Here is a 144,179-nt window from a genome sequence, read left to right as displayed (position 1 = left end):
CTTTGCATGTGTATTCCATGTTCCCAATGCTGAATTTCCGTATAATTGGAGCTTGCGTTCGTGTACGGTGCACACTCCAAATTCGACAATGGTACAACGTCATCTGACTATCAAAGATCGAGGAAGGGCTATTTCTTGGCTTCAGGATGGCAATACGCAAAGAAATGTTGCTCTGAGACTTGGTGTCAGTCAGAGTGTCGTTGGCCGACTGTGGCAAAGGTACCAAGCAACGAATTCTGTTCGAAATCGTCCACGTTCGGGAAGACCCCGAAGCACTACAAATAGAGAGGACCGCTACATCACCAATATGGCTCTACGTCAACGCACAACCACTGCACACCGATTACGTGACAATCTGCGGAATGCGACTGGAACTCGAGTGTCTGATCAAACCATACGCAATCGTCTGAGAGCCAATAATCTACGCTGCCGTCGCCAGGCTGTTCGACCACCACTCCTACCACGTCACAGAACGGCCAGACGTCACTGGTGCACGCTTCATCTGCGGTGGCAACGTGTTCAGTGGGGTCGAGTGTTGTTCACTGATGAGTCCAGGTTTAGTCTCCAGTTCAACGACGGTTGGGTTCGTGTCTACAGACGTCCTGGGGAGCGCTTCGCTGACGTTAACATTAGACAACGTCACCGGTTCGGTGGTGGCAGCGTCATCTCTATCCACCACAGGACCCCCCTCTATGTGGTGGATGGCAATCTGAATGGAATCCGCTATCTGAATGAGATTATCCGGCCGTTGGTTCTCCCAGGCCTTCAGCAGATTGGCGGCGGGGCAGTTCTGCAGGATGACAATGCCAGACCCCACCGCGCCAGGGTGGTAACGGACTTTCTCAGACAACAAGGTATCGCCAGGATGGATTGGCCAGCATATTCGCCTGACTTGGCCCCAATAGAGCACGCCTGGGACGAATTAGGCAGGAGAGTTCGGGATAACCATGCCCCTCTGGCCAACCTTCATGATCTGGGTCAACTTCTTATGGCAGAGTGGCAGGCCATTCCCCAAGAGTTCTTCAGACGTCTGATCAACAGCATGAGGCAACGATGTGTCGAGTGTATTCGCGCCAGGGGTGGATTCACACACTATTAAACGAATGTTCTAATGTGTAAAATCCATGTTTGACAACCTTCAACTTTGACAGCATGTCATGTGACTTTCTTGTATACAGTGACGTTTATTTGTGTTTTTTTGTAAATATGGAACAATAAATTAAATTTTTGGTGTAGTTTACATCATCAATCTAATACACTCTGAAATTCTTTTGAGTAGTATATATAATACAGAATTAAGATTTTTCTAATTATCCCAAAGGACTTATTAAACTTGTAAAACTACTTCATATTGCTACTGATGAATTTAGTTATTTGTGCATTCAGTTTTAATACTTTATTATCAAATGATGGTTACAAAAATAAGCATGAAAAAGAATTTTTAAACCTTGTATAATTTGCTAAATATTTATGCATTGTGATGAACATCCCTAGGTGCAACTATAAACCAAGTTTCAATGACCTAAGACTTATAGTTTGTGAGAAACTGATGTAAAAAAAAAAAAACTAATGTTAAACTTTAATGCAAAAGTTAATGTTTCCACCACCGTCACTTAATAGCTGTATCTCACCTTTTCAATTCATAAAGATACAAAAACTGAATTAGAGCTACATGTAGGTCAACAACATTATACGTGCATGCCACTGAAGACAAGTCAGCGAACCATAACATAAGCATCTAAATGAAAACAGCTATTTTATTATGTGACAGAGAAGTTTCAAATTTCTGACGACGACACATTTCCTTCACTTCTTATTCAGGAGTACCTGAATAGCATATATACTTAATAGTGTAATCCAACCCAGGAGCAGGTGCGGGGAGGTGGAATATCACAAAATTTTCTCTTTTTTCCCCACAGACAGGCAAGCACATACCACGGCCTTTGTCCAGTTGTGGTGCACTGGTTGAACGAGAGAAAAAAAACAATCAGCTGAATGGATCCACTGAGGTCGTTTTATCCTACAACACAAACATCTCACGCGAGCACTCAACCAACTGAGCTAAATCCTGCCCAAATAATACATGTAATGCTGTATTTCCAGACACATGTGCCGGGGGAGGGCTGCTCAAGTACATCGTCTTTTATTCACAATACATCTTCACTGGTAGCATGACTAATCCCCCCCCCCCCCTCCCCCATAAGCTTTAGCAGTTAGTCTAGACATCCATCCCTGCTAAATAAAATTTCTGTGCACGCACCTGATTAGACTAGTACACATTTTATGCACATATGAAGCAGTTTGCAAACTGTTAGGTCAAAATGAATGATCTGTAGACTATTGATCCAGGTTTTCCATTATGGAGAGTTGTAAGTTTGCAATGATTTTACACCGATGTCAGTGATGAACATACAAAAACCATACACACGTATATACCATGTGTGTACAACATGACTGTTCAAAGGGCTCTGATTAATATATCTATATGTATGGCTATCATCACGGAGGAAAGAGGAAATTTTTTATTTAACAATGCACTCAACACATTTTTAATTAGATACCTTACATGAACATATGTGGTTAAGGATCACACAGATCATGAGAGAAAACCTGCTGCCACCACAACAAAGGCTATTCTTTTCTCTTTTTTTGGCAGCACAGATCTTAAATTATATATGACCATCCCATAGACAGGATATTACACACCACAACTTTTGTTACACAAGTCATAATGGATGATTTATTACACAGTGTACAGTCCAACAACCCATGTCTGACGGTTACTCAAGGTCACTAGTATACATACATGTACAATCTGTTAATCCAAAGCTACCAGTATGGGGGATGATTGTTCAAGGTCACTAACATTAGTAGTTTGTTGATCATTAATCCAAGATCATCACCAAAGAAGATGAATATTCAAGGTCACATTGTAGAAACACCATTAATTATTAAATATAATTGCATAAATTGAATTCCATTAATTAATTTATGCATCACTGGCAATTAATAAAGATCATAGTTTTTTAGAATGGTTGTGTTGTAATTAATCCATTAACTAGTCACCATCTCCTATAGAGGATTATTCAAGGTCACTATCATTTTGAATAGTCAAAGCATAGTCTGGACATTAATTCAAGGTCAACATCATAGAAGATTAATCCAGATCACTATTTTGTAGATTGTTTAAAACTGCAATGTTACCACCATGCATGTTGATTATCCACTGGTACACTGAACATAGCTGATCAATTCAGTGTTGACTGCCATCATGGAGAAGGAGTTTCAAGGTCACCAACTTTCATCAATGGTGGCATTTCAGTACAGTAGCCCAAGGTCAGCGGCATAATCCATTAATCCAAGGTGAAACAATCCAGATGTTGATTTTTGTATACAAATACATACAAACAAATAAAGAATATTCTGTGGTGCAGTTGGTTCAAATCCCATCAATAGATACTTTGTGTTTTTGTTTTATCTGTTTTTAAAGGATACTGTTCCCCCCCCCCCCCCCCCCCCCCCCCCCCCCCCGTCTTTCATTTTAAATTTATTATCAAGCTTATAATAGTTATATCCACTAAAGAATCAAGCATGGACTAATGTTTATAAGTGGGAACGACATTAGTGTAGTGGCCTTAAAATCTGTCCACCAGTTTTAAGGCCGAAAACTTGAACCACTAAATCACCAGTTTTTCTAACCACAGGTAAGGTAGGAAGGTACATGCGCCTCAATCTAATTAAAATTAGCTCCACTATTACATGTGGATCTAAAGACAGCCAGTTGGAGCTCATGTCCACCAATCAAAACCTTACTTGCAGAATCCTGCCAGTGATTTAAAAATAATTTGAAAACATTCCGAATTATCCTGAGGGTATACGACATGTTTTGTGTGAATTACGAATGCCTTAAAACATGTTTTATTTTATAAAATAAATAATTTGTAATGTAAAACTGAAGACTGATAACCCACCCCGTACGTATTGATATGGTTCGCTGTACTGCGGCCACTAAAATAGACTCGCCCGATATTTTTAGAATTTGTATGCTCCCAAATAACGTTATAAAAGGCGAAGTGTGATTGGTCAATATTTAAATTATTATTTACAGACGAAATATTACCTGGACATTGGGGACTACGCAGTGTTGTTAGTTTTAAATCACTGGCAGGATTCTGCAAGTAAGGTTTTGATTGGTGGACATGAGCTCCAACTGGCTGTCTTTAGATCCACATGTAATAGGGGAGCTAATTTTAATTAGATTGCATGCGCCTGTACATTATTTACATGTATACCTACATACACATCCACTTAAGGTGCCAAGACCTAGACATATAAGGGGAGCCATCACTCACACTCCCCTGAGACTAGTTCAAGGAAAGTAATGTTTTTAGTTCCCTTAGTATGTTACTTAAGGTATCAACATAGTGTTATCTTAAATGGCTCCCCATAATCTAAGTTAGGGGATTAATTAATCACATCCCTCTGTTTTTTTAAGGTGAGGTCAGGTTACCTATTTGTCCATCCCAGGCATAGTTTCTGTCTTTGCCAGTGACTAAGTCCGGACCAGAAATAACCAAATCAATCTCATCCATACAACCGACGCTGCACATAATATATAACTGGTCCAAAATCTGATGACTTGTAGTACCTTCTACATAGGTCTGTCATCGCAAACATTCCTTAAAAAGTTAACTACTTAATAATCACTGAAGCATAACATGCCCTTGTCTACACATATCAGATGTTTTTATAGGCGAGAGGTTTACTCAAATTACTCCCACCTTCAAACCTCTAGTTAAACTGTCAACTGAGGTCAATGACAGGATATTCTTGCACCATTATTTTGGCTTCAAATAGCCGATGATTAATTAATCCAGTGGTGTCATTAAACAAAATAAACTTCCCCACTGACAGGACAGTATTAACAAGTCTTTGATATACCAGTCGTGGTGCACTGGTTGGGACAGGAAAAACAATCAGAAAATGGGTCTACTGAGGGGGTTCAATCCTACAATGCAAGGACTGTAGGCAAGCCCTCTACCAACTGGATCTAAAATAAAATTATGGTCAGATATAATGTTACTTCTTGTTCAGTTAGCTATATTTCGATAATTATTATGTATATCTCACATGCTAATATGAGAACTGAAACACCATCACAACCTACCTTACTCCCCCCCCCCCCCAGCCCCACCCCGCCACACCTTCCGACATTTAATTATATTTTCGCACCTGCCTTGGAAATGATAAAATATTATTACAATTTTAAAAGTACATAACAACAATAATACCAGTCACGAGTCATTAACCATCACTGCTTCAGTCTTGTATATTACCTTGATTGCAACATAACGAACAGAAAGTAACTCCGTTGAAACATGACGCCTCGATTGTTTACGGTAAAAGTGACACGGAAACCCGTTTGGCTTACCCAAACATGGGCACCGGCTGTCGAATAACCGAAAGTAAGTGTTTATACACCGGTATTGTTTTAAATACTGATGCGGACATCTCGTGTGCTGTGCTCTAACATGATTATGCAAAATAGAACTTAAAATGGCACTTACCTGAACAAGTAAGTGAGTAAAATTAAAAGGATCGGGTCAGGTTAACTCTCTAAGCGACGCCGGGTTTTTGCTGGGAATGGTCCACATGCGCGGAGTGGGATGCGCACAACACAGAGCTGGATCCTAAATTCACAGCGTTCCAGTAGAATGACAAAATATTGCTTACCAAAGGGAGATAAACTTTACTCAAAACATTAGTACCGCAAACAAATATAAACCAAGTTTACTAGCTGTTTGTTTGTATTTTCAGTCAGAGCCATGGGCATTCCAAGCATACTTTTACTTTGACCAGGGCTAGAAATGGGGCGGAGGAAGAGGAGGGCGGTTAGTTAGTATTGGGGAATCGCGTGAATTGAACATATTTTTTTGTTACCCGGCGCCCCACCCCCGTACCCGCAATGAACAGGCCCGTAAGAACGATATTAAATTAGGATGAAGAGTACAACTGGCTCTAGTGGGGGAGGTGGTACTCTACTGGGGGCACAAGGCACTTTCCGATGGCAAAAAAAAACCTTCAGAGTTTTGTGCTAAAGTATGTGTGCCACTGTGTGTGTGTGTGTGTGTGTGGGGGGGGGGTTACAGACCCTTCCCCCCCCGTTTCCTACGGGCATGATAAAAGTAAAGTTTGTTTTATTTAACGACGCCGCTAGAGCACATTGATTTTTTATCTTATCATCGGCTATTGGACGTCAAACATATGGTCATTCTGACACTGTTTTTAGAGGAAACCCGCTGTCGCCACATAGGCTACTCTTTTTACGACAGGCAGCAAGGGATCTTTTATTTGCGCTTCCCACAGGCAGGATAGCACAAACCATGGCCTTTGTTGAACCAGTTATGGATCACTGGTCGGTGCAAGTGGTTTACACCTACCCATTGAGCCTTGCGGAGCACTCACTCAGGGTTTGGAGTCGGTATCTCGATTAAAAATCCCATGCCTCGACTGGGATCCGAACCCAGTACCTACCAGCCTGTAAACCGATGGCCTACGGGCATGATAAATGAAATCCGTAAATTATTTTGAAACTGAATCACTCTGACGTAGGCATTGGGGGCGGGACGTAGCCCAGTCGACAAGCGCACGCCTGCGCCTGGTGCGCGGTCGGTCAAGGATCGATCTCCGTCAGTGGGTCCATTGGGCCATTTTTCGTTCCAGCCCGTACATCACGACTGGTATATCAAAGGCCGTGGTATGTTCTGTTTGTGGGATAGTGCATATAAAAGATCCCTTAGTACTAATGCAAACAATGTAGCGGGTTTCCTCTCTAAAACTATAGGCCCATGTCTGAATTTCCAAATGTTTGATATCCAATAGTCGATAATTAATAAATCTCTTTAGTGGTGCCATTAAACAAAACAAACTTTAACTTTATATCTACTTGCGTAAATTTAAGACACGATACTAAGTCCTTTGTGATAAGACCTTTAAAGGGACACACCCTAGTTACGTTTATTTGTTAACCATTACGGCGTTGTTTTTCGCTATTAAACCCCATTTTTCACAAATAAAATTGCACTTTACTTACATTTTATTATTTAGAATACACATTTCCATTCACCTGAAGTGCTTTTTGGTAAAACCACGAGATGCATTTTTTGCATTTTTTCACAAGACGTGTTGTCGAGAAAAAACCGTTAAGCAAGCGAGGTCCAATCTATTTTTAGATGGGATATTTCTATTTCAATGTCACAGACGTTGGTATATCACGTGACCGTTATCATTTTGGTTCGGTTTGTTTTCTCGTGCACGGTTCGCACAATCAACATCCGATTTGTTGTTGTTCATTTGTGAGATGTTTCTTCACAGTTTGTGAACATTTTCAGTAACAATAAAGTTCAGACAAGTAAGTGTCTCAATACAAAATGTTACAAACCCTTAAAACCAATAATTTTGCTAAGTCTTACGATATCTGGAGAGGGGGTACAACCAGGACAGAACAGTTGGAACATGTCCAGGAGAGGTGAAACGAACGCACCCCAAGTGTGAAATTTGTCGTGACGTAGGCATTGTTGTGCTTCGAGCGACATCTACCGGTGACATCAGAATACTAACTTTCAAAATTATTTCAAGCAATTGGGACATGGGGATTCCCATGGTATTTATCGATATAAAACCTGCTTTTTCACTCCATTTGATAAAAACGTGATCTAAGTGTGTTACAGGTTTGTAGATTAATCAAATTATAATTTATTTTCGCTGGATGGAACTAGGGTGTGCGGCTTTAAAAGCCCATAAAAGTTTACTGAGAGAGCCCTTTTATCTCTTTGCTCACCCCACCCACTCGGAAATTAGAATTAATGGTTCGGCGACACTTATTGGAGTGCCTCGTGGTCATATCTTGTCCAAAACAAGTACAGCACAGTAAAAAATATTTGGCAACCGGGACGGAGGGGGGGGGGGGGGGGGGGGGGGGGGGGGGCGTGTATTTGCCCCCATTCGAGGAAGAAAATGTATGTGTTTTGACATTCTCTATATAAATAAGGTTGAAAATCTGGCTTGTGCCACCCACTGAAGGTTGTGCCCCCACTCCCTCACTAGATATTGTGCCCCTCGCCCCACTTTAGATATCGTTCCTACGGGCCTGATTTTATATGGTTTGCTATAAGCCTACATGTATGGAAACCCATAATGACTAAGCCACAAGAGTCAATACAAACAGTACATGCAGGATGTATCATTATAAAGCAATTTGAATTACACATGTATTTCCATTTCATTTGTAGGTCTAGGTCTAGATGTCTACATGCATTTTATTAAAACAAAATATTCTTGTCTCCGTCGTTTTTCTTTGTTTAGTGTGTTGTTGCTCTCTCTCTCTCTCTCTCTCTCTCTCTCTCTCTCTCTCTCTCTCTCTCTCTCTCTCTCTCTCTCTCTCTCTCTCTCTCTCTCTCTCTCTCTCTCTCTCTCTCTCTCTCTCTCTCTCTCTCTCTCTCTCTCTCTCTCTCTCTTCTATCTGTATAATATGTAGGTCTGTATTAACCTATGTTTTAAGCATGCTTTTTTGACACAGTCCAGTTGTTTCGACTGCCACCAAAGGATAGAGAGTATAGGCCTAATGCTTTATGTACTGAACGAGTGGCAGAGGACCAGCAAATATAATAGTAATGTACTGAAGGAGTAGGACGTAGCGGTCGGTCTAGGATCAATCCCCGTCGGTGGGCCCACTGGGCTATTTCTTGTTCCAGCCAGTGCACCGTGACTGGTATATCAAATGCCGTGGTATGTGTCATGCTGCCTGTGGGATGGTACATATAAAAGGTTCCTTGCTGCTAATGACGACAAAATTACCAAATGTTTGACATCCAATAGCCGATTATTAATAAATCAATGGTGTCATTAAGCAAAACAAACTTTAAATTTTAGTATGTATCAAAAAACACGATTAATGGACTATTGGAAGATGTTGAAACACAGTTATGTGATAAAGAGGCGGATGCAGGATATTTTTTTAGGGAGTGGGTGCAAAAAATAAAGTATCTACAATATTTTAAAGTATACTAACATGCACTATGTATAACTGTTCTGGGATATGTGATTTCATATTTTCTTACATAAAAAAAAATATATTTTGTGCCCTTGATCTGTTTTTGCAACTTTGGTCTCGGAAAGAAATAATATAGAGAAGCAATATTCGGCATTTAACCTCCCGCTTGCGGTAACATGAAAAGTCAAAACATATATATCGACCTCCACCTTTACAGCGTGCAATTTATGGGCAAAATGATTACTCTGTCTTTTTCTGATCAAGTGATGGAAGAATGCAATCTCGTGTTATTGATATTCTGTAAAACTGCGTTCACGAAAGACACAAAACGAAAATGAAATGTCGAGGCTAACTAGATTCACGTGTTTAGTGGGTCTCTTTTTAAAGACACTCTTTCGCCTTTCTAGAATTTAATATCTTTGATTAGTGTAAAACGCAGATTTACTCAATTCGTGTGTTCAACAGAGCCCGTCTCAAGTGCTCTAACTCAATAAATCGTTTGTATCATAGATTAGTGGGTCGTCATAAAGTCCCAAAGTTTATTTGTATACGTTCTATATTTAATTAAGAATGAAATTATTAATTACATGCAACGAAGCATAACTGTTGGCATAGGCAGGATTTTAAATTGGTGGCCAAGGAACGTGTGCAGAAAATTGTGCAGTGGGTGTAGATTGTGGCAAGGACGAAGTAGGTGCGCTAATTGGAGTGACGCACCTACTACTCATGGTCCCCCGGAAATACATTGAAAAATGAAAATTCGCTTGGGGCGAGGAAGGGGGTCTACCTCCACCACCACCCCTGCACTTACGCCTAGGGCCACCAACATTCTATGACGGACAGATATAAAAGGTGGTCGGGAAAAAAAAGAGGTGAGACTGGAGGCTATGTGTATGCACACACCCTATGAAACAAGAAAAACAATACGACAACAAAACACTAAAAATATATATATATTTTTTTTTTTTAAACAAACAAAAAACGTGTTACGGACGATCTAGTATATCCTTCTATACTTAAATATTGATGTATATCCGATATGGTGCCTTTAAAAAAAATGTTTCAATATTTGACAAAATTGAATTATTCGGAGATACGTACACATATAGCTCACGATTATTTTCCATCAATACAACATAATTCTATGTGGGCCTATAATCTGATTGTCTGGGTCGGTTATGATCACGAACTGCATGCTCTATCAAACGCCGCCTTACTAATGAGATTAAACTGTACAGCTGCTCACACAAAAAAAAAGTTATTCCATATAAAAATAGCGAATAATCCAGTTATTTTAATCGGAGGGGACTATATAGGTTTTATCTCCGCCCTTCTGTCTGGCCGACCGTTTGTATGTCGGTCTGTCTGTATGTCTGTCTATCTGTATGTCTGCCTGTCTGTCTCTTTGTTTGCCTGTCCGTCCGTCAGTCCCACATATAGTTTTCCGGATGGGTTTTTTCAAAAGGCCTTAAGATATTGAATTGAAATTTTGTGTATAGTTTTATGATGTACTGTTACAGATAAAGTTCAACTTTTATGATGATGTACCAATTTGTTTGGGGAGGGACGTAGCCCAGTGGTAAAGCGTTCGCTTGATGCGCGGTCGGTCTAGGATCGATCCCCGTCGGTGGACCCATTGGGCTATATCGTTCCAGCGAGTGCTCCACAACTGGTGTAACAGAGACCGTGGTATGTACTATCCTGTCTGTGGGATGGTGCATATAAAAGATCCCTTGCTGCTAATCGAAAAGAGTAGCCCACGAAGTGGCGACAGCGGGTTTCCGACCTCAATATCTGTGTGGTCCTTAACCATATGTCTGACGCCATATAACTGTAAATAAAATGTGTTGAGTGTGTCGTTAAATAAAACATTTCCTTCCTTCTTCCAATTTGTTTTTAAAGAGTTATGGCCCTTGAATTTAGGAGATAACTCAAAATACTTGTTTATTTGGTTGGGTTTTGTTGGGGTTTTTTTTTAAAAACCATGGGCTGATGTATCAAAGGCTGAGGATGTTCATACCTTGTCTGTTGGATGGTGCATATATAGAGAATATTTCATAGGTTTTTGGGGGGTTTTTTTTGGTCAAATATGGTTTATATCTCATGCCAGCAGCAAAATAGTTCCGGCTTTCTTACAGCGAAGATAACACTTTCTACAGTGACAGTAACACATTTTAGAGTGAAATTTTTACTCTAAAATGTATTATCGCCACTGAGTGACTGATAACACTTTTATTTCACTGATATTTTAAGATATTTCACTAAATGTTATATAATAAAAAAGATTCCTTGCTACCAAAGGAAGAATGTAGCGGGTTTCCTCTCTAAGACTATATGTCAAAATTAACAAATGTTTGACACGAATTAGCCGATCATTAATAAATCAATGTGCTTTAGTGGTGTCATTAAATAAAACAAACTTTAACTGTTCCTCTCTTGGTTTCAATGTTCTGCATTGCACAGTGGGCTGTTGTGTATTAATCACCCAATGAAACCGTTCATAATACAGTGTGAGATCTAGTTAAACAAACTTCTCTTTTTTTTCTATCTCTTTTTCTCTTTTTTGTTTGTTTGTACATCTAAACTAATTAAATTAATTTGTTACAATTCAAGAGTCTTCCAGTTTTAAACTTTATATTTTGAAAAAGAGTACATTTTAAAAATAAAAACGGTCTTCGCCATTGCTGCATGCCTTGTGATATGTCAACCGCAAAGAAGGTCACAGTCAAACATATTTGAAGAAAACAGACTTCATATTAAGCATGGTAATGTGTATTAAATGTTATTCTCAACAAGATGTCGCAATTGCCATATGTTAGACACCTAATACAGCCGCTGATTAAACATTGCGCTTGGGTGTTGTTGCACAAACATCCCTTTTCTTTCCACATTAATTCACAATAATAAACACGTTTTAGGGCCGTAGCTAGTGGGGGGTGAAAGGGGGCAGTCCGCCCCAGAAAAGATCCGGAAAAAAATTATAGAAACTTAAAGAAAATTATCTTGTTAACCGTTTAAGGAGTTTTAGACTATTAACTACCCAGTTGCCCCCCCCCCCAACCCCCCCCCCAAAAAAAAAAACAACAACCCAAAAACCCAAAGAACAACAACAACAAAAAACAACAACAAAAACAAAACAAAAAAACAAATCCTATCTACGGCCCTGTGTTTGTTCGAAATGAGTTAATAAGTTCATATATGCAGTGTTCAAATATCTAAAATATGCAAAGTGTAATGTGTTTTTTTTACGTTTGCACTGTAATTTATTTGTTTTCCTTTATACATGATAAAACTACATATACTATATCATCTCAATACCTTCAGGCATTGCCAAAAACAAAAACGTCCGAAAGACAAATTTTGATATCTCCTAAGGTCAAGGGCTATAATTCTGTAAAATAAATTGCATGGTAACTAGCCATGAAAGTCAAACGTGATCTGTAACAGTGCATGCTAAAGCTATACACAAACCTTCAGCTCAATATCTCAAGGTATTATCAAAACAAAAACATCCGGAAAACTATATGTGTGACAGATGGACGGAACAGGCAGACATATATGACGGATATAGGTCGGATATGAACATTATAGTCCACCACCCCCCGGATGGACCGGTAGGTGACTAATAATAATTTGCAGACAAGAAATCATATCGCCGAAAAATGTTCCATCCTAACGTTCAACTTCGTAATAATGGGCGTATCATGGGGTGGCTGTTTTTCTAAACAGTGCTATTAACGAACATTTTAATTTCACATGAAATAACGAAAGTAATGAAAGAGTCGCAGTTATCGTTTGCAAGGTATTGATTGCCGTTGGTACGGATTTCGCAATCTGTTTTCCAGCCATATGCAGATGTAGGGCAATATGTCTGTGTGTCTGCTATCCTACGGAATCAATGAATACGGACAAGTTCATTAAAGAAACCTTGTCCTAAAAAAATATTTTGTTATACGTTTGGTCGAAACTTATATAGTGTCTTGCTAAAAGCAACGCCACACTATACGAGTGCCTTGTACAAGAATTGCCGACTATTACGAGACAAAGATTATGATGTCATCAGTTGCTATGCAATCGGCTATTCTCGTACGAGGCACTCGTGTCGCCTTAAATGGACTTTCTTACATACGCGTTGGTGAGAAGATCATTCGTTATTTTTGATAACACATACCTGTTTACACATGCACGTGTGTTAACAATTTCAAGACATGCGACTGGCTGCTCCTAGGTGGTGATCAGGTCACCAATATCATACATCCAATGAAAAAAACAACACGGTCGAAATCGATTACACTATGACGTATAGTTAATCTGGCAATCATTTGTCTGTGACGCGTAAGTGCAAGGACTGTAAATAACTTTTAGTAGAAAAAGATGCTAAAATGTGCTTAAAAGCTGGGTTTGTTTTAGGATATGTAAGAAATAGAATAATACATTCGTGACCGTTAGATACCTTTTATTTTACAACTTGTTGTTTAAAAATGATCAGTCGCTTTCGCTCGTTAGATTTTAAAATAACTCGTTGTAAGACAAATGATATCTAACGGCCACTCATGTATTATTCTCTATATCTAGAATTTGCTGCAAATGTTAAGATTTTGCCAACTAACTGACTTTTTAACCCCTGTAAGTATATATTATACTTTTTTTGTTGCATAAACTATTAGTGGTTGTATATTAAAATTAATATGGTTCTGATCGTTCTCATGCAGAAATTTACTCATATAAGTATATTTGCGTATGGATTATAAATAGACCCGTGAGCAAAAGTATATTTACTTTGCGTTCACATGTGGCAAATGTAGCAGGTGCAATTTGATATAAGCATAGCTCAGTTTTGTTCAAAACATCAGTTGGTTAATAGGATCCGACATGAACAGTTTACTGCTTGCAAAGAAAAAGAGAGATGTTCAGTATTTTTTAAGTACAAGTCTTCTTTTGGGGTTAACTCAGGAAAAGATAATTTGGATGAGAGAGCGATCTCGTAACTGGTGGCAATACATTGTTAAGGAAACATTTGATAATGATCAGTGGATTGAAAACTTTCGTATGACAAAAGAAACATTCTATTTTCTATGTGAGGAGCTTCGTCCACATTTGTCAAAACTGGTTACAGCAGTGCGAGAACCACTCTGCCTGGACCATAGGGTTGCCATTGCTGTCTATTGGTTGGCCTCTTCTGCGGAATATCGAACTGTGGCAAATCTCTTTGGCGTTGGTAAAACAAGTGTTTGGAAGTGTATTCATGATATCTGCACTGCTCTATCTGATTCTCTGTTATCGAAATATATCGTATTTCCAACCGATACAGCTCTGAAAACCGTTATCGATGGATACGATGAGATTTGGGGTTTTCCGAACTGTGGAGGTGCCATCGATGGTACCCACATTCCAATCATCTGTCCTACCTCGGCACATGGAGATTACCTAAACAGAAAAGGTTGGTATTCAATAATCCTACAGGCAGTTTGTGATCATAGATACATTATAACAGACATAAATGTTGGTTGGCCAGGAAGAGTACATGATGCCAGGGTGTTTGGAAATTCAGAAATATTTTACAGAGGCGAGGTGAATGATTTGTTTCCATAGTGGCTTAGGAAATTTAATTGTGGGGATAAAGAAATCACAATGACTGTTGTCCTTCTAGGTGATGCTGCCTATCCAATGAAGAATTGGTTACTGAAGCCTTATACCAACCAAATGAATCTAACAGTATCACAGAATGTGTTCAATTACAAGCTGAGTAGAGCTAGGATGACAATTGAAAATACGTTCGGGCGTTTAAAAGGTAGATGGAGATGTCTGCAGAAGAGACTGGATGTTGGTGTTGAATTTGCCAGTACCGTAGTCACAGCATGCGCCATTCTTCACAACCTCTGTGAACTACGGAACGGACCGTGCGACTTTGTACAGAGGAGAATGGTGATGAAATGGATGGAATGGATACTGGGGAAGAAGCTCAAGTGAATGCCACAATTCTGAGAAATGATCTAGCAGCATATTTCGTGAATGGCTGAAAATGTACTTTGTATGATGTGATGAGGATGCTATCGGGATGACTGATTTTCTGAGTAGGATTCATTTGTGTTTTAAATAATATACTATATATAAATAACAGACAAAATCAGTTTCTGTGTTATATTTTTATTTTGAAAAACAATTCGCCAAAAAATTCACAACGTTATGGAATTGCAATGGAAATAATGTCATTTACTATAATAATTAAACGGTTCGCTTCTTGTCCAAAGTAACAATAAAATCATGTGTACTCAATGTGGTATTTAAAACATCAGTTTCAATTAAAACACAAATAAAGGAAAATACCACAAAACAATATGCCGACATCTGCGTTTTTTTAAAGGAAGAAAGAAAATGTACTTGTAGCTCTCATTTAAAGTCATGTTTTACTACATTTGATGCAATGATTTACATATTATAATATGATTCTCCTGTATCATCGTAAGAAATATTACACTGCCTACTAGCTGTCATATTATGCGGCGTACTGTAATGTTGAGGCATAGGGACTGGGTTGTGGGTATCATATGAAGTGGACGGGATGTTCTGTTGAAGTACATGTTGCGCATTCATTCTTCCAATTATCATTTTCATCATTCGGTACTGGTGCTCTCGCTCTTCACGTTTCTGTCCCTCTTCCGATTAAAGTCTCTGCTTCTCAATTTCTATTCTCTTCAGTTCGGCAGTTTTCTTGTTCTCTAATGCTAAAAGTGTGGTTTCAAATTTACTGTTGCTGTCTGCAAATGCTGTCATAACAGTTGACAAAGCAATTTCTAAACGTGTTTTCTTAGGCTTTATCTTTGATGATTTGTTTTCTTTCACATGCTGTTTACTCTTTGTTTTACCACTTTCCTTTATTTCTTCGTCCCCTTTCTTCTCTTTTTCGCCATCTGTACTTTCTTCATTTGGTCTGTCATTTATATTACCGTTGACATTATCATTAGCTGTAGAAGCAATGGGTTCTTCGTTATCAGTTTTGCTGTCATCAAGTAGTTCTGTATTGTCTATATTTTTGTCTTCTGTATCATCTAATGTGTCACTTTCTGAATCATCTATGCACGATATTGTTCTCTTTCTGTTCATGCTCTCTATTAATTTCACTGGCAACGATGCAGGACGGTGACCTAAAATGTCATTCAGTTTTGTATAAAACTTACAGAAATTTCTTCCGTTACCACTAATTTTCAGATTTTTCTTGCATTCCCTGAATGACCTTTTCAATGTGTGCATTTTAATTTTGCACTGTAAATTAGATTTATTATATCCAAATTTGTTCATCTCACTAGATAGCATTTGATAAATTGAGACATTGGTTTTTTTTTGATCATCTAATTGGTTTTCTACATCATTTTCCTGCCACAGGTTGAGTAAACATTCAGTTTCCTCGTCTGTCCACGATGAACCGCGTGTACCCTTTGCCTTCTTAGCCATTATCAATAAAGAAATTATGCAGTTTTAAAAATCAATGCCGACTTAACTACTAGACAGTACTGGTCACGTGATGTCTGGCTGCTAGTGTCAGAAATGTCAAGATATGAGTCTGGTGAAATGGATTGAAATTGTCACGCCGGACGGGTGTGAAATCTGCATTTACTTTTTAACTCATATCAGCAAATAACAAATCTGTTCTCATGGCAAGATTTGCGTATCTAGTAAATTTAGTTATACGCAAATATACTTTTGCATGACCTCTGCTGGTCGTGCAAATAAAATACATGAGTAAATATAAACCCGTAAGCAAATGCGTTCTCATGACAGGTATACTCACCGTAAGTATATTTACTTACGGGTTTATATATACTCACGTAAGTAAACGACGGCATGAGAACAGGGCTTTAGTGTTTGTAATAGTTAAACTTCATTGTATTTCCTATTATTTGTTCGTACGTATGCAAACTAATTTGGAGACCAAATCTAATTTGGGCTACTCACAATATCAAATAAACAAACTAATATTCTAATGAATAAAATATATTTAAAATTTAATTTTAGACATTACATTATTTTTTTATTAGTCGCAAACATCTTACAATGCAGCAAACACAGGGTAGTCCCTTTAATGGTGTTGATTTATTTACGTCAAGTTGGATCGTATTTGTCCTGATGTATACAGACGCTGAAGACAAGGTGAATTTTTCTTTCTTTCTTCCTTTCTTTTTCAAACTTCGACTTCGATCCAAGGCACAACATATTCTCTCCCCACCCCTAACCACCCCCCCCCCCCCGCCAAAAAAAAAAAAAAAAAAAAAAGAAGAAGAAAAAAAGTTCATCGTTTGAAACAGGAGAGGAGAGGGCGAAAACACGTCAGCTCACGCCTGGCAGGAACCAATTCTTCAGCCAAAGATTTACACGTGTAAGCAATTTCGTCTGAAGTTCAGCGCGTACAGCTCTCCAAAAGCTACCTGTAGACTAGCGAGTCTTTACCATTTCAGAGGTTAAAACGGGAAACCAGTAATCCGACACTCAGTTGTGTTAACATACCTACCTACCTGTGTTTTCAAGGCTATGCAATCTGTCAGTATCAACATTCAGTTTCCCCGTGAAATACACGGAGTTGGAGTAAGAACTGTAGTAAGATAATCATTCTTTTGATGTCTCCCTGTATAACATGGAGCCGTCAAATCAGGGTTGGGGATCAGAGGGGTGGGGGGAGGGGGCGGGCGGGTTGGAGATCGGAAGGGGTGGGGGTGGGCGGAGGAGTAATGAGTGACAGTCTAAACTACTTTCACTATACTGCGGTTTTAAGAGGGTTATTTAAATGCGCCATCTATATGATTTGAAACATTTTAAGAGACCCAACCATAATATCTATATTATCTTAGCCCGAGTACTCTGACTGTAAGAGAGCTAGACGGCAATTTGGACATAAATACGCTGTAATGAGAGCGTATTTATGTCCAAATGTCCGTCTAGCTCTCTTACAGTCAGAGTACTGAGCACTCGGGCTACATTTATCTGTCCACATATCTGTCTGTCTGTCTATTTACTTATCTACACTACACTATCCAGACTTGGTTTGTAATTTTCATCGATAGATGTAGATAGATGTATAACAACGTTTATCTTTTAAACAACTATTTCTCTTTTGTAAGTACTTTTGTTATTTCATCAAATATTTGATCAACAGCAATATGAAAATGCAACAGTTAAATTAAAACACAGTGTAAAGAACTGCACAGAACGACCACCTGTCAAATCATAATGGCCACATGTTGGGCCTACATGGGATTTCAGATCAAATGGGTGAATAGAGACTAGGGAATTAAGAAGGTTGGAGCGACCTTCAGTGTAAATTAGTCATTAGTCTTTCAGTCTCTGACTTCTATTACTATTGCTTTAGAGTTGGTCTATTAGTGTTGGTCTACGTGCTAATAATAATAACAGAATAGAATATAATTTTTTTAACGTCACCCCAGCACGATACATAGTCTATTTGGGTGTCAAACTACGGTAAATGCACAAAAGAAGTGATGATCAACAGCAATATGAAAATGCAACAGTTAAATTAAAACACAGTGTAAAGAACTGCACAGAATGACCACCTGTCAAATCATAATGGCCACAATAAACCCCTCCCAATGCATCTCTTTATTAGACCAACTAAAATGACTGGTTGAAAGATTCATAATTAACAATATATATTGTTTCATGTCCTCCTAAACATAGTGTTGAATAGTTAGCTGCTGCGGCTATTCCATTGTGTAACATTTAAGAAAGGTTCCATTAAGTAACATTAAAATTTGACCGTTTTGTATCATAAAATTTTTAGACAAATTTTGGCAATCAGAAATTCTGAGGAATTAAATTTTTAATCTACCATAAACGGGTATAATGTGAATAAAATTAAATCTCAATTGCTTTATGAAATTAATGTTTAATCCAGTTTTTAACAAAAAAAAATACAAAAAATTATTTGTTAAAAAGATTTATTTTTATTTATTATTATTATTATTATTTTTAAATGGAGTTACCAAAAACACTTTAGATTAAACACCACCATTAATTACTCCATGAAGTTCAATATAATTTTGGTTGGAATATATTCTGTAAAAAATACAACACTATCAAGTGTCGTGTGACTACTAATTTTAGGGAGTGCTCAACTGGCAAGTATCATGTAAAAGATCAACATAGGTCAACTACGAAATTTGCAAGTTAAAAGCCCTCATACCTAAGCACCACCTGCTTTTGTTATACAAGTGGCACTATACCACTTGCACAGTTGTTATCAGTTAGTACTACATATACATGTAACAAGTAACTTCAAACCCATGGGTTTATTTAAATACAAGACAGGTCAACCTATGTGTAATCATCAAAGAAAGATTTCAAAAAGCATATCAGAATTTTGTAGTATTTGTTATTTGAATATCCTTTAATGTGTATTAATGTGTGAAAAGTAGGTCATGGTGACCTAGTTATGGTACACGACACACCGCCATCCAAGGTTTGATAACCCTATATGAATTGATAAGAAAGATATGCTCCAGAAACAAAACCATTTATGGACGGATGTACAAACAGAACAACAACACCATATCATAATATATTCCGTCAAAGTGGGGTGTATGAGAAAACCCCCCAACAAAAAAACCCTGAAATAACAAAAACAAACAGAACAAAACAAAAACAATAAAATAAATCGCACACCTTTCTAAAAACAAACCTCCACAGTACTTTTAGGATCCATATATAACAAAGCAACAATTTCCTGTTTATAATATTGTTTTATTACCCACATATTCTTATTTTTCTTGTTCTTTTTTTTTTTTTTTTTTCAAATATAATGTACATTGTTTGTACAATAAATAAACACAGACTATTTATTGCTGGAAAATAAAATCCAACAAAAACAAAAGAGACCAACAATTTCTGATGAGCCAACAAAATATTTTTATCCATAGGATTACTAATATTTAATTACCAATAAATATCTCACTGATATTCACACCATTATATTATATACAGGTACCTTGATGATAAAAAAATTAAGTTTCACTAAGATATACATTACAGCAACCATTTTGTAAACACTAATACTAAAAACACTAGTGTTCTTTAATACACATCACAAGTTCTGAACAACAGTGGATCCATGATCACGGTTGTGCTCATATTACATAATGCATCAATAAGATAATCTCTTTTTTAACACTGCAATGTTAAAGGCTATTATATGACATGAGGGTAATGAGCGAGTTACCAGTTATCAAATTTATGTCCCTCATGAAATAATTTTCACTTGTCACGAGCTAAACCTGAAAATTATTTCACGAAGGACATAAATTTGATAATAACTGGTACCAAGTTTGTTATTCTATTTATTACCCCAGCTTTGTTTTCCTAAAAGCCTTTATGCATACACGTATATGTATATATAGAGACGATGCAAACCACTTTACACACTGTTCTGAGTATTGCTATAAATTTGTATTTTAATCATGTTCACAGATAATTTTAAAAAACCAAAATTCTATACCCTGGTTTAAAAAAAAAAAAATCTGTAATGAATTGCCTTAAACTAACATTTTATTACAAGTTTAACACTGAAAACAGAAAGCCTTAAACTCAAACTCTTTAATGTATGTGAAGTTATTTTGTGTGTTTGCCAAATGATGATGATGTCATATTTAGTACCGAAAAAGTCATTGGTTTGTAAGCATCAATTTGTCCAATAGTAGTGTATATTACACCAATGCAGAATATTTCTCACGTAGAAAATATCAAAAATATTTTCCAAGTTATGAGTAACCACTGGGGTAATAAATAAGAATATACAGTACTCCAGGAGACCAAACCTGGAACAAATTGGTAACAAAGTGAAATTTTCAGGAAAGTTGCCCTAGGGTGTGATAAAACACATATGAAAAGTCCCTGCAAATCCACAAAGAGATGACTTGGGAATTCAACATGGCCAGGATTATTAACTTTATCATATCTTTGCAACCAGACATAGTAGAAGTGCAAATGAAGTGGAATAATAATAATAATAATAATAATAATAATAATAATGTAATGGATGTTTTAAAACACTGGTCACTCTAAAATGTCAATCAGTAGGTGGCATTTATAGCCATAATAGTGTTAATACAATAAAAATTCTACTGTTTGATGGGATATGTAGGGTTAATACAATATATTAATTAATAAGGTACATTTTACAACACAAGTCACCATGAACCATCCATTATTTGTTTGCATATATAGGGTTAATGGATTAGGGGCCTAATTCACAAAGGTCTCTTAGGCTCCTCTTTGTCAGTCTTTTAGCATTACTCTGCGAGATCGCACAGTTGCCCAGAGTTTAGTGAATTAGGCCCCAGATCCATTTCACTGGGAATGTTTGTTTTTTTCACACCTGTCATCGGCAGGCTGCTAGAATCTGACAATCCTGACCAATAACACAGACATTAATTTAAAGGAGTATGTATGATATACAGCAGTGTGTTTGTGGTCCCCAGAAATGTTTTATTTATACCGTTATAGTACACTTCAACTGGACCTTCTTGTTTTAAAGTCTAATCTGAAAAACAATGATTTTGTTTCTTTATTTTCAACATACATAAGAATAGTTTTACGTGTATTAAGAAGACATAAAATATTTAATGCATAGGACTATGTTAGTATCCAAGACACTGTAAAATTTAAATGTATTAAAAATTACATAATAATATAGGTATACAAATGAAAAGACATGTATTCACAACAAACACTCCTATTAAAAGAAGAAAACAAAACAAGCATCAACTAAAAAACCCATCATAGATAAAAAACCAAAAACCCAGCCCTGCACTCATGAATCGAATTCTAACAAATGTCATCATTCACTTAATTTGTTTAAATTATTTCTAAAGGTTAACGACTAGTTTATTGAATGTTAATCAATGTATACAATCATCTTTTGAAGGTGAATCATTTAATTTATGTAACAGTTCTCTTTAAATCACAATGTTTTATTTAGTTTGTAGAACAAAAACTGAATTATTCAATTTTAAAACAATTACCACTTCAAGCGAACCCAAATCTGATATCATGCTAAGCTGCTGGAGCCTATTTCACTAAGCATCGTACGTTTATGACTGCAACTAGCAGTTATACCGGACATTTATTTACATGTGTTTGGCATCTATTTCACACTTGAAATTACATCATTATGGAAAATGGAGCATTTTAAGGACAAAGGAACATAATATATGTGTACTTCAAATTATATTTCTTGTACTATAATAGTAATAAGAATTGTGATTTAGTCGTAGATTTACGTTTACATGCAAAACTAAGCTTACGATATTTTGTGAAATTGGGCCCAGGTTTTTACATGTGATGACTCATTCAGAGTTGAAATGTGTTGATTTCTGTACACAGAAAGAACATACGTTGCATTCATAGGCAGTGTTTTGTTATATATACATGTTAAAAATGCCTGTTTAAGCATTCAGGAAGTTTACTCAAGTACCGTTAATTATACCACTTTATTATTTCATTTAAACAATGGATATAATACTGTTAGTACCCACACATTAATATTTACACATACCAGTACATATCAAATGTGATCATTTGTACACATGCATATTCCATATATATACATATATATTATATAAATAATGATACAAATGTTCAAGAATGTGACGTCACTGCAATCAACTTGTGACAGCGAAAGACACGGTAACCACATGACAAATACTAGTATGCTCCTCAACAATATGAAAATAAAGACAGTTGCATATTTCAGTGTTCGGGGATATTCTAAAAATTACCACATGCGGATGAAGGATGGGGGTTGGGAAGCATTAAAATAACAAAGAAATTTTAGTTTTTTTAAATCTTAAAAAAATAAAAAATAACAATACAGTGAAACCCCTCAAAACAGGATATTTTTCATGGACCCTTTTTAAATATCTGAAGAGAAGGGAACCTCTTAAACTGGATACCTATTAAAACCAGACTTTTTACTTGGTCCTGAGGGTGTCCGATTTAGGGGAGTTTCTCTGTAACAAAGATACAAGGGTGATGTTACGAAATGGACCAACCCCAGCCATGTGTTAATTTTCAGAGAAAACCTTTTATCACAGCAGTCTTGCTTAATAAAAAACACTCAATTTTATGCATAACACCAAATATAATACACAGGCATTCATGGAGGTTGAGCCAGTGCACCATGACTGGTATATGAAAGGCCGTGGTATGTGCTATCCTGTCTATGGGACGGTGCATATAAAAGATCCCTTGCTGCTAATAGAAAAGAGTAACCCATGAAGTGGTGACAGCAGGTTTCCTCCCTCAATATCTGTGTGGTCCTTAACCATATGTCCGACGCCATATAACAGTAAATAAAATGTGTTGAGTGCGTCATTAAATAAAATATTTCCTTTCCTTTCATGGAGGTTGAGAAGGGCCCAGGATACTCCAGCTTACTCCTAGCTTTTGAAGTCCTACGGGCATCGATAATGCTTATACCTTATTTGTGTGGTAAGATACTAATGTGCTTATGGTTCAAACTTCAAAGCCATGTACATAACAATTGTTCGTCATTTTTTTATGAATTTATCAATGAATAACGGTCACAAATTGTATAATCACAGTGTAGTAAAGTGATTTTATACTAAATCTGTGACTGTTGTACATCAATAAAAATAAAAAAAAAAAAAAAAAAAAAAAGGAAAAAAAGGCAAACAATTCTTCTAATTACAAACAACACAACTTATTTAGTTAAAAATACACATAAATCAGTTTCTAACGTCCTTTTCGTGAACTGTTTGAAGTAATGCTGTCATTTTCTGAGGTATATTGAATGATAACATTCAGTTTTTTAGTAACATCGTCCAGAGTAAATTGTGTAAAAGTGGTATGTTTGTAATTTTATTAATATATGTAACATTCATGATAATAAATGAGACCCAGTGTTTGGGACAATCTCAGTGAATGTAAATAACTTCACACACTACAATAATAATGCTTATTAAAGTATGAAGAAAACTTTTATCATTTTCTTTTTTTTCATGAATACATAGCCTGACCTCAAACCTATGGTACTTCCGTCCCCCCCCCCCCCCCCCCCCCCCCAATGTCCCATGCTTGGACTGGTCTGAACATCCCACAGCGAAGGAGAAAGAAGGAAGAAGATACCACGTGACTGGTAAAAGATGCCCATGGTTAATTAGAAGATGTTTTTAATCATCTGGGGGTAAATTCAGCCAGCCGTTTGTCATTAATGCCTGCTGGACTGGTTTTTATGCTTAAACATTAATCTGAATAAAACACTACGAGAACCAGACAAAAGAGTTTGGAAATGCTTTGTAAAAAATGGCCGACTGAATTAGGGCTGATTAGCTGTTTGTTATATTCGGTCCAATCCATGGGACTATAGGGGGAAAGTAGCGTAGGTCAGAGGTCAGGATATGTATGAAAGGAAATTATAAATATAATTTATCGTTGAGATTCCATCTAAGACATCTCGGTACAACAGAAGGTGGGTATTTTTAAGGTTCATTCTCTACAAAGTGACATATCCACAATGGGAGGTGGGTTGGTTGGGGTGGGGGGAGGTAGGGGGTGTATACGGGTGCAATACCTGCTACCTTCAATGATTTCCTTAGCTATAACCCTTCAAGCACGGACAAATGCCTTCTTGCTTAGTTTGCTACCACATGTACAAGGTGGATATGAATCTTAACTTAGCTTGCTCTAATAGTTATACTAATAGACTCCATCATATGAGATAGAAAAAATACACCTGTTCTGGTAAAAATGAAGTTTACTCCAAGTACCATTAATTAAACTACTTTAATATTCCATTTAAACAATGAATATAATACTATCAGTACCCACACATTACTATTTACACATACCGCTATATATTAAATGTGATCATTTGTACACATGGGACAGAAAAACCCCAATCAGATAATGGGCTATCATACCGCTACATATCAAATGTGATCATTTGTACACATGGGACAGAAAAACCCCAATCAGATAATGGGCTATCATACCGCTACATATCAAACATGATCATTTGTACACATGGGACAGAAAACCCCCAATCAGATAACGGGTTCGATCCTGTGACCATAACACCTCAAGGGAGCGCTCTACCGACTGAGCTAGATCCCAATATATTAATGTGCAACAATACCACACAGGACAGCACATACCAAAGACTGATCGTCATGAAACATTGGTTAACACATATAACAGGGCGGTTAATGGATAACAATGATTACACACACATTTAAGTGTATATAAATAAAAAGAAAACCCTCCAAAACATGTCAATAATATAAATAAAAACGCGATCTATTTTACAAAGCGGATTTCTATCAAACATTAACAGTGATAAGCCAACTTTCAAAACATGACCACAAATACATGTAACTCAATATGAGCACTTCAGAACAACGTTTGATCAAACAGTGTTTGCTGAAACCCAGACTAACCTATAAAAATTAAATTTAAAAAAAAATCCTAACAGTATCTGTATATTCAATGTGTTTCTGGATTTTGTCTTCAAATAATTTCATACGTACGAAAAAAACAACTTTTAGGAAATAAAATGAAATTTAACCCAGTACAAATATTAGAATGATCAGAAACACGTTTAATAAACAGCCATTAATATTTTATGTAATTAGCCACTAATATTTTATGTAATTACAATTGTTAAAAAGTCTCTGTTAGTCGATCACATCTTAAAAATTGCAGCAAGCTCAGGAATGTCCCTTTAAATGGCTTCTCATAATCTACGTTAGAAGAACAATTAATCACTCTCCTGAATTTTTATATATTCTATCATTAGTATAATTATAAGCAATAAAAATAAGCCTTCCCTTATAAAGCATACTTCATGTCGGAGCATGACCAAAATAAAAAATGGAATAAAAATTATACAAATGCCTACTGACCAAAATTACATAAAGCATATTGAGAAAAAAGTAAAAATAAAAATAATTTGAAAAAGATCTTAGTTTAAATTTTAGTTTAGAGTAACTGTACAGATCACTTTAATCAAATATGATCAGTAGTAGTCTTTTGAAACTGATAATGTTACGTGCATAATGAAGGTTAGCTATTAACAAAGGTGGTTTTGTTCAATATTCAGAGGAAGTGAAGTGGTTCTTGATTATTATAAACATTACATCCTATAAGAGATGGGGAAAAAACCCACAATGGAAAGATGCAAAAGAATTTCATCACATGCACCTGAAAATGTGCAGGGTTCATGTGAACACTGAAGAACAAGGACTGGAGCAGTTTTCAGGTAACAATTAAATCCAAAATGTTAAAAATCTGGAGAATTTTCATCTCTGCTAAAATAATCTACGTACAGATGGTGGCCATGTGATTACATTTAGATAAATCTGGTGGACATACAGGCCAGTAAGGTATAAAATAGAGAAAGCTAGCTTGGAAGTTATAACAGAGAATGGAACATGTTCCAATGAAATGAATTTTAACAAAATGTTACATTGGAGTATAGTATTAACAATAGTACAATATACATATGTATATATATATCTATATATCTATAGGATGGGTATATACATAGACATTACTACACAAGCTTGTGTGTCATACCGTACTGAGTTTATGAAATGAGTGTCAGAATTCTTGTACATTGTGTATTACACAAGCGAGAGCGAGGGTATTACATGCATCCTATAAAATCAGTATGATTCACACGCAAGTGTAGTGATTTCTTTATTATATTTGTTTTGATGAATAACAAGGACCATGTCAAAATGTTTCAAATTGTAATCAGATGGAGATGACGAAATGACATCATTTTGGTAAGCGATTACACAGAGCTAAGACTGGGGAAGCCACATTAAGTTATGACGTTGCTTCCCAAAATGATGTCATTCGGTGTGAATGTGAAATCATTATGACACATATCTTGTAGGACACATTAACAGGACATATATCTTGATGGACACATTAGCTATACATCAACAAGTGTAGGATACCATTAACATGACACATATCTTGAAGGATACATCAACATAATATAATACATAACAGATCATATATCACATAGGACATGTTAACCTTTGACATACAGATCAAAGACATACATTACCTATTTTACAAGGATAGACATTTAGCAAAAGGATGAACTCCCATTTAAAAATAAAAGCTAAAATAATATTTATAAAAAAACCTATACCATACCAGGGCTTCTAGAAATTTTTTTAAAATCCACTAGCCATGGCATCAGTAATTTAAAATATTTATTAGCCACGATTAAAATCCACTAGCCATGGCATCAGTAATATAAAATATTTATTAGCCACGATTAAAATTCATTTGCCCTACTTTACTTTAAAGTTAATACAATTTTACTAAACAATAGTAATAATCAGATATTTTACCTAAAGAGGGAGAAAGAGCTTAAAAACACTAACATTGGGGGTTAGGGTGGGATCAGGATATTCATATTTACAAAATAGACATAACTGCAACATTTCACAAATTGTTTTTCACTAGCCATCGGGCATGGCAATAGTAGTTATATACTTTGCCCAACATTGAATATCACTAGCCATGGGAGTGCAGCTACAATAATCTAGAAGCCCTGACCATACATAAATAAAGGTCATCGTCCACCCTTTTAGACAACTTTGTAAGACTATTTTAAGCATCAACAAAAAAAACAAAAAACAAAAAATGCTGAAACCAGTGTTATGTGAGCTAGCAACTGTATGTTTACCCGGCAATCTCCTGTTTATGCAAAATAAAACAGCTGAAATCAGATAAAATTCCGGAATTTTTCTTGAATTTGTTTAAATCACATCCTTATTAGCTCTTGAAAACTTGAAAGGACAGACATGGAATTTTACTAAATCCTATGAAATGCTGTGAAATTCTATAAAATCCTACAGACAAGCCAGCATCAAGTGAGACGACTGCCGTACATTTATCCTGCAATCTCCTGTTTATTCCGGATTTTTTTTTTTTTTTTTAAATCACATCCTTGTTAGCTCTCGAAATCTGTTAAGGAAAAACATGGAATCCTACGAAATCCTATAAAATGCTGTGAAATCCTATAAAATCCTACAGACAAGCCAGCATCAAGTGAGGCGGCCACTGTACGTGTAGCCTGTAGTCCGGATGCCTTGTTCCATCTGGTCCTCGTCTATCAACAGACAGGACATGGATGGAACGGTCGGCAGGTCCTGGCTGCGGGGACACAGGCGCAAGTGTCGGACGTAGAGCACGATGGCCGCTATGACAATGACAAAGCACACCAGAATGAGGTACTCGTTGAAGAACACGCTGAACCATGGATGAAGAGTGCCCTCGGTGTGAGTGACGGTGAGGTGTTTTTCAATATCCCTAGAACACAAAAAATAAAATAAAATAAATGAAGTATAAGTACTGTTTACAGCAAATCAAACATAAATTTCATATTTAATGAGCTTAATATTAAAGGTACTAACCCTTTTATTACACAGTTTGTTTTGTTTAACGATACCACTAGAGCACATTGATTCATTAATCATCAGCTACTGGATGTCAAACATATGGTCATTTTGAAACAGTCATAGAGAGTAAATCCGCTACATTTTTTCATTAGTAGCAAGAGATCTTTTATATGCACCATCCCACACACAGGATAGCACATACTATGGCCTTTGATATACCAGTCGTGTTGCACTGGCTGGAACGAGAAATAGACCAATGGGCCCACCGATGGGGATTGATCCTAGACTGACCGTGCATCAGATGTGAACTTTACCACTGGGCTACGTCCTGCCCCCAAAATAAAAGAGTGCAATCAAATACAACTTTCTTATTTAATGAGTTTAATATTAAAGGCACCAACCCATTTAGTACACACTTTGTTTTGTTTAACGATACCACTAGAGCACATTGACTTATTACACATCTGCTATTGGATGTCAAACATTTGGTAACTCTGACAAATAGTCTTAGAGAGGAAACTCGCTACATTTTTAATTAGTAGCATGGGATCTTTTATATGCACCATCCCATGGACAGGATAGTACATGTCACGTCCATTGATTTACCTGTTATGGTGCACTGGCTGGAATGAGGAATAGCCCAATGGGTCCACCAACGGGGATCACTCCTAGACCGACCATGCATCAACCGAACGTTTTACCACTGGGCTACGTCCCGCCCACAAATGCAAAAACAATTCTGGCCCGTACAAACTTTTTAACATTCAACTGCACATGTATTAACAAAAAATATCAATTTTGGAAAATCCAGCATCTTTCTGGTCATCCTGTTTTTGTGGTAGCCTTTAATGCATCGTTTGTGATTCAAAAGAGATCATTCTCTAAGTACAGGTCAGTGGGACAATTTAATCATTTATTCTGAAATATTTTACAAAAAATAGAAATTGTTTCTATTAAGTTTTTCGCCAATTAAAAAAAAATCCATTCTAAAAGCAGTGTTTGAAGTTAGTAGGGGCCTGGGGATATTTGGCCTCTTTTATGCCAGGTACCCCACTAAGGGGTTTAGTTAGCTCCAAACATTTGGCAGTATCTTGCAGTACTGGTACAAATAATGATATCTCACAGTACCAGAAGAGTTATCAGAGGTATTGGGTTACATTTTAAACCGTTCAACGTTAAACACAATCTCATTGGTCAGTAATGATATGTAAGGGACATAATTTATATCCTATGAATGCACTAGTAGTGTACTGTAATTAAAGTTTGTTTTGTTTAACGACACCACTAAAGCACATTGATTAATCAATCATCGGCTATTGGATGTCAAAGATTTGGTAACTCTGACTTTTAGTCATCAGAGGAAAGCCACTACATCTTTCCTTATGTACCATAATTATGCCAAGGTACGAAATGCAATATACCGTAAGGAATGGTACCTTGGCTTGCGAACACTGCAGAAGTTTGTTTTGTGTAACGACACCTAGAGCCCGGCTGGCTCTCACTCATTTGAAAGCCAAGCGGTGAACCCTGAAAGCTAACCTTAATGGTATATATTTGGTGCGGTATATGAGGGCACCGAGTGTCCACTGAATGTCTTTATTGTTAATCAGCTGAGCTGACTGCAGGTGTTGGTAGGATTCAGGGAAGTTAAATCCTTTGTGAAAAACCATCGTCATCCAGGCTGACTTGAAACACTGGTATCTGGAAATAAAACATTTAAAAACATTCATATGATGAAACAGCTGCATCTGCAACCATTTAGTTCAAGAGCTACAGGTTTAAAAAAATATTTAATCCAAAAAGTCTGAGGATATTTTTGAATACCCCGATATATACTCAATAAAATTAAATAAGGGCCAGGAGACATTTTGGTAATTCTTTGCTAATGCCATACAGTGGCGGATCCAGAAAATCCATTTGGGGGGGGGGGGGGGGGGGGACATGAGGCAGAATGCCAAGGGAACTTTGGGGTAGGTTTGGAGTGTGATCGTAACAAAAAATGAAAATTAATATATAATAAAATTATAACTGTTGCAAACATTTATGGGGGTGGGTAGGCCTCAGGGCCCCCCTGATCCGCCTCTGTCATATTATTTTAATACATTTTGTTCACAGATGACTTCTAGACATTGTTTCACAAACATATTATCCATGATAAAGGCAAAAATCTTGCACTCGGTGGTGTTTTCATGCATTTATGAAAACTACTGAAATGCGAAATCGGCCAGAATTGGTTACACATTGGTTTGTATTGATACTTGTCATTTTGTTAGCTCTAAAAACTAATTTAAATTGTTAATTAGGTTTAAGAACATGCCATAATGTCAACACATTACACTGGAAGAATCTGTAATTCTTTTTACCACATTTAAAAAAAAATGTGCAAAATATCTACTGGCTGTTAATTAATTTTGTTGAGTATATGTAGTTTGTGGAATGAGGTTTTTTAGTTGCCAAATCTATTCCAATTTAAAAGAAAAATTTGAAAATTATTCACTTTTGCATGCATTTCCATGCAATTTCTATATTACAATAAATTCTGTAGAAAATACTACAACTATGAAAGAACCACATGACTGCTGTGTTTACAAAGTACAGTCACTTAGAAACTACCATCCAAAATAGTCAACTGAAACTGACCACAAACATTTTTAGTTATCTAACCTTAAGCCAGATCACGTATGCGTAACTAGGGTAATCAAGGATGCTTTCTGTTACTTCTGTTACTAGGAGACTAACGCCCATTTATTTTTCTGATTTACTTTGAGGGGGAAGAGTGGTAGTATTATTTCCATGGTGTATATGTCGATTGAAATGCTGCTTGTAACAGTTTAGCCACATACAGGTATGTTCCTACTGTCGCCTTCAGGATTGATTTAGTGGTATACACCCCAAATGTGTTATCTTGATAATTATCATTTCCAAATGCACACTCACCAATATTAATCAGCTTACATCTTGTTGTTATTTTAGAGAAAATCACACGTGTGTTTCACAACAGTTATCCGTCTTGAGTGTGAACATTTTAATGACTGGATTTCTAAGTTTAACTCAAAACTGTTATTATATAGTAACATTGTACATTTGGTCTAAAAATAAGAAAGTGCTCACATAAATCTTGCTTCATCAGCTTTTGGGTAGAGTTTTTGTCCATACCACTTCTGTAGTGTGGACCAGTCAGTTTTACAAAATGTCTGAAACAAAAGGAAAACAAAAGTTTAACAACACACAGCATTGGCTGTTACTGTAGGTGTCAAACAAATACTACAGGTCACTAAGACACTTGGGTTTAGAGGAAGGAAAGAAATGTTTTATTTAACGACGCACTCAACACATTTTATTTACGGTTATATGGCGTCGGACATATGGTTAAGGACCACACAGATATTGAGAGAGGAAACCCACTGTCACCACTTCATGCGCTACTCTTTTCGATTAGCAGCAAGGGATCTTTTATATGCACCATCCCACAGACAGGATAACACATACCACGGCCTTTGATATACCAGTCGTGGTGCACTGGATGGAGTGAGAAATATCCCAATGGGCCCACCGACAGGGATCGATCCCAGACTGACCGTGCATCAAGCGAACGCTTTACCACTGGGCTACATCCCGCCCCTTTGGGTTCAGAGTGTTAAAAAACCGACTGCCACTCAGACCTCTCCTCCAGACCAGCACCAAGAAATCTTTTATACACATTTAGTGTTTTCCCTAGCTTGTTTCAGCAGAGATTAAACAAGCCTTTTTCAATAATTAATTCTAAAATTGCCTTTATTTAGAAACTTTGTTTCTAATTTTCATTATTATTCATACTTACTTAGTACTAGCACAACAACAATGCTATACAACCCGAGTCATCTCCTCCACTGCATCCGGCAAGGGAAGACAATTCTGCAGTGAAGGAGATGACTCAGGTTGTATAGCATTGTTGTTGTGCTAGTACAGTAAGTTGAATAAGACTATAAACACTAAAAACATGTATTGTGAATTAATAACATATACCTGTTATATATTTTGATATTCATTTATTAAAGCAAGCACATTAATTATATTTATTTTAACTTAATTATTAATTTCTTTTGTTTTTAATTTTTAAAAGTTGCCCTGAAAATGGTGAAAATGCCCCAAACGTGTTTAGTCTACCCCATTGGGCTATTTCTTGTTCCAGCCAGTGCACCATGACCGGTATATCAAAGAACATGGTTTGTGCTACCCTGTCTGTGGGATGGTGTGTAGAAAAGATTCCTGGCTACTAAAGGAAAAATGTAGCAGGTTCCTTTCTAAGACTAAATGCAAAAATTACTAAATGTTTGACATCCAACAGCCAATTAATAAATCAATGTGCTCTAGTGGTATAGTTAAACAAAATAAACTTTAACTTTAGTCTACCATGCCTTACCATTGACTCATGACAACAGTGTCCGACTGTTTGTAAAAGAGGAGTTTAATTTGTCACTATTACAAAAGTAAATAATCAACTAACAAAAGTGATACAGAAAATTGAAAGTTCCACGGTAAAATAAATTAATTCTTTAATATTTCAACTTGCTACTTGTAAAATCTAATCACAGAATTTCTGGTCAAATCAGTTAGCAACCATAAAATCGTAGTTCAGGTTATACCAGATTTAGATGTTTCGAACCCTGCATCACAATTATACCTGAGTACTCCATTCAAAGTTGTAAAATCTAAACATAAAATTACTGGTCAAATCAGTTAACAACCATAAAATCGTAGTTCAGGTTATACCAGATTTAGATGTTTCGAACTCTACATTACAATTATACTGACTTCAATACCCGAGTACTCTGTTCAAAGTTGTAAAATCTAAACATAAAATTACTGGTCAAATCAGTTAACAACCATAAAATCGTAGTTCAGGTTATACCAGATTTAGATGTTTCGAACCCTGCATCACAATTATACCTGAGTACTCCATTCAAAGTTGTAAAATCTAAACATAAAATTACTGGTCAAATCAGTTAACAACCATAAAATCGTAGTTCAGGTTATACCAGATTTAGATGTTTCGAACTCTACATTACAATTATACTGACTTCAATACCCGAGTACTCTGTTCAAAGTTGTAAAATCTAAACATAAAATTACTGGTTAAATCAGTTAACAACCATAAAATTGTAGTTCAGGTTCTACCAGATTTAGATGTTTTGAACCCTACATTACAATTACACTGACTTCAATACCTGAGCACTTCGTTCAAACTTGTCATGATCGTATCTTCCTCCCTGTCTAAATACGTCCTCCATGGAGTACCAGAATTCAGAGAAACCATAGAAGGACGACCGACTGAAGTCGATATCGGGCTGACTGACTCCATTCATCGAGCAGGGCATTCTCTGACACGGAACGGACAGGTTCAGTAACCCAGTCAGGGACTGTTTGCATGTGTTGAAATCTCCCGACCCAATGAAAAAGTGTGGCCTGTCTTGTTCATCTTTACTCTTCAGTGGCATGTTCAGAGGCAGACACGGATCGGTGATGGGTCTGGTGACATTATTGGATAAACTAAAACAATACAAAAACAACAGATTATTACATATTGCCTTTTAATGAACTTCATCTATAACTGAAAGGTAACATTTTAAATGACAATACAGTCTTTGCCTTTTGAAAAACAAAGGCGAGTGAAAAATCGCACACCTGAAAACGCTTAGGCGAGTGAAAAATCGCACTCGTCAAAATGCTAAGGCGAGAGAAAATCAAGCATTTATTAAATTAGTAATTGGTACATGTAAATGTAGAGACATATGTTGCAAAAATGAACCAATAAACAATAATGTTTTCTTCTAATTTTATGTTGTTTGGTTCATTACTGTAGTCTGACTTCTTTTCCCTTTCAGGAATGGAGTTATAGTTTATTAAAAAGTTTCAGGAGTAGTACTATAGAAATATAATTATGACATGTATACACTGATGCAGACCATTTGATTTTTTAATTACAATATGTACTATTCAGATAATTTGATGCACACAATTATATATATATATACCTTTTCAGTGTTAGATGGTTTGATGAACGTGCAGCTAAACATATATAGGAACCAACTTGTCTTGAATTTGATTATTGTATACAACAAACATGATTAGGATAGTTGGGATGGGGAAAAAACACTGGTTCCAAGGAGGTGGTTCATGAACTACGACCCAAGCATACCAGGTGTGCACTACTAACTCATATTATTAAAACATTTACATAATTTGTGAAATGTGGGCCTACAATTACTTCAATTGATAGTGTTAGTTGGGACATTGACATTCACGTGACATTTTTAATTCAACAATTACGCAACCAATCTCCCTCCCTCGACATTTTGTAACACGTCATTTAACCTACCACTACAAGTTACGAACATCCCTGACAGCGTTATGTCATTGATTTAGAATGGCCTCAATGTTGTTAATAACAAAATACACAAACTCTGAAAAAAAATCCAAGAGTAAAAATAATCTGACCCCGATAGCTCTGATTGGTCAATATGCCACAGACTACTGCGCATCAAATCATGTTCCAGTCACATGGTCTATGACTTTCTAACAAACCAAACAAAAATTAAATAGTTGGAAATGATCATCGATTACTGTTACTATAGTGTGTACATATATAAATAGCATATGCACATTCATTAACCTCTGGCTGAAATACAAATATTTAAATGAAGTTTTATTTGATTTTTTTTGAAAGATAAAAAAGAAAAATAATAGACATAAAAAAATACCTAGGCTTATTCCTACATACCTATTATTATTTCTTTTTCTTCTTTTTATTATTCCGTCTAATTTTTTTTTTTTTTAAAGAAAGTATAAAATTACAGGATTGCCATTTTCGGGACCTTACGTAAGCTTTGTTGGCTAACAGTTATGAACTAATCGAGACAATTTTACCGACTTCGCTGATTTCCGTAACGAGTTCATTTGTGTAGGCTACAGAAGCCACTATTTAATTCAATCCCATTTCTCTTTTTGTTATAACTATATGAACAGTATAAATGACTTATCCTTATCAGACGTTGTGATCTATTACTTTACAAAAGTACACTGTTTCTAATTAATAATAAATTAAATAGGCAAAGAATTTTGATCGGATTGGTACGTCTTCGAAGATGTCTATTAAACCTGTGTTTTCCGATTTGTATAGCAAAGATAAGTACCAGTCATATATTAAAATCTTGTATGGACGCTACCGTTCTCGTGACATTTTTTTCTGGTATTGTTAAACGGATCTTTCTATCAGCTACATAAGGTAAATAGTGGCAATTAATATACAAAATTATTTTACGTGCGCTGTTTGTTAAGTGTAACGTGCGTTATTTTTCACACTCGCCAGATTGAAATTATGTGCGCTGTACAAGCACAATCGCACCCGCGCACATTAAAAAACAAGGTCTGCAATACCAAAACCCACCCACCCCACCCAAATCTAACACACATTGGCTTTTATACACGTTGTCAAAAACTAAAAGGTAAAATTTTAATTGTGCCATGAACAAACTTTGTGAAAATAGATAGGGGCATTTCCAAAAAGGGAGATTATCAAAAATGTGAACATCATAAATTTTGTAATTCTAGGAATACAGTCTGATCATGCATACCAATTCAAAACTTACCTCAAAATATAATTTTTTTTTTAGTATTTATAAACATGACCTTTATTTTAATTTCAAAGAGAACAAAATGTTTTATTTTCTTCCTATAATCCATTTTGTATCGCAAAGTATTTCTATAGTCAATTATAATATAATCTCATGAAAAATAACTTTGCACAGTTTAAGCTTGAAAGAAATTATTATTTAGTGATTTTTCTGACAATTCAATCTACCATAGTCAAACCTTAATACGACAATTTAATTGCTTACAAAATATTTTGCCAAATTCAATTTCAATTCAGGTTTGGCAAAAAACAGAAAAGAGAAAGGACTAAACATCAAATATTTCCGACAATTTCGAGTATGAACTATGTAAATTGAACTCCATGGTGTAATCCAATCTGGAACAGTCCCTACTATTTTTACAAAGAAAAGAAGAGTTAAAGTTTGTTTTGTTTAACGACATCACTCGTGCACATTGGTTAATCAATCATCGGCTATTGGATGTCAAACATTTGGTAATTCTGACATGCTGTCATTAAAGGAAGTCCGCTACACTTTTCCATTAGTAGCAAGGGACCTTTTATATGCACCATCCCACAGACAGGATAGCACATACCATGGCCTGTGGTGCACTGGCTGGAATGAGAAAAACCATCAGATGAATGGATTGTCCCAGGTGATTCGATTCTATAAAAAAATGTTTTTAAAAATTTGCTTTGTTTAACGACACCACTAGAACACAATGATTTATTAATCATCGGCTATTGGACGTCAAACATATGGTCATTTTGACAGTCGTAGAGAGGAAACCAACTATATTTTTCTATTAGTAGCAAGGGATCTTTTATATGCACCATCCCACAGACAGGATAGCACATACCACAGCATTTGATATACCAGTCGTTGTGCACTGGCTGGAATGAGAAATAGCACCTCAAGTGATAACTCAACCAACTGAGCTAAATCCCATCCGCGAAAAGAAGACGGGACTATTAAAAACCTTGCAATGTCTTGTGTCTTGTACGCATTTTTCACCAGTAACTCCTCGTATCTCTCCCTGGCCGAGTTGGCCCCGTAACCGAGAAACGTGGTCACGTAGACAAGGTAGTTGTGTTTGAGATCAGAGTCCTCACAGCCCAGGTTAATCTCGGCCAGTAGGTGCTTCGATAGGTCGGGCTGCTGTAAATCAAACAAGAATTACACAGAATTAAATGTCTCGCTTACCATAAACCAGGGCTTCTAGAATTTTTATTTATTGATACCTCAGAACATTTTACACTACTGTAGTGTAAACTGATAAACATATTTGGTGGACATCACTAATAAGTTGTATCTGTAGATTAAATAATGTTCTTAAGTGTTAACCAGTGTTGAGAAACGGTTAGAATTTTCATCATCATTCATCAGTATTAATAATTTTGCACCAACTTTTGATTATACAGTCAATCAGAATTATACTATCATGAGAAGAATTTGAATTATGAGGACCATGGAAATTGGCAATTTTACCTTTAATATCTCTATAAATCCATTTCTTAATGTTCACATAAAAACAAGCACAAACTCAGGCATATTTATATAAGTTCCATCATTTAAACCGTAGGAACAGTTACAGCTAACATTTTCTGGGACAATTTTGATTACAGATTTTTATAATTGGTGGAGCCCAATCGATAAATTTTAATTGATTATAATTTGATCATTTCAACATGTCACTAGTGTTAACGAACTTGTGCGTTTCTTATTAACATATATATACTCTTCAAAAAAAGAAACGCAAAAGGGTACAAATGGGTTATAACTCCGATTTTATGTTTCCTACCGGTTCATGCTTTGTGAATATAAGGTCATTGCATGTCCCAAACACATTCCCACGGTTACATTCGATAAAACGCAGCTACTGTACAATAAAGTTCCAAAATGTGAATATTCGCAAAAACGCAGCCACGTGCAAACCATGTCACCACTGCACATGCGTTGTCTGCACGTGCAACATGAACACCGACAGTATAAAAGTGCAGGGTGTTCGCTTGCCTGGCCTCTGTATCTGGCCGACAGTTGACAATCCAGGACATGCCACGTCTCAGTGAACCGCAGAGAAACAATGCCATCGGCCGACTAGACGCAGGCGAATCCAGAACGGCCGTTGCCAGGGCATTCCATGTGTCCCCAAGCACCATCTCCAGACTGTGGGACCGTTACCAGCAACATGGATCAACACGTGACCTCCCTAGATCCGGTCGACCACGGGTCACTACCCCCGGGCAGGACCGCTACATCCGGGTACGCCACCTTCGGGAACGATTGACTACTGCCACCTCCACAGCCGCAGCAATACCAGGTTTGCGCAGGATATCCGACCAGACCGTACGGAACCGCCTACGTGAGGTAGGAATTCGTGCCAGACGTCCAGTTCGAGGTGTCATCTTAACACCACAACACCGTCGACTCCGACTGCAGTGGTGCCAGATTCATCGACAATGGCCTCAACTGCGATGGAGACAGGTGTGGTTCAGTGACGAGTCCCGATTTCTGCTCCGACGTCATGATGGAAGATGTCACGTGTATAGGCGTCGTGGTGAACGTTATACGGCAAACTGCGTGTAGGAAGTGGACAGATTCGGCGGTGGTAGTGTCATGGTGTGGGCAGCCATCTCACACACTGGCAGAACTGACCTGGTCCACGTGCAGGGCAACCTGAATGCACAGGGCTACATTGACCAGATCCTCCGGCCACACATCGTTCCAGTTATGGCCAACGCCAACGCACTGTTCCAACATGACAACGCCAGGCCTCACACAGCACGTCTCACAACGGCTTTCCTACAGAACAACAACATTAATGTCCTTCCTTGGCCATCGATATCACCGGATTTGAACCCAATTGAGCATCTATGGGACGAGTTGGACCGACGCCTCCGACAGCGACAACCACAGCCCCAGACCCTGACCGAGCTGGCAGCAGCCTTGCAGGCCGAGTGGGCCACCATCCCCCGGGACGTCATCCGTACTCTGGTTGCTTCAATGGGCAGGCGGTGCCAGGCAGTTGTCAACACACGCGGAGGCCACACCCGGTATTGACTCCAGATGACCTTGACCTTGGTGGTGTGTCCTATCACTTACTCACAATGGACTAGAGTGAATTGTGAACAATCCTGCAACATTTGGTAATTATCGGACTCACCATTCAATAATTAAATCAATTCTCCAAATGTTACGACAATGTGGTTTTGCGTTTCTTCTTTTGAAGAGTATATATAATCAACTGTCTAATGCAACATAACATTATCAATTCCTTCTATCACTATTCAGAAGCAAGACAAATCTGAGTGTTAGTATGGTGAACAGTGCATTTGTATCTGACAGTCTAAAGAGAGCAGTTAATGGAACTTGAGACCAGCCTCGGAGGTGTCGTGGTTATGCCATCGGACATAAGGCTGGCAGGTACAGGGTTCGCAGCCCGGTACCGGCTGCCAACCAGAGCGAGTTTTAACGACTCATTGGGTAGGTGTAAGAACACTACACCCTCTCTCTCACTAACCACCAACAACTAACCCACTGTCCTGGACAGACAGCCCAGATAGCCGAGGTGTGTGCCCAAGACAGCGTGCTTGAAACTTAATTGGATATAAGCAATAAAATAAGTTGAAATGAAATGAAATGAAAGAAACTTGAGGAATGGTATGTCACTGGAAGAACGATAAATGCTAAAAATAAAGGTAAAATATACTTAAGATGTGGGTTTGTGATACACCAATGCAACATTGAAAATGTCAGGGGCCGAATTTACGATCCCTATTTTTCTTAAACGCAGGTGCTTGTAGTTACACACATGAAAGACATAAACAGCCTTTGTACACTTGGTCCTAAATGTTTTAAGGATCTTCACAAGTCTTTTTTTTGGCAGAATAGAATAATAACAAAAATTAATACTAAAAACTAACATAATCAGGGAATGATTACCAATTAGTACTCAACATTACAGAATTGTGTAGCGATCTTTGAAACTTGAGTAGCAAATAGTGACACAAAACTGAACAAACGTTTCTCTGATAATTCAGTTGAAGTATTTGATATTTTATCCCATGTGTGCTCACACCTCGTTTAAGACTTCAAAGGCAATCTGGACGGATCCTCCTCCCATGTCAATCATTCCAACTGTCCGTCGACGGATGTGAGTTTTTCCATCAGTACCCGGCAGCTTCACGCTAACAAGAGAATGGTCTGAAAATACAGATATAAACAACTTAGTTACGAACTTACGAATGAATGAATGAATGAACAAAAAGAAGTTTGCTTTGTTTAACGACATCACTAGAGCACATTGATTTATTAATCATCGGCTATTGGATGTCAAATATCTGGTAATTTTGACATAGACATAGAGAGAAAACCCACTACATTTTTCCATTAGTAGCAAGGGATCTTTTATATGCACCATCCCACAGAATGAATGAACGAACGAACGGACGAACGAATGTATATCGAAACTGAAGGACAAAAAACACACACTGGCTATTAGGTGTCAAACATACACATACACTATATTAAATATGTACAGTTTGCCCTAGTGATTAAGTACTCACCTGTTTCCCATTCCAATACGTGCTTACCGACTGGTGTATCAAAGATCATGGAATGTGCTGTCCTGTCTACTTACAAATGTCAATACACAAATGTCAATTTGTTAAATGTCTACATTTAAAAAGTTGTTTTAAAAAATAATAAATAAGAAGAAAAGCTCAACCCATTTAACTGGTATCAGTAGTTATTATTAAAGTTTTAACTAAAAAAACAAAGCAACTACACCTTAAATTAAAGTGTTTTGATGTGAAGTAGCAAACATTTTTTCAATCAATCATGGATTGATTTGTGCATATTATTGATTATCTAATGTCCTAAACCATCATTAAACAACATTCCTTTGATGTGTCCAATTGTTTTACGAACGACAAAAAATGCACACTTGATATCTTAAGAAAAAAAAAGAAGCCAAACAGGCAATTGTACGTACCAGATGCTCCATGTGAAAACTTGTCCAGTACATAGTTGACTGCTATCCATGCATACACTCCTTCCAGCTTCCCACTGATCACTTCAAAATGATTGTCAACCACAGGGAAATCATAAAGCTTAGGAATATCTTTTAACAAGTCATCAAGTATGGCTTGTTGGGCACTGTGAAAATATAAAATTTACATAAATATTATTTAATTTTGGTGCAAATAAACAAAGAAATGTTCAAGCAAGTTGGTCTTGGCACACATGTCAGCTATCTGGCATGTCTATCCAGATCAGAAGTTAATGGTTTGGGGTCAATACAGACATTTAACCAGGCATTCTGTGACTCCGAATATAGGCACCTTAAAAAAAGAACATGGTACTGAAAACTCCCAATTTCTACGCTATAAATTCCCAATATACATATATATATTTAATTATGTTTGTTCTAATAAATTAATGTAACAGTGGTGTACTGCATCAAAATATAACCAGTACTGGGATCTGAACCCAGGACCAACCAGATTTTAACCCCAATTACATAACTACAATATGCCACGGTGGCTGGTCACACATGTCAGTTACAGACTTGACTAATCATCACTGATCTCATGGCAACCCTGATCTCATGATAATAAAAGTTGTTCTCACAATGATGATGAATGTATAAGATCTGTGTTTTTGTTAAGGCACCATACCACTTGTTGGAACAGGGGCGGGACATAGCTTAGTGGTAAAACCGTGCCTGATGTGTGGTCAGTTTGGGATCGGTCCCTGTCGGTGGGCCCATTGGTTTTTAATAGTTCTGTCTGCTTCTTTTCATGGGTAGGGTTTAGCTAAGTTGGTTGAGTTCTCGTCTGAAGTGCTATTTCTTGTTCCAGCCAGTGCACCATGACTGGTATATCAAAGGCTGTGGTATGTCCTATCCTATCTGTGGATGCATATAAAAGATCCCTTGCTACTAATGGAGGAATGTAGCGGGAATGTAAGACTATGTCAAAATTACCAAATGTTTGACATCCAATAACCAATGATTAATAAATCAATGTGCTCTAGTGATGTCATTAAACAAAACAAACTTCTTCTTTTCTGTAGTAACAGCTTAATGAAATAGTTCCTCATTAAAAAATACAAAATTCTGATATGACTTTTGAAATTTTTCTTTGATGAATGAATGAATGTTTAACGACACCCCAGCACACATCAGCTATTGAGTGTCAAACTATGGTAAATGCAAACAAATATTCTTTGACAGTGTTTCTGCCAGAAAGAAATTTTTGGGTATGGCGCTATAAAATTGAATGCAGCCACTGTTAACAGGGGGTAAGGGGGCCTCCCCAACAAAGAAAATGGGTTACATTTAGGGTTAGGGTTAAGAAAATCACACAATAATGATAAGAATCATTAATTTTGTCAAAATGTTAACTTAAAAAAATAATAATTTGGGTATGGCGCCATACCCGTTTTACCCTCTGGCAGAAACCCTGTTTGATGGTTACAAGTTTGACCTCTGCAGTACTTAAATAACCCATTGGTTAGAACATACCTGATACTAACTGTACAACAGTACAAGTGGTATCCTGCCACTTGTATAACAGCAACATCAGACGGTGCTCTGTCATGACTGGGCAGTGAATAAAAGTATTACTCATATTTTAATACATGTATATACAAAGTGACATACAGCAAAACTCTGCTATTATACCCACCACACTAAAACCGGTCTTACTAGCCAGGTGGTCTTAATACTGCTTTCTTTTCTCTTTCTAGGATCGTATATGTATACTTACTGTTTTGAAATCATTCTCATACCAGCTGTTGCCAAGATGTAGAGTGATGTTTCCTTGTGCTGATCTTTAGGAATGTATTGAGAAGCAAAATCCAACAGTGGTCGAATGTGTTCACTGGCATCATGAGGCCTTTCGTCAAGTTCTGAAATACCTGTTTTAAAATGCAGTACTTTTAAAGGAGGGGACAATTATAGCATTTGGCCTGGTATGCATATATTCATTGATATATAATGCACATTACTGCTTAATATCAACAAGTATAATCGTATAGTTAATTAATAAAACGGTTAAATGTGACGGCTATTATATATAACGGGCGCAGTCATTTTGTACCATCCCAGTGAATACGCCCTCTGGCGAGTTAGTGGTTACGTAATACCTAATGTGTCACGTCAGGAATTAGTCTTCGAACTGAATAAACAAAACATACCTGATTTTTGCGGATGCATCGCAATGTTCTGTAATAATAGCAATCCCAGTAAGCCAGCAACAATTATATATTATTTTTCAATACAAAATAAACCACCATAGTCAAAGTGTTGAAATAACTGTATTATGTTTTGTACATATATTAACCCATGTACTGAAATAATAATTGGATGTTTTCTTGGTTAATTGGGTCTTTTCTTTCCATGGCCTATACCTGTGGTTCCTGATTGACAGGTGTATATTTAGACGGTCCCCAGACACTGTGTCAAGACACACTAAAAAGATGTGCCTCTTTTATTAAGATCACTGGGTATTGTCTGATAACCATACGGATATCCCTCAAATCATAATGGACATTATCAGCCATCCTGCTTTATTACTGTAAGTAATTCTGTAAAACCCTTGATTATGTACATTCCCATCTAAAATCACAAAACTGACCAATTACGTCATCCCAAAGAAAAGAAAAGTATCACATGGGTATCGTGAGTGGTCTTTTTTGCTGGAACGTACCCTACCAATAGGCCTAATAATGTGTGTTTTTTATTTGGATTTTTTAAAAACAGAAAAATACTACAACTCCATTTCGTTCTACTGATGCAAACTTAAATATATTTAGTTAAATAGTTTATTATACTATCAAGTCATTTATGTTGTTTTACAAGTCAGGTTGATGAAAGTGAAGCGCCTTGTCGTAAATTAGATCGTTTGTTTACACTGTGCATAGAGGAAATGGAAGGAGCTGATGTCACTTCACTCCAAGCTATACCACTGGACGTCACAAAAATTAAACAAAATGGCTGTCCCCAGTTAGCAGGAATAATCTTTTTTTTTTTATTAACTCTAAAATTACGCATTTTTCATTTGTTAAAGTGTCAGTATGTGTTGGTGGTCCGGGTATGTATCTTTCCAACACATAACGCTCTTGTTAGAGTTGATCCTACCTTTAACCAGGGCTTCTAGACTATGGTAGCCCCACTCCCATGGCTAGTGATATTCAATGTTGGGCTACTAAATAACTACTATTGCAATTCCCGACAGCTAGTGAAAAAAAAGTTGTTAAATGCTGCATTTAAATCTATTTAATAAATATGAATATCCTGCCCCCACGCCCCCCACTTAGTGTTTTTAATATCTATCTCCATCTTTAGGTAACATACTATTAGTAAAATTGTATTAAGTAAAGTAGGGCTAGTGAATTTATAATCGTGGCTAGTAAATTTTCAAAATCACTGATCCTATGGCTTGTGGATTTTGTAAAAATTCTAGAAGCCCTGTTTTAACTTTTCATTCATTTTTGTTTTAACTGATATACTTTTAAAATATTATGTTGAAAATTAAATGATCTCCTCAATTAAGACAAAAAAAAAAACAAGAAGTGCAGTTGATTTCTATAAAAGTTTTTATATATATGTTTACACGTAAAAAAAAACCAGGGTTCAAAATAATCCCTTGCAAAAAGTAGTAACTTGTTTAGTCCTAGGAGTTGAAATAAAAATTCACTTGCAAACCACACTTCTTCTTCTAAACAAAATAAACTATTGCAGGCCATTTTTCAAGATCAGAATGATGTTTGTACATATATGTAAGATTATCTCATCTGTTTTTACATGTAGGTCAAATTAAATATTTAGTTTCAATAATATTAAATTTTAATTCTATAATGTTCTAAAATACCTCTCTGAGGTCCTAACTGTTTTCATACACTATCCCAAACCCTCTCCTCATCCCCACGTTGTCCTATTTCCAACAGGCCAGTCAGCCTCCTGCGTACACAAATGTTACAAATTAAACCCAGAATCCAGTCTTTTAACTACAGAATACAACTTCATATCAGGGCTTGAACTTAAGAATCATTCTCCAACGGCAATTTAAAAAAAAAAAAAAATTGGTTGAAACAGTCCACCGACGGCAATTTTGAGTCTGCCATTGGCCATTTTTTTTTAAAGTAACATTTGCAGCAAATAAACCTGATTGAAAGGCTATCTTGTTATATTATGTAGACATCTTTTAAATGTGCAAATGTTAAATATTGGCAGATAATGTACACCAGGTGTATACATTTCGCCATTGTTGAGGAGCTTTACCGGCAGCACAAAAGTGCCATCGGTGATTCTCTCTACCTACGGCAATTTATATCTCAACAACGGCTTTTTGCCGTTGGTGCCGCCGTTAAGTTCGAGCCCTGTATATACCTTGACAGTGACCGTTTTGATCAGTATTGTGTCGCTATTTGCTACGCAAGTTACAATAATCACTACACACTTTTAAAATATTAAAAAGTAGTTGCTAATCAATTTTCAGTTGATTAGAAATACCGCTTATCAAGATTTTGAAAACAAAATGTTCCCTGCATGAATGTTTCGTACATACCTGGAGTCACCTTCTTCATGACAAGATTATCATTTTTATCTTTTAGCTGTTGAATATTTAATAGTTCTCCGGGATTCCCCGAATGTGGTGGCCAGAAATAAACATAAACCCTGCTTCCACTGCTTCCACAGTCAATGACAATTCCGTAGTGAAGACGTCTTGCTGGGTTTGTGTATCTAGAATTGTCTTCGGTTCCGGAGCTTGACCACATTCTTGATACGCTAAAAGTTGTTGCCATAAGAAACATCATTAGGAGCCCGATGGTCATAAGAATGACCATCACACGCATCCTTATTGACAACAAAATCAGCTTGGAACAAGGCCAGATAAAATAGATCCTAAAATTAAAATTAAAATATGATACAATTTATACAGGTATGAAAAATGTTTAACATTGTGTAAAGTTATGTTAGTTTTTGGGTTCCTTTAGAAAATAATTTAATGAAAGATGCAAGAAGTCAAAGTACTACATTAACCTACATGTACATTCATGAAATAAACAATTTTAATGTGTTTTGGGTGGGGTTTTTTGGGTGTGTGTATACTGTTTTATTTATTAATTTTTAAATTACTTGTCTAATGCAATAGATACCAAAAATATATAAATACAATGAGACTTGTAACTAATCAAACCATAACTATTTAAGACATTTTTGTATTTAAGGGAAAATACAAAAAGTTAACTTCCTGCTATGACACTAACATGGCAAAATATTTAATACATATAGATAATGCAAAAAGGGTTTTATCACTTGTGTTGTCAGGCTTCGATATTTATAAATCATCATTCACCAAAAACTATAAAGTTTTTTTTTATTCCTAATTTTGAAGTCAAAATTGCTTGTCTGAACGCTAAAATGAACAACCTTTTATCTTTTATAACAAATTTAATTGAAAAAAATTCACTATAATTTGTTTGAAACTCAGATGTCGTCAGCTACATATTTTATCATAGCCTACAGTTCTTTAGTTTTTGAAGTTTGGTTGCAAACAACATTAAATATATTAGTTGGAGCCAAATATACATTTTGTGTATTAAGTCAAATTTCTGAAATAATACATCAGAATTTTTTTTTCTTCAAGATTTGTTCCCTGTGATCATAGAAAAGCATCAGAAAGTGTTTTTTCACAATGAGCAGTGAAGTTTCGATTGTGTGATTTATTTTTTTGTTTGGATTACTAGTATTAGGTTTAGGTTAGGCTTAGTGTTAGCTTTCATTCAAGAATATATGTACCAATTGTATAAATTTTGTAATCCAATATAATCATGCAAATGCATAATTTAAAAATTTAAAATAACTGGCTTGTGGTTGATGACAGACACTTGCCAAACCAATGTTTTGGCTTCCCACACAGTAAATACAGTCAAATCCACTTTACTGCATATTGGTGTATAGCATAACTTACATGTTGTTAACAAGAACCAACGCTATACGAAGAAACCCGACACCCCTATATGTCACCACAAAAAAGTACAGCACATGTTTGTTTTGCATAGAGGTGTTGGTTTCTTCGCGTAGCGTTGGTACTGGTTAAGTTTAATGTCATGAATGGACTCAAGAATAATCAAACTACTAGTAAGGCTCTGTGCAATCAGATTTAGAAAAAAAATTGTATTTTAGATACTGTAGCTTGCGACCATTTTGTTGTTGATGATTGCCAAAGCATTACATGAGTTTCCTCTAGCCTTCCCCTACATACCAATATCAATAAGGGGAGGCTGGAGGCGACTCGAGCTAATCAAAAAGTTATGACAAGATATTATATTGGCATAAGTTTGACATGTACCCCACCTTTCAATGGTTAGGGTTATTTTTAGGTTTACACAAAGCCAAAATTATGGTGTGGCAAGTGTATACAATAATAATAATAAAGTTTGGTTTTGTTTTTAAAAAAACCCTTAAAATATAGTCTTTTTTAGCTTCACAAAAAGATATAGTCCGAAGGGACGTAAAATGTGTGGATCGTAGTCATAACGGCCCCAGTACTAAACGGCCTTAACAATAATTGGTCAAAACGGGCCTAAAAAAGTCAAAACGGCCAAAGTGAAAAAGTCAAAACGGCCCTTAACAAAAGTCAAAACGGCCAAAGTGAAAAAGTCATAACGGCCCTTGAAAAAAGTCAAGACGGCCTTAATTATAATACTTTAAAAATGTATTTCATCTACACAAGTGTCAAGAAAGATAACTGTGCAAAGACAGTTTTTATAGTACGGTCTCACTACACGGATATTATCTGCGTCTTATTTATGTTTGAATAAACAAAGAGTTTAAAATCTACATATGTGGTTAGTGTACTAGTACATCTGTGTTAATATGTAGATTTTAAGTACAGGTAAGTTTTGGAGAAACATGAATAGTTATTATTATAACCATTCCAAACACATCTCCCGAGTCATTATACAAGAGATTGCACCAAGCAAACCCCAACCCTACCTCAAAGCCCATTGAGCTTATAATGAACTTATAATGAGCTGTTGTGTGTGTATATTATTTTCATTATTATTTAAGAACTGAATGTTATATTTCTGACGTTCATGCGATGATAAACACCAAAACAGTTTTACACACTGCCGTTCATACATAAATGTGTAGGCTAAAACCGTTTTGGTGTTTATTATCGCATGAACGTCAAAATATAACGTTCAATTGTTATAATTCTTTTTAAATACAAGGTCAATTGGTGGTGCCCGGGTGAGCAGCGCCACTAGGAACTCGTTTAGACGATACACACTCACCCAGAAAACCTAGATAGTCCACTAACCCTCCACCCCTTTCTGTGATTGAATTCAGTGTTGTTAAATAAAATGTTAATTGGTGGTCTTAATTACAATAGTATATTGCGTTGTGTAGGCTAATAAATTGTTACCAGTGATTCCGTTGTTTTGGTTGTTTTTATATATATATGTTTATATAGGCTATATTGATTACTAATTATTACTAATGGGAATTATGACTTTTTCTTTGGCCGTTTTGACCATTTTCTTTGGCCGTTTTGACTTTTTTCTTTGGCCGTTTTGACTTACATGTTCAGGGCCGTTTCATCATAGGGCGGTTTTGACTGCATACCAAATGTGTGGTGCCCCGTGCACTAAAAATATCAAATATTTTGTCACTTTTTTTTAATGATAATTATTTTCAATCTTTCAATTCTTTGGCTGTTTGGGGCACAGTTATTCCCAACAGAAACCCCTACTACTAATACTATAATTACTTTATATATCACATAAGTATATCACATTCGGCGTTACTGGTTGGGGGTACCCGTGGTTTGGGGTGGGCCCCGTGACGGGGGGGTGGGGTGGGGGGGGGGTGGGGAGGGAGTTACGTCCGTGTCTCGATTATTCGTTACCTTGCCATGTTTTGGAAATAGCCGAAACAGCTTCCATTTATTATTTTATCACGCATGAAATAAATGCAATTATATAACACATGTCATATTTAATAGAAAAAAATATTTAAAATATATAATAATTCCACAAAACCGGTATACGTCAAACTCAACGGAACCGGAAGCAACAATTCTAACAGAAACCGATGCAGCATATTGCTTACGACATTAATTAAAAATAATAAATGTTTGGTTTGAAATATTATATAATGCATATTTAATATAAATAATCAATATTGAAACCAATACCTACAATTAGTAATATAATCATTGTTTGTTATATTTCTAGGTATTTTTGTATTTTGCAACAATCATAACTCAAATCGTATTCAAAATGGCAGCCGAGGACGTCTACGTCCGACTCTGTTTACAAGAAATTGTTAAATTAGACCTAGAAGTGAAAGCTATTATACAGGTTTAGCCATATTTATCATCTATTCCATTTAATTAATATTTTGTAATAATACTGATACGGTAAAACCTAAAAGCCAGCTCAATTTTTATTAGAATAGCCCATATTTCTACATTAAAATTTAAATATTGTAATGTCACTAATGGCCAGTCAGACTCACAGTGTGTGGAATTGGTGACCGAATCTATCTACTTCCTGTATGCCGTTTGCATCATAATGTTCACATCATAACATTCACGATGTTCATCAAGATTAACTTTGTCTACATGTGCAAGCACTACCAAAGTTAATCCTGGGGATGAACAACGCCATTAGCAGAGATCCGAGCAGTTTTGCTTGGAACGGAATTCAATCCGAATTGCGGTCAAACTAAAAGAAAAACGACTGTCATCACGTTTTCCCACCCAAATCGTGTACTGTGATCTATTTCGAGCATATATATATGGACACTAAGAAATACTTACTTTGAAACGATCTTCACTTTGAATTAAAGAAAAAACGACAGACTGTATGACTTGTGTTTAAAACATGCGGTGCATTATGGGAGGAAAATGAAACTCGGAACAATCTTGTATATGAAAAAGTATCGGTGAAGTAATTTCTCGTTCCATAATGAATAAAACAAAGGAAATATTTCAGGATTTTACGTAAGTCAGACAGAAATGATTCCTCATTAAAAGGTTCGAGCTGCGCTGTCCTAACAGGATGGCAACATGTACATGCATGTGCAAACTCCACGAAAGTTGACGTATCTACCAGGCAATTAGTTGTTGAGGATTGCCTTGCAACTCTGTGCCAGTCACTGGAATCAGCATGTTATTAACAAATGTGTATACCATATTGAGTGCAGAACCAGAGTGAACTGTTACGTTTGATTACCTCGAAGTGGGCACCAAATCTCCAAACATGTGACCGATACTACACACGATTTTATTATGTGCACCAACAATAAGATGAAGGAATGTTACCATCCTGTTAGGACAGCGCAGCTCAAACCTTTTAATGAGGAATAATTTCTGTTTGACTTGTGTAAAATCCCGAACAAGGCACACATCAAATTTGGTATATCTTGTTCAACTCTCTGGCCTCCTCGTGGCGAGCAAGGGCCAACAGTAACGTTTTTACATACAGGCAAACAAGAGAGAAATATGTTTCATTGCCACCACCCTGCCCCCCAACGTTTTTAGAAGAAAACTCAGAAAAAAGACAGGTAAGTAACAGTTTAAAACTTAGTACTTATGTTTCAGTTATTTTTAGACAAATTAATGAACTTTTTTTTTCTTTAAAAAAAAAAAAATATATATATATATATATATATATATGTGTGTGTGTGTGTGTGTGTAAATCATAATTTTTATTTCATTTCTATTAATTAATGTTATTATTATTTTTTTATTAACTTAAATTTCATTTCTTTTATTTTGTTTTATTAACTTTAATTTATTTTTACTTTTAAGTTATTTTATTAACTTTAATTAATTTTTAGTTTTATGGTTTTTGTTTTATTCATTATGGAACGAGAAATGACTTCACTGATCCTTTTCCACATACAAGATTGTTCCGAGTTTCATTTTCCTCCCATAATGCACCGCACGTTTTAAACACAAGTCATACCGTCGGTCGTTTTTCCTTTAATTCAAAGTGAAGATCGTTTCAAAGTAAGTATTTCTTAGTGTCCATATGCTCGAAATAGATCACAGTACACGATTTGGGTGGAAAAACGTGATGACAGTCGTTTTTCTTTCAGTTTGACCGCAATTCGGATTGAATTCCGTTCCAAGCAAAACTGCTCGGAGCTCTGCTAATGGCGGTGTTCGTCCCCAGGATTAACTTTGGTAGTGCTTGCACTTGTAGACAAAGTTAATCTTGATGAACTATCATGATATCTGTACACTCGAAATCTAATTCAAATTCAATAAATGCGTTTTCTTTTAAACAATTATTTAAATAATAATGTTTCAGAATGAACACAGCGTTAACAAAAACCTGGTCACTACTATCATGTTTGAAGTTATCTGCCTTATAAAATAATTAGGCTATAGTGCAAACAGATTAAAGAATATGTTTATACATGTAATACAACTGCTACTCCTAATATCGTTTTTATGTTTTATTCTTTTATTAACAACTATACCAACCTTTATTATCAATTTCACTTATTCAATGTTGATATTTGAAAAGTAAGTAGACCCAACAGGTAACTAAAAAGAGTAAGAAAGTAAATGTTTTATTTAACAATGCACTGAACACATTTTATTTATGGTTATATGGCGTGAGACATATGGTTAAGGACCACACAGATATTGAGAGAGGAAACCTGCTGTCACCACTCCATGAGCTACTCTTTTCGATTAGCAGCAAGGGATCTTTTATATGCAACAGCCCACAGACAGGATAACACATACCACAGCCTTTGATATACCAGTCGTGGTGCACTGGCTGGAACGAGAAATCTCCCTATGGGCCCACCGACGGGGATCGACCCCAGACCCACCGTGCATCAAGTGAACCCTTTACCACTGGGCTACATCCCGCCACACTAAATAGAGAGAAGTACCATATAATGTGCAAATAGGCTCTTAGGGAATCTCCCAAATTTCTGACAGGTACATGCTCTTTATACTGCCGCAAATGGTTTTGATTAGCCATTCAAATTTAGCGTTATATGCAGAGAAAATTAGAATTATATTTACATGACTGGTTTACACAAATAATAATAACTGTATGACATTGACATTCCGAATGTATTTTAAACAAATTTCTCGTTCTAGCAAGTGCACCACGGCTGGTATATCAAAGGCTGTGGTATGTGCTATCCTGTTTGTGGGATGGTGCATATAAAAAATCACTTGCTACTAATGGAAAAATGTAGCAGGTTTCCTCTTTAAGACTACGGTATATGTCAAAAATTTCCAAATGTTGACATCCAATAGCTGGTGATTAATAAATCAATGTGCTCTAGTGGTGTCGTTAAACAAATACAAAAACAAACTTTAATCAAATTAGTTTTGTAAATGATATTATAGTGTTTTTCAAGTGTCCCGAATTTTTAAGTAGTTTGCAGCTGTTAATTTTAAAATGTAAGGGTACACCATGTAACTGGTGGTTCACATTATTTTTAATATTGGCTAACCAACGTGAACAAAATAACAGAAATTGGTGTAACGCATTTATGAATTATACAAAACAAACTCAGATGTCACATTTCATTTCTGCATAACCTGTTATGACTGTAAATTATGTGCTAAATGTAAGGCATGAACAAAATATGGATTACACTAAATCATACATGAGCGAGTGATGATTGTTATCATAATTTTTAGGTATATGAAATATTATATCCTGGACAATGTTTTAATTAAACACAGACAAATGGGCTCCCAAATTTGTAGGGGGGTCGGCAGACTGATTTTTGCCTCAATTAAACATTTAGTCATGTTTTCATTACTATATAGGGTTCCAAATGAATAACTACTAAAAAAATGTTACATCAATTATAATTAATATTGTGAGTAGAATTATGGAAATACATGGTCAAGTTATTTTGGGCCAGCTCATTTTGCCCGGATGTCACCATTGTTTTTGCTCAAATGCCCCTCTCCTGATGCTTTTGTTTTCAAACAAATGCATAAGTCAATTTGGTGAAAAAATGTAGCGGGTTTCCTCTCTAAGGCTATATATCAGAATAACCAAATATTTGACATCCAATAACTGATGATTAATAATCAATGTGCTCTACAGGGCTCAAGCTAGGTCGAAATTTTAGGGAGAAGTGACTTTTTCCTCCAGACCTTGAGAGGAAGAAGTTTTTAACCAGAGGGAGACTTGAATTTATTTCTATTTTTTACAGTAATAAACAACAAAAAAGCAATGTACCACGATAAACATTTATTTTTAAAATCGACATGATTATCATATGCATGTATACAAGTACATTTAGTATTATGACAATCTAATTAAAATTAGCTCCACTATTACATGTGGATCTAACACCAGCCAGTTGGAGCTCATGTCCACCAATCAAAACCTTACTTGCAGAATCCTGCCAGTGATTTAAAACTAACAACACTGCATAGTCCCCAATGTCCAGGTAACATTTCGTCTGTAAATAATATTTAAATATTGACCAATCACATTTCGCCTTTTATAACGTTATTTGGGAGCATACAAATTCTAAAAATATTGGGAGAGTCTATTTTAGTGGCCGCAGTACAGCGAACCATACCAATACGTACAGGGTGGGTTATCAGTCTTCAATTTTACATTAAAAATTATTTATTTATTTATAAAAAACCCAACTAAATCAGTCTTCAATTTTACATTACAAATCATTTATTTTATAAAATAAAACATGTTTTAAGACATTCGTAATTCACACGAAACATGTCGTATACCCTCAGGATAATTCGGAATGTTTTCAAATTATTTTTAAATCACTGGCATGATTCTGCAAGTAAGGTTTTGATTGGTGGACATGAGCTCCAACTGGCTGGTGTTAGATCCACATGTAATAGTGGAGCTAATTTTAATTAGATTGGTATTATGAAAACAACTTATATTTTAAAGTACAGTGCAATAGTACCACATTTCTAAACGTTGTCTTAATACATTAAATAATGCAAAAAAATACTTTTCCAAGTGAGTTATCTTCATAAATAATAACAACAATAATAAAAAAACAATGCAACACAAACATACAGGATAGTTATTTAGGTTCTACTGTCTTGCAAAGTACTATAGCTACATTGTTACAAACTATATACTTTAATGCCTAAACAATTTCCTTCAAAGTCTGGGATAATTAATCCTTAATTACGCATGTCGCCATCTCCAAATTCCTGGTCAGTCACCCATGAACGCTTGTTGCCAAGCATGTGGCCTCTGTTTTGACAAGGTGACTTTGATATCGCTCCAGACACACAGTCAGGGCGAAGTCGGCGAGATCAAGGCGAAGTTTGGGCTCACTTCGCCTGGTCGCGTGAGCCCTGGCTCTAGTGGTATCATTAAACAAAACAAAAAAAGTAAATTTGGTGTAGATGCACCAGTCTAGTTTTTCCTAACTTCAGCTTCAAGAAAAATTGTTTCATTGTGGCACTGATGACATATGATTAAAACAACTGACTCCGTCTCTGGTAATCTGATTTTGTAAACATGTGAACTTACTGGCCTGACAGAAAGAAAGAAAGAAATGTTTTATTTAATGATGCACTCAATACATTTTATTTACGGTTATATGGCGTTGGACATATGGTTAAGGACCACACAGGTATTGAGAGAGGAAAGCCGCTGTCGCCACGTCGTGGGCTACTCTTTTTCAATTAGCAGCAAGGCAGGGTTGAAAATTAGCAGTCGCCTGGTCGCCCATGGCGACCTTTATTGGCTAAGGGCGACTAAGAATTTTACAAAGGTAGTCCATTGGGCGACCATCGATTTTGGGGTCTGGCGAGTTTGGTACTAGTTAAAACAGAAACACGCTCGTCGCTGATACTGAATCGAATATGACAAAACACACTACAGATCTAGCAGCAGAAGACATAGAACATGGTCTATATTTTGACAGCACCAACATAATTAAAGGGACATTCCTGAGTTGCAATTTTTAAGATGTTATCGACTAACAGAGACTTTTTAACGACTGTAATTACATATCAAATATATTGTTCTGCATAAAATATTACTGGCTATATATTAAACATGTTTCTAATCGTTCTAATATTTATCCTAGGCTAAATTTCATTTTATTTCCTAAAATATTACTTTTTCATATATACGAAATTATTTGAAGACAAAATCCAGTTTGGGCTTCTTACAAATATTAAGACGACCAGAAACACAGTGAATATACAAACACTGATATTCTAAACAAGAAAATATATTTAATATGTAAGTTTAATCGTAGAAATATTTTATTAGTTGGAAACATCTTACTATGCAGCAAACTTGGGAATGTCCCTTTAATAAAGATAAAATTAATATAAAACATATTAATTTATTACGTTTAAAACCCATACCACCTCAAATAACATTTTATTGGGGGTAAAAGTGCAGAGTAAATTAAAACAAAAATTATTTACAAATTACCATCAAACTCTTTTTTTCTGATACATGTTTTACGGCCATTGATGGAATATCCACGGTAATCTGAAAGGCACAACTGTAATACATGATCAGGGCCGTATCTCTGCACAAAGCAGAGTCGAATGGGCATTTTGCAAAACAGTGTATGATTCCATGGATCTCTATCTAGTGCCTCGTTTATAGGACAGCCACGAGGAAATCATTTGCTGGGGATTTCACCCCTCTTGCATCGCCACAATGTTTATTCGATCCTTCTTGTATCGCCAGAAAGAGGACTACCACTCCCAGACTAGTTTACTAAACCACGCACAGTTCTACTCTAGTCTCTTTGTACTGCATGATATTTTACCCTGGATTACAAATGAGAGTTTATGTGAGTTGGTATGGCTTTAAAACTTAATTAGATGTTTTATATGAATTTTAACTTAATTTATTATGAAATTAAATGCCAATTCATTGGTTTTCTTTAACGCAAATGGACTATATATGGTGAGCACATTGTTATTAATCAAAAAAAATTTTTTTGGCTGTGCAGTTAAATTCCAGTGTGATAATCGGAGGGCTAGTTGAATTTGAGAAGGGCCAATAAGATTTTTCTTCTACTGGCCCTGCTGCCGACAATGGTTTTCATGTTAATTTTCAACCCTGGCAAGGGATCTTTTATATGCACCATTCCACAGACAGGGTAGTACATACCACGGCCTTTGATATACCAGTCGTGGTGCACTGGCTGGAACGAGAAATAGCCCAATGGGCTCACCGATGGGGATTTATCCCAAACCGACCGCGCATTGAGCAAGCGCTTTACCACTGGGCTACGTCCCGCCCCCTGGCCTGACAGTGTGAAAAGAGACATTCGACCATTGTTAATGTTGCCCATAGGATAAATTGTGCTACAGTTTGATGGTTTTGTACTATTATGATGTTTACTACAGTTCAGTTGTTTTGTACTACATGTATATGTATTGTGATGTTTATTGTTATACATCTTTCGCAGGATATCAGAGATTATGCTAAAACTTCAGATGTGTTGGATGATTTCAATATTCGAGCAAGAGAAAGGTTAAGTAAACTGAGGAAAAAAGTGGACGTAAGTAAATTCATATTAGGTATTCCCAAGAGTGGGTTTCATTTCCACTAGAACAGTCCTAGAACTGTTGTTTTAATATCCCTTTTATATAATAGTAAACATTTACTGTGGCCCCTTCATACAGGTATTTTAGCGATTTGGGATCCGATTTAGGTGGGAAAAGGCAGATAATTAGAACAGATGGTCACATGAGACAAGCACCTTTCATTGAATGGGACTCATTCACAATTGTTTATTCTGTGTTTTATTGATGGTTTTATATTTCTTGTAAATTGGTGATTGTCAGAAATACCTTTGTTACCCAATAGCCAATGGGTTTTTTTCTTTGTTTTGTTTGTTTGGGTTTTTGGATGTGGGGTCATAAACCCTTGAAGTGGGTGAAAGTTGGTGTTTGTGGCCTTTGAGCCTAGCGGGGCACTCACTCTGTGTTAGAGCTGGTACTGGCATGAAAAATCCTCCATTGCCTCAGGTGGGATACGAACCCAGTACCTACCAGCCTAAAAATGTTTTCATTTTATTTTTTATATACTAGTCGGTGTTTCAGTAAACATTAATTTTATTCTGGCATTGTATTGTTAAAGATTTGTATCATTTATTTAAGAATTGACTGTAATTATTTTTTGGTTCATGCATGTATGAACCGAAAAAACTATGTGTACATTGTATGATCCCGCGTAGAGGGTCATAAAAAAGTGTGCACATCGTTTTTCCGGTTCATACTTGCATGAACCAAAAAATAATTGCGGTCAAATCTTACAATTAAATTTATATGCATACTTTAACAATACATAACTGAATTTATTTTGTTTAGCTTTAAATACGCCTGTAGTATTGTTTGTGTAAACATCACTGATACTTATGTCACGTGAGAATGCGAACATTCATTCACTATTATTTGAATCAGGTGATTTTTTTAAATGATGTCATTTCCTCTAGCTGCTGTGCATTTTTACAGATCATTTAGTTATTTTGGAAGGAATTGTCGTATTCGTGTTTAGTTTATATTTTATGAAAGCGAATGAAGAGAACAGGTCTTAACATTTATGCTGTCGGTTTTCCACCGTTTAATTTTCGCCAACACCTGTTGAACATCGCTTACAAGTAAGTTACAGACGTGAAGTTTCCTACATGATTTCTTTGGCCAACGACCAAGTCTCATGTCATTAGTGAAGAGGTTTTTTGTTGTGTTTTTTTAAAAAATCAATGCGTATAGATCCATATGTCTACTCTGCTATAGCATTTTCCATTAATTTATCGTATATATTTTGTGTAGCTTTCACATGTATTTTCTTCAAAATATCTCAATATGATTGCCGGAATAATCCGGCTTGTTGCACAAAAGTAGTGCGAGTCAGTTGGGGGGGAGGGGGGGTTGTAGGCGTGGCTTAATTTTTTGGGGTTCATCGAGATATGAACGAAAAAAAGTAAGCACCTCTGGACCAATCAGATTGCCGTAAAGTGTATAGACACAAAGAAAATTTAATTATATCAGTTTGTTTTTAAATGTTTTGTTAGTGTGTTTTACAATTCTAACCAAAATAATCAATAGATATTCACAGTGAGGTTCCCCTCATATAGTCCATGCATAGGCATACGGGCTTCCATTTTTGTAGAGGGACAGGCTGGCTTTTGTCTGAATTAAACGAAAATGCCCGAATGTGGATAACAACATTTATTCATATTAGCATTACACCTTTTTACATGGATTACAACTTGGGTGAAATGATGGTAAAAAGGTCTCAGGTTAGCACATTTTCCCCAAATATCTGTATAATTTTTGCACGAATTTGAGGTTTTATTCTAGCACTAGGGAGGCAGCTTCGTGCCCTGTCTCGTATGCATATGAGTCCATGTGTCATGATTAAAATGTTGGACAACTTATACAATAGTTTAAAATGCCTGTGTCTTTCTTAGTCTAGACCTATATGTATGTACATGTCATATAATAGCGCCTTATTAATCAACATGCTGAGATACAGATAAATAATGTGTTCTTTTAATGTCATACCGGTATATAGAATTTAACTTCTTCTTTTTTAAAAATAGGAATTGGAGCAACTAGGACGGGAGCAGGATAAAGCTTCAGACAAAGATGCAATTTTAAAGAATGTGGAAAACCACCGGAAAAATGTATCCAGGTAACCATGGAAAATAAGTTTTTTTAACTGAGTCAAACTGTTACGCAATTTTTTTTTTTGGACAATAAACATTTAGACATATACCAATATATATATATCATATACCAATATATCTTGCATCCTTTTCAGAATATTATGGAACTCCCAATAACATTCAAATTCTGCTAATCAGTATAAATAATATTGTTAGCAACTGAATAATATGAACATTTTGTTTTTGCAGTACAATCACTAGTCTTCGTCAAGCCAACCTGTCAACACAGCTCCAGATAGAAAAATATTCCAAGGAGCAGCTTTTGTCGGGTGGTTCACAACTCAGAAACAGGTACTTGTACAAGTTGTCGAAATTAAACATGGAAAATGTACATGCTACGGGAAATGAAGAAAGGAAATGTTTCATTTAACGATGCACTCAACACATTTTATTTATGGTTATATGGCATCAGACATATGGTTAAGGACCACATAGATATAGAGAGGAAACCAACTGTCGCCACTTCATGGGCTAATCTTTTCGATTAGCAGCAAGGGATTTTTATATGCACCATCCCACAGACAGGATAGCACATACCACAGCCTTTGTTACACCAGTTGTGGAGCACTGGTTGGAACGAAAAATAGGGCCACCGATGGGGATCGATCCTAAACCGACCACGCATCAAGCGAGCACTTTACCACTGGGCTACATCCCGCTCCACTACGGGAAATGAATCTAAACTTTAACTGAAATTAGTAAAACAGTTACATGTTGTTCTTCTGTTTCCAACATGTTGCCCCAATAACAGGCCACTATTATTACTGGTACCTCAGAAAGCTATTATTTAATTTTTCAGATCTTTTACTGAATGTTGGTAATATATCGCTTTTAAACTTGATGTATATTTAAGGATAAAATATATTTTTTTACACACCAATTAGTGAGACTGTTGTGCATTTTTTTTTTTTATGGTATCACACGGCAATAACACACACATTATCAATTTAAAGACATAAAATTGGCTGTTCCTAGATGATAACCTGGTCGACACAGTCATTCCATCTTTTAAAATAAGCATGACCAAAATTGATTGCTGTGTGACATATATACGTTAAACTGAATTCTGATTGCTCTGTTAACTGCAAGCACAAATACCATAAATATCTTTTAGCTGGAAAAATTTATATTTATTTTCAACCTGTTCTCTTTTTTGTGTGGATAATATAGTATCTGAAAAATGGCCACTGATGTAGTGTTCTCTGTGAACATTATTATTTTTTGCAAGATTCATCTAAATTATTCAGTGTTTGATGATGCGAATTATGTAGTTAATTGTATATTATTTATTTATTATATACCTTCTAAACCAGCGAAACTTGTAAACACAAATGGCCTTCGATTAACATACTAAGGCATTGTTCAACAATTGCTTCCTTTACTCACAACCTGTGTCAAATATAACCGTTCCACTGCTTTGGATGCTGAAGTTATTTGTTTTGTTTTAGAGGACACGGCAACAAGGAATCTTTGGCTAAACAGGCTGGAGACATCAGTGAGTCACTGGTCAGTCTCAACAGAATGATGCAGGGACAGCTGGAACAGAGCCAACAAACAATAGGATTGCTAGGTAAGCTGATTTTCTCATTATTGTAATCACCCATTCATTTTTTCTGTAGGATCCTCCACCTCAATGTGAGCACCATAAGTGTATTCTGATTTTGTGCTGGGGATGTTCATTGCATATTTATTCATTCCTTACTGTAATCCTTTCTCTCCCCCCCCCCCCCCCCCCCCCCCCCCCCCCCCCTCCCAATTCAATGACAGTTTTGGATGGTGTGTAATTCAAAAGGGTTATACAATTTATTGTCCTTCAAGTTCTTGGGGTTTCTCCTATGAGGGATTCCCCATGATTGGTACATTAACTATTTATGATAACTGTTGCCCCATGATCTGTACATTATCAACTATGGTGTATATGGGAAAGTGCATTACCGACATTCAATCTCATATTACTGAAATACACTTCCACATTACATCTTTGTACTTCATTCAGACATTAGGACACTAATAGTGACTACGTTTGGTCTACAAAACCAAGTGTACGGTACCCTTATTTCTTTCTATTAGACCGGCCTCGGTGGCGTCGTGGCAGGCCATCGGTCTACAGGCTGGTAGGTACTGGGTTCGGATCCCAGTCGTCGAGGCATGGGATTTTTAATCCAGATACCGACTCCAAACCCTGAGTGAGTGCTCCTCAAGGCTCAATGGGTAGGTGTAAACCACTTGCACCGACCAGTGATCCATAACTGGTTCAACAAAGGCCATGGTTTGTGCTATCCTGCCTGTGGGAAGCACAAATAAAAGATCCCTTGCTGCCTATCGGAAGAGTAGCCCATGTAGTGGCGACAGCGGGTTTCCTCTCAAAACCTGTGTGGACCTAAACCATATGTCTGACGCCATATAACCGTAAATAAAATGTGTTGAGTGCATCATTAAATAAAACACTTCTTTCTTTCTATTAGTATATCCGACTCTATGTTTCATCTATTCTTACAGTATCATCCTCGAAGACGGTGTCGGAGACCCAGGACGAGTTTCGAAGCATGGGTGGACATATTAAGAACTCTCGCAGACTTTTGACAAAGTATGGTCGACGGGAACTCACCGACAGACTGTTGATATTCCTCGCTCTCGTCTTCTTCTTTTCATCGGTGTTGTACATCGTCAAGAAACGACTGTGGCCTTCCTAACAGTTCACATTATTAATATATGATCTAGTCTGTTTGTCTTTGTGTTATTTTAAAAACAATTTAAAATGTGACCATTAATAGGGTCAGAGCTTTGGATAGACAACAAATACCCTCAAAGACTGGGCATATAAAAATAACAAGGGTTAGTGTCTCGGGCCTATGACGTCATGAAATTTTAAAATTGTTTAGCCACATATTCAGGGATGACAATGACAATTGAGAAAACTGCTAAAAAAAAAAAAAAAAAATGTATGTGTTTATCTGCTGAGAATTGTCATCCCAATCAGATCATCCACCATTAAACAAATTTCATCCTTGCATATTAATTTTTCAAAACAAAAAACCCATATCAAAAAATACTATTTACCGTCATATATGGTCTTTTTCAATTCCCCACCTTATCTATCTATAATTTTTTGTTTATCATTCAGATTGTTTGAACATATTTTTAGAAACGAATGTGAACGAACAACCACTGCGACACAAGTACCGGTATGTGGAGATTTTATATAAAAAAAAGTGAAGACTGAAGCAAACTGTAATTAAACTATTGTTTTATTAGCTTTTGAACAGGTCCATAAAAGTACATGATCTACCTCTCAATGTGATATTTACAAAGAATTTACACAAAAAAAACAAAAAGTACTTGTGAAAATGTTTTTAACAAGCACTTGAAATTCATTGCTAAAATGGCATAAAAGTGTTAACAGTAAAACCAGCCACTAAATGCAAACACAATCGGAAGTAATTTGGTTTTGCATAAATTTTAAAATACTCTGTAAATTAAAGTTAACTTTTAACGAAAATGACATGCTTATGTGTAAAACTGAAAAATCTTAAACACTAGTTTGTAAGCCTCATCAACTGCATACGGCCCATGCTTGTAAAACAAATGTTCAAAACACACCAAAACTGAGTCTGTAAGTGGCGAGAATGGGACTAGTAAAAGAAAAAAACGCAATGAATCAAACGTGACAAAGTGCACTGCATCTGTGCTGGCACAGTGTTCAAACCTTACTTTTTCTTTTAATAAACAAAGGTATAGCAAGAGATCTTTTATATGAAGCATCCCAAACAGGATAGCACATACCATGACCTTTCATATACCAGTCCAGTGGGCCACCAACAGAACCAATCCTTGACTGACCAGGAATCGAGCGAAACTTAACTTTTTTTTTCTTTTTCTTTTTAATAACAGGAAAGGTATATATTAATCAATATGGAATTCTGATAATTGTTGTTTTCCCATTAGTAGCAATTTATATGTACCATCCCAGACAGGTTAGCACATACCATGACCGTTGATATACATGAACCTGTTGTGGAGCACTGGAACAAAAAATAGCCCAATGAGCCATCAATGGAATCATGCATCAATATGCAAATGGCATTACCACTAGGCTACATCCCACCCCCCAGTTTAAAGACAATATATCTAAAGATGGGAATGCCATTAAGTATTGATGAGATGCAAGTCACAGACCCAGCTGTCAAAATACATGTTATCTTTGCTACTAGCCATGTTAAGACATTGTTTTGAAGTGTTTTGGACTGATGTAAATTATTTTCTAGAAATAATTCATGGCAATCAACTTGTGAATGTCTTGCAATATTTTCACAATAATAATGCAAGCTTTAAAGCCTTTGGCTATTTTGGCTACTAATGGCAATGCATGAAAACCAGTGACAACTTGGAGCATTGATACTAGAATGAAGAATCGGTCCCAATAGCTTGTTATCAGTATTGAAAATTAACAGTTCGCATATTTTCACTGGTACATTTATAAACTATAATCGTACAATTTAAGGAGAATGGAAAGAGAAGAATTTGCCACCCTGGCAAGTATTAAATGTTCTTTAAAAATGTAGAGCTACAATCTTCCAATTTTGTCGACCAATTTCAATAAGATTCAGGATCTTAAGATGGTAAAAAATAAAGCCATCAAGTCTCTAAATACCAGTTTTTCCTCACCCAAAAGGCTTTCACTGAAAACAATTTTACTATTTTTCACAGATTACCCCCCCAAACAAAACCCACGAGTGGAACTCGAGGACTTTAAAAGGAATTTTCAAAGTATTTAAAAAATATTTTTCAAGATTTCTGCCACTGGGCAAAAGCACAATACAGAAGTTTTTTTTCTTCTTTTTTAAAAAATATGCAACACATTTTGGCCCCAACATTTTAGCCAAAATTATGGTATGATGTTAAGTAAAAACAAAATATACAAATCATTGTAGGCAACACACTCAATACTGTAGTATGGCAAAGAAGCAATGTGTTAAATGTTACATTCATCTGTATAAAGCAGATGAATTTCAATCACCAGTACTAAAAACACATTTGTTTTATCTGGCATAAACGTTCAAGCATGAAAAATAGATTAGTATCAAATGATTTCTACGATTCATTGTCTGAAGCATGCATAATCTGTACAAAACAAAATGTCTCTCTCCCCACCCCCACCAAATAAAAAAGAAGAAAGAAACAAAGAGAAAACCCAAAACAAATAAAATTCCTTTCTCAAATATGTTTGTATTAAAATATATATACATAAACAAGAATTGTTGTAGCTTTTGCAGCTAAATATTAATCAGATTTATCAGCAACCGACTTAATTTTATTCCACAGCAGTTAATATCATTTTTTTCCCCCAATATCATAAATGATAGCAATAAATGTTTTGTTTTATTAAATAGAACTATTTACTGTACTGCTGAATAATATGGAGTTTATTGAATTAAACGGTTTTCCCCAACAAAGAAAGCAGAACCAGGCATTCTCTATACTAGAGGATTCTATGGCAAAGACTCCTGGCTCCATTTTCATAAACATACTATTAGTATGTACATATGTATCATGTTGACTTAAGTACATTTATGAAGCTAAAAGGTTTTTTTTTTTTTAACAACACAACTAGAACACATCGATTTAGTAATCATCTGCTAATGGATGTCAAACATTTGTTAATTTTGACATATAGTCTTAGAGAGGTGATCCACTATATATTTTCATTAGTAGGCTCAATTGTATATTTTATATGCACCATCTGACAGACAGAAGCACATTAATTTACGAATATGTAGCCAGGTGACAATGACATCCAATAGATGATGTATTTTTCATACCGGGGAGGGGTTGTTAAACATTCATTCATTATAGGGTCAATGGAATGGGCAATTTAACGATCCGTTTGCCATGCTAGTTCAATATTAATAATGTGAAACCATTCAGTTCAGACTCCAATGCAAAACATTGAGATTTTTTTTCTTTTTCTGCAGTGACTTCCAATAAAGCTAATTTGAAAAGCAAGAGTTGAGGACTATGTCAGTTCAAGAACAGTATTTTATACTAGGGCCTGAGCCTTCCAAGAATATTTTAAGTTTGTTCAATTGAGATGTTTAATTGTCAGTCATATACATCTTTGGATATACAGGGGATAATTCTACTTGCAATCCAACTATCCATTTTAATTTTCTAACAAATGAAAACATGATTTATATTCAACAAAAAATTACTTTTGCATATTTACTGTGTCAGTCTCCAAACTATGAGGCTGATGTGCACCGACATTTTAACATACACATGTTTATACCACAGAAATAAGCAAAACTGTTAACATTTTACACACATGTATACCCTTTACATATTTATTTAAAACCCTGGTATTTGTCAACATTCATAACATGCTACATTAAAGAAAATAATATACACATATATACATGTACATACAAAACAAGAGGAAGTAGTGTTCTGAAAAATATACATGCAGCTATAGCCACACAAAGCACAAAAAGAAAAACATTTTTTGGGAACATATTACTGAAGGAACAATGACATGGTGATTGTTAAATTTAACAGCAAGCCCAATTACCTTCAAAGAAAAACATGCACGGATTTATTTATTTTTAATCCATAAAGTAATATTGATATTAAAATAATGCCTCATAATAATAGACCATCAGTTTTGAGGTACAAGTAAGGCAATTCCAAACCATGGGATGTTTTGTTCTGACATTTTGAGTTGAAATTGTCATATCTATACCTCACAATGGAGACATTTTTTTTTGCCCACTTAATTACAAAAGTAAAAGCAATGTTTCACTATGCTTACAAACTCATTTAACCATACTGTCCCCAATTGTACAAAGACAAATTAAAAATTAACTTCACCATAAAGTTAAAAATGTTCATTAACACTTTTTTTTTATATAAAAATAGAAATACATGAATCAGCAACTTTGTATATAAACTGAGTCCTCTCCAATGAAAAGTTGTCAAATAATGGCATATGTAGAAATTGTCAGATTTATCAAAGTTTCATTCAGTCCAGTGGGCAAGAAAAACTTCTGAAAGGATACATCCAGATTTGATCTCAAAAGCAGGGAGACATTTATTACTATTAGCCTAAGAATTCTAAAGGGACTGTCAACAGCATTCTTTATCTAGTAAAACAAAAAACTGAAAGCCAATTTACTATTTTTAAATTTTGCTCATAAAAGTAAATTGTCTTATCCATGATATCACATCACAAAGTTTCTATGAAATCTTTTAAACATATTTTGGACACCAACACAACATTCATGTAGTCAAAAATTGAAAAACAAAACAAACCCTGCCCCACTTAAATGACCGGAATTGATTCTAGAATTCTGTCATTTAGATACTTTTGTATTAAAAGGGCTTGTTAATCTATCACAAGATACCTAGGCCCTACACCATTATGAAATCTCACTTAAAGGATATAACAAAACAGAATATCCAATAATATATCATAACTTTTAACTTTCACACTAAGTATGGATATGTCACTTATCGCACTTTAAGTGACTATTACACCAGACTTTCTCAGTTTCCACTGAAACTGTATTCATACAAAACAAAAACTTAATAAAAATGACACATCGAACTATTGAATACAACTAATTTGCTATAAACAACGACAAGCTAAATCAGTCTACTAGTTTCTTTTTGTATAAAAGTATTTTCCAATTACTGTAAAAAAAAAAAAACCCAGAAGAGATATTATTCACAGGAGTAAATTTCTGTGATTTGTTAATTACAGCAAACTTGCCAATTATAATTTTTGCAGTCACCAAATTATTTTTATTACATGAATAAACCTATATTCTGATACATACTTTTAAATCCAGAAAAATACTCAATATTAAAGCAATCTTTTCAGGATGACTCAACTTCTAACTTAAAGAGGTGGTACAACCACGTTTTGTTCATGGGCAGTCACACAGCAGCAAGTGTGCAAAGAATGAATTTTTAACACCACCCCAACATGACAAGACTGCAATGAATGAATGTAATCATGTATATAGTTTAATCAGCTCTTCTACGTGTGAAATAAAGACCAACACTTGTACTAGTAATCTTGTTTTAATGTTTAAAATTCCAGTTATGTACATAAATTCTTAAAAGCCTTGAAAGTTTACAAGTAACATACAATTAGTGACCCTCATTTTCATTAAATCAGTTGAAAATGAGACAAAGTATTAACTTCTAAATGTGTGCCAAACTCGTTCTTCATTTACTCTGCCAACTGTTGATCGTGATGCTTACTCATGTTCTTCAAATTTGTGATATATGTATATTACATGTCTTGTGTTTGTTGTATTTTTTAAAAATGGATTTTGTTTAGTAATTATTCCCACTGTGTAATTTTTGCTATAGAATTACAATTATGAAAATTACACACATGCCAATAACACCTGTTTTACAGCAGTTGAAATTAACACAATTAAGAAATAAAATGGGACTCAATACATGTCAAGATGGGAAGGATTCTACATTACATTGATGAATCAGCAGCAATTGAGTACCAAAAATGTTAAATTTTGTTTAGAGAAGAAACCCACATCCACAATAAATTATTTCTTCCCATCAGCAGCATGGGGCACTCACGCTATTTTCCATTAGACAGGTCAATACACATCATAATCTTGGATATACCAAGTAGGGAGCTATAAGAAATTACTATGTTGCAGTCACTGCTGAAAAAGTAAAATTAAATTCAATACCTCCTGATTTTGTCACGACCAGACAGAAGAATGTCATGAAATTAAACATATTTGGTGTCCCTGATAGTTGCATCCATAGATGTTAATCTTAATGCACGTTTAAAAAAACAACAAAAAACCCGAACTGTAAATCAAGAAATGTAGAGAGCATAAAACTTAGTGAATTTAGCGAGGCTATACAATATTTCATGATGCACCAGACTATTCTGAAGAAAGAAAAACAAATTGTGATTAACTAAACCCACAATGGTTACATACTATGGATTAAACCCAAGGGAAAGCAAACAATATTTAGTTAGCATGCAGATTACTCCAATCTTCTAAATTTAAGTTGGCTGTTAGATGCAGTCAAAATTGGTCAAAAACATTATTTTAGCTGATCTTAACTGAGTTTATTATTTAATTAAACCTCACTAAAATTTTATGTTGCTAATATGTCACGTATTTGAATTCACTAAATTTTACAATTACTAATATTTTATGATTCATAGTAATAAATTTATTATCAATTTTAGTTTTAAACATGCACAGAAATGAAAATTCATAAATGTAGGTATAAACTAAGTTGCACTGATGTAGGACTTGGGTGGAGGAATATAGCTAAATAGCAAAACTTTAATGCCGAGTTAAACACAAAGTTAACTTTGTCCTTGGAAAAGTAATACCTATATCTTCATAATGGCGAGACAAATATAACAGACGAAGGTCTCACATTAACAGGGTGTTAGGCTTGTCAACCAAGAGAGGTGTTTATGAAAAAAAACCCTCTCAAAACATGATGCAAGTAATTTACAAGAAAGATCAAAATTGTATGATAAAATAGTTTATGCATCAGTTTCTGGCTCATTTTTTTTTTTTTTGATCTGTATTCTGACAATTCCATAAAGTTGAATTCAGTATGCCGTCATGCTCGGTGAAGTTTGAAGATGAACATATCTGTAATGATTCAGTATGCCGTCATGCTCGTTGAAGTTTGAAGATGAACATATCTGTAATGATTCAGTATGCCGTCATGCTCGGTGAAGTTTGAAGATGAACATATCTGTAATGATTCAGTATGCCGTCATGCTCGTTGAAGTTTGAAGATGAACATATCTGTAATGATTCAGTATGCCGTCATGCTCGGTGAAGTTTGAAGATGAACATATCTAATGATTCAGTATGCCGTCATGCTTGTTGAAGTTTGAAGATGAACATATTTGTAATGATTCAGTATGCCGTCATGCTGGGTGAAGTTTGCAGATCAACATATCTGTAATGATTCAGTATGTCGTCATGCTTGGTGAAGTTTGAAGATCAACATATCTGTAATGATCACTGAAGTTAGTTTCTATCGACTTGTCTCTCAATAATGCCAAGTTTCCATCTTTTCAGTGTGAAGATAACTCTGCCACCTTGCTTCCGTTCAACCCCCCCAACTGAGTTTTCGCCAGTGTCACTTAAAAATTATGTTACGATACACTATATATAAAGTCTTTCTATCACTTTAATGATATGGGACAGTTTCAAGCCAACCAACTGAATTTAATGTAATCTAGATTGTGGGTGTGTGTGATTAGAATAAAACCATACTGACAAGTAGAAATTAGCTGTAAAATAAATTGGTCATTATTTTAACCTGATCTATATATCAAAGAGGGGTTGATCACAAAAGCAAGTTCGACAGATATATAAATTTATTGGAATTAAATTTGGAAAATTTATAAAAAGAATTCACCGAAAAGCAAGTTGCACAATCACATCAGGTTTATTAAAACTTATTTGGTAAATAAACGTCTAAGTTGGCTAACCTCATTATTCAAAACTGGACAACACTAGCACAGTAAATAATAGGGGGAAAAAAAAGACAAAAAAAAAAAGACAAAAGGCTGTGATATGTGTTGTGATGTCTGTAGGAAAGTAAATGCAAAAACATCCTTGCTACTGGCAGAAAAAAGATGTATGGGTTTTTCTTTAAGACTATTATTGTTAGAATTACCAAATATTTAACATCCATTAGCCGATGAATTATAAATCTATATACTCAAGTGGTATTGTGAAACAAACCCAACTAATTTTTTTTTGCTTATTGCTTTATCCATTATTACTGTTGTATTTCTTTCGAACAGACTTTAATTGTGAAAACAAGCCTACATCAAATGATAATAGATATTGATATAATCAATTCAAAGTATTATAGCCTTTCCCGGTTTCTGATCTCTTAACCTTTGACCTTTTCATTTATTAGGAGACTAAATGAATAGCTCTAAACATTAAATGCTTTCTTTCAACAATTCTCTCTGGATTTAAATGAAATTTGATGGACGAACATTCAATCATCTATATGTGGTAAAAATACATGTTGTTACAGATGGTCCCAATATTACTGAACAAAAAGTCATTTGCACGCACTTCCTGAGAAATCCATACTGGGAGAACCAAAACTGGGGACATCCCACTTTTTATTATATACAATCCAATACAATGCTGACCAATCTGTATATATCTGGATGAAACTGATGTCTAAAGATATACCAGCGAGTTAATAGTTTATATACATTGTCAAACATGTTATTGATCAAATGATTTGTAAATATATGTAATCAAGTATGTACATTTGTTTAATATTCGGTTAAAAAGGGTTGATCTTGTAATTATTAACAAGTGTATGATATATGGAAAAAAACCCTCTTCATCAGATTAACATGTGAAGCTGCTTTTTTTCTTCACCTGACGAAAAATGATTAAGTCATTTTAACGCTGTAACTGTTCTTCATTGTTCGTTTCTATACGTAACTAAATTTTCATCCTCCACATAAGAATTTCCCCATTGTTTGTAAAACAACCAACCATTTCCCAATTTGTATTTAAAAGGGTAAAACACAAAAATCAGATCCGTGTTGGGAGCATTCAAAATGCTACCAAAACAAGAGAACAATACTAATTGTCTTAAAACAAATCCAGCAACCAATATCAAAATGTGGGAATGTCAATAACGAGGTCTTGAAATCCATCATCTTCGTCGCTGTCATCAAACAATGGCGCCACAACTGTGAGAGGATCGCCTCCCTTTGATCCCGAACGACCACTTCGGCCTCCAGACTTCTGAACTTTTCCCCTCGCTCCGGTTGTGGTCGTCGAATCCTTGGCATCGACACCTGCCGAACCGCTGGCTGGCTTGCCAAGTTCAGGTGGTGGTCGCGATTTAATGTTGGCTTTCCTCTCCGAATTAACCACAGTTCCTTTCTTTTTCTCTGGTTGGGTCTCCAGTCGTAATGCTGCGCTTGGAACAGGCCGTTTTTTCAAAGGACCAGGAATATTGGCAGTTTTAGAGTCTTCAGGTTTTTTGTCCGCGTCTAGAATTGATGGTTTTTTCTCTTGCTTTGGTATTACAGGTTTGTGATCAAACTCTGATTTGCTGTCGGGAAAGGTGTCACACGATTTTCCATCGTTTGTGTCAGTATTGCATTCACTGGCTCCATCCGAAGACACCTCCACGGGATCAAGTGTTTTTCCTTCGAGAAAACTGTCGTGGTCAGAACAGACGAGAATGCCATCCACATTGAATATGTTGTCCTTTATGTGCGCAGGACAGAATGAGTTCGGACACTGGGTGCACATCTTTTTACTCTGCTTGCCACACTCATCACAATGATGCCAGGGACATAGCCATTTTCCTATAAAAAAAAAAAAAAAAAAAAATGTTGCTAAATTCGTATTAATGATTTTACAAACTGAGGATTTTATACAGTGAAACCTCTCTAAGCAGAACACCCACCAGACCAAGTAAAATGTCTGGTTTATAGAGGTATCTGGCGATATTTAAAAAGGGACTATGGAACATTTTCGGTTTTCAGGAAATTCTGATTTACAGAGGGTCTGGTTTTGAGAGGTTTCACTGTATATTGAAATGTCAACTGCTCACATTTTCAATATTCACCTTTTTTACAAACATAATAGAAGTGTTGGGAATCCATTGAAATTTTATCATCAATTATAATCGGTTGCACCAATCAACTTTTGATTATACAACTGGTTAGAATTATGTAAACTTAAGGATGATTTGAATTACTAGGACCATGCCCCAAACTGTCATGGTCATAGGATTAGATCCTACACTTCGCCAATTTTATCTTTATGTACACATGAAAACAAATCCAAACCCCAGGACATTTACATGAATTTCCTAATTTAAACTGTAGGAATAATTACAGTTAACATTTTGGGCGACAATCGAATACGACCTTCTATAATTGATTATCACACTGGTAAAACTCAACCACCAATACCTGCAGTTGCCCTTGGCAATGCCGTGGTGTTTTAATTCTCCAAAACACTTTTTTGCCTTGGACTATATTCCGTTTTTTTTTTCAACGACATGTGTTTTTTGTTGTGGACATTTTCTTAATTGCAGGGTTGACCAACCATTTTTTAATTGTAGTTGATCATTAAAACATCACTATGAGGTTTTGTTGTTTTTAAAGTATAATAGTTACATACCGGGTGGTGGTTTAGTTAGTTTAAGACACTGTAGATGGTAGACTTTAGGACAGCTGTTGTGATCACACATGACCAGTTCTCCACCCTCCCCACACCGGAAACAATCATCCTCATGCTCTTTCTTCACTTCAATCTTCTTTTTCTTCTTCTTCTTTTTAGCTTCTTTGCTTTTCTTTTCCGTAGCTACAGCTGCAGCAGTCTGACAGAAATATAAAATAACACTTAATTTAATTAAACTTTCACAAATAGCATTTTTATGTTGTATTTTATAATTTTTCAGTGTTACATGTTAATCTGCATATTTACGGAAAAGAAAATGTTATTCCTGGTACAATACATTGCTATCTGAATTTGTTTTAGCAGAATGATGATTTTCAATGACATCTCATCAGAATGTTCAATTCTAATTAAATGTTCATTGTTGTTATCAGTTTAGTATTTGTTAAATCTGTTAAGCAGCCATCTAAGCAAGCATAAATTAAACTGACTTCTTAATATAGGAATATAGGAATAGAATTAAGAAGCTGTAAAATTAATGTGGTCTCTTTAAAGGCGGACTGCTTGAGCCAGATGCGGTTCAGGGGTATATGTAAAATTAAAATATGAAAGAAACTGGCCGCGTAATCTTACTTTAGGGCGAACACCAAGGAATCCACTGCAATTTTCGGCTCCACAGCAACAGGTCTTCTTTTCATTGCCCAGACAATCCAGATTATAGTTAAACGTCAACTCAGATCCTAAAATATACAATATATAGCTTAAAACTAATTGTATTGAGATTCGAAAAAAATGTATGTACATGAAACACAAGGGAGCAGGACGTAGCCCAGTGGTACAGCGTTCGCTCGATGCGAGGTCGGGGTGGGATCAATACCCGTCGGTGGGCCCATTGGGCTATTTCTCTTTTAAGCCAGTGCACCACGACTGGTATATCAAAGGCCGTGGTTTGTATATGTGTCAATATATGTGTGGTCCTTAACCATACGTCTGACACCATATAACCATAAATAAAATGTGTTGGGTGCGCCGTTAAATAAAACATTTCTTTCTTTCTTTTCTTTTATGAAACACAATTTACAAAAACAAAAGGAAAAATTCATATTCATTTTACTTAACAACATCTCTGCTCAGTTGTAAAACTACTATTTGGTGTCTAACATTTGGTTATTTTGACACTTGGGCTAAGAAAGAAAGGTTTAAAAACCTGTTGTTGCCACATAGGCTAGCTATTCCTAACAATAAAGCAGAGAAGGATCTCTTGTCTGCACTTTTCCACAGACAGGCCTTTTATCGTGGGGCACTAGTTGGGACTGAGAAATAAAAGGGTGATTGATCTTGACACATAGCATCTCAGGCGAGCCCTCTACCAATGAGGTACATCCTGTCACAGAATAATTAAAGGATAACGAAACGAAGTGATATGGGTAGGCATTGCTGGGTCTGTTGCTGAATCAAATAGTCCATGGATACAAAAAGGCGCCGACCTAAAATTTGATTCACCAGTTAATGTAGCAACATTGCTCACCAATTACACCATGGGCACCATGCAATCGGTATCATAAGTTGCAAAATCATTGAATGTAAGAATGTATACATGTACATGTTAAAAACTGTTCACGAGTCGTAACACTAAATAAAATTATAAATGTCAAACTCCAGACATCTCGAACATCACTGAAGATTGATTGTAAATATGTTGCTGTATCAAATATTCTACAGAAACAAAAAATGTAGATTGGTTTTGATTCATCAGTTTGTGTAGCAACATTGCTCACCAAGTACACCATGGACATCATGCAATCGGTATCATAAGTTGCAAAATCGTTGACTGCAAGAATGTATGTGCTGTTAACAACTGTTCACAAGGCGTACGACTACATAAAATTATAAACTCCAGTTTTTCCATAGATACAGCAACAGACCAATTCTTAAGAAAGACAACAAATGTTTACCTCAAATAAAGTTACAAATATTGTAAAATAATCAGTCTCAAAACATCACTGAAGATTGCATATAAATATGTTGTTGAATCAAATATTCTACAGAAGAAAAACAAAAGGTAGATTAATTTTGATTCATCAGTTAATGTAGCAACATTGCTCACCAATTACACCATGGACACCATGCAATCGGTATCATAAGTTGCAAAATCGTTGACTGCAAGAATGTACGTGCTGTTAACAACTGTTCACAAGGCATACGACTACATAAAATTATAAATGTCAAACTCCAGTTTTTCCATAGATACAGCAACAGACCAATTCTTAAGAAAGACAACAAATGTTTACCTCAAATAAAGTTACAAATATTGTAAAATTATCAGTCTCAAAACATCACTGAAGATTGTATGTAAATATGTTGTTGAATCAAATATTCTACAGAAGAAAAACAAAAGGTAGATTAATTTTGATTCATCAGTTAATGTAGCAACATTGCTCCCCAATTACACCATGGACACCATGCAATCGGTATCATAAGTTGCAAAATCTTTGGAAAAAGTTAAGTTTGTTTTGTTTAATGACACCACTAGAGCACATTGATTCATCATTGGCTATTGGATATCAAACATTGGGTAATTCTTGTACCTATATATTTTCCCAAGGGATCTTTTATATACACCATCCCAGACAGGATAGCACATACCATGGCCTTTGTCAAAAAGTATTACCATATAGGCATTTATCCGCATTTTTCTTAATGAAATAAGCTTGTAGAAAATTGCATGTCAGGACATCTACTTTTCTAAATTTTCTGGGGGATCATGCTCTCAACTCCTAGTATGATTGAAAACATGTTACGAAGTGAGTTAAACCAGTTCAATTAAAATGTTAAATACAAACAGGAAGTTCACTTCCTTTGAGTAAATAAACCACTAAATAAACCTTGAGACTACCGCTTAGCTTCGTGCAGGTAAAATGGAAGAAAAACTAACCAGGGCGGTTACTAGTAGCCCAAACCTTAGTTACCAATCTTGTGAAATCATCAGTCTCAAACATGACCGAAAATTGCATGTAAATATGTTGCTGAATCAAATATTCTACAGTAAACAAAAAAAGGTAGACTGGTTTTGATTCATCAGTTTGTGTAGCAACATTGCTCACCAATTACACCATGGACATCATGCAATCGGTATCATAAGTTGCATTTCAAAGCCTTCTGCAAACAACATCCGGAAAACATATGTTGGACAGACAGATGGATAGACAGACAGAGATGAAACCTATAGTCCTCTCCGGTTGGACTGGTAGAGGATTAATAATATTAGATGCATAAATTCAATGGATCGAAAAAATGTCGTGACTAGAATTGTACTCCTTTTCCCAATCGCATCAGCCATGGGACAATAGCAAAATATCCTGCACTGTTGTTGTTAGGGATGGGATAGTTCGGGGTTTTTTATTTTCGGTCCACGGTTTGATTTATTCGCAGTTTGATTTATTCACGATACGTTTTACTAGTACAAGTACGCCAATTATCATACATACATTTTCATATTTTAAGAACAAAGACATTTTATTTTTAATGGTCATTTGTAAAATAATTATAAATATAAAATTATATCTCGACTAGAAGGCACAAATTGCATTTTTACCATGCCCTAACAGGGTCTGGGATACTTGGGCAACATTTTCCCCAGGATTTGAGTTCAGAGAGTTGGCAAATTAACTTGGGGGCGAGAATGCTAGGGATAGTCTCTCAGGTATTTAAAAAAAAAAAAAAAAAAAAAAAAAAAAAAAAAAATCCAGTTGTCTTTAGATGCATTCTAAACCTTTGATGAGAAGTATATATATATATTTTTTTTTTTTTAAAGTATGGGTTATTTGATATAAGCACAAATACATAACATATAGGCCTACTACTGCACTCAACACAAGTTATATAAAAAGCTATCACTGATTAAAAAAAAAGAAGATGAGCACAAGTACATGCACATAATATATAATAGTGAATTGTTTAACCAGTTATTATTTTATTTTTTGCTTGCACTGAAAGTGAAAAATTAAATCTACAAAGATTAATTTAAAAAAAGAAAGAAAAAAGTGCAAAGTAGTTTGTGTACATTGTAGTTCAGGAACTGCGGACGATTTCACCCCGATAAAAACTTACAGAAATTAGCAATGTTGAATCGTTTTAAATTTGCGGGTTCTGTGCAGTATCCTATATCGCCAATGCAAACATGTCTGGTTTAAGGGAATCAAATGCTGTGATTGGCTGAAATACTTTACGGGTCATTGGGATTACCAGCAATGTGTATTCATGACAAGACATGGTACCAGTCTAAAATTGCTGTCAACTGATTACAAAGAATCCACCCATCGATCTATTTTCTCAATGTATTTACAAGATTCAAGGAAATTATTAATTTTAAATTAAAAGTAAGAATTCCGCTTAGTCGGAAGACTCTCCTGGCTGATGTTTTTAACACAAACAAAAATGTTAATAAAATATTCCCCATAAAATCGTATATATAAAAGTTTGTTGCTGAATCAAATATTCTACAGAAACAAAAAAGCAGATCTAAAATTTGATTCACCAGTTAATGTAGCAACATTGCTCACCAATTACACCATCGGTATCATGCAATCGGTATCATAAGTTGCAAACATCTAACCATACATTGTTATCTAGCACTCATTCATTACATGAGTGGAGTGTAAGCAACTTGATGAAACTAAAAAAATCTCTAACATTTAATTTGATCTATCTGAGAAATTTGTATTTTTGCACAGTTCTTTACACTGTTTTTATTTAACTGTTGAATTTTTAACTTTATGATGTTCATCACTTAAAGGCAAAACTTAAAGGGACATTCCTGAGTTTGCTGCATTGTAAGATATTTCAGACTAATAAAATATTTCTACGATTAAACTTACATATTAAATATATTTTCTTGTTTAGAATATCAGTCTCTGTATATTTAATGTTTTACTGGTCATCTCAATATTTGTAAGAAGCCCAAACTGGATTTGGTCTTCAAATAATTTCGTACGTACAAAATAATAATTTTTAGGAAATAAAATGAAATTTAACCTAGTACAAATATTAGAACGATCAGAAACATGTTTAATATACAGCCACTAATATTTGATGCAGAAAAATATATTTGATATGTAATTACAATTGTTAAAACATCTCTGTTAGTCCATAACATCTTAAAAATTGCAGCAAACTCAGGAATGTCCCTTTAAGTTTTGCCTTTACCATAGTTTGACACCCACTAGCCAATGTATTTTTCGTGCTGGGGTGTTGTTAAACATTCATTCATTCATTCATTCATTCATTCATTCATTCATTCACTCATTCATTCATTCATTCACTCATTACATGACATCAGTTGGAAAAAAAAATACCAGGGCTGTGCCCAAATAGCACTTCATATAAGCAGCTTTATCAGCAACAAATTGCAAAAACCCCCACCCCAAAACCCCCCATTAAAGACAATGAAAACAAGCATTCTACTAGACTCAGCCAATTGTCTCGTCTCCAAAAAAAAGTGTAAAAAATGGACCAATCCCCTGAAAGTGAAACTTGACCTGTAACTATATAGTAAAACAATACAAAATATTCGGCCTGTTATCAATCCTTTTCTTCCTATGTAAAAAGTTATGATTTCACATACATTGATTTTAATGTATCGTATATAACATATACAAGACATTTTCCTCTTGTCTGAAATGTAGCAGTCAACTAGCATTACATTTGTGTACCATACCATCTCCAAGACTGATATAGAAAGCAGATTATGTTGACAAACCAAACTTTCTGCAGAAGCATATCAGCAGACTGGAAGTCTGATTCATCAGTTGATGTAGCTACTGGTACACTAATTGCACGACAGACATCATGCAACAGGTGTCATGGAGTTGCACTGCTGTTGTTTAATGTATTTGTACATGTGTTTTTCCAGGATTTAGTTCAAGTGACCCGGTCCCGCAACCCCCATCCTAAACACTTTTGGAGTGGTCAATTGATCACCTTGCAATATTTCGTTTAATACATTATTTTAGAAAGTTCATGTAATTGCTCAGGAGTGGTCTTCAGCTTGCCTTGATTTTGCTCACGGCGAAGACTGCAAAATATCACAATTTTAACAGATGCAAAAGTTAGTAAATAAAAAAATAATGAAACCGATATTCACTTTTCTTTGTCATCTGGTATATATTAAAAATTTGCAAGCACACTCACCAGCAGGAATAAAGCGGGATGCAAACAATCCGACCCGAATATCACCATTAACCATCCACTTCTGTGTTTCACAGTTGGGTTGACAGCAGTGGTTCATGAAGCGAGACAAATTACCCTTTGGACCCGCATCAATAATCCTACAACAGCACAAGAAATGGACATGAAAAATATTTTTGATATTCTTTCTGTCTCCATGTCTGTCTGTTCATCTGCCTGTCTCTCTATCATGTCAAAAGAAAGAGAGAGGAAGACATTAGAGAGTGAGAGAGAAGAGAGAGAAGACTATATAGTGACAAATACAAAGTTTAACTTTAATTTCAGCTTTGAAAAAAAAAAAAAAAAAATCAAAAATAAATCAAATAATAACAAATAATGTGAAATAAGAGTAAATACTGAAACATGGACCCCAATCCTATAGGATTTAAACAAATTGTCTTGTTGAAACTGGAAAATGATTTGCTTACTAACCTGTTTTTGTCTAAGGTTAGCATGTAGAAGTTTGAAATGTTGTCAATGTGCGCCTTTTCTATTCGCCGATGACACTCATCTTCGTCAATGAGTTCCCCAACATACTCATTCACAAATTGACCCTGCATTAAAAAATTTAAAAAATCATAATTTTGTACTTTAATATCTCACATTTAGGTATCTTTCTACTGGCAAGACAATACTGATCTGATCTGTAAGACTCACAGCTCAGCACTGGTAAAAGGCAAATAATAAATAAAAAATAAAATTTGTAACAATTACAAAATTACACTAAATAGTATATTAAACAATATTTTATAATACAAGTAGTGGTCCTGACTAAAATAAGATTACAGCTTTTTGGGTCAGAACAACTTTTAAGTTAATAATGATCAGCAAAAGAATGCTGGCCTTTCACTCTACAACATAAATAAATGATGCAATTTTTATTTTTGAGTAGATATACTAGGCGGCAGGGCAATCAATACACATGGACTTAATACTCTATAAAACTGTGAAATGAAACATTTCATTTCATTTATTATTTTTATTATGTAGTGCTGAAAATAAACAAAATAATTGTTTACGGTCTTAAGATATCGGCTTTATCCCAGACAGTAACCAGTCAGTCTCTATTTAAGCACCTTCTTTATGTCCACCAAGGTCTTCAGTCCCCATCCAAGACCCGGCGATTTGTAAGAAACTGATTCGGGATACTGTCTCTTCTGAAATCTCTGGTTCTGGCACTTGTCTCCAGCAGGGCAGTTGCTGGGGTGACACTCATACATGAGCATGCGGTTCAGACAGTCCTCCTCACTGCTGCAAGGATTCTCCTGATCCGGACGGCACTCACACTTCGGTATCTGGGAGATGTCCGCTTTAAGTATCTGAACACTTCCAACTGGAATATTCGTCTGAAATAAAGACAGGTATTTAGTTACATGAGAGGAAGAAAATGGTCTTTGCAAAAACTTTTTCTAAAAGAAAATGACTGGACTGGACTGGACTGGACTGGACTGGACCCACCCACCCTCCCTCCCTCCCTCCCTCGCGCGCTCTCTCTCTCTCTCTCTCTCTCCACCAAGTCTAACAAATATGACTTATTAATGCTAAACTTTACCATTCATTATTACTGGCAGCACAACATTAAAATGCAACAGCATGTTTTGGCAATATATAGCACATTATTTAAATCGGTACTTGAATATTAATAAATAGTAAACAAGTGGTTCTATGTCTCTGACCACAATACCTTTATAAACTTGTATGGGGCTGGTTTTAAAGCAGATTTTTCTTCCTTTTGTTGTTCTTTTCTCTCTTTAGCAGCTTTCCATATCTTAAATGCTTGGGTGGCTTCATCCACTCCTAAAATTACAAATGAAATATTTGTTGTGCAATAAATGATTATATAATACATTTTTGTCACCATTATCACCAATTACAGAGCTTTTTTGAATAGCAAATACCATGGCCTTGGATATACCAGTCAGGGTGCACTGGCTGGAATGAGAAACAGCTCAATGGGCCGACCACGCATCAAGCGAGTGCTTTACCACTGGACTACGTCCTGTCCCTGTTTTCCATAGAATGAATGAAAGAATGAATGTTTAACGACACCCCAGCACGAAAAATACATCGGCTATTGGGTGTCAAACTATGGTAATGCAAACAAATAAAGTGATGATCAACATCAATATAAAAATTCAAGATTGAAACAAAAAACAGTGTAAAGAACCGTGCAAAAACACAAATATCACAGATAAATTTATTTGTGCTGTATTGGCCATTCTCAAAGAGAATGTTACACCCCTGCACCACCACGGTGAGGTTACAGTATGCGCAGGGGCTATTTTCCATAGAAGCCTAATACTTAAAAGTTCCACGTCTTGCAAATTCAGAAGCAAATTACCCAGAATGCATACCTCTTGAGAATATTTTTGCAAGTCCTTTTGCTGCAGAATCTTTACTTCCCTTGTCTCCATCTTGAAACAGGAAAACTCTGAAAATTAGAAAAATATTACAAAATAAAAAAGGGATTTTTTTTTTATTCAACACTAAAAATAATACGGTCAAAACAGAAATAACACCCTGATTGGGGAAATTGTATTAATAATTTTTTTAAAAAACAACGACACATCAAAATATGCAATTTTTCAATCATTTAATCCGTTTTTGCAACCTTATTATGAAAAAGAAACCATGACCAATTTCTTCATAGTTCTCTCAACAAAACTACCCTATTTCACTCATTACTTTTCAGAAAGGGCCAGATCATGGGATATATACAATTCCTTTCTCTAAATTATGAATTGTATTCAAAAACTTTAAAATACTATAGAAAATTGCACTTAATTATTATGGCCTTTAGATAAACCGGGATTCATATCACTTCAACAGACACAAGTCTTATATGTACTTACATGAAAACAACAGAGGATAAAAAAAATATGGAAAATTACATTTTATGGGTACATCTAAAATACGGCATTCCAAAATAATTCAATTTCTTTTCTGTAAACTTGGAAACAAGCGTATGAAAAATTAGTTAACTTTGATCCACCTATCACAAGACGACAGAAAATCTCACTAACTTACCTGCCCTGGTAAATCCAAAAAAAATCATGAGATCCGTAGAATCGAACTGGAAACTCCCCGACTTGGTGAGGTTTGTCCTGAATGTTTGTAGGAACATGTCTTGGGTGACAGATCTCTCCTGGCCACCACCTACAGACCAAACAATCATTATTGATATTATCATTCAACAAGAATGTTTAGAATGTCAAGCTTGGAAAGTTCAGCATCCTAAACCATTTCCAATACAGTATTAGGTGTCTAACACTTGCTCTGTATTCAACATTCTGTTTGGGAACAACCTAGAACTTGTTCTCGTTAGATTAAAAGAAGCTATCATTCTCGTTGCCCATCACTCTCCTGAGACTAGTTCAAGGAGTTATTTTTAACTCCCCTCAGCATGTGAATTTATATGAACCAATATGATATCTTAAATACCTCCCCATAATCATCCCCCTTAATGGCGAGGTTCGAGGTAATGTAGGATCTGAAAATGGAACACGTTCACAAACACATTCCCTGCGTCACATCACATGCTTGATATCGAGCATGAATACATTTCCTTCCACCAGAAAGGCTATTCCATCCAATCTGTTATATGAACTTCACCAATTACTTCAAATATTAATTCAAATTCTATTTAGGAAATATATATTTATCAACAAAAGAAACACTAAACAATACAAATACCCATAACTTTTCATATATCATACATGAATTAAAACAGAAATTAATTTCTTTCACATGAAGGTCTATTTCACATCACCACCTAAAACCTTTTTTTTTTTTTTTTGCATTTCTTTAATATCTTATCCTATGACCCAAGCATTTCAGCTGAGTGTACTATAAACCAAGCTAAATCCTGCACACAAAATTATAGTGCACTGAATACAAGACCATACTATGTTAGTCTTGAGCTAATAATGTATATAACTTCAAATGATTAAATATCAAATACATAACACACCTATAACTGCCTAGCTTGACCCAGATAATATCACCATAAAGAGGCTTCCGCCCTCGGCGACAATCATGGCAATAGAAACTCCCTTCTGGAAATTCTATCTTGAGACACTCAGCATGGAAGGCAGCAGGACAACTCTCACAACACAGCAAGGTACCTCCTGTAACACACAGTAATGTCCTTTAGTACCTCATATAGCATACACAATACATCCTTGAATAGTTCTACAACATACATTTAATATCTTGAATATGCTTACAAAATACTCATTATTTAATACGCCTCTTCATTACACAACAATGCTAGGTAAGCAAGCAGTTTCACACATCTAAAAAGTACACATCATAATAACAATAAAGTAATATTATGAAACACTCAACACTCCATCTTTGGCTTGTTGCGAGCCATTGCTTGCCTACATACACTATGTTATTTAGTACTGTCTATGAGGTACACAATGGATCCTTATCACTTGGACAAAATTATCAAAGGGTCTTGTGAGAGAGAGAGAAAAAGAAAGAAAGAGAGAGAGAGAGAGAGAGAGAGAGAGAGAGAGAGAGAGAGAGAGAGAGAGAGAGAGAGAGAGAGAGAGAGAGAGAGTGTTAAAGTTTGTTTTGTTTAATGACACCACTAGAGCATATTGATTAAGTAATCATCGGCTACTGGATGTCAAACATTTGGTTATTCTGACAGTCATCAGACAGGGAAGGAAATGTTTTATTTAACGATGCACTCAACACATTTTATTTACGGTTACTTCATGGGCTACTCTTTTTGATTAGCAGATAGGGATCTTTTATATGCACCATCCCACAGCCTTTGATATACCAGTCCTGGTGCACTGGCTGGAGCGAGAAAAACCCCCCAAAACAAATCAGTTGAATGGATCCTGCGATGCAAGCATCTCAAGCGAGCACTAAACCGACTGAGCTAAATCCTGTCCCAAAGAGAGAGAGAGAGAGACAAGAAAGAAATGTCTGATGGATAGACAGAGTTGTGATCAGTCTAGCCGACACAAATGGAAGCAATACATCAGATGACAGACTTACCCTTGCTGCACATGAAACACCAGCTGACATTGATGTGACTATGATGAGCTGTCGACCGATTGGGTTTGAAATGACTGCTGCACACTATGTGATAGCCAGGAAGGTTGATGCTGCCAGCAGCTAGGCAATATTCTCCAATGTGGTATGCCGTTGGACAGCGTACACAGCGTAGTAACCGACCTGTGTAATAAATATGTTATTTAAAACTGACGACAGAAACCATACAAATTCACATAATATGTAATATATACCCACATAATATTACTTGGAAGAATTATTGCTGAACATAACCATTATGAACTAATAATTCCAGGAAGTAGATTTTGTACAGACTTTTATTTCCAAATTAGACAAGAACATAAACTAATCTAAACATATTATTTTAACTGTTGGAAAGTGTTTCTTGCCTGATTAGAATGAAAACAAGCCCATTATATGGTTGTCTAAAAACCACATCAAAAATAAGCAAGCATACCAAGTACTGCTAAAGCAATACATATCATATTCCCGACTTGGTGTCACAGTCAAGGACCATAACCCTGTCAGAAATACATTTCATGAAAGTCAAACTTTTATCTGGCCAAAACTATTTCAAAATTTGGCCAATTCCCATGAAACTTTATCTGCAACTCAACACGATGAATTAAAAAACAAAAACAACTCAGTATCTCGTGGCATTACTGGAAAAAAGTCTGAAAAACTATGTGGGACAGAAATGAAACCTACAGGGATGGCAATTGGTGAACTGTAAAAAAGAGGAAATCTAGAGGGGTCCAAGAAATTCTTGAAATCCTAAGTTAAAATCTGTGCCATCTGACACATTTTGGAGGAAAGGACAATTAAAATGCTAGGAAACGCAATGTTCCATGAGAGGAAAACAGCTGATCCGAGGAGAATTCCCACCCCTGAACCTATAATCACCTCCAGTTGGACCGGTAGGGGACTAACAAAATCACTTTAAAAATACTACCTTTAGCACTTTTACAATTTTTCTTATCTTCATCAGCTGCACAGGTGGCACACACATGAAGAGGACAAAAGAATTTCTTTCCTTCAAAAACAGTGTTTGGAAACTTTTTCACACAACTTTCATGATAGAATTTTCCACATCGCGAAGTGGCGCACAATTTCACATCTGGGCTGGCCTCCTTGCAAGCAAAGCAGGTATGAATTCCTGTAAACAAATACCAGATTTCAAATCTCAAGGTCTAGATAAAAAAATTAATAAATTTGGGGTATAAAGCTCAACAGTAACAACCTAAAACAAATGTTGGCTATGTATCTCTTTGGTTGTACATTTGTAAATAATCAAACTTAAAGGCACCATACTAAAATCTTACCTTTTTCTTTGTTTTTATGGATGAAAATGACCGTGGATTAAAAAACAACAAAACCCCCCAAAATAACAAGGTCTTAAAGAGTAGGGGTTCATGTAAGCTTTTCATGTAACATGAATTTGTAAAAAAAAAAATTGCTGCGTTAAAATAGAAAATTCCGTTAAAAAAAAAAGAAGAGCATTTTTATCTCATCGTTTCAAGTCTCTGATTTAATGGAAATTCATGTTATTTCAGATGAGTGTGGATTCGAAAATAAATATATAACATTAAACCTCAAAAGCAGCAATTAATTTCTCTCGTATTTATATTATCATACTGATACCATATATAAAATTTACTTCACTAGTCTCAAAGGAGTGATTGGGTGCTAGAGTAATAGCTGCCCTTAAATGTAGAGGTCTGCCAATTTATCAAACCTTTCAAGGAACAACACCCCCCCCCCCAAAATAACAAGGTCTTAAAGAGTAGGGGTTCATGTAAGCTTTTCATGTAACATGAATTTGTAAAAAAAAAATTGCTGTGTTAAAAAAGGAGTGATTGGGTGCTAGAGTAATAGCTGCACTTAAATGTAGAGGTCTGCCAATTTATCAAACCTTTCAAGGAACATGCTAATCATCTTTTGACCTGATCTGTGTTACCTGTTTGACATTCATCACACTTGAACTGGGCCATTGGTGCAATACCAAGACAGCTGGCGTGGAAGTGGCCCTGACACGAGCCTTGACACTCGATAAGTTCGCCGACACCTTCGCATATCTGGCAGATGTTTTCCTTCTTGGGTGGTGCGCTGGCACTCAGCTTGAATATCTCCAGCTGATATTCTTCAGTACCATTCTTAATCATGATAGTACTCTGACACGTGCTAGTGGGACGTATTTCTCCATGCTGATTGCGAAAGAAAAACAATAAAAAAACATTTAAAATAAAATAAAATTACAAGGCTAAAACAAACTAAGCAATTTTGATGGTACAAATACCTCAAGAAAACTTGAGGTCCTGGATTTCTTTTTTTTTCTTTTTACCTTCTTAAAACATCCCGGATCAAATGAACTTTACCGTATGTTGCACACATGCTCTATTGACACCAGGGCTATTTCGCCAAATTAAAATAAAATTCACCAGAATTTGGTTAGTGCCAGAGCGAGCCCTGGACACATTATACAATACATGCTAACCAAATATACATATTATTTACTTGTGATTCAGATCCTGAATCTGATGTCTGACTCTGTGTCTCGAGATTGGATGCTTTAGTTCGCTTCTTCTTAATATCCAAAATATCTTTGACCTCAGATTTCTGAAAACAAGAATTCCGCAGAATTAAATCTCTTACCTTCCGTAAACTTTTTAGTGCACTGTGAATGTATGAATGAATGTTTAACGATACCCCAGTACAAAAATACACATCAGCTGTTGTGTGACAAATGGTAAATTAGTGCACTGTGATGAACATAAATAGGTGCAACTATAAACCAAGTTTCACTGACCTAGGACTTAGTTTGTGAGAAACTGATCTAAACCCAAACTTTAACAATATATACTGTAATACAAAAGTTGACACCATTGCCTCTGTTGTCAAATTAATACCTGTATCTCACCTTTTTATTTTGTAATGGCAAAACAAACATCCAAAATAACTTAATATAAATGTTGGTGGAAATAATGATATTTACAATTGAGATGTTATTTAATACAAAATAAGTAATGCATCCAATGATATGTTCAATACCCCCCCCCACCCAAAAAACCCCCAACAAAATAGTATTTTAATAAAGTTAGACACACACACAAAATATTTGAAACTGCCAATTCAATGTTTTGTGGTCTGCAAGCAAATTCGTATGAAGTACAACTTGATGGCACTACTCTCCAATACCGACCCCAATTTTTTTTCTTTTACATAAAAACAAAGCAAAGAAAACAAAAAACATATTTAACAAATTGTAGTTTTTATGTACTTTTTCCCCCTCTAAGATCTGAACTAAAACGGTTGAGTAAAAAAAACTGTCCACATCCGTCAATGTTATCAAGACTTAAAATAAATAAATAAAATAAATAAATAAATAAAAGTCAAATCTCACAAATAGATAAAATGTATAATCAAATTACCAGAGTTTCCATAACATCAGAGCCATTTTTGGCCAGCTTCTCCATGGCTTCTGCTACAGTGGACACTTTCGGTTTTATCGGTTTAGCTTCAGGTTTTATTTCTACTGGCTCAATTTTGACTTCCATCAGAGCAGAAGGCTGCTTCTCAATGGACACGTGCTGTTTTGGTTCTTTTGCTGGCCGGGATTTTGTGGTCTTTTGTTCATTAACTACCGCTTTTATTTTCACCTTTGTAGGTGGTGAAGTGTCTGCGTTTAACTCTTCTTGTGCCTGTATCCTGCCACTGATTCTTCTCTCGCGTGTTTCAGGTTCCTGAGAAATATATTCAAGATTCTTTTTCTTAAATGTATACTTCACCCTCACTAATCATTTAAAAAACCAAAAAAAACCCCAAACAATAAAAAATAAAATACAAACAGATGCAATCATAATCATTAAAAATAAATATAATTAAAATTCCAAATTTATTAACTTTACATTATGGACACGGTCAATATTTTTGTTGGAATATGCTTAATGACGCTATTTTAATTTATACAAACATTGCTTAAGTGGTTAAAGTAAGAAACACTTTACTAGACTTTCTCATTTCTTGAAATATTAAAACTCAATGGTCAACTTACAATTGCACTTAATATGTTTATGATTTAATGAAAACACAAAGTATTGTTTTTTGGACTTGGCAGATAGGTCTACTTTTGACGGTAAACTTACCGCTTTATTAAACTGTTTTTTGGTGACAATTTCAGTAAAGAGCTTATCGCCTTCTTCGGCTTCAAGTTTTTTAACAGATGGCTTGCTTACCCGTTGTGGTCTTTTGGTACTTGACGGAGACACTGAAATACAAAACAAGTTGTGTGATCAGCGAAGAGACAAATATGGATGGTATTACACATTTTAAACTACAGTATATTCCTACTAAATACCAACAAGGTATCTCAATACATACTTCCTTCATAGACAGGACTGTACATGTCACGTGTTATTGGCTGAGATTGAGACAAAACCTATTGGTTGAAAGAGAGCAAGCAATTATACGACTATAACACTTGATTATTGATCTACCACTGAACTATATAGTGGACTTATAAATGCCTGTACACTGTTCAATCAGAGACTACTTAGCTGTCTACCTATCATAATTATGAAATTTGGTCTGCAAAATAAAACAAAAAATCTCTTATTATCGAACAGCAGTGAGAAACGTGCACAAACATTGATACATACATATACAGGACCGATCATGGCAAATTGTATCATAAACACTATGGGACTGAATTTACAAACCCAGTTTTTCACTTATGTGTACATTTAAGAAAAACCTGTTTCGTAACTTTAGCCCTATATATTTAATAAAAACAGTGTCCCATTACTAATTTTGGTTTGTATTTTTATGGTCATTGTTGGTTTTATTATTACCGGTTTCAGGCTTCACTGTGACGGTGCTTTCCGTCCCATGTTTACTAGGAGCATATCTGGCCTTCTGTTTTTCGCTCATCATGGTCCACTGCTGGAGAAGGTAGTCGACTACAGTGTCTTCATCATAATCGGGGTGCTCCTCCAACACCCCTTCCCTGTGCTTCTGACAGAAACACTCAAATGAGCCGTGACTTCGTACTGGTCTGTGGGGCACCGTGGGACTTTTGGCGGTCTCTGAATCTATCCTTCTTTTCTTTGGCGTCAACTGTGACTGACCAGTGTTTTCCATCTCGCCTTCTTTGCGCTTCCGACCACGCTTGCCTTGACCCTTATCCACAACCCCGTTTGACAAATCGGTTGTACTTTCACTGGCTTTGGCCTTCTTCTGACGAGTCAGCTCGGTGTCAGCACTATCTTTTATCTGTACTTTCTCCTTCGTTTCCGGAAGAATATACACAAATGTTAATTTCTGCTTGCGTTCGTTCCGATCCATAGGTACAGCCTCTTCAGCACCAGCGACGCCCACTTCCCACGCTGGTCTCCGCGATGGTTTCACCTTGAAGGACTGACTTAGAACAGTCTTTTGTTTTTTATTCGGAGCATTTGCGATGCATTGGTCACCATATTTAAAAAACTGCTCTTTCCCTTCAAAAGGCATGGTCGAGGATTCGTTGATCCAGCCTCTTTCCCCTTCATTGCCAAAGAACTGAACATGGTAGGCTCGTATCACTTTAAAACCACCTGCAATTTAACCACAGATAAAGTTGTAAATGGAAACAAATTATAATTATATACTGCATACATGAAAAAAATATTAAGTGGTATAATATATATGATATATAATAGTAAGTTGGCAATTAGCACATCGCATCATATATTCTGATAAAAAAAGAGAAGATATATATAGTAGACCAGATACTAGTCACTATATGCATATCTATATTAAGTATAAAGCTGTAATGTGGGACTCAATGTTAGCAAAGACTGAATGACAGTAACACGGTTATCTTCCTGGCAATATGGATGAGGGAATTGGTTGCAGTCACTTTTTGTGCGGTTATTAGTGGAGTAATCCCTTATTTTCTTTCCATCAGTATAACTTGACATACTCAGGGCTCGAACTTAACGACAGCACAGATGGCATTTGCCGTCGTTGAGATATAAATTGCCATACCAATGGCACTTTTGTGCCGTCGGTAAAACTCCGTAACAATGGCGAAATATATACACCAGGTGTACATAATCTGCCAATGTTTAACATTTTCACATTTTAAATATGTTTACTACATACATCAAAATAACCTTTTAGTCATATTTATTTTCTGCAAATGTCACTTCAAAAAAATAATTGCCATAGGCAGGCACAAAATTCCCATCAGTGGGCTGTTTCACCCATGGCAATTCTTTAAAAAATTGCCATGTGAGACAAATTCTTAAGTTTGAACCCTGCATATTTTTCTGCTCACCCAAAGTTAGCCCTGAAATTACTCGTAATTTTGAGGGGTCCATCTTAAAACTCTTGATAGATAAATATATCAACTTCATTTCAAAATACAAACCTGTAATACGAGTATAGAGTCCAGTGTAGGGATCATACGACACCATACATGGCCACCAGGGATGACCACTGACTTTCGCCCACAACAGGTCACCAACAAGCCATTTCGGTGGTTTTTCCTTCTCCACTTTTGATACTGGTGCCTTCACTACCGCTGCTTTAGGAATCATTGCAGCTTTGGCTTCCTTTGGAGCTTTCTCTGCTACTTCAGTTTCATCTTGGGGAAGCTTTCTTTTGATTTGTCGTTTCTCGCGATTCGCAATTGATGTTGGCGACTCCTTCTTTTCTTTGTCTGCATCTTTCTCCACATCTGAAGCCGCTGAAGAACTCTTTCTCCTTTCCGTCTTTTTATTCTCTGGAGTGACTGAAGTCCTGGGTTTGAAAACTGCAACTTCAGTTTTTGTTTTCGACGAATCCCGTTTTACTTTTCGAGACTTCTGGTCATCAGATGTTTTCTTCTCCTCGGGCAGCGTGTCCTTGGCTGTTGCCGCTTCCTGTGGTTCATCAGGCTGGACAGCACTTTCCACGTTGACTAGACCTTCCCTTTTATCAGGGGACGGCATCGGGCATTTGGCGCTTGCCTTGCTTTGAGCTATTTTCAGATTGCGATTCATAGTTGGCATCTGAGGTAAATGATGATGGAAGCCCCCACTGCCACCTGTTGTCTGGGAGCCCAGACCGTTGACAGGGGTGGCCATTTGCGATTCCATTGAAGAGACGAATAAGTTCAGTTAATGGCTAATACAAAGGTCTGCAACTGTCAAAACAAAATAAGAAATAAAATAAATATATATGAATTGTTCAACACCAAGTTTCAAAAATATATAGCAGGCATTAATCCAGGATTGAAAAGGTACAAGTGATTTCTCCCTTCTCTAAAGAAAGGGAAGAAGTTTGAATCAGGCACTGCTTAAAGACATTAAATTTAATAGCTAAACCACAACCAATTTCCAGTGAAATAACACTAGTAGTGCTGATAATAAATACATGTTATGACCATAAATGCCCATTTTGTGAAGATTACAATGTTTGGGAATTAAGAGACAATTGTATGAAAATGGAGTCAATATTTTAATAATTGCATTTACTTTTAGAAGGATAACTATTTACCGCGTTGAGTACATTTGATACCGGGTCTAGTGGGATTATGGCAAAAGCATGTTATGGGTTTATCAGAATATTTTGCAATGCAGGGCTAGCTCTGCCACTCGCCAAATTCGCCAATTGCGAATTTACGGAACAATTGGCGATTTTTATTTTTATTTGCCGAAAACATTTCATGTAGTAAGAGGGTTTTTTTTTTATTATAACAGTGAATTTTGCACATTTGAATATAATTTGGTGAATTGTTTTGCTCACCCAGGGCTAGCTCTGCAATGCTTCACCATGGGAAAAGTTCCAAATTGTACACTAGGTCATTTTGCTATCAAATAGTACTCATTTCAGTTATAACATTGCATTCTTGACGGCAGGAAACATTTTGTTCAGCATCATGTCGAGATTCTCTACGCAAATTTTAAAGATCGCTACATAAGTTTCAGAGATCGCCACACAATTTTAAAACATTGAACAGTGGTTGCTATTCAATTTTCACTAGACTAGAAATATCACTAATTAAGATTTTAGATGCCTTCTTAAACAAAGCTGTTGACATTCACATGAGTTATCTATCTTGATTATGTGAATGCTATAACATAGTAGAATAACAATTGAACACGCTCAGTCTATTTTGATTTTTACTAGTGTTCTTCCTTAGTTATCGTAATATTAAAAAGAAAACTAAAAAAAGTAAATTTCTGTAAATCTATTCATAATGTAACATGCACATGGGTTTGATTTTCTTGGTATATGTATTCTTTTAAAACATATTGGGAAATTATTATTTAATGAAAGCTCAAGATTTTAAAGGATTTATTCACAGAAAATAATTGATGATACAGACTTTGACAAAGATGACGGTTGGGGTTACTCATCATTAAGTGAAAGTGAAAATACACTTGGTGAAAGCATCATAAACAAAGACATCAAAAATTGTGATTTAAAAAAAAAAAAAAAAATAGTAATTGTACTTTTAAGTAAATTTTATTAGGATAATTAGACTCACTGAGATATCCTCTAAAATATTTTTAAAAATACATGTGCAACTGCGTTACTCAGAAGTAATGATTATGGAATATAGTTTTAGTCTATTTTTTAAGGGTATTTCAGTTTCTTGTTTCACTCTGTTTTAACTTTAACCAAATGTATTACAGGTTTGTAGATTAACTAAACTTAGTGTCAATCTTTAAGGGTTGAAACTAGGGTCTGCGACTTAAGTAACTAATAAGAAATGTGGAGACACTGGATATTTGGCATGGTCTCCCACTGCAATTTTGTTTTGTTTTAGAAATCCAATTTTATCTTTGAAAAGACTACAAAATTTTCAATTTTATCCTTTATGCTTTCGGCAAGATTTCTTTTAAATTTTGATTCAACTAGTATGACATGCCCTGGTTTCAAGCAAATCAAGTTTTATGAAGTAGCCTTCTTTGACTGGACGAAACTCAAAAACTTTTATTTGCCAGATAATCAAGATACACTTTCAGCTGTTGCGAGTCTCTTTCTTGCTTTTTCAAAGCTCACCGATATTATTGGTATCATCAGCAAGCATAAATTTTCATGATTGTAAAATTAGTAGAAATGTATACAGTGAGCTGTTAGGTTCTTTTTTTTTTTTATCTAATCTATGTCCAGGTGAACAAATGGTTAAAGGGAACTACAAACTTGGATTGATTTTAAATAACTTATCTTGATGTGTTATAGTGATAGAAATAGGCAGAATTTTTCACTAGTCAACCGAACAAATACATCTAGAAATCTACTTGTCCGACAATATTTTTACTTGTCCCAATAAATAGTATGTTTTATTCCAGAACAAGGACAATGTTTTTCACTGCTCACAAATTAAACTTCTTTGAACATTTTCACTTGTCCACTGGACAACCACCAAGGTACATTTTGTTTGTCCAAGCAGACTTTCACTTGTCAGGACAAACGGACAAGTGCTTATTTCGAACACTGTGTTAAAGGGTTCACAGTTTTTACTTACAATTTGTTTAAAGACATCACTTTCCTCTTTAGGGGATTAAATATACTTATCTGTTTGCATTATGCACCCATTTTTTAAAATTTTAAATGCTGCAGTAAAATTAGTATGCAATGGTTTTAATTTTGAGGGCCGAATTTTGATAAGCAATAAGTTAAATTTACAAAGACTTTTGTAACAAAACTGCATTTATTGGCTAGTGGCATTAACATGCCATTTTACTTGAGAGAAAAAAATTAAATAACAGAACAATGCTATTCCACTTTGAGTGATCATTTTTTAAAATATCATAAGTTTTAATAATATTGAAATAATCATTAAAAAAAATTGATCGCTTCTTCAAAAGTTCCTGATTTATCATTAAATAGTGGCCAAACACTTGCCACCTTGTTTTAAATAAATGTGCCACGCTAATTCCCGAACACAAAGTAGACTTTTGTGCAATGACAAATAATGGCCAATTTTCTAGTTGGTAATACAAACTTTACAACTAACCTCATACATTTATAAACAATACTTTCAGCTCACATTAAAATACTTTTGTATTTAGTTTTAGTTAATTTTGTATTTAGTTTGTTTTAGTTATATCCTTTTAAAAACTACAAAGAAAACCTGCCCAAAGCCAGGTTATTTCACTCTGCTGCTTTACTGATCAACCAATCACCAGGAAGCTTTTGGTGTTAATCAAATTCTAGAGCTGGGACATATTCAAATTTTTGGTTGGGTAGCGATATTTTGGGGGTGATTTATTGGTATGGTATTAATACAATACCGATATTGAGCGGTATTTTTGGTATACTCTGCTCTAAATGAATGCACAAGTTGTCTTACCTGTTAATTTCATCTAAATAAAATTAAATTCCACACAAGGCCCCCAACTCTCTTTTTTTCCAGCTAGTGTGTGTTTGCCAGATGTAGTTAGTGCTTTACTAAACGGCGTAAAATATTTTTCAATACCAAAATTTCTCTATTTTAAATTTGCTTGGTACAGTAAATCAGTACTGACATGATACCAATACCAGGGCTTCAAGACTATGGTAGCCCCACTCCCATGGCTAGTGATATTCAATGTTAGGCTAGTAAATAACTACTATTGCCATGCCTGATGGCTAGTGAACTTTTTTTTTATCAAATGTTGCATATTTTGTAAATATGAATATCCTGCTCCAGCTCCAACTCATCACTGTTAATTATTTTTAATCTCTATTTCCCTCTTTAGGTGACATATCTGATTATTACTTATATTTAGTAAAATTGCATTAAAATAAAGTAGGGCTACTGAATTTTTAATCGTAGCTAGTACATTTTTTAAATCACTTATCCCATGGCCAGTGGATTTTATAAAAATTCTAAAAGCCCTGAATACCGAACGGTATACTGCCCAGCCTATCAAATTCAGTTCCAAGAAAGTCATCTGTTCATGCCCACTTTAGTAATACTGTACAGTAACCTCAGCTTTCACCAAAGGGTTAAACTTAATAATGATCAAGGCCATTTTTGCTCGTTAGGAATTTTATTTTTTGTATACTCCTTCTGGCCACTTAAATTATTTGTATTAGTCAACCGTGTTAAAAATTCCACCAGTGATAAATATACTCAATTATTTCACTAACTCATATTGCACAATCGCCACCTGTGGGTCAGACATGGGGAGTAAAATTACTTAATTTTAACACTTGTTACAGCGACTCATGGCAGCAGCGCATACATATGAAAGGTGGAATTCCAAACACTGATGAATTAAGAGTCTTGTTGATTGCAGAGTAACTGGATGTGCATAAAAATACATATATATATCTAATAAAGTGACCAAGTGAAAACCCAGTAGCCAAAAACATACTGGGCTACCGCTAAGGTAGAGCCCTGCCATAGCAGATACAATGAAACTTTGTTATTCATTCATATTAAGTATTTTCTCACTGTAGTAATAATAATAATAATACATACTTATATATTCCACAGTTGATCAAAAGTTAGAGGATGTAGTTTATGCGTAATAACATTTTGTAGAGACTGAAGTATCGTTCTCCAATTTCTTGACGTGGTAAACTGCTGGTAACCTGAACAAAATGTTTCCAACTTATTCTGATACCTACATAAAGCTCATTTAAACCTGTATAGCTAACATTTCAGTGCTCTGTCTGGATTAACAAAGATCTGATGTTACTTAGCTTGTTAAATTAAATTAAAAATAAAACCCCTGCAAATACCCCTGCAGTTTGTAATTCTCCATGGCACATTTTTGCCTTGGACTATATTCAAGGTGGGGTTTTTGGCCATGGATGTGTTATTAACTGTAGGGGTTAAAATAGGCATGTCATAAAAACTCAAACTCATTGCAGTTTATTTTGCTTATTTAAAGTTGTTCTATTTTTCATTAGCAGAAAGGACCCTTTCTTATAGGCTTTCCAAGACAGACCAACACACACCATAACCTTTAACATATATAGGGTATGCACTGGCCAATCGGGCAACACTTTGACTCGTCCGTTCAACTTTTGAATGGCCCATGACCGAATTTCATAAAAAAAAAAAAAAAAAATTACTTAAAGGGACACGCCCTAGTTACAGCTAGTTGTTAACCATTACGGCATTGTTTTTCGCTATTAAACCCATTTTTTTCACAAATAAAATTGCACTTTACTTACATTTTATTATTTAGAATACACATTTCCATTCACCTGAAGTGCTTTTTGGTAATCCTGGTAATCCTGATGTTTGTAAAACCACGAAATGCATTTTTTTTCTTTCTTAACAACAGGCGTGCACTCGAGAAAAACCCGTTAAGCAAGCGAGGTCCAATCTATTTTTAGAGCAAATCTTCCTGTGTAAACGTCACCGTTATCATTTTTGGTTCAGTTTGTTTTCTCGTGCACGGTTCGCGCAATCAATATCCGATTTGTTGTCGTTTGCTTGTTGTTCATTTGTGAGATTTTTCTTCACAGTTAGTGAACATTTTCAGTAACAATAAAGTTCAGACAAGTGTCTCAATGCAAAACGTTACAAACCCTTAAAACCAATAATTTTGCTAAGTCTTACGATATCTGGAGAGGGGATACAATCAGGACAGAACAGTTGGAACATGTCCAGGAGAGGTGAAAAGAACGCACCCCAAGTCTGTGCGCACTCTGTGAAATTTGTCGTGACGTAGGCATTGTTGTGCTTCGAGCGACATCTACCGGTGACATCAGAATACTAACTTTCAAAATTATTTCAAGCAATTGGGACATGGGGATTCCCATGGTATTTTAACTATTTATCGATATAAAACCTGCTTTTTCACTCCATTTGATAAAAATGTCATCTAAGTGTGTTACAGGTTTGTAGATTAACCAAATTATAATATATTTTTGCTGGATGGAACTAGAGTGTGTGCCTTTAAATTGCACTTTAAAAACATGTTATTATATCATACAAACAATAACAACACAAAACACGGAAACAGAAATTGTTTTAGTTTTATTACAAACTGTTGTAATTAAATTATAATTATTATGTTGTCACGGAACCCCCCCAGTCAAACATCAAAATCTTTCTGCAAAATATGACAAGTTGTTCGATTGTAACTAAATGGAAAGTAAAAACGGACATAGCTGAGGTGTTCCGAATGAACCTACGAATAAATTTATGTGGCCAAGGTTTTCCAAATACATAATCAAAAACGGCCGAGGCATTCCGAATGGTTTTGGACTGTTCAATAGACTGGGAAAGTGGTCACTATTATGGGTTTGGTGCGCAGATACTAATAGGAAACCAGTTGAAAAAAATAAATAAAAAATAACTTTCCGATCCCTTACAAACATCAGTTATTTGCATTTTGATACATATTACAATATGCAGAAATTGTTGGTCGCTAGATACGATACGATTTTGACTTGCCCGACACTATTCTGACTCACCATGGCGATTAGACAACCATAAAGTGCAAACCCTGCCTATAAATCTAGGGGATTTGAGTTTTCTAACAGCTTATTATTATTAAAATGTCCATTCTTCTTATCAACTTGTACAAAAAGTAACAAAACATTAAGCTTAAACATCACACTTCAACACGATGTTCATCTTAAAACTGAAGCCAGTGAAGTGTACATCTGATTTTTTCAACCATTGCATCTATTTATAACTTTCATCAACAGTTTTACAGCTAAGAAAACCTGGATTACTAAAAAGTATTTGGCTAAAATACAAAAACAAAACAATATCAGACACAATTTTGAACAAACTTTCACCTTTTGACTCCTATATAAACAAATACAGACTTATTGCAGTGGTTATTGGTGTAGTAAAATGAATGTTATCAAATGATTCAAATAGAAGACATCCAGTATGCATTTCTATCCAAGCCTCTAATGAAAACCAAACAAAATTCTTTCAACTTTGTCAACTGCACTGGTGAATCACAAAAGAAAAATGATCCGACATCAAAAATAATTGCTAATACCTGTAAAAAGTCAGATATATATAAACGTCAGCTGTTTAGTTCAGCTTAACAGGACACGTATCGCATTTCTATTCATTTATAAAGATAATTACAAATATAAATTTGTCAAATCTGTCCGCCTTTCATTTTTCAGGCGGCGGCCATATTGGTTTATATCCGATGCAACACGCGGCGAAAAAGAGGTCAATAATCGACAAAGACATTTTGCATGCATAATTAGTTGTGTTTTGTACATGATTATAAATCGCATAATGTTAATATTTAAACATATATATATTATAAACTGCATATACCCCCGATTTTTACGCAGCATTGCAGATCAACATCGACCACTAACAAGCGTCCTTCCGCCAGAGCTTCGGCTGCAATCGGCGGGAAAAGGCTTTATTCATCGATTGGCTGAAATTCCACGATTTACACCGATTGCCCCTAATAGACCTTTAAAAATAATTTGACAAACTGATTAGTTTGCTATTTACTACATAATAATTTTAAAATGCATAAATTAAATACGAGTAAATCATAACCGTTTAAAAGGCTTAACATGTATTAATGTACCCATATTTATTTAATATCAATTAGTTACTATGTAAAAGCATAAATGTTATCAATCTAGATCAAGTAAATTTTCTCAATTTTCCCTTTTACAATTTATATCTTTAACACATACTAAGGGGTATTATATGGAAACAATACACACATCTTGAAAAGTTAAAGCTAAAACACTGATATTAGGTGTTAACTCATTATATGATTCCAAAATCCAGATCAAAAGGCTGATTTAACTTGATTGAGAATTACATATATAGCTAGACTTCCTACAACATTGTAGAAATTTGCACCAAGTAATTGATCAAATCATCATTACAAATAGTAACTGCTTTTATGACTGAATAACTAACATCAGTCCATAAATGTAGCCCTGAATTAGAAACCAACCAACCAAACTTTCCAAAGCTTCTTTTTGTCTGCTCCATCCATCCATCCATCCATCCATCCAAATGTCGTTCATTCATATATCCGTCCATCCATCCATCCATCCATCCATCCATCCATCCATCCATCCAAATGTTGTTTGTCCATATATCCATCCATTCATCCATCCATCCATCAATCCATCCATCCAAATGTCATTCATCCATATATCTGTTCATCCATCCATCCATCCAAATGTCGTCCATCCAAATGTCGTTCGTCCATATATCCGTTCATCTATCCATCCATCCGTCCATCCGTCTATCCATCCATCCATCCATCCATCCATCCATCCATCCATCCATCCATCCATCCATCCATCCATCCATCCATCCATCCATCCATCCATCAGTAATCCATCCATCCATCCATCCATCCATCCATCCATCCATCCATCCATCCATCCATCCATCCATCCATCCATCTGATATAAACATTCACTGGGCCATTTCCTATTCTAGCCAGTGCTCTACAACTGGACAAAAGGTTATGGTAGGTACTGTCCTTTCTGAAAGAATGTGCATATAAAACATTCCTTGCAGCTTACTGCAAGGATAAACATAGAAAGAAAGAAATGTTTTATTTAACGACGCACTCAACACATTTTATTTACGGTTATATGGCGTCAGACATATGGTTAAGGACCACGCGGATTTTGAGAGGAAACCCATTGTCGCCACATAGGCTACTCGTTTACGACAGGCAGCAAGGGATCTTTTATTTCGCTTCCCACAGGCAGGATAGCACAAACCATGGCCTTTGTTGAACCAGTTATGGATCACTGGTCGGTGCAAGTGGTTTACACCTACCTATTGAGCCTTGCGGAGCACTCACTCAGGGTTTGGAGTCAGTATCTGGATTAAAAATCCCATGCCTCGACTGGGATCTGAACCTAGTACCTACCAGCCTGTAGACCGATGGCCTAACCACGATGCCACCGAGGCCGGTCTAGGATAAACATAGAGTCTCATAGCAAAAGATTAAAGTTTGTTTTGTTTAACGACACCACAAGAGCACACTGATTAATTAATCATCAGCAACTGGATGTTAAACATTTTAAAATTCTGACATGGTCTTCAGAGGAAACCTGCTACATTTTTCCGTAGCAGCAAAGGATCTTTTATATGCACTTTCCCACAGACATCATCACACGTCACAGTCTTTGATATACCGATCATGGGGCACTGTTTAGAATGGAGAAAAAACCAGTAAGAGAATGGGTCCGCTGAGGGGGTTCGATTCTCTGACTTCAGGCAAACACTCTACCAACTGAGCTAAATCTCATCCATTAAAGCCTCATAGAGGATTGATCCTAGAGGTTCAGGGAGACCAGGGCTTTGCCCAGCTTTTGAGGATAAGAACATATCATAAATTACACTCTTAACAAACACCAGAAATATTAACAAGTGTAAAAATTTGATATTTTCCTTTGTATGATGCCCAAAATAAATACTCATGTGAGGAAAGAAAATGGTAAGCTCACATTGCTTTGAAAAGAATATATCACGTACAGTGTTTGCCTGACATGCTAAGGATCAAACTCCCTCAGTGGACCCATTATAAATAAATGATTATAAAAGAGGAAGGAAGGAAATGGTTTATTTAACAACACACTCAACACATTTTATTTACGGTTTTATGGCGTGAGACATATGGTTAAGGACCACACAAATACTGAGAGAGGAAACCTGCTGTCGCTACTTCATGGGCTACTCTTTTCAATTAGCAACAAGGGATCTTTTATATGCACCATCCCACAAACAGGATAGTACATACCATGACCTTTGTTACACCAGTTGTGGAGCACTGGCTGAAACAAGAAATAGCCCAGTTTGTCCACCGACGAGGATTGATCCTAGACTGACTGCACATCAAGCGAACACTTTACCACTGGGCTACTTCCCGCCCCTTGATGAAACAGAGTTATGAAAATAGGTTACTGTATATTATAATGATTATAATGTTTGACTCGGAATTGCCAGATGGGTGGGGGTATAAAGGTGTGGCCAGGAGAGATATTTTTTTTCTGGGCATCAAAGAAAGGAAAATATAAAATATTTACACTTGTTAATGCTTTGGTGTGAGGGGTGGGTTCTACTCATTTGGTAGAGCATTCCACTGTTGCGTTTGGGTCGAAGGATCAAAACCCCTCCAATTGGACCGGTAGGGCATTAATAATAAAATCCTTAAATGGAAAATGAAAATATAGTATAATTAAAAAATTTTTTTTTAGAATTATATACTAGATTAAATCACTTTATCAAAAGATTGTAAATATGGTGGCCTAAAAGTTCCAGATATACAACACCTTGTTTCATCTCTAAAATCTACATGGATACAAAGACTATTTCGGCAAACCACAAAATAGATTACACTATTTGAATCCACTATTGGTTTAAACACTAAATATCTCATTATATATGGAGATTATTTTATTGTAATGAAAAAAGAATATGTAACAAATGTGTTTTAGAGAGATGCCTTATATAGCTGGGTACTAGTTCAACAAAACCAAACATTACAAAACACAGAAGATATCCAGGGACTTAAAGGACTTAATATTTGGTATAATACAAAGATATTAAAAAATAATAAACCATTTTTATATAGGAGCTTTATTAACAAAAGAATTATTTTCATTAATGACTTACTTGATAAACAAGAAAACCTTTTTGAATTTGAAACTTTCACACAAAAATATAACATAAAAACTTATATTTTATACTATGTGTGACGGAACATGCTCTTAATTTTGTTTTCGCCTGTGGTGATATTAATTGTTTTAGAGGGCCGCGTGCAGTTCCAATATGCACTTAAGCCCAGGTGGGCACTTTGTTACGTAATACCTCTGCACGACGGTGGTCGAGCTGTTTTCAATACACACCCAGATCAGGTTACAAGGTTACTGAATGAGTAGTTAAGGGTTAATTAAAAATTAATCAGTTAGGATTAGAGTTGTAATTTCCTTTATTAATTAAGTTCCCCTGGAAGCGTTTCTCAATTATCACATGTGTGGGTGTTGTGTCACGGTGAAGTGATTACAATATTGTGTAAACTAGACACCTAGAGATTAACTAATTAAGTGATCAGTTCTGGGTTGTTATTATTTGTTGTTGTTAATTAACTACTGCGGCTGTACATTTGTCAGCGTAGTATTAATACAGATTCCAAAGTGTATTGTGTTTTTGTTGTGTTTTCTAGTGAACTAAACGTGCTATAATAATACATACTTTATATAAGATCTTATCTCTGATCATACCTGGACGAGCCACGCGGGTTTTGAACTGCCCATTACAGAGAGATCTAATAGATATACAGTTAGGAGAGATATTTGGATAATCGTGTTTCATTCAGTTACGGGTATTATAGGATCCCCGTGACACTATGTATCGCTAATGAATGCTGTAAAATCTCTTTTTTTTTAAACATTAAATATTAATAATTCATTTATAAGACCAGTTCTGCTGTTTAAATTAAAACTCTTGGTAAATACCAACATGGCAAATAAGGGTCTAACATCTGATCACTTTACATGGGAAAAATATTATGTTTTACCTTTTAAATGTTTAAAAGATACCACTTTAATATGGTTTCAGTATAGATTGCTACACAGAATTCTTGGTACAATTACTTTTTTACATATAATAAACTACATAGATTCTGATAAATGTACATTTTGTAATAACTTGCCTGATACTTTGCATCATTTGTTTTATGATGGTGACAAAGTACAACAGCTTTGGATAGCTGTAGGGTAAGTTATAGGATAAATACAGTTATAGATAATAATAGAGTCATATTAACTAACATAAAATAATACCGTGGCATACATAGGTGCATATATTTGTTAATGCACCTGTTTTAATGTAAATATCTTACTTATATACCAATGACAGATGGTAAGTTTCAAATAAGAATTATAGAAAAAAATAAAACACAATTTCTGTTTGGTTACACATTTATTTCTCAGTTTAATACATGCAACACATTATACTTACACAATAGCATTCAAGCACCAAGTGATCCAACACATATATTTCACACTGTATTTTAAGTAAAATACTACAAACAATCAAATGCTTAGTAAACTGTACAGCTCTATAATAGCTTTTTAAAAATGGAATCTTGAAAACAATTTTTTTTGTTGTTTAATGACACATCAGTACATTTCGAGATAAGCAGTTCGGTGTCTAATATACTTATTAGGTATTAGCACAAAGTCAAGACAAAAACAAGGAAGGAATAAAACATATGTTTTATTTAACAATGCACTCAATACATTTTATTTACGGTTATATGGTGTCAGATATATGGTTATGGACCACACAGATTTTGAGAGGAAACCTGCTGTCGCCACTACATGGGCTACTCTTTCCGATTAGCAGCAAGGGATCTTTTATTTGTGCTTCCCACAGGCAGGATAGCACAAACCATGGCCTTTGTTGAACCAGTTACCCATTGAGCCTTGCGGAGCACTCAGGGTTTGGAGTCGGTATCTGGATTAAAAATCCCATGCCTCGACTGGGATCCGAACCCATTACCTACCAGCCTGTAGACCGATGGTCTAACCATGACACCACCGAGACTGGTACAATTATATGATGTCATTAGATAAGGAAATTAGTCATCAAGTAAGGAACTTCTGCCAACTTCAAAAACTATCTTTTTGTGTATGGGTATTTCACATGTTAAAGGGTCTTTTTTTGTTAATCATCTGAAACATTGTTTATTGCAAATAATTTTATATGTTTGAAAATTGTTGAGACCTAAAGCTGTATGTGTGTGTATATATACACACACACACACATGTACACATATACATGTATAGTATACAATATACTGTATATATACAGCACTGAGCCTAGAAATAATTACTAAATTACATAAATCTGAATAATTGTTTTAGTTTTAAAATGATTTGCAATAAACAGTGTGTTCTAGACAGAACAACACAGAGGCCATTATATAAAATGGCCTGTACACATATTGTTAAAAATATTCCACAGTGAAGTAACCAGCCTCTGTAGCATACTGATTAAAGTTAAAGTTTGTTTGTTTAATGACATCACTAGAGCACGCCGATTAATTACTCATTGGCTACTGGATGTCAAACATTTCATGATTCTAACTCATAGTCTTCAGAGGAAACCTGCTACATTTTTCCATTAGTAGCAACGGATCTTTAACATCCAAAGACAGACAAAGCACATACCATGGCCTATGAGATACCAGTCATGGTACAATAATTGGGATGGGTCTGGTCGATACTGGTTTCACATTCAGTACCATCTCTACACAGACTTTTCTCCAACAACTGTTAACCCCTGTTCTATTTCATTTCAACTTATAGTCAATTAAGGTTCAAACACGCTGTCCTAGGCACACACCTTAGCTATCTGGCCGTCTGTCCAGGACAGTGGGTTAGTGGTTAGTGAGAGAGAAGAGGGTATAGTGGTCTTACACCTACCGAATGAGTTGTTAAAACCTACTCAGGGCTGGAGCCGGTACTGGGCTGCAAACCCTGTACCTACCAGCCTTATGTCCGATGGCTTAACCACGACACCACTGATGCTGGTAACTCCTGTTCTAGACAGAGAGCCCCTGGGCCCATGCTTATAAAACTTTTAGAGTCTAGACTCTACCTTTAATGACGTTATACATATGCAATTTGTATGGTATTGCCATGACATTAAAGTCTCAGACTCTATTAATCTCGAGTCTAGACTCTGAACATTTTTAGAAACATCAGACCTGGCCTGGTGCTCATAAAACTTCTAGAGTCTAAAGACTCTAACAGAGTCTGAGATAGTAACGTCATGGTAACAACATACAAATTGTACGCGTGTGACATCATTTGAGATTAAGTCTGGACTTAGTTTTATAAGCATGGGCCTTGATATCTGAAATGAATGCTGATGATATCATGGTTGAAAGTCCAGTAGATACACCAGTAAGCATGAAAACAAAATAAAAATGAAAAGAAATAGAAAATAACTCAAACATGTGTTAAAAACAGATTTAATTGCTGTAGTTTGTCACATCATTTGTCAGTTTGTGGCTCCAGGAAGGGATATATTCCAGAGCTTATATAAGTCAATACTATAAACATTTTCTTAATGTATGCAGTCATCATTTATTTTATTCTTAGCAATGAAATATATAAATGGAATCATACTGAAAAACCCACAACAAAGAGCCATTACTGGTGGGAAAAAAGAGAAGATGCCCCCCTCTCCCCCCAAAAGAAAAAAAAAGAACAAAAAAAAAGAACAAAAAACCCAAAACCATTCATATATGTTAAAGTCTTCTAAAAGTACAGTATTTTTGGTAGTTTTGTCTGATAATAAAGGTTGAATTGGGCCTTTAAATTATCAAACTTACTTAGTTCAAAGTTTGTAAGTAAATAAAGAATTTGTATTTACTGGCTCAGAATTCATGAAAATAGAATTATCACACATCACTCAATGACATAAAAAAAGAGCATAAATAAGATTCTGCATGGGTCTTATTATATAATTAACAAAATCAATTTAGAATCTAGAATATTGATAGAAACATGACATATGACCTTCAGCAATGTCATGTTATATAAACACAAAAATAAAGCAAAGCAAATAAAGCTGCAGTAACCAAGAATAAATATGGTAGAAACTAAACCACATAAAACAACACTGGACTAAACGAACACAAAAAACAAGGTGGCTTGTGTAATACAAGAGTAAAGAAAGGATGTCAGGACTGAATATGCAAAAGAGAAAGAAGGAAAATTCAGTCATGTGATCGGAACAAGAAGCCATCCCCAAGTTCAGCCAACAAACGTTTTGATAATGTTCTAAAACTAATTATTTGATTGGTTCCTGATGTGGCCAGTCTAATAGACGTTTTTCCGCTCACCAGGACTCATTGGAAGATTGTAAGCCATCCCATTGGCTGTTGGGAAGTTCAGAGTAGTCTACTTACAAAGGGGAAAATGTCATTTGTTTGAGGTCAGGTTAAGTTGAAATGTTTACTATTATCTATGATAGTAATTATTATTGACTAATCTCCGATTTTCTATAACTTTTGAATAAAATAGTTAAATCACAGATGTTAGACATATCCGTCTAGTTGGAAAGCAATTTGTTCTACATGATAATGTACAGCCACAGAGTCGTCATTCAATCTCCTCAGGTTTTATAGTCAGTAAAATTCTTTTCTGCTTCCTCATAACTGCCAGTTTCAAAATGTCGTTAGTACTGACAGCACCAAAGAAATCAGACGATGCATTCACCTCCTTGTCATTTATGTGAGTTATGATGTCACCCGGTTTCAGACCACCACTGGAAAAAGAAACAAAGAACACATTACTGAAAGCATGGACCAAGGATCCCAACACACTTTAACTAGTGCTGGATTAAGAATTTTCAGTTTCATTTAAAAAATATAATAATACAAAATGAGAATTATTTACATTGATTGAGCATATTTTACTCCAAATTGGGAATACAAAACAACATACTGTAGCTTTTGAAGAATGGTGGGGAATGATGCCGATTATCGGAGTTTAGAAACAGGTGATGAAACCCTGTAAAGGTCAAGTTTATAGCCAATTTATATGGTTTAAATTTATTTTATTGCATAGTTTGTCTTCCCAATAACAAATTAGAAATGGTATTCCTTACTTGTAAGGACAGCAAAATGTGTTATAAAATACCTACACTAAATGCCTCCAAATTTATTTGAAAACTAGGATAATATTGTTGTTAATAAATGACGTTATTCTTGAAGAAAAAAAAATTGTTTTGTTTAACGACACTAGATCACATTGATTAATTATCGACTATTGGATGTCAAACATTAGGTAATTCTGGCATGTATTCATCAGAGGAAACCTGCTACATTTTTCCTAATGCAGCAAGGGATCTTTTATATGCATTTTCCCACAGACATGAAAGCTTGGCCCTTGTCCAATTGTGGTGCACTGGTTGGAACGAGAAAAAACCCCAATCAGTTGAATGAATTCAATGTCACAACATGTGACGGTACATGCTCTTAATTTCTTTTCGCCTGTGGCGATATTAATTGTTTTAGAGGCCGTGTGCAGTTCCAAATGCACTTAGCCAGGTGGGCAACTTGTTACGTGATACCCTTGCGCGGTGGTCATCGAGCTGTACTTCTAATACACACCCAGCGCAGGTGTGGAGGCCATGTGGCTAGTAGTTACGTAATATCTCCGGTAGTGCTGTTTATGGCCAGGGGATTGCTCGTGGTTGGCGACAGCCAGTCTGACGATCAGAGAAAAAAATGCCGGCATGGTGGCTGTGGAAAATCCACATGATACGTGAGGTGCCGCTTTGTACCCCCAGGCGATTTTCGCTGTCTCTGAGTTTACACAATATGCTAATCACTTCACCGTGACACAACACCCACACGTGTGATAATTGAGAAACGCTAACACACACACATGCGATAATGGAGAAACGCTTCTTGGGGAACTTAATTAATAAAGGAATTACAGCTCTATTCCTAACGGGTTAATTTTTAATTAACCCTTAACTACTCTTTCAGTAATCTTGTAACACAGAATTAATACTGGTACCTATCACAATAAAGACAATAACCTACAGTTTACCTAGGTCTGCTAGGATGACTGGCTAAGCTTTATATTACCAAATACTCGTATAAAATATAGAACAGTAAGACTACGATTTACTTCGTCAGATGACCGAAGACACTGTCTAAAGAATATTGGTATAATACAGTATTAAAATATTTAAAGTCACATCAATCACATCAAGGTTATACACAGAGCAGAAATGATATTTACCAAAGTCCAAACGGACTAACGTTCCCGGGAAGCTTCCTTTTCGTTTTCTCCTAGATATCTCTAAATCCTAGCTATTTATTATAAATCAGAATACGCCTGGGGGTACAAGGCAGTACCTCCCCCTACCATCTGATATTCCAACTCTACTAGAGTCGGTATATTTCTCTCTGATCGTCAGACTTACTGACGCCATCGTCGCCAAATCACGGTTGTAAAAACCGCACTCGCAGAGGTATTACGTAACTACTCGCCACATGGCCTCCACAGCTGGACTAAGTGCATATTGGAATGCCCGATCGCACGAAGTATTACGTAACAAGTTGCCCACCTGCGCTACGGGCAATGAAACTGCACACGGCCCTCTAACACAATTAAAATCGCCACAGGCGAAACAAATTTAAGAGCATGTTCCGTCACACACCCCCACCTCAAAAGGATATTTCCTCTACTCTAGGAATAGGGAAATATACTACATTAAAACAAAAAGGTGCGTTAACCGACGCATACAGGCATTTATAACACATGTAATAATAAGGTGACTACCAGTAATCACACTGAGTCTCTGAGTCCCTGGTATACAAATAAAACATATATAAACAAAACAGAAATAAAGAATGTCAACACATTATCATAACGTTCAACTTCGGGACAGGGCATCAGCGATTACATTGGATGTGCCCTTGATATGTCCAATGGTAATTGGGTATTCTTGCAGAAGAAGACTCCATCTCAAAACTCTCTGGTTGGAGGCTTTCATTAGGATGGTCCAGTCCGTCTTCGTCTTCTTGGAACAGCACAGCTCCAGCACCCACGTCACTGGCACCCACAGCTAGCTTGAACGGCATTCGGTAGTCTGGTGCTGCCATCACGGGAGACGAGTAGCGCCTCGGCTTGAGACAGTTGAATGACTTCTCGCATTCACCTGACCAATGGAACTTCGTTTCCTTCTTTCTCAGCGTCGCACGTTTTCTAGGTTTTCTCCGATAGGCATGCTGTCGGCGCGGTGTAGCGTTGGGTTCCAAGCGCACATCTTGGCTTAAGGTATTGGTAACCGTTGGAAGGTCCCGACAAATGGAAACATTGTCTTGTATCAATGTAGTCAGCTTTGCTCGCTGGGGGTTCAAGTCTGCTAGAATCTGGCTGTTGGCCAACTTGATCTCCGCAGTCTTGACGTCATCACAGGAAATTGAGTGTCTCTCAATTTGGACCGGTCTCTCTGGAACTATCGGCAGTCTGTCAAAATAACCTTTTAGCAAATTGATGTGACAATACCTACTTTTCCTAACCCTATCAGGAGTGTTTATCACATACCCTGTCTCATTAACTCGTTTGAGCACAACATAGGGCCCGAAATACCTGTTCTGCACAGAACCCCGTTTAATGGGAAGGTACAGCAGTACCTTATCCCCTGGTTTAAATTCCCGACTCTTAGCCTTCCTATCAAACACTGATTTTATTTTGCTCTGAGCATGGCTCACTTGCTTCCTAGCTAGTTCGGTCGCCGGCAACCTCCCATCTCTAACTCTCTTATTTATTAATATTCCCTTGTCCACAGTTAACAAGGTAGTGCGAGCTGCCAACAAATTTGGATCAGCCCCCTGCTCTAGAATTAACTCTTGTCTATTACAAGGTAAATCCCCTCTATCAAAGACAACTGGTTCAATTCCCCTCTGCGGGAGATCAACAGGTTCCACCACATTTAATTCCTCAGTTGACTTGTCTACAATTTTACATCCACTCCAATTTCATGGCTCACACACGTATCAGACAAATCACAAATATCCTCTGCGTCTTGTGCTAACCTACCGGTCATATCCCTAGTCATTACACATGCAGGATATTTAATCTCATCAACCTCACACTCTTCTATTGGTAACGTGCTGTCTTTAATTAACAGTTGGTCACATTTCGGCTGACAACACTGACTAGTCAAATCATTTCCCAACAAAACTCCTATGTTTTCAACAGGCAAGTCCTTCACAACACCCATAATGACTGGTCCCGTCACAAACTTCGAACACAAGAAAACCTTATGTAACCTGACAACCATATTTTCTCCAGTAACCGAGGTTAAAACCAAACTACGTTCTATGTCTGAATTTTCAATACCAGCTAAACACTCTTGCGTGATCAAACTCTGACTACACCCGGTATCTCTATAGATTGATATAGCCTTAGGACTCAATTCTTGTTTCACATCACAAACCATACCAGTGGACACATACGGGTTTACTTTCTCTGCCATGGGACTAACCATTAACTCTCTCGCTAACGGAGCTGACCTCACTAAACCGACCACTTGCGCATTATCGCGTTTCCTTTTAAAACAGTCCCCGATAAGATGGTTATCCTTTTTACAGTAACTGCAATGTGGACGAAAGGTTCGTGCATTGGCTGATAATGCAGGTCTATCCTTACTTTGCCCACCAGGTGCATTCCTGGCCTGACTAGCCGACCAACTAGATGACTCTCCCCGATAGTTACTTTCCCGGGAAAAACCTGGCTGAAATTTCTTCTTATCACCCTGTTGTAAAGAGCTATCCGGTACTGCCTGAGCTTTGTGTATTAACACATAATCATCTGCCACTATGCCTGCCTCCTCTATCTTTTTGACATCACGATCCTCTAAATGAATACGTAAGCTAACTGGTAATCCATTTTTAATGTCCTGTAAGATCAACAACTCCCGTAACTCAGTATATGACTCTACCTGATGAGACACCACCCATTTATCAAACATCCCTGCCTTCTTAGCCACAAACTCACTATAAGACTGACCCTGCGTTTTTCTCAACTCGCTATACCATAAACGATAATCCTCAGGTCATAATTCATAAGCCCTCAAGACTGCAGCCTTAACTAGGTCGTACTGACTTGCTCGCTCATCACTCATTGAATTATAAGCTATACTAGCCTTCCCCTTAAACTTAGACACGGCTAACAATGTCCACTTAGACTGCAGCCAATTTAGCTGCTTAGCGGCCCGTTCAAAAAGTTGAAAGAACATATCTACCTCCTGGTCATCAAATACCGGAACTGATCTATAAGCCTCCGACATGTTAAACCCATTTCCGGCTTCTCGTCTGACTTCTTCAGTAATCCCCCGCTCTTCAGTATTCAACTTTAACTCATGTTCCACTTTTAATTTTTCTAACTGGAATTCTCTATCCCTATGTCTATCTTCTCTATCCCTCTCTTCTCTTTCTCTCTCTCTCTCTCTATCCCTCTCTCTATCTTCTCTATCCCTATCTCTATCTACTCTATCTCTATCTTCTTTCTCTCTATCTCTATGTCTATCTTCTCTATCTCTCTCTTCTCTCTCTCTCTCTCTATCCCTATCTTCTCTTTCTCTCTCTCTCTCTCTTTATCTAATGCACGTTCTTCTCTTTCTCTCTCTTTCTCTTCTCTTTCATACTCAAGCTTTTTAAAAGCTAATTGTTGTTCCACACTTAACTCATTTATCTCTATCTCTGGAACAATCTCACTGTCTTCCATAACAGGCCTATCACCAAAAACTTCCTGGATAATAATTGTCTTTATATCACCTAAGGTTTTAGCTGATGTTAAATCAATTTCTCGCTCACCCGCGATTTCAACTAACTCGGCCTTACGTGCTCGCTTAATCTCCACTACACTGAGCGTAGGCCTATCCAGCAAATTCTTATCCATGTTTAGATATGACGCACTTCTTATTAATTAATTTTCTAGTGAACAACGTGCTACTTCGAGTAAATTTGTAAAAATTAATTTATAAAGCCCCCATTTACAAACAATACTTTTTTTAAATATGCATGTCCCGTTTCAGATCCGGGACGAGCGCCCCAATTTTCTACTCCTGTCACGAAGGATTCTATAATTCCCGTAACTGAATAAAACACGATTATCAAAATATCTCTCCTAACTGTATATCTATTAGATCTCTCTGTAACAGGCGGTTAAACCCTAGTATGGCTCGTCTCTAGGTATGATCAGAGGTACGATCTTATATAAGGTATATATTATTATAGCACGTTAGTTCTCTAGAAACACAACAAAAACACAATACACTTTGGAATCTGTATTAATCTACGCTGACAAATGTACAGCCATAGTAGTTAATTAATAACAGCAATAATAACAACCCAGAACTGATCACTTAATTAGTTAATCTCTAGGTGTCTAGTTACACAATATGCGAATCACTTCACCGTTACACCACACCCACACGTGTGATAATTAAGAAACGCTTCTAGGAGAAGTTAATTAATAAAGGAATTACAGCTCTATTCCTAACGGGTTAATTTTTAATTAACCCTTAACTACTCTTTCAGTAATCTTGTAACACAGAATTAATACTGGTACCTATCACAATAAAGACAATAACCTACAGTTTACCTAGGTCTGCTAGGATGACTGGCTAAGCTTTATATTACCAAATACTCGTATAAAATATAACAGTAAGACTACGATTTACTTCGTCAGATGACCGAAGACACTGTCTAAAGAATATTGGTATAATACAGTATTAAAATATTTAAAGTCACATCAATCACATCAAGGTTATACACAGAGCAGAAATGATATTTACCAGTCCAAACGGACTAACGTTCCTGGGAAGCTTCCTTTTCGTTTTCTCCTAGATATCTCTAAATCCTAGCTATTTATTATAAATCAGAATACGCCTGGGGGTACAAGACGGTACCTCCCCCTACCATCTGATATTCCAACTCTACTAGAGTCGGTATATTTCTCTCTGATCGTCAGACTTACTGACGCCATCGTCGCCAAATCACGGTTGTAAAAACCGCACTCGCAGAGGTATTACGTAACTACTCGCCACATGGCCTCCACAGCTGGACTAAGTGCATATTGGAATGCCCGATCGCGCAAAGTATTACGTAACAAGTTGCCCACCTGCGCTACGGGCAATGAAACTACACACGGCCCTCTAACACAATTAAAATCGCCACAGGCGAAACAAATTTAAGAGCATGTTCCGTCACATACGGGTATTGTAGAATCCCCGTGACAGGAGTAGAAAATTGGGGCGCTTGTCCCGGATCTGAAACGGGACATGCATATTTTAAAAAAAGTATTGTTTGTAAATGGGGGCTTTATAAATTATTTTTACAAATAACCAGAAGTAGCAACATTGTTCACTAGAAAATTAATTAATAATAAGTGCGTCATATCTAAACATGGATAAGAATTTGCTGGATAGGCCTACGCTCAGTGTAGTGGAGATTAAGCGAGCACGTAAGGCCGAGTTAGTTGAAATCGCGGGCGAGCGAGAAATTGATTTAACATCAGCTAAAACCTTAGGAGATATAAGGACAATTATTATCCAGGACGTTTTTGGTGATAGTCCTGTTATGGAAGACTGTGAGATTGTTCCAGAGATAGAGATAAATGAGTTAAGTGTGGAACAACAATTAGCTTTTAAAAAGCTTGAGTACGAAAGAGAAGAACGTGCATTAGATAGAGAGAGAGAAGAGAGAGAGAGAGAGAGAGAGAGAGAGAGAGAGAGAGAGAGAGAGAGAGAGAGAGAGAGAGAGAGAGAGAGAGAGAGATAGAGATAGAGAGAGAGAAAAAGATAGAGATAGAGAAAAAGAAGAGAGGGATAGAGAGAGAGAGAGAGAAAGAGAAGAGGGATAGAGAGAAAGAAGATAGAGATAGAGAAGATAGAGATAGAGATAGAGAAAAACAAGAGAGGGATAGTGAGAGAGAGAGAAAGAGAAGAAAGGGATAGAGAGAAAGAAGATAGAGATAGAGAAGATAGAGAGAGGGATAGAGAGAGAGAGAGAGAGAAAGAGAAGAGAGGGATAGAGAAGACAGAGATAGAGATAGAGAATTCCAGTTAGCAAAATTAAAGGTGGAACATGAGTTAAAGTTGAATACTGAAGAAGTCAGACGAGAAGCCGGAAATGGGTTTAACATGTCGGAGGCTTATAGATCAGTGCCTGTATTTGATGACCAGGAGGTAGATATGTTCTTCCAACTTTTTGAATGGGCCGCTAAGCAGCTAAATTGGCCGCAGTCTAAGTGGACATTGTTAGCCGTGTCTAAGTTTAATGAAAGGCTAGTGTAGCTTATAATTCAATGAGTGATGAGCGAGCAAGTCAGTACGACCTAGTTAAGGCTGCAGTCTTGAGGGCTTATGAATTACGACCTGAGGATTATCGTTTACGGTATAGCGAGTTGAGAAAAACGCAGGGTCAGTCTTATAGTGAGTTTGTGGCTAAGAAGGCAGGGATGTTTGATAAATGGGTGGTGTCTCATCAGGTAGAGTCATATACCGAGTTACGGGAGTTGTTGATCTTACAGGACATTAAAAATGGATTACCAGTTAGCTTACGTATTCATTTAGAGGATCGTGATGTCAAAAAGATAGAGGAGGCAGGCATAGTGGCAGATGACTACATGTTAATACACAAGGCTCAGGCAGTACAGGGTAGCTCTATACAACAGGGTGATAAGAAGAAATTTCAGCCAGGTTTTTCCCGGGAAAGTAACTATCGGGGAGAGTCATCTAGTTGGTCAGCTAGTCAGGCAAGGAATGCACCTGGTGGGCAAAGTAAGGATAAGCCTGCATTATCAGCCAATGCATGAACTTTTTGTCCACATTGCAGTTACTGTAAAAAGAATAACCATCTTGTCGGGGACTGTTTTAAAAGGAAACGCGATAATGCGCAAGTGGTCGGTTTAGTGAGGTCAGCTCCGTTAGCGAGAGAGTTAATGGTTAGTCCCATGGCAGAGAAAGTAAACCCGTATGTGTCCACTGGTATGGTTTGTGATGTGAAACAAGAATTGAGTCCTAAGGCAATATGAATCTATCGAGACACAGGCTGTAATCTGTCGCTTATAACGTCAAAGTGTTTAGCTGGTATTGAAAATTCAGATACAGGATGTAGTTTGGCTTTAACCTCAATTACTGGAGAAAATATGGTTGTCCGGTTACATAACGTTTTCTTGTGTTCGAAGTTTGTGACGGGACCAGTCGTTATGGGTGTTGTGAAGGACTTGCCCGTTGAAAACATAGGAGTTTTGTTGGGTAATGATTTGACTAGTCAATGTTGTCAGCCGAAATGTGACCAATTGTTAATTAAAGACAGCCCTTTACTAATAGAAGAGAGTGAGGTTGATGAGATTAGATATCCTGCGTGTGTAATGACTAGGGCTATGGCCTGTAGAGTAACACGATACCCAGAGGATATTTGTGATTTGTCTGATACGTGTGTGAGCCATGAAATTGAAGTGGATGAGGTTATCAGTAAAATGGTAGATAAGTCAACTGAGGAATTAAATGTGGTGGAACCTGTTGATCTCCCACAGAGGGGAATTGAACCAGTTGTGTTTGATAGAGGGGACTCACCTTGTAATAGACAAGAGTTAATCCTAGAGCAGGGGCTGATCCAAAATTGTTGGCAGTTCGCACTACATTGTTAACTGAGAGAGTATTGATGAATAAAAGATTTAGGGATAGGAGGTTGCCGGCGACCGAACTAGCTAGGAAGCAACTGAGCCATGCTCAGAGCAAAATAAAATCAGTGTTTGATAGGAAGGCTAGGAGTCGGGAATTTAAACCAGGGGATAAGGTACTGCTGTACCTTCCCATTAAACGGGGTTCGTTGCAGAACAGGTATTTCGGGCCCTATGTTGTGCACAAACGGGTTAATGAGACAGGGTATGTGATAAACACTCCTGATAGGGTTAGGAAAAGTAGGTATTGTCACATCAATTTGCTAAAAGGTTATTTTGACAGACTGCCGATAGTTCCAGTGATACCGGTCCAAATTGAGAGTCACTCAATTTCCTGTGATGACGTCAAGACTGCAGAGATCAAATTAACCAACAGCCAGATTATAGCAGACTTGAACCCCCAGCGAGCAAAGTTGACTATGCTGAAACAAGACAATGTTTCCATTTGTCAGAACCTTCCAACGGTTACCAATACCTTAAGCCAGGATGTGCGCTTGGAACCCAACGCTACACCGATTCGACAGCATGCCTATCGGAGAAAATCTGGAAAACGTGCGACACTGAAAAAGAAGGAAAAAAAGTTCCAGTGGTCCGATGAATGCGAGAAGTCATTCAACCATCTCAAGCAGATGCTCTCGTTGTCTCCCGTGATGGCAGCACCAGACTACCGAAGGCTTTTCAAGCTAGCTGTGGGTGCCAGTGACGTGGGTGCTGGAGCTGTGCTGTTCCAAGAAGACGAAGACGGACTGGACCATCCTACTGAAAGCCACCAACAGAGTTTTGAGGTGGAGTCTTCTTCTGCAAGAATACCCAATTACCATTGAACATATCAAGGGCACATCCAATGTAATCGCTGATGCCCTGTCCCGAAGTTGAACGTTATGATAATGTGTTGACATTCTTGATTTCTGTTTTGTTTATATATATTTTATTTGTATACCAGGGACTCAGAGACTCAGTGTGATTACTGGTAGTCACCTTATTATTACATGTGTTATAAATGCCCGGATGCGTCGGTTAACGCACGTTTTGTTTTAATGTAGTATATTTCCCTATTCCTAGAGTAGAGGAAATATCCTTTTTGAGGTGGGGGTGTGTGACGGTACATGCTCTTAATTTCTTTTCGCCTGTGGCGATATTAATTGTTTTAGAGGCCGTGTGCAGTTCCAAATGCACTTAGTCAGGTGGGCAACTTGTTACGTGATACCCTTGCGCGACGGTCATCGAGCTGTACTTCTAATACACACCCAGCGTAGGTGTGGAGGCCATGTGGGTAGTAGTTACGTAATATCTCCGGTAGTGCTGTTTATGGCCAGGGGGATTGCTCGCGGTTGGCGACAGCCAGTCTGACGATCAGAGAAAAAAACGCCGGCATGGTGGCTGTGGAAAATCCACATGATACGTGAGGTACCGCTTTGTACCCCCAGGCGATATTCACTGTCTCTGAGAGTTTTGAATAAATAGCTAGGATTTTAGAGATATCGAGGAGAACCAAAAAGGAAGGCTTCCCGGGAACGTTAGTCCGTTTGGACTTTGGTAAATATATTATTTCTGCTCTGTTGTATAACCTTGATGTGATTGATGTAACTTTAAATATTTTAATACTGTATTATACCAATATTCTTTAGACAGTGTCTTCGGTCATCTGACGAAGTAAATCGTAGACTTATTGTTCTAACATTATACGAGTATTTGGTAATATAAAGCTTAGCCAGTCATCCTAGAGGACCTAGGTAAACTGTAGGTTATTGTCTTTATTGTGATAGGTACCAGTATTAATTCTGTGTTACAAGGTTACTGAATGAGTAGTTAGGGTTAATTAAAAATTAACCAGTTAGGAATAGTGTTGTAATTCCTTTATTAATTAAGTTCCCCTGGAAGCGTTTCTCCATTATCGCACGTGTGGGTGTTGTGTCACGGTGAAGTGATTAGCATATTGTGTAAACTAGACACCTAGAGATTAACTAATTAAGTGATCAGTTCTGGGTTGTTATTATTGTTGTTATTAATTAACTACTGCGGCAGTACATTTGTCAGCGTAGGTTAATACAGATTTCAAAGTGTATTGTGTTTTGTTGTGTTTTCTAGTGAACTAAACGTGCTATAATAATATATACTTTATATAAGATCGTATCTCTGATCATACCTAGAGACGAGCCACAGCGGGTATAACTGCCTGTTACAGAGAGATCTAATAGATATACAGTTAAGAGAGATATTTGGACAATTGTGTTTCATTCAGTTACGGGTATTGTAGAATCCCCGTGACACTACACAAATGCAGTCAGTGAAAAACTGCATGAAATGTCACTCTTCAAGGGAGGTAACTCAATGGTACTTTTTCCTTTGAGCCAAAAGCAATTTAATACAGGATTTTCCATTTGTTTGTTTTTAAAATTATTTGTTAAAATAAAATAGAAATAAAGATAACAATTATTTGAAATGAAAACATAAATGTCATGATTTGATATTTTAATTTTGTTATAAAGTTATCCTTTAAAACTGCAAAAAATCTTACTTATATGCAGGTGAACCAATGATAATTCTGTCAACAAACACTCCATGTTCAATGTCTTCTGGGAAATCGGGAATTCTTTTCTGCAACTCTCTGATAATGCTTGGAGTCAAGCTCAATATGGTGATACCAATGTAGCGCTGTTTCTTTGGGCTACTCACTCGACCAAACCAGCTTTTAGGCTTTGATTCAGCTGAAATCAGCAAACAGATGGCTATTCATAATGATTGCTTTATGGGATGTTTTTTTTTCTTTCAGAATTGAAAAAAATGTCTGGACTCATCTGTAAACTGTGAATTCTTTGTGCTTTAATGATAAAGCTCACAAGAGCCTTCTATCTTACAAAGACCCTGCAAAGTTTGCTGATTCTTTTATTATTTAAAAAAAAACTAAACATTTTTGAGTCTGTTGTTGTGTCTGTATTGGGTATTTTTTGTATATCAAGCAAAATTATGAACCCGACTGAATTGCCAATAACATTAACTAGAATGAGCCAAGTGTTCCGCAAACAATATTGATGGTGTTGCTAAAAAGAAAAAACAAAATCCCCTCCCAATGTTTTTTTTAGTATCATTTCTTTATTTTTTATTATTACTTTTGCTGAATACTTCTTCTAATTCAACGAGGTGAGCATAAAGTTAAAATTTGTAATATAGTTATAACAAATCTATTATTGATTAATAGTATATATACAATATGAATCTGAGTACGGTAAGCCCTAGAAAAGCTATTTTCTGATTAATTTGTGAATGATATAAATTTCTTTACCTCTGCTAGTTAGCATATCAGCTTTTGTAAGGAAGTCCTGAACATAGTCTGATGGAATGGCAAAAGATATTCCTGTTGTAACCTTCATTGTATTGATACCAATAGCTTCACCATCCTAAAAAAACACACAAAAACCCCTAATTAGTCAGAAGTATAGACGTGTAAGTTAGAAAAATCCATACATCTTGTAGTGCAGAATTAAATGTCTCACCTGTTGTAAACGTACTAGTATTTCTTTCTTTCTTTTGACTTATTTCCGTGCTTATATCCAATTAAGGTTCAAGCATGCTGTCCTGGGCACATATCTCAGCTATCTGAGCAGTATGTCCACGACAGTGGGTTAGTTATTAGTTGGTTAGTGGTTAGTGAGAGAGAAGAGGATAATAATTATATGGGAACATGTATTTCTTTAAATGTTTTTACTTTGTACACACATCAGTGGTTTTCTGTTCAACAAATAAGTTTAAAACATTTGATTTGTCATATTAGTATTGAAAGCAAAATATCTACATATTAGGTGGTCTTCAGGAATTTTGAGACTCTATTCACAGAAAGTATATTCCTAAACATACATATGACATACAGAGCTTAAGGGTGTATACTACCAAATCAAATCCCATAAACGACAATAGTAACATATGTGGCTAAAACTCCTACCTGCAACGTATCAACCGACATAAACGCCACGGATATAAATACTACCACCCCTTACACTTAAAGTGAATCAGAAAAAAATGGGGGTCAAGCTGCTCGTTTCTGAGATAACGGGTAGCGTCTATGACTACCCTAGTTTCGCACAAAATTCGAGTACTTTTTTTTACAGGTACCCCATACATGTTTCAAGCACAAGGCTACTTGACACATTGGTACTAGATGAAATAAAATTGCAATTTTTTTTTACCCAGATGAAACTATTATTTTTTACAACCAACACACTCACATTTATAACCAATCACAGGACTTGTGGTGTTCACTTCTCTATCAAAAGTTCGGTGCACCTCGCACTTTGACCCAGCCGGAAGTTATTTGGTTTAGTACTACCTATATCAAGTCAGACTGTGATGTTGGAATTTCTAGCTACATTCAAAATGATAAATACATTACCTATCTAAGTAACATATGGTACTTGTAGGTTTGTGTTAATCACTAATATACATACCAGATTAACAAGCGGTCCTCCTGAATTCCCAAACTGAAACATAAAAAATATCAGTTTTAAACTATAAAATACAGGTATAACTGACTTTGTAAAAAGAAATATCAAATGCAAAACTCAGTATAAAAGGTTCAATATCATTTCGCATAATTCTTTCCTTTATTTGTTGCTTGTATAATTGTGACTAATTGCAATAATTAAGAACACAAAGTTCATTACTCAATCAAGTATAAAACAAAAATAATATAGACATTGATGTCATTTGATGGTCTCACATTTATGACGGCATCTGTCTGTATGTAGCTGATGTCTTTGTTGTGAATGCCCAACTCTTTGCTGCCACGATGTATGCTGCTAACAATACCAGCTGTAACAGTGTTGCTGAGTGACAGAGGACTTCCCATGGCGATTACCCACTCTCCTGATCTCACAGATGACGACTTTCCAAGGCTCAGAGTAGGCAGCCCGTTCTGTTTACAGAATAAATGAACATACTATATAAATATTAATTCTCATGCAACACATATTCTCTACTGTATCATCTGATAAATCTCACTAATAATAAAACTGATGAATAATACACACCAACTACTGGGTACACAACAAATATTTATCCCCCACCCCCCCAAAATTAAAAAAAAAAAAAAATCAATAAATTAAAACATCTACTTATTCAAACAAATCTATAGATAATAGAGGCCATAGTGCATAATATATATATGTATGTATGCATGTATGCATGTATATATATTGTATATTACTAATGCATATGACAGGGATGTGATAGGCATTTAAAAATAAAAGCTGAACTGATTTTAAAAAGATGAAACCTCTGTACCATACCTATATAAACATAACTGTTTTTAGCATTTCATGCAGATCAAATCCAGTCTATAGTAAATTTTGTGAAAATTATTTTACACTAAAAAACTGAAAAATCACATCCCTGATGAGTGCCAATCAAATGGCAAACTTGCGATTTATGGATTAAGCATGGGTAAAGTAATTAGTTTATTAAATTGATTGTAAATGCCACTTGTATCAGGTATTGGACACTCTGTCCACGAAGCCCTGTGCATACTCACTGCATCAATTTTGATTGTTGCTAGATCTGACACCGGGTCAACAGCAGTTACAGTTCCTTCAAAAACCCGCTGATCGTGAAGCTTAACTACGACAATCTGTTTGTTGGCAACCACATGAGCATTGGTCAAGATAATACCATTCTGCCGGACTATGAAGCCAGACCCATTTGACATTGTTGTAATGCCACCATGATATGGATGTCTGTTAAGCAATAAAGACAATACAAAAAATGTAAGTAAATGTTTTTTATATGAAAAACCTGACCCAGTATTTTAACATACAAGTTGAAATACTACTTTAAAAACCTATTAGCAATAACATAAAATATTAACACCTGTTACTGGTATTTACCGATACCCTTTTAATTAAAAGTAACATGATGCTGATAGTACAATTACTAACACTCAGTAAATTGAATAAAAAGTGCATGACAGCTGGAGACCAGAAGACCAAATGATAATAAGTTAATAATAATACATTTATTGCATTTGCAATCCTTGACTGATTGCTTTTACCACAAATAAATATTTTGGACAATTCATATTTAACTTATCAAGATTCAACTGGTATTAAATGGGTCAATTCTACTATGTTTATCTGAAAGTAAGCTTTTATTTCATAATTATTATTAGGGGTGTAGAACGTTTCCCAGTTATAAAATGCTAGCCTGATATGCTGATGCATGGTTGGTCTGGGATAGATCCCTGTTGGTATACCATGGTTGGCATATCAAAGGTTGTGGTATGTGCTATCCTATGTGTGGGATGGTGCATATATAAAAGATCCCTTGCTACTAATGGGCAAAAAGGTGTAGCAGGTGTCCTGTCTAAGACTATATGTCAGATGTACCAAATATTTGACATCCAATAGACAATGATTAATAAATCAATGTAGATCACATTGTTAACAAATCAAATTTTAATGTAGTAATGGAACTACATTAACTTCTCTCTCAATAACCACAGAACCATATCCTATTTTGTTCTCACACAGACCAAACAATTGAGGTGCAGACTATGTCAGAATTACCAAATGGTTGACATCCAATAGCCAATCAATGTGCTCTACTGATGTCGTTAAACAAAACAAACTTATTTAACATTTCCATAATTATTAAAACCACTGAAAAACATTTTCATTGTAATATCAACTGATTTGGTAGTGACAATCAGTAAGTAATTACCTCCCCTTAATTTCAATATAAACTACTGCTGGGGCTGCCTTTTCCACCACGTCAGCAATGAAGTTGAACTGCGCCCTCGGTGATGAATGCATAGGTTCTGCAGCAAAGACAGGGGGTAACATGCTACCAGTGGGCAACAAATTGTGGCGACATTTGTACAAGATAAAAGATGAAACTGAAAGACCAGTTGCAATGCATAACTTCTGAACTGTTCCAGCTTTTGAGACAGTGGTAGCCCGTGTTTTGCAGGAGTGTAAGGTTCTACTGAAAGACGATCTGCAACACTGATTTACTGAACTATTGGGGCATTTATTAAGAAGAGCAACAGTTTTGTTTGCAATCGCAAACAATTTCGTAAAACTGTTCATGGTCAATCAGAACGAGTTCGTGACAGCAATAACCTGGACTGGTTTTTATCGATATTACGATTACATAGAAACCAAAGCATATGATCTCAAAGATGAGAACCAGGCAAGCAATTGACCTTGAATAGAATTGTCTCCCTTAGCAAGTACAATCTGCACTTTTAATTTTCCACCACTTTATTCCGAGATTCCATTTAAAAATCAAAATCAAAAGGGCAATTATTATTATTATTGTTATTTATTTTATTTTTTTCATTGATATTTTGTTAACATTGAAACAATCGTTTCAAGTTATTTTTGCACTGCTAAATGCACTAATCTAAGTGTTCGGCAACGACAGTCATTTTAAGTGAATATACAATTTTATTCTAATGTAATTTCGATTTGGTAGGCTACTTTGTGTCTTGTATTCATGGCTAAACTAAAGATAAAGTTTGGGTGTTTCCTCTGTAAAACTTCATAAACTAGTGCTAGGTGCACATTAAGTCAACACTTTCTACGTCCGTTCAGACTACAGATAAACATTTTTTTCAGAGCTGTCAACCTGTGGCAATTCTTAGGCGTGAGAAAATTAGAAGTCAGGCTCTTGGTCAGGTCCAAGGCGAAGTTTTTTGTTGTTGTTTGTTTAAGTCCAAAATGGAAATGTGTAAAAAGCGAGTGCAAGTTTTACTCATTAATACGGTTAATGTTAAACCATACAAGTCGGTCATCGGTAGCACCTGCGAGTGATTGTTTGTAATGAACCAAGGGTAGGTTCAATATGCTGTATTATTATTAATAGGTAATGAAATTCAGAGACTTGCATAATCAGCATATTATTTACATATATAGCTGTAAAATATAAACCACGATTATAAAATATTTTTATTTTTAGAAAAAGTGTGAGATTATAGTAGCGTTGTGTGAGAGCGTGATCTTTGTTACAAATGCGTGAGACTCACGCCAAATGCATAATAGTTGACAGGTATGTTTTCTTTTTGCAGAAAACGCGAACAGAAAAATGCTAAAAAGGCTGAGTCCGTACATTATGTTTATAAACTTTTGTTTTGGGGCTCGACATCTAACAAAGTACAAGTTACCTTATGGCCTTTTTCAATCTGGCACAGAATGTAAATTGATTGCACATACTAGGCCACTCCCGCGTTTATGGAAAATGCCCCGATCATGACTTTTCTTATTTTCGTTTTGTTTTTAACGTTCTGACAGAACTTCACTACGAAAAAACTAACGGCACTTTAAACAAAACAAATCGTTTACCAACATGAAATATTGAAGGATGGTTATATATCCAATTAAGTTTCAAGCATGCTGTGCTTGGCACACCATCTCGGCTATCTGGGCTTTCTACCCAGGAACGTCGTGATTACTGAGAGAGGTGTCAGTAACGGAGCCGTATACCAAGTCATTAACGGGATGCGAACACTGTACTTACCGGCTTTAAGTCCGATGATATAATCACTACACCACCGAGGCTGTTACTATAGGTAGATGCGTTTAGGTTAAATTATATATTTAACTGCAAAATTTACACATTATAATGCAATGTATATAGGTCTAATTGATTTGCAGTAAACGAAATATTTAGTCAAACAGGCGCGTGTGCAGGAAATTCTGTAGAGAAAGTCTAGACTGGCTTGTGGTGTTTTTAGGGGAGGGGTCGGGTCATGCGTCCCCGGAAATACATTGAAACCCCCCCCCCCCCCCAAACAAACATAATATAGCACGTGGGGAAGGGGACTGTTCTGATCGGAATATTACATATAGTTCGTCCCATCCTCCTACAAAAATGTTTTGTTGTTTTTGTTTGACGTAAAAATAAAAATGTTTTGGAAATAACAAAAATATACTATTTTTGTGTTTAATTTAGAAAACAAGCGGCTCAGAAATAAATAACTTGTAAATTCCATAGTATGAAAAAATGCGTTCCCCTGTGAGACGCACTATAAACATGTTTCTATTATCTATTACAACTGCGTTACTGTCACACACAATTCTTTAAAACTGCAGGTGTGTTTGTATGTTTAAATGAAATTATGATAATTAATATGAGGCGAGATTGCAGCTTTGAAACCCCCCCCCACAATTTCCATGCAAGAAAGAGAGAGAGAAGAGAGAGAGAGACAGACTGAGAGAGAGAGAGAGAGAGAGAGAGAGAGAGAGAGAGAGAGAGAGAGAGAGAGAGAGAGAGAGAGAGAGAGAGAGAGAGAGAGAGAGAGAGCGAGCGAGCTAAGTTGTCACATAAGTTAGTCCATAAAAAGGATTCTTTCATATGCACCATCTTATAGACAATACAGTCTGAGCAGAAACTGACTTACTATCGTTTTCCTTGATCTCTGTTATATTTTACTTTCATTCACATTATTTATATGTTTTGTCCACTGGGATATTTCTTGTTCCAGCCAGTGCACCATAAACGGTATATCAAAGGCTGTGGTATATGTTATCTTATCTGTGGGATGATGCATATTAAAGATCCCTTGCTACTAATGGAAAAATGTAGCCGCTTTTGTCTCTAAGACTATATGTCGAAATTACCAATAAGTAAATCAATGCAATGTAATGCTCTAGTGGTGTCGTTAAACAAATCAAAATTTAACTTGTTTGCTTGCTTTTTTTTTATTTTAATGTCTCTATTCTTGAAGCTAGTTGCAGTCGCCGATATTGTTAAATATATTGTAAATAGGGAAAAGGCCTCGTAACGTTAACTGGATAACTTGTACCCAGTCCTTTAGTATAATCTTTTTATCATATAATCTCAAGCAGTTAACTACAATGAGTCTTTGTACACTGCATAATTCCAGTCAGCCATTACTCCATATTCAAATGGCGTATGAATATATGACGTTGAGTCTTTTTGAAAGGAATGTCCTTACATAAAAATAAACTAGTACATGTACTTGACGGTTTTTTTCTTCTTCAGAACTATGGACAGCTTTCAGTGTAAAGTTGATGTTAAACGTTTTTTGTTTGATGATTATGATGCATACATCAGTTCTGGAGTGTCACCGTACCACGTTTACTTACATGTCAATAAACGTTGTGCCGTGACCTGTAAAGGTAACAAATGCAGAAAGTATGTGATCTGAAAAATATTACATACTTTTTACTACAATGGATACACTATCTGTTACAGGCCCGTAGGGACGGATTTTCAAAGTGTGTGTGTGGGGGGGGGGGGGGGGGGGGGGGGGGGGCTAATTTTTATGGTTGTATAAAATGTGTTGCGCGAAACCTCGAGCGCCGCAGACGTGAAGCCCCAAAGTCTCATAAGAAAAAAATTAAAAATATTAACCCCCTTCATAGCGATTCTGGCTTATTTTCGACTTATTACCCGAGACATTTTTGACCATATTTTTAAACATTAGATGGCGTGAAATAACATACATAGTCATTGTTTTTGTAAAACCTAGCATTTTGAGACATATCACCCCTCCCTCCCCCCCAGCCCCTCCGGCTCCTACGTGCCTGTGTTATAGACAATACAATGTTTCAATCAATACAGTATTTTTTTCAAGACATACTGCCCCCTGTGGTTTTAGGTTCCATCGGCCACACGGTCCCCTTTTTTGTTTTGTCATTGTACTGAATTTGTAAAACCGACCAAGATCTTACAATCTTACAACTCAACAACATATCAGGCAAATAAGCGCTCTACCAAGTAAGCCCATGCCACGCATAAAATCTGATGCCATCCAAAACGGAATAAATAATTCTCTTTCTTACACTGAACTTGAAACAGGAGCAAAATGGCTGTTTATCAATTATGCATCACATAGCGGCTGATCATGGCGTATAATATTTTTATGGAAAGTTATAGAAGACCCATTCCTATACCATGTTTTTGTTTTTGTTTTTTGTTTTGTTTTAGTGTTCCCTTAGTTATATAGGAATAAACGACACCACTAGAACACATTGATTCATTAATCATTGGCTATTGGATGTCAGACATGTGGTAATTCTAACTCGTAGTCATCAGAGGAAACCCGCTACATTTTTCCTAATGCAGCATGGGATATTTTATATGCACTTTGCCACAGACAGGAAAGCACATACCTCGGCCTTTGTCCAGTCGTGGTGCACTGGTTGAAACGGAGGGGGTGGGGGGGGGGGGTACATCAAAGGCCGTAGTATGTGCTATCCTGTCTATGGGATGGTGCATATAAAAGATCCCTTGCTGCTAATCGAAAAGAGTAGTCCACGAAGTGGCGACAGCGGGTTTCCTCCCTCAATATTTGCTACATTTTTTCTAATGCAGCAAGGGATCTTTTATATGGACTTTCCCACAGACAGGATAGCACATACCACCGCCTTTGATATACCAGTCGTGGTTTACTGCCTGGAACGAGAAATAGCCCAATAGGCGCACCGATGGGGATCGATCTCACTGGGCTATGTCCCGCCCACTTATAATGGGATAAATACGGTTATGAAAATGAAAACTGCATATGTGTAGTACGTTAAAGAAGAGGACACTCTCTGATATATAAAGATATATTTGGTAATTCCGACATATTGTCTTAGAGCGAAAACCCGCTACATTTTTTCATTAGAAGCAAGGGATCTTTTATGTGCACCATGCCACAGACATGATAGGACATACCTTTGATATACCAGTCGTGGTTCACTGGCTGGGACGAGAAATAACCCAATTAGTCCACCGACGGGGATCGATCCCAGACCGACGGCGCATCAGGTGAGCGCTTTACCACTGGATTACGTCCCTTCCGAAGGATTTTGATATGCGATGCTGTGTTGTCAAGAATATACGTCAAAATTACCAAACGGTTTGACATCCAATAGCTGATTATTAATAAATCAATGTGCTCTAGTGGTGTCGTTAAACAAAACAAACTTTTTGTATATTAATATTCAGTGAAATATACCTTACATTATAAAATATTACGTGTCTCTATGTGTGAATGAATCCTATATTCAATTATATTTTACGGGTACACATTATGTGGCAGGATGTAGCTCAATACTAGGCCTAAAACGATTGGCTGAGGTGCGATGGATAGCAGGATCGATCGTTCTCTATGGATACGTTTTCCCCCAGGTCCCAGCGAATGCCCCTCTCGTGATAGCCTACAACAATGGTTGTAGTACGTACTGTCCTGTCTATGGAACAGCCCTCAAGGGACAGACCCTAGTTTTTAAACACTAAAGGATGTTTTTCACTTTTAGAGCCGTTTATGATCACGGAAATCAAACATTACTTTTTATTGTATAACATTTAGTGAAATATCTTAAAATATCAGTGAAATAAAAGTGTTATCACTCACTCAGTGACGATAACACATTTTTGAGTGAAAATTTCACTATTTCGTTACTGTAGAAAGTGTTATCTTCATTGTAAGAAAGCCGGGACTATTTCTGCTGCTGGCATTTTAAAAATAAGGGTAAATTACCAAAAGTTTATAAAATAAATAGAAAATTTCATGTTTTGTTTTGTCAGATATGATTTATATCTTATCTCGATTAGATATAAGTCATATTTGACAACAAAAACCCCCACGAAATATCCTCTATATATTTTATTCTTTAGATGATCCATTTCCGTAGAACCCTAGTGTTTCTGGTCATCCTGGTGTTTCTATTATTATTATTATTATTATTTATTTTTATTTTTTTTTTTTTTTTTTACATATTTTAAAAAACGCACGTGCGTCTGAGAAGTAGCGGTTTATTGATTCGAGTTCTAGTCTATTTTAAGGATATTTCCCGTTTTAACGTCACAGACTCTTCTTTCACTCTATTGTAACTTTATTCAAATGAGAGTTACAGGTTTGTAAAATAACTAACTTAAGTGTCCATCTTTTACGGGTTACAACTAGGGTCTGCGCCTTTATATGTTCAATCTAGAAGCCAGATGGCGCCTACTTCTATTTTGTATATAGATTGTATGAATTAGTTAGTCGACAAATGAAAAAAAGAAAAAAGTTCTCATATACGACCAAGTCGATCGCAATGTAGAGGGGTGCTGGGAATGGTCCCTCCACCCCCCCCTATATAAAAAAAAACCCATCCTCTCTCTCTCTCTGTCTGTCTCCCTCCATCTCTCCTCTGTTTGTCTGTCTCGGTCTGTCTCTCCCCTCCCTCCTCTCTCTCTCCGTCCTCTCTCTCCCTCCTCTCCCTCCCTCTCTCTCTCTCCCTCCCTCCCCCTCTCTCTCTCTCTCTCCTCCCTCCCCCCCCCCCCTCTCTCTCTCTCTCTCTCTCTCTCTCTCTCATCGGTCACCAATCCATTTCGTTCTTTTGTTGCTGCTGCTTTGATGATGGTTATGATCCCAATCACATAGGAGTGGGAAGACATCAAAGATTCAGCTGTAGGGAATCGATCCTTCAACATCTCACATCCCAGGTAAATGCGCTTACCGTGTATCACCGTACTTGCAAACAATTTAGATTGTTTTTGATATATATTCCTAAAACGTAAAACTCCTATGTACACGTACTACAAACATTCTGACATTCGGCTGTAAACGTTTGCAATTTGCAGTACACCACAGTTTACCTTTTACACAAATATTAAAGAGAAACTAATTTAAGATGTTATAATTTACACCGTCTGTTTGTTATTATAAGGATCATTTGCTTACAGTGGCTCTCATTATTTACTACCCAGGGGAGGATGCTTGTTTTTTCTAGGAATGGGTACGACATTTAAAGAACCTCCAATAGTCAGGAATGGGATACAACTTTTAAAACAGGCATCACTGGCGTCGGGGGAGGGGGGGGGGGCGGCGGCAAAGGGGCATGTGCCCCCCCCTACTTTGTAGCAACAGCGATGTTTTTTTCATATATTTTTGTTTACACGTATTTATATGTGTGTGTGCTCCCCCCTCCCCCCCTTTTGGCACATTCCAACGCCCGTGGGCATTTACATAATTCAGGGATGGGTGTAACGTTTAAAAAATGGCACCTACAGTATTCAAAAGTACTCTTAACATGTATTATCCACATATTGTGATCTTCATCAGAAGTACATATTGACCAATACATTGCCTACTACCTACTAAAACAATAAATGCATTGTATTCATATGCAAAACCCTCGATGTTTCGGGATACTTCGATTTTCGAGGGTGGGGGAAGGGAAGGGTGCACGTCTATAGAGATGATTCAGTAGTTAGTGTATATGTTTAAGGTCTGTGGGTAATGCGTTCGCATTCCATTGCTCATCCGAGGGGCTGGACGTAGCCCAGTGGTAAAGCGTTCGCTTGGTGCGCGGTCGGTGTAGGATCGATCCTCGTCGGTGGACCCATTGGACTATTTCTCGTTCCAGCCAGTGCTCCTCAACTCGTGTAACAAAGGCCGTGGTATATACTATCCTGTCTGTGGAATGGTGCATATAAAATATCCCTTGCTGCTAATCGAAAAGAGTAGCCCATGAAGTGGCCACAGCGGGTTTCCTCTCTCAATATCTGTGTGGTCCTTTACCATATGTCCGACGCCATATAACAGTAAATAAAATGTGTTGAGTGCCTCGTTAAATAAAGAAAAAGAAAGAAATGTTTAATGACGAACCCCCTACCCGCTGAAGCAAATGGTCCGCTTTCAGAACTAAGACATACAGGGTTATACATATGGAGTTTCTGATGGTGTAAAAACAAAATAGAAAAAGGGTCCACTTGGTTCATATTCGAACCCCCCAGGTGCAGATCACGCTACGCCCCTGGGGTGTGTGTGTTTGTGTGTGTGTATGTTTGTGTGTTTAGTGTGTGTGTGTGTGTGTGTGTGTGTGTGTGTGTGTGTGTGTTTAGTGTGTGGTGTGTGTTTAGTGTGTGTATGTTTTGTGTATTTGTGTGTGCATGTTTTGTGTGTGTGTGTGTGTGTGTGTGTGTGTTTTGAAATAGAGGGCGAGGTATGTGTGTGTTGTGTGTGCGCGCATGTGTGCGTGTGTGTGGTTTTGTATGCACGTGGTTTTGTGTGTGTGCGCGCGCGCGCGTATGTCCAGGATAGGGTTCTTGAACCTTAATTAAAAATAAGCACGCAAATGAATTAAAATGAAATTGAAAACCTCCCCTCCCACGAAGTTAAATATATGTGTATTGTTATTAATTTCATTTGATAGATAACCTCAAATCAATATGTAATTATGCCCGCATGTAGTTGTGAAACGATTTAGAATGAGCTAACAACGGAGCGCGTACACACGCATCAATAGTGACGAAAGATCTGCATACATAATTGAATCTGAATCACCGATAACAACCGCTCGTTGATTTAACTTCTAAATAACTATCATTTTCATTATTTTTTTTATTTAGAAAGATAAAGAGTGTCTAATTCCATTTAATTCTATCATTAATATCGCTCTGACAACAAACAGGCACAATTATCTTATTAAATGTCGTCGAATTAAGAGAACAGCGAAACCGATGACCAAATTAGATTAAAATGGCGCAACATCTTCTTCCGGTGTTTATAAATATGATCCCAATCAATTCAAATAAAGACGGAATAAATACTGTCCCTAATACAAGGTTTCCAACACACATGCAAACGCATGGCAATTTACCCCGGGGGCAAATGCTCCGCGTTAATCAAAATCTCGCGTATTCTCGCGTGAGCTGCCCTATTTAGCCGGCCATTAGATCAATTAAGGATTTGATAAGGATTGTAATGACGATTTAAGCAGACCAATTAAATGCTAGCTAGCATTTTCTCTGTTTTGCTATCCGGTAATCTGATCGAAATGGGATAATGAAATCTTGCATGTCACGCAAGGCTACCTGCGGTACGACTGGGTCTAGCGTTGTAATTCATTTAGCAAGATTGCAGTAAATTGGTCAGATTGGCCACCAATGACGTGACGTTGTCCCGTCAGAAATCGTCCGAGATTTGTTTGCTGGAAATGGGAGTGTATTCTCCGTCTGATAATAGTGATCAGCCTGAATGGGCAATTTGAATAAGATTACCCTATGACGAAACTAATAAAATACGTTCCGCGAGAGGTGTAAGTCACAGCGCCCATTAACGTCGGGTCCTAAGTATCACCTTTCAGTACAAAACGGATAGATATATCAATTATGAGAAAAGTGTTTTATAGTTGCATGGAATCGAGTGTAAGCCAGTCTGGGTTGTCGAACTTTTTATCTATTTCCGAGAACTGCCATGTGTTCAGTGACAGCGAGCGACGCTAACGTTCACGAGTTATATTTGATTGGTCCCTGATGTAGCCATTTGGTTTAATATGAAGAGCATAAACCAGTCCAGTGACCTGTCATGGACAGAACTCTCTGGCGAAGTCAGAGGTTGTGTCCAAAACAGGCGTGCTTGAACAGTTCTGTGATGGACACATGCCAAAAATTACCCACACCATAGTCCAGTGAATGTCCAGCCTTGGTATCGAGATAGTCCAAACTATTCCCGTGTTCAGCGATAGCGAGCAACGCTAACGTTCGCAAAGTATTTGATTGGTCCCTGGTGTAGCCATTTGGTATAACGTGACGCGCATAAACCAGACCAGTGAGCGTTTTCCCATTCAGTTTGGCTGAACGCAGCCTATCGTCCAGACTATTTCCGTGTTTGGCGATAGTGAGCAACGCTAACGTTCGCGAAGTATTTGACTCGCCCACGATGTGGTCATTTAGTTTAACGTAAAACGCATAAACCAGTCTAGCAAATGTTTTTCTTCTCGGTCTGAGAGATAACTTAGCCTAGGTTCTTAGATTAATATTATCTGTCGTCACAAAAGTGTCAAAATGCAACAATAACAAGTTTAATTAAAAAACAAAATCTGTTTCCAGATTATTGTTATCCCGATAACCATCATATATGGGATATCAGTGTGGGATACGATAAGCATTACATAGTGTTCCCTCCTTCTAGTGTTTAAGATGCACGTCCCCAAAGACGATGCTAAAATCGTATGTCTGCACAAGGTATAGTCAAAAGAACAAATGTTTTATTTAACGAGAGGTGGTAAAGCGCTCGCCTGATGCGCGGTCGGTTTGGGGTCGATCCCCGTCGGTGGGCCTATTGGGCTATTTCTCGTTCCAGCCAGTGTACCACAACTGGTATATCAAAGACCGTAGTATGTGTCTATGGGATTATGCATATCAAAGATCCCTTGCTACTAATGAAACAAAATGTAGCTGGTTTCCTCTCTAACAGGCACGGCGGTGCGAGGTTGGGGGCTGGGGGCTCTAGCCACTCCAATAATTCTGAATAAAAAAATATTTGGGTAGTAAATCTTAAGGCACAGATGAATTTTATTTGTAGAATGCAAGAAATTACATTTCCGGACATCTAGTTTTCAAAATGTTACGGGGGAGCATACCCCCGAACCCCCTAGAAACTTTGCTTTGCGCCCTCGATCTCAATCAGCTCCTCCAATGTCAGCCAGCCCACTTAATGTCTATTTGCTTTCGCTGTGCCTGTCTAAGACTGTCAAAATTACCACATGTTTGACATCCAGAAGCCGATGATTAATAAATCAATGAGCTCTAGTGGTGTCGTTATACAATTTTTTTTTTAATTTAACGACGCACCCAACACATTTTAATTACGGTTATATAGCGTCGGGCATACGGTATGTTTTAGAACCACAGCTAATGAGAGAGAAAACCCACTGCAATGGGCTACTCTTTCCGACTAGCAACAAGGGATCTTTAATATGCAGCATCCCACAGATGGGATAGTACATACCACGGCCTTTGTTACACCAGCTAGGGGTGACTGGTTGAAAACAAAGAAAAATAGCCCAACAGTTAGGACAATTTTACAATATTTTAGCAATTATATATACAAGGTCACGGTCAAATGTAGAATGCCTGGTTGGTACATGGTGTGCACTTAGACAACATAATTTCCTTGAAATATTTTAAAATGTAATTTCTAATTTTAGCATATGCAAAGACAGTAACACTATGGATGCTCAAAATTTTTATGCAAAGACATATACTTACTTGTTCCAAAAATTGTGTCTTCTGGTACAAGTTACTGAATTAAGGCCACATTCAAATGATAAGACAGAAAGTGGAAGATCCTTTGTAGGAAGTACAACAAGACCAAGTTCATGGAGCTCCAATTATGAACATTTTATGATGGAGGTAACAGTTTGGACATATATATAAGGGACACACATATTTAGTAAAAGATTTGTAAAATTTAATTATCAAAAATAAAGTATAATAGCATAGTATTGTTACTTAATATTTCATGATTACATTTATGCAGAAAAAGTTAAAGAATAATATATTTTTTGACATAATATTAAACTTTATATAACTTCACCCCTTGCAAGGGACATGAGATTTCGGCATAATTTCTGAAATACAATACTGATTTTTTAAAAACTAATGTCCGAAATATATTACAAATATGTGTGGTTTTGTGTATAGTAATATTCTGTGAAAACAATTGGGAAATATATACATTTTATAATATAATTTAGAGCCGGGACACAAAATGTTACCAATTTTGATATTGACCCATTTACAAAAAACAATATTAGCAAAATATAGATGTTTACTAAAATATTGTTTACTCTCTCGATTTTTTAAATGTCGAAACAGGATTTGTAAATTATTTGACAGAGGAGATATTGAAGATGAGTTTCATTTTATACTTGTATGCCCACAATTCAGTGAATTTTAGGTTAAATACATTTTAAAATATTACTATCGTAAACCATCGGTTTTCAAACTAATTCAGTTATTACGTAATCCACGTCTGAGAGATAACTAACATAATTTGGTAAATTCCTCTATGTTGCTAAGGCACAACGTCAATAATTAGAATAACTGTATCAACCATGAAAATAATTTATATTTATTGTTATTTAATATTGTATTGCAAATTGGTGTTCTAGTTTGTATAGATTTCATGATTTTGTGTAACATTTTATATAGTATCAGGGATCGAAATTAGCTGATTCACCTTAAATTAATATGTGAATGTAAACACAAAATAATTGGCAGTCCGACAGAATGACAGGCAAATAAAATCTCCAGACCGGAAAAAAAAGTCGGCACTGCAGTATTTCGACCCCTGGGTATATATTTCTTTTATTTGCATACGGAAATAAAGTGAATTGAATTGAACTGATATATTTGTACACAAGGTGAGACATAAAACACAGAATTTGTCTGTGAGTCTATCCGTCTGTCTGTCTTTGATGAGGCTTAAAAATAAATTTGTTTTGTTTAACGACATCACTAGAGCACATTGGTTAATTAATCATCGGCTATCGGATGTCAAACATTTGGTAATTCTGACTCGTAGTCAACAGAGGAAAACCGTTATATTTTTCTAATGCAGCAAGGGATCTTTTTAATACACTTTCCCACAGACAGAAAAACACATACCGGCCTTTGACCAGTTGTGGTGCACTGGTTGATGAGGTTTAAAATGATTATCGTTTGTTTTTCGTGGGGGTTTTTATGATTATATTTATTTATTAATATTAGTATTATTATCTTTTTTTTAAAGTATTACATAACATTTTACCTGTAACTGTAGGGATGAATGCAGTAAAAGATTTTAATACTACCCCCTCCCACACACACCTTATCTAACATTTTTTAATTAATTAATTAATTAATTAATTAATTTATTAATTTATTAATTAATTTATTTATTTATTTATTATTTTATTTTATTTTATTTTATTTTATTTTATTTTGCCTGATCAGTGTTCACTGTTATAGATTTGACGTTGTTTAAGGGATAGTCCAGGCACAACGCAATTATGTTGTTTTTCTTAATTCTTTGCGACTGTGCGTAATATTCATACATAGTTGATTGCGACAGGTTTTCGTTTTACAACGAGAGTTCAACAATAAGTTAGTTTCGTTTGTATGTGTTATTAGTGTTATTATGTGTGTATGTTTGTTTGAGATATAGTTTATATTTTTGGTTTTATATGTTTTGTTCTTTTGGTGGGGATTTTGCATGTTTTTAGGAGTAGTAAACATATAAAAATTCCCACTGCATGCAAAAAATATATCCCTATCTCAATTTACTCCCTGCTACACACAGAACAGAACAGACCCCCTCCCCTCAACAAAAAAAAATAAATAAATAAATAAATAATAATAATATAAAAAATCCCCCCAAAACCCCAACAAGTACATATAAAAGATCAATTGCTGCTAAATTGAAAAAGAAATGTAGCGGGTTTCCCCAAAAGACTACGATTCAAAATTACCAAACGTGATTACTTAGTCAGTGTGTTCTAGTGGTGTCGTTAAACAAAACAGTCATTACGCAATGTGATATTTTTTATTTTTTATTATTTTATATATCATAATTATGTTAGAAACAGATTTTTGTGTAGCATAATTATATTGTTATCATTTGCATGTCCCAGCAAAAGAATGTTTCTTGAGAAGATTCGCCAACTCCTGCCAACATAAACCGGTCACCGTAGAAACACAATCTTCTTGATGCACCCTGAACGAGGCGCCACGCAGACGTCCCATTTCCCAGTCTATTCAGCAGCCGTGTGAAAAGATTTCTTCATAAATATCTGGCTCCTCCCACTCAAGATCAGTGCCCGCCCACATCGGTTAATATGAACGTGGGCGGAGCGAGAGGCTCCATTGGGTTCGTTGCGTGTAAATGCACGTTGCGTTTTCTTCCTTTTTTTTGTTTTTGTTTGTGTTTGTTTGTGTTATGTGTTTGTTTTTTGTTTGTTTGTTTGTTTGTTTGTTTGTTTTATCGATATTGTATTTTATGAAAAACCAGAACGAAAACAAAAGTACATTAATATAAACCTCTCGCATATTATAATATATCGGCCACAAATATAAAATCAATTAAAAAGAGTTAATAAAAGTAGCGTATATCTTATTTCATTCATTCATCGTGCCTATATCCAATTCAGGTTGAAGCACGCTGTTCTGGGCACACACCTCAGCTATCTGGGTTGTCTGTCCAGGACAGTGGGTTAGTTGTTAGTGGTTAATGAGAAAAAAGAGGGTGTGATGGTTTTACACCTACCTATTGAGTCGTTAAAACTCGCTCTGGGTGGGAGCCGGTACCGGGCTTCAAACCCTATACCTACCAGCCTTATGTCCGATGGCTTAACCACGACACCACCGAGGCCGGTGTATATCTTAAAACTACACCATTATTGAATGTGTATTCCAAATATAAAAAAAAGTTAATAAAACAGGCGTGTAGAAAATTGTGCAGAGGATCTAAAGTGTGAAAATATATGAAAAAAAGGTTTCGACCTCGACCCCCTACCCACTCCCGCATACGCGCCTATAAAACTAACATATATCTTAAAACTACACAATTAGAGACGGTGCGATTTTTAAAATTCCAAATATTAAATAAAAACAAAGAAGCAAAAAGAAAAGAAAAAACAACGACAACAACAACAATAACAATAACAATAACAAAAAACAAACAAACAAACAAACAAAACAAAACCAAAAAACCAAAACTAAAACAAAAAACAACAACAAAAAAACAAAACAAAAAAACCCCAAAAGAAGGAAGGAAACGGATGAATTAACAACGCACTCAACACATTTTATTTACGGTTATATGGCGTCGGACATATGGTTAAGAAGCACACAGATATTGAGGGAGGAAACCCGCTGTCGCCACTTCATGGGCTACTCTTTTCGATTAGCAGAAAGGGACCTTTTATATACACCACCCCATAGACATGATAGCACATACCACGGCATTTGATGTACCAGTCGCGGTGCACTGGCTGGAATGATAAATAACCCAAAGGGCCCACCGACGGGGATCGATCCCAGACAGACCGCGCATCAAACGAGCGCTTTACCACTAGGCTACGTCTCCCCCACCCCGACGACAAAAAAGAAGAAAAAAAGCATTCTTTTAATCAGCAGCTGTTAGGTGGCACACTTAACTATTACTTGAATATTCCTATTATCTGTACCTGTGTTTTGTTCTTTGTTGTTTAGGTGGTTGCGTCGCACGATCGATTCACTTCGATGGATCCATTCAGCTGATTGGATTTTTTTCTCGTTTCAACCAGTGCACCACAACTGGCAAAAGGCCGTGGTATGTGCTTTCCTGTCTGTGGTAAAGTGCATATAAAATATCCCTTTCTGCATTAGGAACAATGTAGCGGGTTTCCTCTGATGACTACGAGTCAGAATTAAAAAAATATTTGACATCCAATAGCCGACAATTAATTAATCAATGTGTTCTAGTGGTGTCGTTAAACAAAACAAACCGTGTTCTTCGTTGTGGTGATCTTTACAAAAGCTAAAAAAAAAGGAAAGAGGAAAAGAACTAAAAATCCAAACACCACTGTTTTGATGCCACCATTTAGCACACGCCAGCATGTTGATCCCTCCGACCCGGATCCAACAGCTGCCGATGTCAAAATTTGACCCGTGGTGGCCCAGGCGCGTGTGCGGGGGAGGGGGAGCATGACTGGACTCCCATATGAAGGAAGGAAATGTTTTATTTAACAACGCACTCAATACATTTTATTTACGGTTATATGGCGTCGGACATATGGTTAACGATCACATAAATATTGAGAGAGGAAACCCGCTGTCGCCACTTCATGGGCTACTCTTTTCGATTAGCAGCAGGGGATCTTTTATATGCACCATCCCACAGACAGGATAACACATACCATGTTCTTTGATATACCAGTCGTAGTACACTGGCTGGAGCGAGAAATAGCCCAATCGGCCCACCGACGGGGATCGACCCCAGACCGACCGCGCATCAGGCGAACGCTTTACCACTGGACTACGTCCCGCCCCGACCCCCTATAAACGTCGTTACAGTCTAGACACCCCCCCCCCCCCCCCTCCGCTAAATGTTCGGAGCAGAATGTTGCTGATAAATATATTTTAGAAATGTCCTACTGAATAATTAGGATGTTTAACCATTTAGAATACCGAGACTGATCGCGAACATAAAGCACTTACCCAAGTAGTACTATCTAAATATATATTTCAATAAATTGATAACTGTAACTGTTATTAACACTTTTTTTTTTTAATTTTAAATTCAGGTTAGTTAAAAACAAAATTTAGATTGTTCTAACATTCACAGTGATTTTAATTCCACAATTTATCGAAATTTTAAAAGATTGATTCGCTTTATTCAGAACGAACGAATGAATGAATGAATGTTTAACGACACCCCAGCACGAAAAATACATCGGCTATTGGGTGTCAAACTATGGTAAAGGCAAACAAATAAAGTGATGATGAACATCAATATAAAAATTCAAAATTTAAATAAAAACAGTGTAAAGAACTGTGCAAAATACAAATATCACAGATAGATACTGACTTTTACTCAGAATTTCAATTATATCTCGAAAAAAACAAGGGGATTTGTGCTGTATTGGCCATTCTCAAAGAAAATGTTACACCCCTGCACCACGGTGAGGTTACAGCACGCGCAGGGGATTTTTCAGAGCGGTACGATTGGTTGGTTGGTTGGTTGGTTGGTTGATTTATTTAATTTTCATAGCATAACAATTTCCATCGGGTGAAATTAATTTTAAAATGTACAATTCGATAAAAAAAAAAAAAAACCCATTTATATACCTATAATATTTTTTATATATAGAGGCTATTTCATGGGTTTTTTCGAATACGAGCACGAATTGCGAAGCAATGAGTGAAAATATGGTTTTCACACATCACGAGTTGAGATAAAAATCGTATTCGGAAAAACACCATGAAATGGTCTATTTATTATGCACATATTTCCTAATTTTTGACAATATCTTTCGCTTTTTGGCAATATCTTTCGCTTATCCTATCGAAAACACGTAACGTCATAATATATTTCTTCCTATGGAACTTTGCCAGAAAATTTACTTTACCATAGACTTTTAAAAAGAAATTTGATTAAAATTTATCTTTATTAACATTTATTTAACAATACTGCGGTGCAAACATACCTGACAAAGCGATCCTCTAAAAACTCCCACAAAAACAAAACGAGTCAAATGCCGTTAAATTCTTACACTTACACTCGATGACACTACATTGTGTCATCATTATTTAGCTTCGTATTCAATTCGTTTTAGATATTTTATCGTTATTGCACTTCGTATCCCTTTATTTAAATACGAAGAAACGAGACAAAGGGAGATAATTTAATCATGCACTTTTACAAAAAAGTAAATACGACTTCTATATTTTCACTGTAGCTAAAATACAGTGAAAATATGACTTTTTACCGGATATGACTTTTATGGTTTCCGTAGATCTATATATTTCATTGCTATGTATATAATAAATAAATATATTACATTTTTTGTTTGTACTTTTTTTTTGGACTGAGACCCCAACTGAGGCAACGGATATTGTTTAGTGCCAGTACGTAATTATTTATCATGCTTATATGTAGGGTTTATTTAATTTATTTTAGATATGTATTGATTTTTCATGCATGAATGTGTTTTAGACATAGCGCTCCCCACCATTATCAGATATTGATAATATGTATTTATTATATTTTGTTGTTTTTATTATAAAGCTTATAATTTGTATAAATTAAAACAATAAAGAATTTGAACTTGAACTTGGCTATAATCCAGAGTAAATAGACTGCTAGACTCATTTGGGAAGGTGAAAGACCACACGCACTTTCTGATACTGTCGATAAGGGTTTGGGTTGCATTTAATATGTGCACCGTTCTTTCTTTTCATCAGCATATGCAACTGTAACCTTCATCCACAAACCCCTTCCCACTTGCTTGGATCTTTCTACACCTATGATAATGAAGGTGTGAGAGTCTCCCCCACCCCTAATACCAGAGACAGAAAAATAATGCTAGCAGCATGTGCTGTTTGTCGTGTCGCACACTCTAATTCATCAATTAAAGAACCCATTCGCTCGTAACACTACGTAATCTAATTGCCGTTGACAACCCTATCACTAAAACATACACCCCTAAATGTTAACTCTATGATTACCAAACACATTTATATGCATTAATCATCCTGGATGGACATTTCTGATTATAATCTAGCAGCCCGAATGTAAACAAACGCCTTTAAACCATTACGCAAATTCAAACAACTTTTATTTGCGTCTTTTTAGCGGAGACAACCTTTGGGCTAGAGATGGACGTTAAACAATAAATGTCAACCGGGACTGAAATCCGGGCTAAAATAATTGTTGAAATTACTGATTGCAACCGCGATAGATATGTAGCAGATAGCGACTAGTCCTAAAGGCATTGGTGTACCACCCGCTAGTCTTTTCATTGTTACATACATACATACATATTGATGCCACAGTTTGTATCGAAAACACAATTAAATTATAATGCAACCTTTGTTGCAATTGTTTTTGTAAGCATATAATAGTGCACTGAATGTGGCAGAGTGTTCGCCCGAGGTACGATAGTTCGGAAAAAATTAACCTTAAAAAAATCTTCTTCACAAGTGTTAATTTGCATTTCAAGGGCCTAGCCAGTGCACCACGACTGGTATATCAAAGGCCGTGGTATGTACTACCCTGTCTGTGGGATAGTGCATATAAAAGATCCCTTGCTGCTAATCGAAAAGAGTAGCCCATGAAGTGGCTACAGCGAGTTTCTTCTCTACGGGAGATAGAGCATTTTAATGACCAAAGAAATTGAAATATGTGTACTTAAAACTATATTTGAACATTGTACTATCATAGTAATAAGAATTGTGTTTTAGTCGTAGATTTACGTTTACGTGCAAAACTAGGCTTACGATGTTTTGTGAAATTGGGCCCATATCCTTACATTCAGAGTCGTAAAACATTTCTCAGATAGATAGATAGATAGATAGATAGATAGATAGATAGATAGATAAATAAATAAATAGACAACAGACAGATAGACATATAGATAGACAGACGGATGGATAAATACCAACCGGTCTCATGACGACACAATATTTTCTCCTTAAATTGTATAATTTATCATGATACAAAATTATCTACATTAAGCAGTCAATATTCTTCAACGACGTTACCTTTCGAAATATTTTATTTGTCACACGCTTAATAATATTAATTTTACTACGCGATTCATACATCCGTATAAAGTCCTTGTCCCTTTAAAAATACTGTATATGGCCCGCGAAATGTATTTAAAAGTGAGGGATAAAAATACATTTATTTGAAGGCCAAAACCTGGGGTGGGGTGGGGTGTTCGGAGACTTGTCCCCCGAGATAATTTTGATTTCCAGGTGTTATATTTATAAATACTGCATTTTCAGCCTTCGTAACAGAGTAACAAGGCAAAGTAGTGGACCATGGTCCTAGCCCCACCCATCCCCGCACCGCGCTCCGCGGCCCATGCTGTACAGTATTTCTGGTCGACACAATATTAATTCATTTCTGTGCATCGATGTGTTCTTGCAGCGGGATGTAGTCCAGTGGTAGAACGCTCGCATGAGATGCAGTGGGGCTGGACATACCTCAGCTATCTGGATTGTTTGTCCATGACTTTGATTAACAGTTAGTTTTAAAAAAAACCCAACAGCAGCATCCCCCCCCCCAAAAAAAAAAAAAAGCTACAAAAAACCCCCCCAAAACCCCCCAAAAAACAACAACAATAACAAAAAAACAAAAGCAAACAAACAAACAAACAAAAAAACAAAAAAAAAACACAAACAAAAAAACCCACCCAGCAACAACAAAACCCAACCCCCGCCAAACAAACACAAAAACCAACCCCCCCTCCCCAACAATAGCAACAACAAAAAACCCAACAACATCACCACCACCATCACCACCAAAATCAATTACAAAGCGCCAACAGTTTTAAAACAACAAAACATAAACATCCCCCCTCTCCTCAACGCGTTTTTGATTATCAAGCAAAAATATAATTTTCTTCGCTGTAGACTGATCATTGTACTTTACTAATAATTTCAAATAACAGAATCAATCAAATGTAATTTCTTGGCCTCTAGTAAAATAGATAAAAACACGAACACAGTGCATGATTTTAGACATGATAGACCGCGCGAAACATCTGGCCCCCAGCTGTACAAGGTACACCGCGGGTCTAATAAGTATTATTTTATTGTTGCACATTTAACTAGTTATAGAGATATCATTATTTAACCCGATACGCGGGCAGTGATATGCCACAAGGCAAATTTCCCTTCTCGGTATTGCAACTTAAATGTGAGAGCCTAAGGAGCTTTTTGTTTCCAAATATCGCACAGCATTTTTCTCACGCCAATAATTTCCGATAGAATCTGATGGGTGGATGAATTACGAAGCCTGTGGTTAGTTGTGGGACATAAAGAGACAATTGTCTGCTGAATGGAAGATGAGCGAATATGACAATCAAGGTAATTATCACTTTGTAAAGCAATCAAGAGATCCGTATCGCCCATTTTGTTAGAGCGCCGTGTGAATTTATTTCCCATGTCCAAGAGTGAACATATTTGGTCCTGCGCTTTACTCATATTATATGTGAAACGGTTAAATGCTAAACAATAATTGTAATAAATGGTTTTTTGTCTTTCTTTAAGTCAATCATATCTGAAAGCTCATTTGCATAGGCGTACGGGCTCCCAATGATGTGTGGGTGATTGTGGGTGTGGGTGTGGGTGTGGGTGTGGGTGTGGGGTGTGGCGTGTGGGTGTGGGTGTGGGGGCGGTCAGGTTGATGTTTTTCCGAATTAAAACGAAAATGTTCTACATGCTAGCAACCACCTGTTAGAAAGAAAGAAATGTTTTATTTAACAACGCACTCAACACATTTTATTTACGGTTATATGGCATCAAACATATGGTTAAGGACCACACAGATATTGAGAGAGAAACCCGCTGTCGTCATGAGCTACTCTTTTCGATTAGCAGCAAGGGTTCTTTTATATGCACCATCCCACAGACAGGGTAGTACATACCACGGACTTTGATATACCAGTTGTGGTGCACTGGCTCCACCTGTTAGAATATATTTATTATCATATAGTATATATTTATATATAATTGTCATGAAGTTAAAAAAAAGGTGTATTTTCTAGCTTTTCATGCTTCTTGTTATTTACAGATTCATATTGTCATGTATCCCTTCAAGGCCGTGAGTCGATAGAGAACTCGCCCATGCTGCTTGATGCTTTTACTACTACTACTACTACTACTACTACTACTACTACTACTACTACTACTACTACTACTACTACTACCACCACCACCACCACCACCGCCGCCGCCGCCGCCGCCGCCACCACCACCACCACCACCACCACCACCACCACTACTACTACTACTACTACTACTACTACTATTCCTACTCCTGCTACTACAATTACTATTACTACTACTAACACTAATACTACCACTACTGCTACTACTCTTACTACTACTAATATTACTACTATTACTGTTTTCACTACTGGTGCTGCTGCTACTACGACTACTATTATAAGACGTCTACTAACAGACTAATACTATTATCACCACCACCACTTCTACTACTAATTAACTACTATCACTATTACTGCTACAACTCTTACTAGTACTACTGCTACTACCACGGCTCTTAGCACTACTACTACTACTACTAGACAGCAGACTATTTATACTTACTGACTACTACTACTACTACTACTACCACTACTGCTACAATACTTCTGTTACTACTACTATTACTTCTATTATTACTACTACTACTTCTACTATTATTACTACTATTACTATACTATTACTACTACTTCTATTATTATTACTACTACTTTTACTATTACTACTACTACTTCTAATACTACTACTACTTCTACTATTACTAAAACTACTTCTACTATCAATATTACTATTACTCCTGCTACTAAGTACTACTACTACTACTACCATCACAACAACAACTACTACTACATTAACTACGTTAACTACTAATATTACCATATTTATCTTCAGATATTATATTCTTATAAACCTTTTTGCAGGCATCAAATGAAACGTTATTACGAGATGCAATGTAAATGATTTCTCCATTCCACAGGTTGAGAGAGTGATACCCGAGGGCAAACAACATCTTGTACAAAGCACTCCAGATTAAAAGGATTATAATGTACTTATGTTTTGTTTGACTTTTGCACGATTAAGCGACTTGCAGAGTGCTGCGGACTTTGTCTCAAGCAGACGCCACAGTGCCAACCCGCGGAGCGGAAGACAGCTTTCTGTAGAAGTCGGGTTATCACCAGACCGCGGCCATTGTACCAGCGGAGAACTGCACAGTGTCTCCTGGTGAATAGAGTGACGCAACCTAACGATAGTAGATCATTACTTTCTTATCAAATCTACATAAAGGTTCGCCTGTTTCTGGACGGCCAATTACACTTATCCTCTGATCTTTGCCGCACTGCCTTGGCTTCTGGGAATTGACTGAGTGCGACATGCGGAGAAGACGTGGAAATTGCCGCTATTACTTTCGCAACGTGCTCCCTGCACAACCACCAGATCACAGAAAACAAAACCACTGGCAGTGTCCATTAACAAATAGCTAGTAATTGTAATGCGATATAACACATAACAGCAGCAGCAACAGAAAGGCCCTAAAGCGTTAATGATGTTACACAAGAAATAATAAATTTTAACAAACATTTAAGTCAGAGGAGGTACGATGATTAATTATTTTATGCCCTCGAGGCAGTACTCTCTTTTTGTGTGTGTGTGTGTGTGTATCCCCGCCTTTTTTGAAGTAAAAGAACCCTAACAAACCCAACA

At 36.3% G+C, this 144,179-nt stretch overlaps 6 protein-coding genes across 8 annotated transcripts in view; 1 reads left to right on the top strand and 5 right to left on the bottom strand.

Moving 5' to 3' along the window:
• Positions 1-5,691, bottom strand: part of LOC121383541 (hillarin-like) — an 87,094-nt gene extending 81,403 nt beyond the window's left edge. The window contains exon 1 of the mRNA XM_041513628.1: positions 5,568-5,691. The gene's annotated coding sequence lies outside the window, so the exon portion shown is untranslated. The remainder of the gene's footprint in view (positions 1-5,567) is intronic.
• A 9,952-nt stretch (positions 5,692-15,643) lies between these two features.
• On the bottom strand, positions 15,644-16,992 carry LOC121382680 (DNA ligase 1-like). Its single transcript, XM_041512214.1, has one exon. It carries the CDS (start codon positions 16,502-16,504, stop codon positions 15,716-15,718), a length of 789 nt encoding a protein of 262 aa, XP_041368148.1. The 5' UTR covers positions 16,505-16,992; the 3' UTR covers positions 15,644-15,715.
• Positions 16,993-27,555: 10,563 nt separating this feature from the next.
• Positions 27,556-49,189, bottom strand: LOC121383364 (ectonucleoside triphosphate diphosphohydrolase 7-like). Its single transcript, XM_041513348.1, has 10 exons — positions 49,052-49,189; positions 45,701-46,038; positions 42,899-43,049; positions 41,122-41,285; positions 40,207-40,331; positions 37,108-37,286; positions 33,705-34,026; positions 31,609-31,691; positions 30,037-30,198; positions 27,556-28,408 (listed from the first exon to the last, which is right to left on the bottom strand). Exons 1-10 carry the CDS (start codon positions 49,105-49,107, stop codon positions 28,144-28,146), a joined length of 1,845 nt encoding a protein of 614 aa, XP_041369282.1. The 5' UTR covers positions 49,108-49,189; the 3' UTR covers positions 27,556-28,143.
• Positions 49,190-49,405: 216 nt separating this feature from the next.
• LOC121382993 (vesicle transport protein SEC20-like) lies at positions 49,406-61,569 on the top strand. Its single transcript, XM_041512714.1, has 6 exons — positions 49,406-49,505; positions 56,578-56,670; positions 58,717-58,808; positions 59,032-59,133; positions 60,291-60,412; positions 61,342-61,569. The coding sequence occupies exons 1-6, from the start codon at positions 49,425-49,427 to the stop codon at positions 61,533-61,535; spliced, it is 684 nt and encodes a 227-aa protein (XP_041368648.1). The 5' UTR covers positions 49,406-49,424; the 3' UTR covers positions 61,536-61,569.
• Positions 61,570-62,072: 503 nt separating this feature from the next.
• On the bottom strand, positions 62,073-97,610 carry LOC121382992 (histone-lysine N-methyltransferase NSD2-like). Of its 3 annotated transcripts, none has more exons than XM_041512711.1 (19): positions 97,522-97,610; positions 89,704-90,459; positions 88,145-88,885; positions 87,440-87,561; positions 86,726-87,037; positions 85,812-85,913; positions 85,255-85,501; positions 84,250-84,453; positions 83,280-83,459; positions 82,234-82,390; positions 81,291-81,419; positions 80,618-80,694; positions 79,948-80,060; positions 79,340-79,609; positions 78,696-78,817; positions 78,228-78,364; positions 72,672-72,778; positions 72,042-72,240; positions 62,073-71,218 (listed from the first exon to the last, which is right to left on the bottom strand). In XM_041512711.1, the coding sequence occupies exons 2-19, from the start codon at positions 90,410-90,412 to the stop codon at positions 70,515-70,517; spliced, it is 4,632 nt and encodes a 1,543-aa protein (XP_041368645.1). In that variant the 5' UTR covers positions 90,413-90,459; positions 97,522-97,610; the 3' UTR covers positions 62,073-70,514. The 3 variants fall into 3 exon arrangements, with proteins under 3 accessions (XP_041368645.1, XP_041368647.1, XP_041368646.1); XM_041512713.1 differs by having other exon boundaries at positions 87,530-87,561; XM_041512712.1 differs by lacking the exon at positions 97,522-97,610 and adding an exon at positions 97,229-97,382.
• A 6,595-nt stretch (positions 97,611-104,205) lies between these two features.
• LOC121384327 (serine protease HTRA2, mitochondrial-like) lies at positions 104,206-121,627 on the bottom strand. Its single transcript, XM_041514672.1, has 7 exons — positions 121,176-121,627; positions 119,992-120,193; positions 119,182-119,376; positions 118,910-118,942; positions 117,751-117,865; positions 116,986-117,175; positions 104,206-105,522 (listed from the first exon to the last, which is right to left on the bottom strand). The coding sequence occupies exons 1-7, from the start codon at positions 121,541-121,543 to the stop codon at positions 105,357-105,359; spliced, it is 1,269 nt and encodes a 422-aa protein (XP_041370606.1). The 5' UTR covers positions 121,544-121,627; the 3' UTR covers positions 104,206-105,356.
• Between the last annotated feature and the right edge of the window lie 22,552 nt (positions 121,628-144,179).

The sequence above is a fragment of the Gigantopelta aegis genome, chromosome 10 (genome assembly GCF_016097555.1).
Source record: "Gigantopelta aegis isolate Gae_Host chromosome 10, Gae_host_genome, whole genome shotgun sequence".
Lineage (NCBI taxonomy): Eukaryota > Metazoa > Mollusca > Gastropoda > Neomphalida > Peltospiridae > Gigantopelta > Gigantopelta aegis.
This window is presented reverse-complemented; position numbering and strand designations above follow the sequence as displayed.

What these genes read in the sequence shown, in the direction of transcription:
- LOC121382680 (XM_041512214.1), bottom strand. Translation starts at nt 16,504, where the DNA reads ATGGCTAAGAAGGCAAAGGGTACACGCGGTTCATCGTGGACAGACGAG.
- LOC121383364 (XM_041513348.1), bottom strand. Translation starts at nt 49,107, where the DNA reads ATGCGTGATAAAATAATAAATGGAAGCTGTTTCGGCTATTTCCAAAAC. An exon ending in TATTTCCAAAACATGGCAAG is followed by an intron (nt 46,039 to 49,051) that starts GTAACGAATAAT and finishes TTTTAATTTTAG; the next exon opens with GATCTATTTTATCTGGCCTT. An exon ending in AAGACACAAGACATTGCAAG is followed by an intron (nt 34,027 to 37,107) that starts GTTTTTAATAGT and finishes GTATTGTTTTAG; the next exon opens with TTTATCCAATAATGTCACCA.
- LOC121382993 (XM_041512714.1), top strand. Translation starts at nt 49,425, where the DNA reads ATGGCAGCCGAGGACGTCTACGTCCGACTCTGTTTACAAGAAATTGTT. An exon ending in AACTGAGGAAAAAAGTGGAC is followed by an intron (nt 56,671 to 58,716) that starts GTAAGTAAATTC and finishes TTTTAAAAATAG; the next exon opens with GAATTGGAGCAACTAGGACG. An exon ending in ACAAACAATAGGATTGCTAG is followed by an intron (nt 60,413 to 61,341) that starts GTAAGCTGATTT and finishes CTATTCTTACAG; the next exon opens with TATCATCCTCGAAGACGGTG.
- LOC121382992 (XM_041512711.1), bottom strand. Translation starts at nt 90,412, where the DNA reads ATGGAATCGCAAATGGCCACCCCTGTCAACGGTCTGGGCTCCCAGACA. An exon ending in ACTCTATACTCGTATTACAG is followed by an intron (nt 88,886 to 89,703) that starts GTTTGTATTTTG and finishes GTTAAATTGCAG; the next exon opens with GTGGTTTTAAAGTGATACGA. An exon ending in GTGTTTCATGTGCAGCAAGG is followed by an intron (nt 82,391 to 83,279) that starts GTAAGTCTGTCA and finishes TGTGTGTTACAG; the next exon opens with GAGGTACCTTGCTGTGTTGT.
- LOC121384327 (XM_041514672.1), bottom strand. Translation starts at nt 121,543, where the DNA reads ATGAACAGTTTTACGAAATTGTTTGCGATTGCAAACAAAACTGTTGCT. An exon ending in TATATTGAAATTAAGGGGAG is followed by an intron (nt 120,194 to 121,175) that starts GTAATTACTTAC and finishes ATTGCTTAACAG; the next exon opens with ACATCCATATCATGGTGGCA. An exon ending in TGATATGCTAACTAGCAGAG is followed by an intron (nt 117,176 to 117,750) that starts GTAAAGAAATTT and finishes TGCTGATTTCAG; the next exon opens with CTGAATCAAAGCCTAAAAGC.